Here is a 144,179-nt window from a genome sequence, read left to right as displayed (position 1 = left end):
TTCCACAGAAGATTATCTTGGGGATAAATTCAGTAGCAAAATGGACCTGTACCTGGCAGTTAAATCTCAGATCAGTCCAGCTGTCCTGCAGAGCCTGCTGTGAGTAAGTGGGACTAAATGTTAGTTGCTCTCTGCTGAGGCCTCTCTACAGAGCAGCAGCTTTTTGGAGGCTCTTGGGACTTGGCTTCTGGAGGCAGTGGGGAGAAAGGGCAGGCAGCAGGTGAGCCAGACCCACAGGCTTGGTGGGGTAAAGGAAGGAGAGTCGATGGAGATCCCAGAGGCTGCAGCTCCCAAGTTCCCTGTGCTTCAGTGTCATGACCTGGAAATGATGAACAGAAATCCCTGTGGTTAGCCAGCAAGGCAATCCCTTCAGCGGTGCGCAGTCGAGAGGCAGAGGGGCTTGGCTGCATTTTATCAGGGTGCCTTTCTTGCCCTGGAAGAAGAAAGCAAAATCCCTGTAGAACCTCTGTGCCAGACCAAAGTCTGGGAGACCTGAGGGCTCCCAGAGGTCCTGGCCACTGCTGAAACTCTTCTTCTTTTCCTAAGTGAGACGTTTTTGTTCTGCAGATATTATCTGCCAGTAAATATTCCTCTAATCTGAGAGCCATCAAAAATGCTGGCTCCACTTATTTTAGAGTCCATCTTTGACCTTTACTGCTGTGAAATACATCTACTGATATTCCACCAGAGGCTATAAAACATCTGGCCTGACTGAGCACCAAATAGCTGGAATTTTCTATTCATTTCAGTCTGTGGCATTGACCCCAAACGACAATTTATCTGCACCATTTCTGAGTTCTCCGGAACCCGTGGGGCCTGAGATGCCGGGAGCAGTGTCGGTCCACCACGCAAACCCAGCCTGCGCCTGGGTGAATGGAGAAGACCCAATTTTGAAGGAAGAACTCTGGTCTTACATAGCGTCATACAGCAGCCTTCAAGGCAAGGTGATGAGATTGAAGGATGTGTGCCCTTGCCCACAGCCTCCCCGCACCCAGCGTCGCTGCTGGGTGGCAAAGCAATGGGAAAAGGCAGGAGAGATGCAGATGGCCAGGCGGGGTGACACCAGTTCCCCCTTCACAGAGGCTGGGTTTCGCGGCCACCGTGGCTGTGCCCCTGCACCTCCAAACCCCTCAGGGGCCTTGAGCAGCACAGAAAAGAGCCAGGTACAGGGGTTATTAACTCGGACAAACACAGGGCCAAAAGCAGTGACTTTCGGGAGGCCTGGGAGCAGGGGCGAGGAGAAGACACCTGCACATCGGCAGGTGGGCTCAGCTGCTGCAGTGCTGCACTTGCTGCAGCTGCAAAATGCCTGCCACTGCCTCGGCTTAGTGTGCCCTCAAAATCTGCAGTCTGCCAGGGCTGGGAGAGGGTGCCTTGCCCCGCAGCCTGGGTTTCTGGCTCTGTCCCTCCCCCTGTTTTTTTCTCCACAGGCTGTGGGGCTGCCGACTGGTGAGGCTGGAGAAGACCAGACATCATTTTGAGGTAATTTTCTTGGAGAGCAAACAACACTTGACCTTGCGTCTCTTTTGGTGGACCGCCAGGAAGGTCAGCTGCCCAGTGGCGTTTTTGGTGGTGGCAACTGTAGCGGCAAGGCATCGCAGTATCTTCGACTGCGCATCTAATTCCCTGTGTTTTCTGCTAGATGAATAGACAAAAGACCTCCCAGGCGGGGAGGGGGGCCCTGCTCCACCAGAATTTGGATTTTTCACTGTCAGCCAAGCAGAGGATCCAAACTCCAACAATGAGCTCCCTGCTTCAGACGAAAAACATTTATAACCTCTCCAAGCCGAGCTCTGGCAGGGCGATACAAACTGTGAGCTCCACAAGCTAATGACCTTGAAAGTATCCATTTATCTCGGCCTTTCCCCTCAGCTTGAGATGCCACAGAAAATGTGAGGCTTGCTTTCTTCTTCTTTCCTTTTTTTTTTTGTATTCTATTCCTTTTTGAGCAGGAGGGATAAATATTCAGGGAATGCAGGCAACATGGAAACTGCTCAGTTTCACCTCTCTGGCTGGAGCTCAGGGCTGAGACCCCAGTGGAAGCCAAGAGCGGGGGGTAATCAGTCCTCCCATCCCTGGTATGCCAGAAGGGCAGTCTGCAGGGAGGGGACATCAGTGCCTCCATTACCTGACTGCTCCATGCCGGCTGCTCCTTCATTAATCTTCATCAATAAACAATATTTATAAGCAACAAAACCCGATCCTTCGAGCCCATTGTTCTTACCCACTAAAGGCAGCTCATAGCTTGGTGTGATGTGACAACCTGAATTGCATTAAAATCCAGGCAACAGGTTAGAAATGTCCCTGGAACAAACGGAGCTGGTGCACAGCAAATGATATTTCCTCAGAGAGAGCAGTGACTCCCTGTAGGGTTTCACTTTGAAAAGTCAGTGTCTGTTTTCTATGCATTGCCGCTGTATGGAAACCACTAGTTGGCACAGCAGGGTGCTCCCTTTCTTACGGGGTATACAACTTGGGTGTAAAATAATCCCGCTTCATTTCCTTTGGCGTTCAGTACAGACAGCTTAAAGTGAAAAAGGATGTCACACAAAGCAGCCAATGACGGACATGGGCAGAAACTGCTCCTAAGAAGCATCCTTCTACTTACAGAAAAAAAACCTCGATTTGCTGAGATGTTTTCTGACTGCTGCACGTTTTAGTCCTCTTTCAGATGTGGTGGGACCCAACCACTTTGTTTGCAGATATCCTCTGGTGTACAGCCCGATCTGGCTGCTGCTCTGCAGATGCTCCAGCACCTGTGGACTGGGACCTGCCGCTCACCTTTGTTCTCAGCCAGTATGGTGGGCTGTCTGCTGGGACTAGCATTTGGGCTCCAGAGCGAATTTGCTGGCTGCTGCCTTTGAAGCTGTAGAAGCAAGCACCAGCTCGTGTTCCCATTTTAGGCATACATGTAATGTACATCTTTGCTTACCGGACACTCTGGGATGCAATCCAGCCTCAGGAATTCTTGGCTTCCCTCTGGGTTTTGATGACTTTGATGGTGGTGTTGCACTGAAGGGATCCATGGTAGTCATCTCCTGACTCACTGCCAGCGGGATGGAGGCTAATATGGAAAATTCAAGAACAGAATTTTTATTCCAGGAGACGCACTCTGCCGGGTGGGTGCTGTGCTCCCTGCGCAACCGTTGCTGCCCACCCAGTGCCGTCACTGGAGATGTGGCTGCAGGACCAGGCATACCGAGGACACAAGACTTGGTGTGACCATGCACTGCAGGTGAAGGCTGCCCCATAGCTCCACCAGCCAGATCTGTGCTTTTTGGCAGGGTGGGGAGATTGAGCGAATTCCTCGTATTTCCCCTGTCCCACCCCATCAAGTGCCTGGCTCCCCGGGTGCTAACCAAACACCCCAGATCACTGGATAAGGCCTCAGTTAAGCCAGGTACTTCAACATCAGCTTTAAGCTAGCGATTAAAAGTTTGTCAACATTCAGGAAAGTACTTCAGGGGGCTGCTTGCACAACCAGATCATTTTAGCTTGAATACAGCTATTGGAGTTTGGCTGCTTTAGAAGTACCTTTATGATACACAGGTTTAATTATTCTTTAAAAACAAAAATCCCTTCACAGGAAAGGATATGCCAAAACCTTTTCAAAGCTCGTTAACGCAGTGAACAAGAAGCCAGAGTTGATTTACATAACAGAGATATACATACGTATGTATACGTGCATGTACATTTGCATGAAAAGCATTTGCAGAGCATTCTAAAAATAGGAGACATTTCAGAGGTTTTTGGGCAAGTAAATCTTTACATGCTTCTCTGTTTTATTGCTTACCTCTAAATTAGTAGTTTAAATTAAAATCCAGTCCTCCTGTCTTGTACGATCTGCACGCCACTGAACCACAGACTTTCCTACAAACACCTCTCTCAATTCCTCCATTGCAGGAGCAACCAAGAACACCCAGTGCTACGGGAATGAAGGTCAGTAAAGGAGAGGTGTCTTTGTCTTTAGTCTTGCAGTTCTCCTAAAATGAAATTCACCCCTTAATTTGGAGGGCAATTTTTCTCCAAGGAAGGTAGGAAAATGATAATAGTTCCCTGCGAAATACTCGCTATTTTAACATGAAAATGTTTGGAGGTTTGAGATATCTAAGCGGATATGGGAGGAGGTTAAATACTAGCTCTTGTGAACTGTGTGCTCCAAATACTTGAAACAACGCTTAACCTAAAGCTTAGGCGTACCCTCACCGACTTGGGTGGATCGGCTCTCATACTTCACGTTAAGCGTATGCTTAACTGCTCCTCTGGGTCGGGGCCGCAATTAGCACACCAATATCTAATTTTATTCTCAGTTACAGCTGTGTAAGACTATATTAAGCAAGTAACTTTGTACCAGTAAAATATTAGATTAAGATTTGGCTCAGGGTAGAAAGGGAGAGCACGACACAGAGAAACTCATCTTGTTGTTGGATGCTGTTGCCTCTGTTACATGTGTTCGTACCCTGACAGCTCTTTGTCCTCTTAAAAGGTGTCTGCTCCAACCTCTTCTCACTCAGACCAGTCTTTCTAATTCCTTCTGCAAAACAGCCTCTCAGCAGAAAGTGTTTGCATGCCAGTAAGATAACAGCATGCCCAAGGATCCTCCAATTTCTGAAAAAAAGCCTGTTAGCTAAAATCTACGCAAACCCATAGGTAAAATGCATGCCCATGAGTTAAACCTGTGCTGTGTCCATGAGTAACCATGTCAGTGTCACTGTAATCTCTATTTCTTCATCCTTCCCTTCTCCATCAAGCCATTTAGACCCTGGTCCTGGTGCTTCAGGCACCAGCTAACATTACTCAGAAGTAAAGCCCACTGGCTTCAGCTTAGCTTAGGTGTGTTCTCACGGTCCCTGTTTAGAGAAGCACCCTTTTTAGAAGAATTACACTAAATTATCCACTTACAGCTAAATATGTGCTTTGGTGTTTTCCTGAACAAGATGAACTTAAGCATGAACTCAAGAATATGTCTGAGCATCTTCCCCACCCAAGGTGCAACCAGCTTGGAAGATCAGCCCTTAAACTGTGTGTGTCCCAGTACAGGCAGCTGCCTTCTGGATGCCGGCTTCCAAATGCCTCGCGCTGCTGGATCTGTGAATATCAGCTAATGCTAATGCATTTGGGTTACCTGTCATTTGCACCTGTAAAAATCAGGGGTAAATCCAGCAGAGATCAGTAAGGGGGAGCAAGAGGCTGGCCAGTTCAATGCTCCCAGCTTTCCTGCTTGCTGGGAGCCACAGCAGGATGGGAAGATCCCCTCGGAAGAGCGAGGCCACGAGGTTTGGCCAATGGCCCCAGAAGGCTTGGGCCTGGCTTTGGCCAAGCATCCAGAAGCTGATACGTGCGATGCAATGTCAAACAGATCCCGGTGGCTCCCACCATGGCTGAGAGGGGATGAATGTATGGGTCAAAGCTGACACGTGGTTCACCCCAATCTCTAGCAGCAGCTACTTTCGTTTTTAAAAATAGAGTTTCATCTGCATACAAGGAAAGTAGGAAAAAGCAGCACAGGCAGAGGCACACTTGGAGATGAACAAAGCACAGGTCTTGTTTGAAGCACTGGCAGGGGGCCAGCATGTCTCGGGGCCAGCATGTCTCAGGGCCAGGCACTGGGGTCAGTCCTGTCTGGCTGTCCCTGCCCAGGGAGGACAAGAAGCTTTAAATTTTATTAAACATGGTTATTTTTTTCTGTTAGTGGCTTGCTTTTTTTTTTTTTGTTTTTGCAATTGGCGGTAGTGGTTGTGCTATGCAATGTAAGCCAGAGGGTTTGTAGAATTACTGATAGGACAGCGTCGATGTGGCAAGCCAAAAGTTTGAAGAAAAATTCATGCATGCAGGCTCCTAAATATGGATCTACATGGTTATTTTCAGCCAGAGTCTTGCACATCCATGGTTCTGGGTTAGAAAACATAAGCCCCAGGTGAAATGCATTTGGAGGCTCTCTGCCATCTGATGTGAAGGAAGACCCCTGTCACAAAATCATCTGTATGACCTACTTGCTTCTCCCTGCTAAGGAATTGTCCAGGACTCATGTAACAACTTCAAACTCAGGCACATTCCTCGAGCTGTGTGAGGAAGCTTGCACATTGCCTGACCACATTATATCTGCCTCTAGGCAGTGTTATCACTCCTTCCCTTCCATATGCTTAAGCAGAATTTTTACAAAAATAAATGAAATACATATGTACATTATGCAAAGAGTGTTCTTGAGCCGTGCTATATTTGGTTTTGCATGATACGTATCCAGCGTGTAGACCATTGGCACTCAGTTTTTAACTGTTAGAGATAAGCAGAGTCACAGTAAGCTACAAAAGAGTGTAAAATATGCAGGGCCTGATTCTCCAGCTCACGGAGGCCCCTTTACATCACGCTGGCACCGCGCTGGCGTCTAAAAGCAAGTGCACATGTGACTGGAATCCACTTTCAGGCCCTTTTATACTGCCAAAAGAGCTTAAAGTTGCCTGAATTCAAATGAGACTCAGATGCTTGTAGTACGAGCCGGTAGCCGTCATTAAAAGCTTCGTTAATACTGCTGCCCCTCTGCCCCCAAGCACAGGGGTGGACAGCAGCCATCGCCCCTGGGCGCCAGGAGCTGCCGGAGGATTGAGGAGCACTGTCCCCGTCCCTGTCCCTGTCGCCGTCCCCGTCCCCGGGCAGACGGGGCTTTCCTGGGAGTGGCCACGGCAGGACAGGCCCGGTGGGTCCCACGGCGGGCAGGGGGATGCGGGGACAGGCGAACAGGGGGCGGCTGGGCAGCCGGGTAGGGAGGAGTACGTGGGTCCGAGCGCCCCGCTTCTCCCAGCTGGTCCCCTGCCCAAACTGGGATCTGCATTGCCCGCGTCTCCCTTTTCACGGCTGGTTTTTCTCCCTACAAAGAGCTGACACAAGAACAAGCTGTATGTACAAGTGCAGGTACACCCGCCCTTGGTTTTAATCATTCAGCGCCAGCCAAAGAGGGAGGGACAGGAGCGCTCCGCCGCCTTCCCACTTTTCCTACGGCGGCTGCCTCCACCTCGGCCCAGGTTGGATCCAGCCATCCTCCGTGCAGGCTCTGGCTCCGCGTGCCTCGCCCCAGGGCCCAGACGCAGCTGATTCTGCAGCCAGGAGGGAAACCAGAGCTGCTGGCTCGTGACTGGCGCACAGATCACCAGTTCATGACTCTCTCCGTGAAAAAAAGTTCGCTTGCATTTAAAACGCTGGGGGAAAGGATTTTTTTTTTTTTTCCTTTTTTTCTTTTTTTTTTTTTCTTTTCCAATCCCCAAAGTCACATGGCCAGACTATTTTAAACATTCCTGGCTATTCCCCCATGCACCAGCTCCCTTGGCTGGCACTGGGGTATTCTCGAAGCTCGGGTAGGAGAGTAAACTCTGCATGTATAATTTATCCATTGTAAAGGATGCAAAATCTACTGGGAACAGGAGGGGATAAGAAAGAGCGAAGACACTTGTGGATGCCAAGAATTCCAAGTGCCAGACCTTGCTAGCGCTCTTCCAAAATGGAGGGTCCTACACGGCTCCCGTTTAGCTAGAGCTGAGCCTAGCCTTGCCTGCTGTGTTGAGATTTGGCAGGCTGCAGCTCGCCATTGTTGCGAGCTCTCATCCAGGCAGCGGTGCCAAGCCTCCCCTCCGGCTGCAGCCCTTCCAGCGCCGCGCGCTAATCCCCTAGTATCTGCCTCTCCCAGATCTGGCGGGGGCACCCTTCGGAGCTGGGGAGGGAGAGGGGAGAGTCGTCTCCACAGAGACCCCTCTCCCGACAAGCTTCGTGAAGCCCTATTTGTTCACCGTAACAAATTGCCGCTATCAACGTACCAGAAACATTACAAATAAACTGGGGGAAACATGAAGTTTTGTTCTTAATCCTCCCTACCGGACTAACCCAAGGGGCCTTTCCAAAACGGGCAGTGATGCTAAACGCCCTGGGTGCAGTCCTGCGGCTGCCGAGGCCCCGGGGAGGGATCCCGCTGGCTGGAGCAGGGCTCCGCTCGCCCTGCGCACCGGAGCGGGGTGGCTCGGCACCGGCTCTCTCACCGGGGAAAGCGAGGGGGTCACACGGTAGTGCCAAACTTCTCACGCTATTTTTGAAGTCTGCGGTTTCTCCCCTATTAGCCTGCCTGCGTGGTGGAGGCTCATAGGAGACGTAGGTCACTTCGCTCTGCGCAGCCGCCCCTCGGACAGAGAGTCGAAGCAGCGCCGCGGACGTGGCCGGCGAGGGGCGTTCGTCCCAGCATCGCCAGCAAGACCAGGTCAGCAGCACTGCACTGCGGGGCAGCCCCACAGCACTTCAGCCCCTCTGCCCTGCGGCGCCTGCCCACGGGGCCAGCGCAGGAGCCAGCTGCCCCTTCCCCTTGGTGGGGGCACTCGGGGCCCTCGAAGCCCTCATGCGGGGCAGGAGTGAGGGAGCCTGCAGACCCCAGGCACCCACAGAGGGGCCACGCAGCAGCCCCCAGCCCGTGACTGAGGTTGACCCTTCCTGGAGCCCACCCTTCGCAGGCGTGGGGGGTCCAATGCTGCAGTCGTGCAATCGCTGTAACTGGTTATGTGGGTTTTCTTTTGCGACCCCGTTCAACGCTGGGGTTGAACTGGATTTTGCAGAATATGAATTTTGCAAAACCAAGAATTAAGCTCTGGATGCTGTCTCTCCACCCTGGCTGCCACCCCGAAGAAATCCCTGGGGAGGGGGTGCAACAACCAAGCTGGCCCCCAGCTGCGTCCCAGCCCCATCCAGGAACAAAACTGGGTCCAAGGCACTCAGCCCTCCCACCCAGCCCCCTGCTTATTCCCGCAGAGGGGCCCTGAGCTCGGCCGCCTTTCCAAGCCACAAACTGGGTCTTGCCTGTGGTGTGGGAAAGCGCAGGTTTCCTGGCGCCCCAACAGAGAGAGAGAGGCAGAGGGCCGGTCACGGGTGCCACGCTCTTGCAGCGGCTCCAACCCCATGTGGGGACAACCCATGTCTGGCTATGTCAGAGCAGCTTCGGGAGCTGGTGGAGAGCCCCCACAGGGGTTCCCCCTCCTCACCATCAAAGCCCTTGAGCTCAAGCAGGGTGGAGACTGCCCATGTGAGTCATTTTCAGAGAAAAACGCTCCTTTTGCAAAAGGAGCGTTAGCTCAGCGCACGCTGTGCCAACCTGCATCCGTAGATACTTGAAATGATAAGACCGAACTGCTGCTCGTCCGACCGTGGGGGCTGATGTTGGCTCCGGGCTGGTCCGAGCCGCCGCTGGCTTCCCTCCCAGAGGGGCAGGGGAGCAGCTCGCCCTCCCTCTCCTAGCAGGGGTTAAAACCGCCTTTTCCATCCAATGCGATCGCTGCCTCCCTTCAGCAAAGCATCTGTTTTCTCAACCACCACCAAAGATTTCCCCAGCTAGGCGTGAAGGGGTGGCTTTGGCCACAGTTGTGCTCCATGGGCCCGCGCGAGCCCGAGTGTTTTAGACGACTGACGGGGAGCTGTGCGGCCAGCGAAGCCGTGCTGCGCTCCCTCACCCCTGCGCCCCTGGCCCGAGCTGTGCCGCGCTGCCTCGGTCCCTGCCACGGTGCCGGTGCCAGGGTGCTGCCCTTCGCCCTGACCCCGGGCTGTGCGGGGTGGGTCCCCCTCACGGGGTGCCAAGGGCAGCGGGGGACCCCATGCCCCAAGCATTTCACTGCAGAGCCTCCCTCCAGCCTTGCTGCTCTTACCGCGGCCGCTCAGAAAGCCTTCCCTCGCGTTTCTGCTGAGCCGCGTCAAGGATTTTACCTTCACGTCCCCAGGCTGCCCTTCCTGTGGGAGTCTGTACTTCTGGACTGCCCACATCTGTCCTGTCCTTGCTGGGGAGGCAAGGCAAGAAAATGATTCTTTATTGTATTATGTCACTTTGATGATGGCAAGTAAATCTATGAAAAAAGCCGGGGAGCCCCGCTGATGCTAAACTCTGTAGTAACTTGCTTTACTCCAGCTTCCAGTGGGACAGGAAAAGGGGCTTAGCAATTAAAAAAAAAAAACACCTACTCCATAAAGAAAAACAAACAAAAGCAATCTGAACGTACCAAACAGCTCTCTTGAAGGAAGGCAGTCGGTATCCTTTAGGGAGGGCAAAGCGCTATCACTACACAGCCCGGCTGAACCCTTAATTGCAGGCTGTCAGGTACCATACATCTCCAAAGTTTCTGAAGTGCAGGGGGGTGGTGTGATGGGAATAGATAACACGCAAACATCACAGGCTGGGCAGAGCGACAGAAAGATGATGTATAAGTGCTCAGCTCAGCACCGGAATATTTCTGTGTATTCAGGCTGAGGGGCAGTAGAGTGCGGGATGTTAGCAGAGCAAGACGGTCCTGAAGGAGATACAGTGGGTTCACAGCTAAGTCAAGCTAATTTTGTCTAACAGTTAGGAGCCAGCCTACGTTTCTTTGTAATTTCCATTAATAGCTTATGAGAAATCAAAAAGCTCTGACAGCCTCTTTAAAGACAGAAGCAGTAACCAATACAATTACAAATGAGACCAGTCTAGAGAAATACGCCTTTGCTTGCTGACCAATGGAAGCCAATCGAGCATCTGCTTGTGCAGAAAACAGATAACAAACGTCATCTTGAGAGATTCTCCCAGCTGTTGGCTCAAGTTGAATCCGTAATGGGAGCTATTGAAATCTCTGTTGTAATTGTTTATTATACAAGCTGCACTTCAGAAAAAAATCTGCACTGAGAGTCCCATTAATATAATGACTAATGGTAAAAACAGTTAGTGTGCACAGAGAGGGGAACCGCTCTTAAAGGGCAGCCTTTAAATGGTGTGCTGCCCTGGTTTGGTGAGGGCAGCCTCACCTTATGTGGGGTCAGTTTGTCCCACTGCAGGGCGCGTGGTGGGTTTTGCCCAGGTAAGATGGGGGGGAGGCGGGACAGACAGCCCTCCAAAGCAGGGACCCCCCCGCTGTCACCAGGGTCCCCCTCCAGCAGGTCAGTGCAAGCCTGGCTTGGCAAAATACGTAAAGAGGGATGGCGGGCAGGGCTCGTCCTGAGCAGGGGGGTGAGTTTTCTTGGTAGCCCATCACAGGGAAGAGGCCTGGAGACGTTGCGATCGCAGCAGCAGCTGCCAGGGAGGTCCTTGGCCAAAGCCCTCACCGCCTTCGGGGGCTCTGCACCACCCTGGAGCCCTGTGGAGCCGGACCCGACGTGGGGCTGGAAAGCTGGGCATCCTTGTTATCGTCCTCTCCTTGGGATGCAAATATAGCGTATGTTCATTCCCAAAAGCACAAGAGGAATATTTACTGATTGCAAAGTCTTTTTGTATAATGTTTGACTGACAGTTTATAATTTCCCTTTAGTGACACACTGTTATTCAGATTTCCTGTGCTACTAATATGCTTTAAAAAAACACATTAATTGCCTTTAAATATAACTTTGTATAATAGTAAGCCGTTATTTTTTATTTTACCGATTCTGTGCTGTTCCTTGCTTCTAGGCAACGTTCATTGCAACCACTTCCCCTTCTTCCGCTCGTGCACGTGCGTCCACGTAAAACAAACACTGAGACTCCCAGGCACATCATGATCAATGTGGAAGTGCCAAAGGTTGGAAGGAACTCAGGAAGCCCACCTCTCCTGTTGGCCATTCCTGAAGGCCAGCGGTACACACGCCTGGTGTCCAGGGAAGATCCTGCAGCGTCTCGCCCCTTACTAGTGGATTTCCAGGTCCATTTTTTTGTGTGTGCGAAGATATGTATGTATGCACACTCCACACATAACCCTCACAAACACATATGTCTTTAGAAATATATACACATAAATTCAGTTAGTTTTATTCCTTTCTGATCAGGTTGGATATAACCTCTCAAGCCTTCAAGCTTAGGGATTGGGGCATTTAAGAAAATACCTTTCAGCGATAACAATTAACATTTTTCTTGTTCTCTGTCCCAGGTTATTCAGCCCATAATCTCTAGCAACCTAAGCACCAAATGTCACTAATAAGTACTGGGTTTTAACTTTTCTTTTTGCACCAAACAAAAATGAGGTCATGATCACCTAAGCAACCGCCAACTTTTGTTTCTGTGATTAACTTCTCTGCCTCTCAAGATGGCACCTGATGCAGGACCCCTCCGGGACGGCAGCAGGGCCGCCTGAGTTGGGAGGTGGCCTTTTCCAATGCCGAGACCGCCTCGGGCATGGCAGGAGAGGACCTCCTGCCGAGGCTTGCCCTGCGCGCACGGTCGCGCTCAGCTGCGGCCACGCGGGTCGGTTCGGCAGTGCCTGCGGGGCTGCCGGAGGTCACCCGCTTTGCAGGGCAGCAGCCGCTGCGTCCAGCCCTGGGACCCTCGGTGCCCCCGCCAGCGGGGCAGATTGCCCCGGATTGTCCCCAGGGATTGTTGCGGGAAGGGTTTGCTGCCTTCCTCCCGCTCCCCCCCGGCACAGCTGCCTCCCTCGCTGTGCTCCAAGTGAGGAGGGAGACTCCTCTCCCCTTTCATCCCTCAGCCACAAATATCTGGGGGCAGCTGGGCAGCTGGCAGGCACCGGACCGACACCTGTGTGCCAGATCCGTCCAGCTGTGCCCGTGACGCACCGTCCATCTGCGGCACTTCTCACGTGCTGCCGCCAGTTGCTTTTCCTGGGGCCGGCTGGGAAAGGAGCCGGGGCCGGCGGGAGGGAGGGAGCCACAGCGAAATTTTCAGACAACGCTTCGCCTCCTGGTCGATTTCCTCCTGTCGCCTGCTCACGCGGGCCAGGGCTCACAGCTAAGGCCACCCGAGGGTGCCCAGCCCGATGGGGCCAGGCGGTGCGTGGCTGCTTGCTCCGGGGCTTGCTCCAGGGGCATCCCTGATAGCTCCTTCCAGGCTGGCGAGGACTGCCCGCGTGGATGATACGGCCGAGACCCTCGGTGCAGGCTACCTGCCGCTTTGGGTGGCCCAGGCGCCCGAGGGATTTGCTGTGCCATATGTTTTCCCTGCCTTGCCCTGCTTTATACCCGGGACAGTTGACGCCAGCAGCAGAAATCCCCCCGACTTCGCAGGCGGCTCTGGGCAGGCGGCAGGGGCAGCAGCAGACCATAGCTCTGCTGAATTAATTCTGGAGTATCTCACTGGCTGGAAACTGAGACCTACATGATTTTCCTCATCTTCAAAGTCTCCATCCGTGACAACAGTTTAGCAGAAAATGAAACGGCGCTTGAGCAGGGGTGTGCTCTTGGAGTTGGTGGAAAATCTTTTTGTGACGTGGTTGAAGGCGTAAGGGAACCGCCGCGTCTGCTCTTCTCCACTTGCTAACCATCACCCCAGCGGCTCCTCAGCCACTCTGAGCGTGCCACCTCAGGCCATCCAGCCCTGCTTCTGCGTGCCCTGCCACACCAGCTGAAAAACAAGGCGAGGGTTTGAAAGACCTGACTGAAAAAGGAACTTTTAAAAAATAAACCTGAAGAAATACCAGCCAGGGAAGGAAGGGGTTGACCTTGGTTAGCATGAGCCATTGCATGCCCAGAATGAGGCCCAACCTCTGGCGAAGGCGGCCAACTCCCCTGCACTTGGGGGTCCCCGACCCACCGCCCAGCACCACAGGGCCGCTCTCTCGGCACCTGGGTCCCGGGGTGGCCACTCTCCAAGCGTGCACCTCTCGCTTGGGCACACATCCAGGCAGCCACAAAGGGCCCCGTGGAGAAAGCAGGACACTCGCGGAAAAGTGCAAGATGCAAATACCTTGGTGGGAGCCCAGGCGAGCAGTCACAGTGCGTACTGGCAGTGTCACCGTGGCCTTGCTTAACCCCACTCGGAGCAAGGCTGGATTGTAATTAAAGGAATGCTGGTTGCCAGCGAGCTGGCGATGTTGCTGCTGCTGCATCTGCATTAGTTCAGTGGCAGAAGATTTTGTAAAGAAAATGGCCTCGGCTGCTTCGCTGCAGAGGAGTTCACCCTTTGCTGCCGCAACCCACCATCCCACCGCCCGCCACACAGCGAGACGCCTGCAGGCACGAGGTCCCTGGGAAGGATGGCTGGGAGCAGCCAGAGCAGCACCTATGAAGCTGTTTCTCCCCGAAAGGGAACTCTCGAGTCCCCAGTGCTTTTCCACAAACATATCCGTCACCCAAAAAACCTGCACCCTGCTTCTGCTTTTGCTTTGCAATCGAACGGCAGGAAAATTCCTCCTCCTCCCACCCCTGCCCTGAATGGAAAACTTCCTGCCCCCGTGTTCTCTGCTGCACTTCCCAAATGACCTTTGTATTTTTCCTTTTCTTTAAATACTTGCCCCAGTTGCCTCGTGTGGGTCAAATGTGAGCCCGCTGGCGCCCACGTCATCACGCTCCCAGCTCAGCGCATCCTTCTCCTCATCGTCATGCAGAGCATAATTTTCACCTGTTATTGAAAATTCAATATTGGGAGCTTTTAATTCCAAAGATTTTGATTTTTCAATAAAAAAGTGAAAATTAATCTCGGCAGGATTGCAGCAGAAATGTTGCAAATGAGCTGGTCATGTAAGGGAGAGAGAGAAGGAAAACAGGGAGGAAGAGAAGGACAGAGTGAAGGAGAGGAATACACAGAGATGGCCCTTCCAGGAATGGGCTTAAATAATTCAGGTGAAAAACATGACCAGAGGGAGAGATGTCGGGTTTTGGGCTGCCCTGCACAATTCAACAGAAAATAGTGCTGTTCTCTCACTGCCCCGTCAGTTGGGTGGACCGTATCCCACTGCCACAGCATCCCTGATTGCCCTGTTTACTTCAGTGCTCACGTGCCGACAGCTCAGTTTAGGCCACCCCTGTATCACGACCCCCCAGATTTTGTAGTCATTCTATAACGTGTCTGTAAGTCCTTGTGAATGTCACCTTTATTAAATCGAATGGGACTTTTCCCTCAGCGTTACTTGGATTGGTTAAAACAATGGAAAAGTGGTGTTTAAAAAAAAAGTCCAATGACCAACGTTAAATACGGGCCTGTTTTCCTGATTATTTCTAGCCTATATTAAATATTAATGGATTGCTTTTTAGTCTTCTGTGTAGCTGGAAATCTCACTGAACGAAGGCCATGGTGCTAGTCCTTCGTTAGCCATGAGGACGTGTTATTTTGTCTCCTTTACTGGAGACCTGTCTCCTACCCGTATCAAAACCTGAAGTCTCTCAGCTTTGTGTGGACAAGCAGCCATCAGCTTGCACACAGCAAGGTTACAACACGGCCGCCCATCTTTTGCCTCTCCCTCTTACAGATCCTGTTTCTGATAGCTCTGCACAACCCCGTCCCTCCACCCAGACGCCCACCCATCCCTCCACCCATCCCTCCATCCCTCCATCCATCGCTCCGCGCTGTCACTCCACGGAGTCACCTGGGCAGCGGCTCCTGCGGGTGCCTCCCCCGGGCTCACATCCAAGCTCACTCTCTGCTGCTTGCAGATTCTTTCTGCATAACATCTCTGAGATATGGCCTTCCTTACCCATCTGTACAGCTAAAACTCTTGTCAAGACTCTCAGCATTTCACATCTCAATTACTGTAAAATCCTTCTCCTTGCTTGGCAAATGCAGCCTCATCCAGCGCTTCCTACTCCATCTCCCTGCCCAGCCACTACCGTACCCGCCAACCACAGCTTAAAATCATTTATGCTCCAAAGGATCACACACAAACACCTCCTGTGAGTGATTTTTCTTTCCGGTGATCACAAAACAACGGTGAAGGTACAGGCTCCCACCTGGATGTGATTTTACAGGTGCAGCCCTCGACGTTAGGAACGGTGAATAGGAGCTGACTTACACGTCTCGCCGTCACGCTGAGATAAAATAATGCATCTGGGGCCAAACTCAGCCGTGAAGTGTCACTGCCTTTATTTCCCCCGGCAATGCTGCGAGGGCACCGGCTCTAGCTCAGAAGCCCCACATCCCTCACCTGCCCGCCGTGGCTCGTCCGCGTGAGCAGGCGGCATCCCCCGACGCCGACCCGTCTCCAAGCCGAGACGAGCTTACGCCTTTTGCTGAGCAGAAGTTGCACCAGCCCCATTGCCATACTGGTGTGTTTGATACTTACAAACCCTTTCCTGTTGCTCTGTACATGCTCATCTTTTCCTCCCTCATCCTCTCTTCCCAGAGCTGCTTTTCTGCTTCCTTCCCCTCCTGCTGCTTCTCTCTTCCCCTTCATCTCCCCTCCACCCTGCGAGGAAGCCTGGAGCTGGCTCCCACATTTCGCTCCTGTTTATTCTCAGGTCTGCGTGGCTTTTGCTTGGTGCTTTCTATTATGAAGATGACAGCAAACTGAGAGTTTAAACAAATCTGGCTTTAGGTGCTTTAATGAAAAATTAACGGGTTTAATACTGGCTTCACCATCAAAAGAAGAACATTAATGTTTAATATTTAAACAACGCGTCTTCACAATAATTCCACCACATTTCACGTAGAGAACCCACAGTAAATGCCTGGGGTAAGGCAATAAAAAAACCCTAAGCTATAACACTATTTACTATTTTAACCCTTCATCGACTGTCTTTCCCAGTTTACACAACGCTCTTTTACAAAGGGAATGGAGACATTTTTTTAATGACATTTACCCCTGTCCTCTGCCACCACAAAAGATAAGAATATTAGATTTCAGATCATAGTCCTGGCTCCTTAAGCCATTTCAAGACCGAGGATATGAAAATGTTATGCAAATGACTTGCCCTTTAAATGTATCTTCAGGGAAAAAAAAAAAAAAAAAGAAAAAAAATGCAACAACATCTCACTGAAGAATGATTGAGTTGGCATTTCATCTTCAGCACATGCTGTCCAGGTACAGGTCTCAAAGAAAAGCTTCAGATGATAAAGAGTGGCTCCAGCATCCGTAAATTTGTGATGTCTCCCCAAATTACTGCACTAAAGGGATTTCTTGCCTTAAAATTGAACTCTGCCTTTCAATGTGGGCAGGGCATCACCTGCCCGGGTCCAGACTCCCCATGCCCAGGAGCACCCTCCCTGGAAAGCACAAATCCATCATGAATGCCGATGCTTGGGGGCAGATGTTGACGGTGACACTCAGCCTCAGGAGGAGCTGTGGGCTTGTTCTCTCTCTCCCTTTTCGCTTCAGCCGATGGCCAAGACTTCTGTATGCTCATTGTTTATGAATAACCTTTTGAGCACGCAGTGTCCCTGATACAGCACAACCAACCTGAAAAAAACCACCTCACCAAGGAGGAAACATCAGTTACCTTGTATTGCCTGGATCAGCTTCAAGATCCTTTTGCACATAAAACGAGAATGATTTCTTAAACTGAGAGCATTTAATTGAAGAAAGGATTCTCACTTCAGTAAATATCCGTCTGTAAAAAAACGTGATCCAGCTGGATAGCAAGAAAACAAATCACGTGCACTGTAATACAGAGGAAAGAAACTACAATGCTTCCAGATGCATATTACAGGAAAATAATTAAATAGTAGCCCTGGAAGGAGACATCATGGTTGAAGTAGATAAATAAGAAAGCTCTGTTGATGTGAACCCAGAAATAAAGCAGAGGAGAAAAGCACTTAAATACAAAAAGTCATCAAAGAAGTTATATATCTGCCTTGATCATGCTTCCAGAAAGTTTCTGGGACACCTGTCCATGGAGCTTCACTGCTTTCAAATCTAAATTCTGTAGCACAACCACTATTAGACAGGAAGAGATGGACAGCTGAAAACAGGATGCAGACAAGGCTTCTCAGGCCAAGACAAGAAATGTCTCCTGAAAATGCTGATTAAAATGTCTCAGTGCACTTTACCTGGCACACGTAAGCAGGTAAATACATCATTAGAAAAAGCACTGGAATGAGACTTCCTCAGCCTCAGAGCTGGGACCCCTGCATGCACTAACTGCCCTGCTATCCCGTACACCATGAGGTCATGCACTAGGGTGTTTTGATTCCCTAGGTAAAAGACGTTATTAAGGTCAAGAATGTTATTCTAAGAGCTGCCATGTCCAGACAGTCGTGGAGTATGTACACTGAAGCTTAATGTTGGTTTTAATCGTCGGTCTTCCTGCAGCAGCTTGGAGAACTGTTTGTATGAAGCCTAATAGCTTCCAGGTGTCACTCCCAAAGTCCTAATGCTCCCACACAGCCGGAGCCTTCCTACTGATGGCTACCAAGCACCCTCAGTCCCGTGAGGCTGCAAGCAGTCTAATATATAGCCAATATCCTCCAGCCCTGTCCTTTGCAGCAGCATCCTTTACCCGACTGCCTTTTTGGTTTTGCAGCCTTCTGTGATACCCTTAAGTTTTCCACAAACCAGGAGTACTTCTTCCTGCGAATTATTGCACTCTCAGCTCCCAGCGGAGGTGGTTTTCCTCCCCCCAGCCAGGCTGGTGGGCCCTGGCTGGGAGCCATTTCGGCGGGGTGCGAGGGAGCACCCTGCTCGGATGGCAATCAAGTGGAGAACACGCCGTCTTGTTATTATGCAGTTGTGCATGGCGCAGCACAGAGGGTCCCGCAATTCAAACTGCAGCTGCAATTCAAATCACAAGTAAAATGAACGTATTTTTCAAGGGGAACCAGTGACACACAAGCCCTGTCTGCGCTATGGCTAATTCCACTTTCCTCGGCTATCATTTCCTCCCCTGGCAATCGCTGCCCCATCTGAGAGGACTTTGGCGAGAGGAAAGCCTCGTATCGGGGAGCTCAGAAGGGCAATGTGGGGACACGTTGTGATGCTCGAGAAAACTTGCTTCCGTGCTGAATGGTGGTTTTGTAACAGGTTCCGATTCTCACCGGTCTGTATCACATTCAGCAGCAGTGTTACAAGTGCAAGATAAAACCTTTTAACTCAGCTTTCTCACTTGTTTCCAGAAATTTTCACTGGTGGCAAGTACTAGGAGAGGGAGATGCTGCTTCCCTGCAGGGGCAGGTGATACCTGCCAGTTTAGGACGGTTTCCATTAGCATACAGGGCCAGGAAAATGTCAAACTAGAAAGGAGAAGAGGAATGGCCTCAGATGCACTCGCTGAACTACTCCGGTAGGAAAAGCGTTTACTTCATTCAGTTGCTTGTCACAGCTTTTTTGTGTTGGTGCCATACACAAATATGCACTTAGAGACGATTTTTGCACACTCCCGCAGGCCCTTCGCCTTGGGTACAGGAACCTGGACTTGGTGTCAGCGTGCAATGCGAGTAAACAGGGTTTAATCCAAGAACTTTTTACCGTGTTGTAAGTTTGCAAAGAGCTTCACATGAAAGCCTACATTGTTTCGAAGTGCTAGACATTTTCCTGCTCTAAAGTTTCTAACAGGGAACTTCTGCTGGGTTTTGGATTCAGGTCTTGTCGGTTCCCCGTCTGCCAAAATGACTTTTGTGAGGCAGATAAAACTTGGAATAGATCTGGTTCAACCTTTGCAGCCAGCTCCTACGCCTATGAAGTTTCTGAAACAAAACCCAGAGTCTCTGGGGGAAGAAAAAGAAAAAAAAAGAAAAAAAAGAAAAAAAAAAAAAACCACCTCCTGCACTCTCGATTGTCGTTCAGTTCTCAGTCAGGTTTTATAGCTGGGACTCACGGCAGCCCTAAAATCGGCCGGTGAAATCCCCTCGTGAACTGGCCATTGCTTCGATTCCTTTTTCCCTTCCAAGGCGCAAGCACCTGGAAGCGCTGGCGCGGCGTGTGCCTTGCGGGTCGCGAACAAAGAAACAAAGCGGGCGGCCGGGAACCGGGCGCGACGTGCAGTCGCTCCCCATTGACCCGAGCTGGCAGCGGAACCGCTTTGTCCCTTCGGGCGCAGGACGTTTGCACGGCCCGCGGAGAAGCCGGCTGAGAATTCACCTTGTGTAATACGGTAGAAAAAGGAAAGGGGAAAAAAACCCCCACCAAACAACAAAAAAAAACCCCCAACAAAACCCCCACGGGCAGGTTGATGCCCTGGGTGGTAACTCGCTCCGAAAAGCGCCGCTCGCCCCCAGCGCCCCCGCCCCGGTCGCCGCTGGCCGCGCTCTGCCGGCAGCCGCGGTGACTGCGAGCGGGCAGCCCGGCGCTGCGGGAGCCAGCCCCCCCCCCACCACCACCACCACCACCCCCCGCCCGCCCCCGGGGCCGGAGGCAGGCGGCGGAGCGGAGCGGAGGCCCGGCCCCGGCCGCCGCGGGGAAGGCGGCGGCGGCGGGTCCCTTCGGCCCCCGGCCCCCGCCTGCTGCAGCGCCCGCCGCCGTCCCGCCGGCTGCGCCCCGGCACCGCCCAACCGTGAGCGGCGGGAGACCTCTAGCGTCCGCCGGGGCCGGGCCGGCCCGCAGCCCCGCCGCGGCTCCACCTGCCGCCCGGGGCCGGCCTCCGTCCCCTCCCGCCCGCCCCGGCCCGCTCCGCTCTGCCGCTGCCGCCGCCCCGGCCCGCGGCGCTCCGGGCTCCCGGCAGCGGAAGGGCCGTGCGGGCTCAGGCGGCTGCCGGGGGTGGCGGTCCTGAGCCCGCGGTGCTGGTCCTGGGAGATGGGAAGGAGCCCTTACCGCCCCTGCGGCGGGATTCCGAGGGGTGGCCGCAGGGACGGGCCTCGGCTTTGGGTCCTTTGCCCTCGACGGGAAGCGACAAGCAAGCAACGAATTCGATGGGGCGGTGTTGCGAACCCCCGGGGATGTCTCCCCCGCTTTCCCGACCCCCCCCCCGCCAGCATCCAGCACTCCCCAGGGGCCGGGCACAAGCAGTCGGGGGCCCGGCGGGGACCCTCGCCGCCTTGCAAAATCAAACCTTCCGCACCTCGGGTCACTGGCAGGCTGGGCCGACTAACGCCAACGCCGTCCTCGGGGAGGACGTCTGGACGCCCAGGGCTGCACGGCACCTCACCCTTCTCTGAAGGGATGGCGGGAGAGTTTGTGCTCGGGCAGCCCGCCGTCGCTTCACAAAACTTTTTAACGCCCGGCCAACGTCCAAAAGTAAAGAACGCGCTAACGCTTGCCCTGGGCGGCTGCTGGGAGGAGCTCTGGAGGCCTCTTGGCTTCATCCTCTGTGGTTCGGTAGCATCTCGTGTGCTCGTGGGCTTCCCTGTCCCCATCCCCGCTCCCTGCCACATCCTCCTCCCCGGCACCATCCCGTGCCTGCAGGGCTGCCTGCAAAGCAGCGGGAGAGCAAAAGCTGAGGGGCTTCCCTCAAGGAAAACCCAAAAGCAGCCTTAAAGAGTTTGTGCAACTCCACACATCACAGCAGAGGTGATGCTGTGGCAACTGCCCCGCTCCCGTTCTCCGGCACATGCCTCACCCCACCGTTGCAGGCGCAAACACGTCGCTTTTCCCAAAGCTCAGCCCAAGCCCAGGCCGCAGCAGCCCTCAGCCTGGGGTCGACACCGCTTCACCCTGAGCTGCCGCCGGTTAGCAGCCCCTGCCCAACCACCAGAAAGGCCAGCCTGACCGAAAACACTGCGTTTCAGGTGTGGTCAACGGCATTGTGTGTTTGTTCGCTCTAGAAATGAGAAGGCGGAGGGTAACGAGGAAAGAAAGAGGCAGTTTTCCACGCTGGCTGGAAGCAGAGAGGGCAGTGGCACACGCAGAGAGCAGCAAGGGAGGGTGCTGCCAGGAGAGGTGCTGCTTCTTGGCTCAGCAAGCAGGCATTTACTGTGCTCACCCTTTTCATGGGAAAGGGCTTTTGAACAAAACCTGTTGGGCGGGAAATGTGCCAGCGCTCTTTGTGCGGGTTTCCCTGCCTTGCGCACGGGTCGGCGGCGGTGCTGGGGCGCCCGCTCACCTCTGGACGGCACCTGCGAGATGCTTTTCCCTCCCTCCCTCCCTCCCTAGCCAGCAAGAGGGTTTAATGGTGTATTTGGAGATTTGGGAGCCTGAGGAAAGCAGCACCGTGGTGGGTCTCTCAAATTGCCTCAGCAAAACAGCCAGCAGAGCTGCAGAGCCAGCAGCAACCGCAACGCTGGAGCCGGTGCCCAGCCAGACGCTTGGCTTCCCGAGCCTCAGGACTCTGCTGCTCAGCATCCTCTGAGCAGGCGCCGTCCCGCTGCTCCTCCTGCTCTCCCCACAGCCCGGTCCTGGCCTCTGCCCCCTCCACCCAAAATCGTTGCCCCAAATGATTGCCTCCTGTGCTCAGCCTGCAGGCAGTCAATGTTTGCCCTCCAAGGAAACCATCCCCAGGCAGCTGTTGAGCACGCGGTGGAAGCACCACACCTATTTCTGGGTGTTTATGGGCCCTTTTATGTCTCTTGTCCTTCCTCATTCTCCACCCACCTGCTGAAACACACAGCACTTCAACAAAGCTGTTTCTGTTTCCTGCTCTTTGTCTCCTCTTGTTTGAGCTCCAGGACTCAGATGCCGATGTACAAATATGTGGATAACATTGTCTTCTTTGTTTTCTGTGAAGGAGAAATGGAAGAATTCACCTACAATACAAAGAGGGGTCAATTTGTTTTCCCACCATAGAAGGTAATGTTTGTCTTGCCCTGCTTTTTGTCTTGGAAGCCTGGATGGATGACAGAGGAGCTTGTCAGTTTGAGACAGAGGAGGAAAAAAGCGGGTGAAAATTGATTTGCGAGGAAGTTACTTAATCATGTATTTGTACTTTCGGTTGTGCCTCGAGCTTTTGTTTATATCTGCGTATCTCATATGTTTGGGAGATGCTTGAGAGACTGACAGCCCTGTTGATGCATCAATTAAGGACCACTCTGACAAGCGCCAAGCTCTCCGAAGTGCCCGACCAGCTCTCCGAGACGAGAATCAACGTTCCTGGAAAACAAACCTCAGAGGGAAAACAAATGTCATGCCCAGGATATCTTTTAAATTTTGCCTAGAAAAATAAAAAATGCTTTTTCCTAGAAGCTATATATCACGAGCAATGAAGCAAGGGTGTCCTTTTATTTTTTCCACAGAAAGCCGCTTCCAAAACAGGCGAAGAAGAGCTGAAAGATCTAAGTACGGAGGAGGAGAAGCAGTTGTGCGTGCCAATGCTGTTGCACCCCGATCAGCCTCCCCACAACTATGCAGAACAATGCAGACGCGCACACGTGGCCACCTCTGAGCCAACCTGTACGGCCCGAGTTACGCAGAGCCCTCGTGTCCTCCCTGCCGTGGCAGCCGTGCTGGACCCACAGTGCTCATGGCCTGAAAAACATCGTCTTAAACACAAGGCAGCATGACGCCTTCCGGAGCTGGAAGGTGCTGGAGGCTTTTTGGGGGTGGGGACGTGCTGGCGGTCCTGGGGCGACGTCCACCAGCTCCTGGAGGAGGCCTGGCAGGACTGGCAGGGGACAGGCAGGGCACCGTGTGCAGGGACAGGCTTTTGGCGGGGCCTATAGACCATCCCCAAATCAACAGTGCCAAAAACTGGGAGGCCCCATCAGCTGAGTGGTGGAGGAGGCACAAGCGAGGAGGCAGAAGTGCAGGAGGGGCACAGATACCAGGAGAGGAGAAGATGGCTGAGGGTATTGCAAGACGATGCAACCAAGACTTGATCTCCACGCCCATGCCGTGACCCAAAAAGTTTGTGTGGGACACTAGGGGAATCGGGAGAAGAAAATAAGTCGCCGAAAGGCTGATCCTCTGGCTCCATCCCTAAGCTGCCGAGGACCATGCTTAGGGGAAGCATTGCCAAGTAGGTGCTTGCCACCTGTCTCCCGGCATCGGAGGGAGAGGCTGGAGAGCCGGATGGACCGCTCCGCTCCAGCACAGCCCTCTCCCGGCTGGGTATCACGCCACCTCACAAACCCCAGGACTGTGGTCGGGAGGAGCAGGGAAACACTCTCACTTGTGGCGAACAGAGCCAGACTGCAGGGGAGATGGCAGCGGGTGAGGCGCAGTCTGCGTCGTGAGGGGATGCTGGGCTCCTCGTTAGCTCCACGTTTTCCTTTCCTCTCCCTGCTGGTGTGAGAAAACGCACGCTGCATTTGTTCGGCTGCCAGGAGTATGGCAGCTCAAGCACCATCTTGTTAGCTTTGCTGTGTGTCGTTTCCCACAGCATTGCTTTAAATAATGAAGGGAGTCATGATCCACCAGCTGGATTAGACGTTATGAACTTACCTGGCTCAAATCCAATGGTGATATATTTGGTCTCATTATTTTATGCACAAATGCCACAAAACAGCGCAAGAATTTTTTTTTTTCCTAAATACTCTTTTTCTTTTAGCACTGACATTTCTCTTATTTGCATTAAGATTTGCACTGAACAGTCTGTGCCAGACCAAATTTGTCAGATACTTCTGCTTTTATGGCTGGTTTGTTCCAGGAAATCAGGGTTGGAATTTGTATCCCCCGATCTGAGGGATGGGCCAGCGAGCGCTTCCAGGGTGGGGAACATCTCCTCGCATTCAGGGACCTGCTGTGTGAAGAAATGGGGCAACTGGTGAACGCATCGTGGTGCCATGGCCAGGACATCTGTTCAGGAAAATGGAAACCGAGATCCTCATGTGATAGGACTTTTAGCAAGCATCTGAGCTGTAGTTTCCCCAGCTGTATGGGGAAGATAATATTCAGCCTGCTTTATAAAGTAGGTTTCCAAGACTTTCATCAAATGGAGATCTAGATGGAAGTGGTGGGAAGTGCTGTTAGGTAAACTGCGCCCACACTCTTGCCGTTTCCAGCAGAGGTACCCAACAAGGTGCATGCAGGGTGATGGATGAAATGGGGCAGGGAAGCAGCCGCGCTTGCTGTGGAGTGCAAAACTTTCTATCCCCTGCGGTGGGAATCAGCCTCCCTGTCATCTGGGAGACAGAGAAAGGGAAGGTTTTGCAAGGGAGGGCAGCTAACTGCAAAAGCCAGAGATACCAAAGGGATCAGAGGTCAGGGATGGATAAGAAATGCTTTGAGCACAGAAAGATTAGAGGGCAGAAGCCTTCACTAGGGATACTTTCAGCTTGCAGCACTACAGATCCAACAGAGTTTGGCCCTACCCGAGAAGCATGAAATTGCCTCAGACCAGGTTCTCGTGTCCTGCTATTCCAGCAAAGTAAAATAAAAAATTCACAAAGAGATGCGAACCACCTGGGATGGTAATGCCCATCACTTTCTTAGTGATAAAAGTGCAAGAAATGAGGGTGTTCTATGGTATGCTTTACCCAGCCATCCTGGCAAGATCACGCTGTTACAATTCAATTCAGCCTTCAGGCAACGCGCTCCCGCTCTGCTTCCGGAATCAGTCGGCGTCTGCTCTGGGTATTTCATCTCACAACCCAGACAGAAAGGCAGATTAGAGAAGCAGAAACCTACAACATTTGGGGAAAAAAAGGTCTGTCTCCCCCCCCCCGCCCCCTTCTGTTTTGTGTCTTAGTGTGTACCATTGTGCTGAGTCTGCTATTTGAAGTAGTTGCTGAAAAGTCAAGACCAAGTTTGGGAGCATCTGGAAAAAACGTGAACACAATGAATCTGAAAAGCAAAATCAGGCTCTCCCCATTTTGTTTTTCATTAAGCAGAGAAGGGGAAGAGAGTGCTCCATATATTCAGCCATTCAAGTGCGATGTACTCAGATACCGTCTGGGTGAGCCCAAGCATCGCTCTGCAAATATTGACAGTCTCTTCATTTAAGCAAGAGCTCTCAGAGCCTAATTTTAAGTGCTCATTTTGTGTATTCCTCAATAAAAGTCATGCAATTAGCGGAAGAACAAGCCGAAGTGTGGTTTGTGTCTTTTCCAGACATTGCCACCCTGCGCCACGAAGCACCCACTCATGACACGGCTGCACCATTGCTGTTGTCAAAGCCGAGCCTCCTCCCCAACAGTTCAGCTCCTACATGGATGTTTCAATCTTTCATACGAATCCAATGATTTAAAGTGAAGCTTAAAAGTGCATTCAATTTTTTTGTTTGTTTGTTTTGCTAATATTTCAGTCTTTCGCAGACTTGGGCATATTTTCCAGCCTCGTAAAATTGCCTGCAGGACTCAAGGCAGCAAGCGCCATTCCCAGGCAATTCACAAACTGAAATGACAGGTTTGGATCTCCTGAATTCACAGCAGAAACGCTCCCAGCTCTGGGGCGATATGCAGAAACTATTTGATTGCCTACAATTTAATAACATTACAGGAAAACTCAGGGCAGGAAGGAGATAATGCCTCTTTCTTGCAATTTAGTCAGGAAGTAGGCTTTAGGAAGCTGGACTGTATTTCCCCCCGCACCCCCTCCGCCTCAAATGTGCTCAGGATGTGGGTGTTAGTCCTGCAAAAAGCACCACTGGATCTTTAATGGCCACAGGTGGCTGGGATTTTGACTACACATCATTCGCAGACACTTCAATAAAAGAAAGGCTAGTGAGCTTTCTCTGCTGGGACGGTCCCTAACCCCCATGGCTCCTGATGTAAATCACAGGCCATCTGTGCGTTAAGATGGCCCTCTCTCTTTTCCTGGGCTGCAGAAATGAGAAACAATAATTGGATCCTCTGAGCTGAAAGGACGTGGGGCCAGTGCTTACTCCTTAATGCAATTATACGAGGCGAGAGGCAAGGGTTTCAGGAGCATTTTAAAATTGTCGGATAATCAATACAGAGGCTGAGTAGCAATGGTGGGGTTCACAGCTAAACGGATAAGGTGTCGCATCACGTTTGACCTATTTCACAGCATAAGCATCACTTCTGCCCCAGTTGTCTTTTAAAAGATATCGGTGGATACTGCTACTGCTGGAGAACAAGAGCTAAACATCACAGTCTTCCACCGAGGTGTTAAATGGGCTCCATCAAAGGTTAAATTAGCCATCCTCAGTGTAATTCTTTTGTAATATTTCTTTAACATTGAAAACAAAAATGAATGGTCAAACAATTGTGCAAGGCAGACTGTCGGCATGATCCTGGCTTTCATATACCCACGGGTGCACCGAGCCAGCATCAGGCGCATCTCCCTATGGGAGAATGGAACAGTGTCTCCCATTCCTGCCCTCCTGCAGTCGCTACAGGCTGACTATCGCTGAATTCGGGACCCGGTCAAACTGCCAGGCTGGAGCAGGCAGACAAAGCAGGCTGGCACAACATGGTAGGAGTGCAATCATCCTAGTTTGCCTTGTAAATGGAGTCCATGCTACCGGAAAAAAAAAGCCACGTTGATCAGCAGGCATTTGCACGTTAGGAGTCCAGGCCCAAAGAGAGGCATGGGCTCAGAAGCCCATGTGGGAGGTCAGCCCTGAATGCCATCACATACATACCACGGGGAAGAAATTGCTAGACTAGGAAACTCCTGCCAGTATCCTGCAGAAGTGTGCTGGAGGTATAGGGCCACTAGGTCAATGAAGGGTTAGGCAATGAGGAGCTGGTCCAGGTGAATCTGGGGACAAGGCAAAAGCCGCCACAAAGGACACTTTTCCAGGCTGCCCCAGTACCTGAGCATCTGGCACCCCAGTACGTGACTACCCCTGGTTTTGCATGTTTCAGTGTATAGAAGCACACAGCTGCTCGATGGTTCTTGTTCCTGATGAGGGTACAGATCTGCCTCGGGTGAAATCCAGGTGCATGCAAGAGCGGGACCATCCCTGGCGTGGCACAAAGTGGTTTTCACCACTGAGACCGCGTGCACCAAATAACTGTCTCCTTAGGAAGCTGATCTTACGCTGTGCTTCCAGGATCCCTTGCTGCAGGGTGAAGATAAGGCCTGACCCAGGATATTTTGAAACAGAGGCAGCAATTTGTGTATCTCCTTTAACACGCAGAGCCAGCCCCCTGCGTGCTAGGTCAAAACACGAATGACGTGGCTTGGATCCTTCTCCGGTGTTTAGTGGTCTCTGCTCCCTGCATTACTGGCCTGGAACAAAGACATTTTGGATATACACTGTTTCAACTCCATATCGGATTCGTAGCCAGCGGGGCTGGGAGTACGTCGAGAGGACTTCCAATCTATCTCAGTCCCTCACACGTAAAGAGTGGCGGAGATGGCAGGAGGGTTCTCCTCCCGCTTTCGGGTTTGTGCACCTCTCAGTCCTGTTCTCCCACGCTGACAGGGCACTGCAGCTCAGTACATTTCGGATGTCCCTTAAACTCCTCAAGCATGGGGCTTGCACTGAGCCCTGTGCTCAGGACGCACATCCCCTTGGGGATTCCAAAGTACACCAAAGTGTTTCAGTCCTTGGATGGGGAAATCCATGGAAATTTCAGATTCACTTTGAAATTAATTACAAATAGGTACTGCTGGGCAGATGAATGTATGAAGCTTGGATCCTTACAACTGTGTGTCCTGCTCCTGGATTACCCCTTGTCTAATGCGCTCCCTTTAGCAGTTTCTCCATTTCGCACTGCAGAAGGCACAGATCTGCAGCTGCGGTGCTCATACACCCTCTTTCCTTCACAGCACCTGGCTAATGCTGTACCTGAGCTCCCGCGGGTCTGGGTTTGTGTTTTCTTCTCACGTGCTTGTTGGCACAAAGGAACTGACCTGCGGGGACGGAACGTCTTTGAGAACATCACCTTCATCAAGCTGGTCAGAAAGTTTGGGAGTCATCTGGAGGGAGCTAACAGAGTGATGGTCTAGGCCTTATTCCCACATGAAAGCCCCACAGATTATGGAGGCCTCTTTCAGACTTAGGAGGGTCCTTTTGCCTGTCATCCCCAATACTGCCAGTCGGGGCTCTCACCCTTCCTCTCTCATCCTGACAGGAGAGCGGCAGACACCAACACTCCCCGAGCACTGTCTCTCGGCACTAAAATAGTCTCAGTATTTAGACTTTCTCCCCAGCTATCATGTGTCCCCAAGGGGGACCATCATCATATTTTACAGTGACAGACCAATTCGATCTGGTTTTCAAGTTGCTTCCAGTTTCTAGGTCCTTTCCCCTTGCTGGCACAACCAGAAAGCCAGACAGGTTTCTCCAGGGTGGGAGCTGACTTCTTGCACCCCTCGTTTGCTCCCTTCTGCCTCGCTGATCCCCCTCCAGCACAGAGCTATTATCCTGGCATTTTTCTTTTCTGTGATAAGGGCAGCATATGTCTGGATCTGCAATTACAAGTTGTATCTTTGTGAATCGCCAAGAAATGAATACTCCTTGATCCAGCCCATGTGTCGCTTCTCCCCCCTGCTGCCAGAGCGTATGATTTGAACGAGGCACCCAGCTTACCTCTGCAGAGGAGAGCTCTGCTCAAAGTTACACTTGTGCACGAGAGCTCAGAGTCACGCGGTGCTGCTCCTCTTCCTCTCCTTAAGCGTTAAATAGATCCAGGCTGTCATCCTCCTTGCATTTTTGCTGTTGCAGGGTAGCCCTGCGTGCAGCAGTGGGGGCTTGTCCCTGGCATTAGGAGAGGATGCGACATCTCCAGGTGCGACTGGGCGGCTGCTGGTGCCAGCGATGTGGAGCTGCAGGACCGTTCTGCCTGGGTAAGCCTGTAAGAGCAGTTTTCCCAGAGCCCCTGTTTACGTTAGACCACTTACTCTGTTATCTTCCAGGGGGAAATTATTTTCCTTTTTTCCCCAGCTGAAGAACATCAATGCCATTAAAATAATAAGAGATTTAGAGCATCCCTTTGTTTATACAGTGACATGCCACAGTGACAGGCACAATATAAATAGCTAAACACTGAGATAACCAAACACTTAGGCTGATGAAAAACCTCCAGCATTTTTCCCATTCCAAATTCTTTAGAGTAATCGGATTTGACCTCCAGCACAATGCATACTTTAATGGTGCCTGAATAATGACTAGGCAAGGAATTAACTCCCACAGTGGGTTAACGCACTCACTTTCACCCAGAAGACCTAGGCTCAAATCCCGAATAAATCAAACGGATTTGCTGATCTCATTCCCGTTCCTCACTGTCCTTTGTTCACACCCTGCGATTTGATAGAGCCGACGGCTCCTGCCTGCCTCCTGCAGAGAGGGGCCAGCATTTGGGTGACAGAGACGGTATGGGTCAGAGGGGAGGTGCGTTAGCAAAAACCAGCAAGCCCCTCTAATCCAGGGATCTCAGCTGCTAAAACAACAGGGGTAGGGTAGGGAGGGCTTTCACAGACCGTTCACCACCTCCGGGGTGTCGGACATTTGCTGCTGTTAAACACCTTGATGTAAAAAACCCCCATTTTTAACTGCGTAACAGATGCTCGAATATTAACTGCCTAAGTGTGACCGACTGCAGATTTGTCTCTCCAGGTAAGTGGGAGAGCAAACATAATTCACTTAGCTGATGGCAGTGTCCAGGGAGGTCTTCGGTAGGTGACTGTGCTGACAGCATTTTATGCGTCCTGTGAAGATGGTAGTTAACAGTAGGGTGGGACAAGACCCTGCACCTATCAAACGGGGAACCTGGAGAAAAAACATTTTCTGGTGTCCGATATTTTCTGCATTTCTTTTGTGCTCGTCACTAAGGTCACTTGGACAGCAATGGGAACCTTTGAGTGGCGTTTCCAAATCCTGTTACTGAAAGCTAGATGCCTGGCACCCATACTGGAGCCTGCAAGTGACATCGGTGAAAGCTGAAGTGCTCGGTGGCTATGAAAATTACATCACTGCTGCCTAGATGCTGCACTTGGGTTAAACAAATTGAAAGGCTGCTTTGTTTTCTTCTATTTTTTTTATGTAATATCTGCTGCTAAGACCATACCCAAAGCACAGCCAGTAACACCACAGAGAAGTGCTGTGGAAATAACTGAGTCAGAATATTACACTATTTTACCTTTAAAAATGTGGTCAGCAAAATCCTAAGGTCGATGAAACAAAGCGCATGTATCCCTTCAAATATAACTGGTATTAAAACCACTGTGCGGGTAGGACTCCATCCCAAGAAGACAGAAAGAGAAACATACTTTAAAGAGTTTTCCATGAAGCCTCATTCAGCATGTAAAGCTACTGGGACTAAGTGCTTTTTAAGAGATTAATATGGACACGTTTTAACAAGTTTTAACTGTGTTTTTTGTTTCTTGAAAGTGCCATTGACTGCAATCCGGAGGCCTGCAGCATCATGTGAAGATAGCTTGTGACAGCTGAGTAGCAGTGATTGGTGAAATTCTGGTCACACCAGTGTCCATGGGAGCTCATACCGTCATTCAAATAGTGATGGGATGTCATCCCATCTTTTCAAATTCTTGATGTGTATATTAATAAGCCAGTCTTTTCTGATGCTGCACAATACTGAAATACTCAGAAAATAGTTTAGGTTTCAGTTAGGAGGAGCATTGCCGGGACCGAGCAGGATATCCTTCCTGTGCTGGCTTGGTAGAGAGAAGCTTTTTACTTCACGTGTGAAACATATGGGACAAATCAACGCAGCTGAATTATGGAGCCCAAATAATGTCTACCAACTTCAGCAGGCGCAGTCCTTAGCCTTTGTAGCATCAATCCTATTTATTAGCAGTGGGGGTCGGGGGGCATCACCCCTCCTTCCAAGCTACAGCTCAGCAGTAAGTGCCTTCTGGGCTTAGCTCAGTATTTGTGAGCTGTACCTGAGGCACAGTTGCTGGGTGCTGAGGCCAAGCAAATTCTCTGAGCCCGTTACCAGTGGGTAAGCTGAGGCACAGAGGGAAAAGATAGCTCCTCAGCACGATCTCCAGGAGGAGCTGCTGCTGGGGAGCAGAGCTGGAAGGAGGTCTCGGCAGAGCAGCACCCTCTTCTTACCTGCTAAGCATCCGTAGCTCTTGCCTTAGAAGAACAGGGAACCTCACGCTGTCTCTCCAGGTATGGAAAACCATGTCCATCCCGTCACAACTCTCTACCCTAAACCCGCAGAGGCAGTCACCAAGTCCTGGTTACGGGCAGGAAGCAGAAGCAGGCAACCACTGAGGCGGGCCAGAAAGGTGGCAAAACCCAGGTGGTTTGTACCCAGGTGGATCTGCAAACCCCGTCACCTCCTGGGTGCCTCAGCAGGGAAAACTCGGCCGCCCTGGAAGTCCGCAGCAGCTCCCGGGAAATGGCTCACGTAAGCCAGGGAAGGCTGCAGCAGCAAAGGGTGCAAACGCTTCGACAACGTCGTGCAGACCCGCAGCAGCCGGACGGGGTCAGCCTGCTCGCCGGCAGCGCAGCCGGTGAGGGGACAGAAGAGAAACAGGCTGGCAGAGCGTGTGCTCCTGCCGCTCCTTTGCACGGTTTGCTCCTGCCAGCCGAGAGTGATGAAGCCCTGAAAGTGCACGGTGAGAGACCAAGCGAAATTCATCTCGCCCAGTACACCTTGGCACGCGCAACGGGGGCTCGCGCTCCTACAGAGGCCGGGAGTCGGGAGCGAGAAGCTCTTTAAAACGTTCCTCGGTCAGGAGGTCTTCGCGGCGCCGGGCAACGCTCAGCCCTGCAGCTCGGCAAGCTGAGGTGGAGCAAAACGCTTGAAAACCCCTGGGTGATAGGTTCGTAGCAGGGTTTTCAGCAGCTCTCTGCCTCGCCGAAAGATTTCCAGCGGCCACCCCGGCCGGGCAGGCTGGCAGCCAGCGAGCCTTCGCCTTTGCCCCGTGCCCCCCAGGGCAAGGCATCGCACCCCCAGGAGTCACGCACGCCGCACTGTTTGTGCTTGCGCTGTTTACACACACGAATTTAAAGCATCTCCCCCGGTTTCTCCGCAAATTGCTGCATTCAGATGAAGTGGCAGCTGCTGTAATTAAGACACAGTTAATTACATATCCCCTTAATTGCAATGATAGGATTTTGTCAATTTGCTAAATAAGAATTGTTAGGTTTCTTCCGGCAAGTGCAGCCTCAGCACGGCTCAGATGTGGCTCCCTTTGTCTGCCAGCAAACGGTGAGCTGCCCGGCACCGGACCAGGACGGTGGCTCTCAGGTGGCAGAGGTGCTCGCTCTCGGCTTGCCGGCAAACTTCAGCTCTCCGGCTGCCTCCATGCGAAAAGCCTTTGCAGAGGGCAGCGCCTGAAGGGAAATGTTTAGCGTGAGCTTCAAGGCCAGTGCGGTGTTGGGAAACTTCTGGGAGGGTAAGTTGACAGGAAAGAGGCCAATCTTCTCAATCCTTTCCTTTATTTAAGACAAAAAAAAGATAATGGGAATGAGTTGGATTTCTTGCAAGAAGGAATGAAACCTCCCACTCGCCTGCTACGGGGCACAGACCACGGCCGTGAGCAGGACCGGTGTTGCAGCCAAGGGGCTTTTAAATTCCAGCTCTGTCCTCACAAATGACTTCATAGTCATAAAAACAGTTATAGTTTTTATAGTTATAAAAATAACTTTGCAGGTTTCTTTACTTACTGTGTCTAATTTTCCCCTTGCAGACTGTGCCGAATTTGTAAATTGCTCTTTCTCTTCCAAACTGCCAACCCAGCAAAGCCCAGGGCCAGCTCGGGCACGTGCCCTCTGCCACTACCACGTTCTGCCTCTCACCTCCTGGGCCGCCCCACTGCTTGCAGGATGCTCTTCCAGGGCCAAGTCTCCACCTGTACCAAGATTACCGGGTTGACCCAATTTTGTCTGAGGGGAGAAAACGGGAAGACAGAACGGCTGCAAAATACCAGGATTGAATCTGACTGTCATTGCCCGTTTCTGGATGAGAGCTGAACTGGTCTCCCGCAGAGATGGCCACAGCCTGGAGTGAGCCGGGTGGTCGACATGAAGAAAACCCATCTTTCCATCCTGCTGCGGAGGCAGCTTGATACCGAGGCGAGGGAGGGAGAACACGTGTGAGACATATATGTCCTTTTTGGAATTGCTTTTCAGTGATTCAGTACGCAGGGCTGTCATCCCTATTAATTAATGAATCGTGGTTGACTGACCAAGTATGTTTAGGATGTTGTCACATAAAAAAAGTGGCACAAAAAATCATCCGATTAAAAAAGATTACCTAAGATCACCTTAATCATTAGTTATGATTAAGTTACAATTAGCTAGGAATTAATGAAGACATTGTTTGCATCTGCCTCCCAATTCTTTAGCCAACAGGCAAACTCAACCCTTGTCCTCACGGGAAGCTGCAACCACCACCTCCGGGCTTCGGCAAGACCCCGACGCCGGCTCAGCGTGAAGTTACGCTTTGTAGTTGAGTGTCGTCCCCTCCCTGGTGGCACCTCCGCTGCTCCCAGGACTCTTTGCTGGGCCAAATTAACCTGCTGAACCCACAGGCACCTCTCTGCTTATTTTTCACCGGTTTGTTTTCTGCCTATTTAGCGAGGCGAACTGGTTTGGCACAAAGCTCAGCAACCACAAGGTGAAAATCAGGACGTTTTCTTGACAGCATTAGCAAGCTGCTGGTATCAGCTCGAATGGTGACATGTTCTGACTTGCAGGATGTTTTCATAAGCAAATGAAGGAATGTGGTCTAGATAAAACTGCTTTGGGGTAGGTGCAGAATTGGTCAGGGGAAAAAAAATCACACCCTGTAAAGTGGTTCACCATCAAAACAGCAAAATGTATTCAGTGAACAGGTTCTGCTTCTGTACAATTCAAATTTTTCATTGGTGAAGTCAGCGATGGGATGGAGAGTGTACTTAGTAAATGTGCAGGTGATGCAAAGCTGAGAGAAACTGAAAATACATTAGAAAACAGGGTAAGAGTTCAAAATTATTTTACCAAAAGTAGAGAAATGGTCTGAGAAAAATAGACTGCAATGCAGTAAGGCTGTGGGCAAGTTGCTACGTGCAAGCAAAAAAAAAATAATCAACAGAGCAAATGCAAAATGGACCGAAATATGAATCAGCAAAGCTATGCCATCGGAAAGATGGGAAATATCATACTAGAATCCATAACTAGATTTCCTGATGCAAGATACATGATGTCATCCATCCCTTCCACTCAGCACTGCAAATATCGGTGAACGAACTGTAACCGTTTTCAGGTCCCCACTCCCCAGTGACACAGGAAAAAAACCCAAACGAACAGCCTTGGAGACAGCTAAAAATGAGCTCCAAGCAGAGCTTCAGAGAATTGATCAGCCTGAGGAAAAAACAACTGGGATGTAGCAAACACCCAAAACATTACTGCAGAGAAAAAGGGAATAATCTGTCCTTCCTATCCATAGCAAACAGACCACCGAACAGCAAGCTTAAATTGCAGCAGAAGCAATCTGAGTGGATGGTAGGAGAAAATTTCTAAGGGTGAAATGCTGGGAGCAGATTATCGGGGAGGCTGTGAAGTCTCAGGGTAGGAGGTGAGGCGTCTGGATCACCGACGGCAGAGATCCTCCTCCCATTCCAGCCCCCCACCGACTCAAGGCCCTTCATGGTCCCTCCTGGCTCCAGGGGTCTGTGTCTCAGAAGCAAAGCTCTTCCTTCTTCCTTGCCCCACCTCAACCTTTCCTTAAGTCTCTGTCTTCCAGTGCTGAGATGTAGGTCGTAGCACATATGACAGAAGGGTGCATAAAAAAATCCAGACTCAAATTACGCCTACGTTTCCAATTCCAGAAAGGTGAAATAAAGCTTTACTTTCTGCCTATAGCAAGTAAGATGTACTGGAAAGCACGTCCAATAAAGCATCAGAAGAAGGTTTACCCTTGAGACCCAACCCTGGACTCCCTCCTGTGTCTGATCTTCTTCGTTTTCTCACCCTTTGACTTTTTTCTTTAAACTTCACGACTGTCAGGAGATGCTCCTACACTCGGACCTAGGAGTAACTTGAAGAGAACGCAACCCGAGGACTAGCAGACACTACCATCTAATTTACCGAAGCGCTGCAGCACTCAGCACGGTGGCTTGGGTGTGCAGGGGCACAAGTTTCCAAGTGATTTGCTGACAGATGAGCTTTTCCCCTCCCCTGTCTAGCTCTTGGATCTCCACCTTCAGTACACCAGTCCATTTTATTGTGTATACAGTCAACTGCAACACTGCTAGTAAATTGGCTCAAACAGCCCTCAAAAAAGCACTCGCAAGGCTGGCACCAGTGGGACTGCTCCCCTTGCCCCGAGGCCAAGAGGCACTCCCCTTCCGATGGCAGTAAGGGAAGGAGGAACCATCACAAAGCCAGGCTGAGCGAGGCAGAGGGACTTGCTCACACCAGCCTAGCAAGGGAAAGGGAGCTCAGGCAGACAGCCCCCACGACTGTGCCTGCAAGCTTTGCCTCTTCTGATCTTTGGTCTATGATTTGTCTAAGTCTGTAACCCCACGGCACGAACCGGGAAAGGTAAGCTCACACTGCAGCCTCAGTCTTCACCCAATCTGTAAGCAGAAACGCCACTTAGTTAAATAAATTCTATTGGTGTGAACTTCCGTGGTTTTCAAAAGCAGAATGGATTTCATCCTGGAAGAAGAATTGTTTTCCAGTGTGTTAAGATCAGTATGCTTCAAAAACAAAGACTAGGATATTTTTTATGGCTGATTATTACTTAGCATGAGCAGGTAGATTACAGATGGTCCTGCAATTTTAATTGTATGGCTGTAGCATTTGGATGTACTGCTTTCCCTCGACTGCAACAGACTCCCTGCAGGCTCCTGCATGAACCATTTAACCTCTGTCTTAGGCTCTCTCCTTCCTATTGAGCTTTACATCCCTTGTCTGTTAAGACCAAAGCCACTTCAGTTCACAGCATGATGAGGTTTTTTCTAATACTTCAACTCCCAAAAGCTTCTGAGACTTGTAACTATAAAGTTTTATGTACAAAGTTACAAGAGAAAGCTGTAACTTAGGCATTCAAATGGCAAATTTAAAAAATATTCCCGATGTATCCAGGATGGAGGATAAATGCTAACATGAGGGCCTTTGAAGTGTACACCAGGAGACCAGTAAGCAAGCCGAGGTTCGGAAGAAAGCTTCTCAGTTCTGTGGTAGACACAGTCGCTACTGGCACAATCTCAGGTATGTGGGTTGGCAACCTCAACACGATTCCTGCTGGAGGAAAGAAGATGCAACGTCCCCCATTTCCCAAAGATGAGGGAAGAGGAACGCTTCCCACTGAAGCCACGCTAAGGGTAAAACTGGAGAAGAATCACCCCCAGGGAGGAGTTGGGGAGAGGAGAGGAATCTCTGTTGGTGCTGCTGACTATGATGAGGACAACAGTTGTGCAGAACTGGCTGACAGGGATATGGAAATGTTGGTAAATATAACAGTGATTCTCAACAGCTCATATTGTGTGTGAGTGTTGGAGTTGTCACTTTTGTATGTTGTATAGCTACATTTTCCAAGATTGACTGAAATTATCTAAAGCATGAAAATACATTCTTTTGTAGACTGAATTGGATGAGGAGTTTTTACATCATGCTGTACAACTAAGTGGAAGATGCAATGGTCTTAGTTTTAGAAAAAAAACCCAACAAACTGTGGATGCATTCAAGGAGTTTCTAAGACGGCTGTGTCATGACACTATTCAAAACAATAGTCTGACTAAGATCTCTGGTGAGAACCGATTTTAACATCAAACTCTTGGAGCTGCAATATTAATTCACGCTCCAGTGAAGTAGTTGCCATGGAGTGGCCAAAACATAATTCACCAACTCTGATGGGCAACAAAATACAGAAAACATCTACTTTATTTTCCAAATACTGGTGAGTCAGTGTTTTATACACAGCAGCCAAATTTCATTCCTCAGGAGGTAGAATAAATTATTACTTAATTGTGACAAACGAGCAGACCGTCAGACCCACTGATATAATGAATCAGTCTGCAAAGAAATTCTGCTTTGAGTCACAGAACAGCACACTGTTGTCCTGAATTATAAAATACTGTTTAAATAAGTTAACTGGTTCCTGCATTTGTTTCTACTCTGAGACCTGCCACTAATATTGTTCAACTCATTCTAGAAACTCCCATAGCTCTGCAAAATTTAACATTTTGTAGAACCTTTACTTTCACATGCATACACTGTTGTTTTTTTTTTCCTGGGGGATTCCTAATAGGTATACTATTCCATAGCAGATTTTGCTACCAAAATGGAGATTAATACATTCAGGCCACATAAGCAAGTTATTTTAGGTCCATCAGCAGCTCCTTAACAAAAAAAAACCCAACATTTTACATCACTGTTTGCAGGAATTTGGCATGTCTTACTGTCTTACTCCGCAAATAAACTAAGGGAGTTTATAGATCTTGCACCACTATTGCCACTAGAGTAAGCCTCATGAACACACAGCACACATTATATGCACAGGCCAGGCTATCATTTAGTTGTATTAAAAAAATCTGCCCAAGACTCTTAGGATTCGGGGGGGGGGGGGGGGGGGGGGGGGAGGAATTCTGCCCACTTTTATTTCTTAAATTAAAAAAAAAAAAGTTCATTCATCCACACAAACTCATATTTTTTCCAAAGACACAAGATTTTGCCTTGTTATCAATATCATTCCCTTATTTGCTTGTAAGGTCTGTAGTGGAATAAAAATATTGCTTTTCCATAACTGCTGTATAAGAAAAACTGTTTTTCCACAGCTTGCGTGGGATTCCTGCTTGTACCTTCACCATCTTCTATTTGCTTGCTTCATCAGCTCAGTTGTTCATCCTGGAAAGGATGTCTGTGGTTTCTATCCTGGGCAGCTAAGACTGGTCCACAAGGCACACGCATCCAGAGGAGCTCCAGGGTAAGCTTGTGCATAAACATAAACCCATAAGACCTGTGGAATAAGCCTTTCCCTTTGATGCCTATTGTGGGCAACACTGCAACAACTTCTAATGACTTTTTATGACTTTGGCCTGAAAGAGGAACAAGAAGAGAATCCAGGCAGAGTAAACCAAAACTACAACCAAGAGTTTTTGGCCATACCAGGAGTGCTGCATGACCTGAATTTATTATGCATATGAGAATCTAGAATGGAAATTGTTGTGAAAAAATGCTGCATCCCCCCCCCCCCCCATGAAAATTTGTTGTATTACAATTAAAAAACAAATATTAAAATGTTGTAGGCTATTTCTATTGGGAAGTCAAGGCTTTAAAAAGTCTAGTAGTATTAAACTAATGCAGTTAGTTGCTCGACTGCAAAAGGCACGACCCTTATCTTGCTAATTACAAGTCAGATGGAGCCAATCGAACAATACTGAATTATTAAGGTCTTACTGTACATTCTCAGGCTGTTAATATCTATTAGATTACAGCTGCATTATACTGAGTGCTCATTTCAGCAGGAGATTAGAAAGTACATTTATAATGCTGGCTACCCATGGGTGGATCGTGGTATTTACATACCATATGTCAGCATGAGATTACAGAATAATTTATGCTTTTTGCCTAGACCTTTCCAGTAAACTGCAACCAGCTCCAATAAACCATGAAGCTGAAACTTCATTCCAACCTCACCTTGACAATTCAGCTCTCAAGAACTACTACATTTTCAAAAAAACCACAAAAAACCAAACAACCCACCAGCAACCGGTACCAATCAATCTTCATACAAAGCACCATTTGACTTGCCATATCTCAACACAAGTAAGTAATCTATGCTGGTTTTCCTGTCAAAAGGGGCATAGAAGATGAACTAGGGAGGTTTGCTCTGCTGTGAACAAACTAGTCCTAAATTGCACAGAGAAAAAAGTGACTAGTCATCTCACTTTTTCCAGAAAAGAGCTGCCACCTGTCCCCCAAAGTCATACCCTCTCCCCACTACCAACACTCAGGTAATCCCAGTTCCCTCTCTAATATGCAGAGGGCAACCAGCGAATGGGCAACCAATAAGGCAAACTATCTGCACTTGTGCAGATTGTTATCTAAAAACAGCTACTCAAACACAGATAGCCAGTAGTAAGTAGATATCACGCAGACAACACCAGTAGTGTGTATCAAAAGAGTTAAAGAGTAAGTATGGATGGATGTATGCACAAATGGATTCTTCACTGAAAAAACCCCTAACATAGCATGAGAAAATACACTGCTTTGATACACTTGATTTGACAGTTCTAAAGTGGCAGTGAAGAACATTAGGATTTAACTCAACATTATCTGTCTAAAGTTGAATGGAAGATACTTGAACATGTATTTATTGCAAGGTATTTTGAAGACGACATGTCAAATGAGTTGTAACACTCAGACCAACAAAGTATGGTGTAAAATTTGAAGTCTGCAAATAAAGCAGCATCTGTGTGTATGTATGTATGCACAGCAGTCTGCCTTAAGTAGGTAAAGCTGTCATGCACCAAAGGAAGTGTGCTTGATTACTATACCAGTAGGTTTACTAAGTTTCACTGTTTCAGAGACTAGGAACAGTATGGGTGGGAGAAAACTCACCAGATTTGAGTTGTCCCTGATCTTCATTCCCAGCTACTTTGCCCTTTACTTTCTCTAAACCAGCCAAACCTTTGATTATGTTTCATTAAGGGAGCTGGCTGTGACAGCAAAAGGAAACTATGATCTTCTGTTAGAAAGTAGATTTCCAGGATGATGATTGAGGAAAGCAGCTGTCGTGCATTGCATCAGCATTATCTGTCTGCCACTTTCTGAAGGTTTTGTCCATTAGCTACATACCAAAACCCAATTACACATGGAGTACAAATGTAACGGCTAAGCAGCAGAAGTATGCCTCACGTCCCCTCCTATTTAGTAAAGGAGGCTCACTAAACCGTAGGGACCTAAGGGCTATTAAATGCTGCAGTACAGCACAAGCCTAGGAGAATCAGCCTTGTAAATATTTCAGTGGCAGCAAGAATGGTGTGAGATCAAAATACCTTGTCTGTCATCAGCCTTGTCAGGTCTAACAGGTATATCTGTGCCTCCTGAAAACATCCCATTAGTGGGAGGGGACACGACACTTGAAGGACAATCAATTTCAACTACTATCCTACGCTGCCATCCTCTTCCTTCACATGCTAGCAACAGAAGAGACTTCACAGAGGAAGGGAGTATACAGGAAGGGCCTGAGAAAGACATGCTTGTCGTTGAAGTACAAAGGTTTTTCCTTTTATTACAGCTTATTACTAGCCTGTGACAGACAACCAAAAGCCTTTTACCAATGAGTGTGGCAATTCCTTTGAGGCCAAAGGGCTCTTGACTAATGAAGGGAGAAAAAAAGCAGAACAGAGGAAAAAAAAACTAAAAGCACCTTCAAAGACATGTAACTTTGGCCCTGCTAAACACACTGCTGGTGGTAGAGTATCAGGCTGTTCTCGTCTTCCTCCTTGCTTCCATAGTTGAACATAGCATGGTTTCAAGAGCAGAGCATACAGCACTTGAAACAACCTCCATAACTGTTAACATTTGTTTCTACAACATTCAGGTTGGTGATAACACATCCCAGCCTATTTCCCCATATGTACAAATGAAATAAGGGGTAGAAAAAGTAGCATTGGGGGAGGGGAAAATTTGGTAGAATATAACCATTCTATAACCATTGTTTAACACCAGGAAAGTGTTTGTGCACCAGTCCAAGAACTCGCTCTAGCAAAACTTACGCAAAACTTGCATTTGGGGACAACAAAGTTTATGCCAAGTTTAACCACCTGAAATTTAAAGAGAAAAATTCTTCACTCCAGGTCACGAGAGCAAATATACGCCAACAGATCCCAGACCACATATTATCTGGACAAGCACTGGTAGGAAGATGTTTTCAACTTTCCAGGCCTGCACTTCAGTGGAAGAATCAAAGAAAAATCTCAGCTCAACTTAAGAGAAAGCAAAAGAACATAAATCACTCTCATGCAAGACAATTCTGTTTTGTTTCTTTAACTGCACAAATAGTTTGTACCATTTTTGCCTATAGCTATATTGCTTAGAAATCCTGCCGCATCTGGGAAAATGAATTCCTTTACTGGAAAACAAGAGTAGTTTGTACAGTGGAGTTACAACGGTGAAAGAATTGAAACAGGCCTTGAACTTGGAGGTCTCTGCTTGGCACAAGTGAAACACAACTACATAGTAAGCCCTCTTTTATTCACTCACTGTAGAAGGAAAGTATGCTCTTGTTTATTTATTTACTCACTCCTTGAACCAGCTAGGCCCCCAGTCCTTGCCTGGTAGTTTCACTGACAGCACAAATCCCCTTGGTCCCTTCTACAGCTACAGGAAGACAAGAATATTTAGTAATTATTACCTATTGTTCACATTGCAAGGTCAATTCCCTCCATCACCTAGAAAACAGTAATTTTTTTTCCTTCTAAATTAATATTGGAATTTATGTTTCACACAGTTATATCCTTCCTTCTCTTCACCAAGGAATTAGGAAGAAATTTTTAATTCAAGATGTCCCTTAGCTAGGGACAGACAGTATGGCTCTCTCCTGGACTGTGAGGCTGACAGGAAAACTAGACCATCATCCCCTCCATAAAAAACTGAGTATGAAGTTGTTTGATTTTTAATGCTGAGGAGAATGATCTTTACATGCAATGCTGATACAAAGGCGTCTCAATGTATTTGCCAATGGTATCCTTCTCTTTCCACATATTACACAAGTAAAATACATACCCTGCTAACTGCTGTCGCACGCAAATAATTCAATAGAAAGTGCTCTTTAAATATCAGCATCTTTATCCTTCAACCCTGCTGTTCCTCCCTTTATGATAATCAGTTTTATTTTATGCCAATTGAGAACACAAACATTGTGCTGAACACCTCAACAGCAGCATCAATCCAACAAATTGGATTGATTCCAATTCCAATTGATTTCCAATTTTTTCCAACAAATTACTACTGCATTTCAGGAAACGTCTGGTTACTTAAGACATAATCTGGAAGGCCTCATATCTTTTATTTTGCATTAGAAGTTTCTTATATTCACCTGCATAGCCAAAATCTACTAAACTAAATCTAAAACTCCTGCCCCACCCTGACACAAACTTGTTTTTAGGAAACAAAGTAAATTTTATTTTAAGTGAAAAGGAAGCACATGAATACCATAGCATAGTGTGTAAAAACAAAGTAATTCTCAAAAAATCTGGAAAGGGTATATGTAATTATTGAATTGTTGCCAAAACAAGTAACATTCTTTGGAATGTATAATAATGGTTATAAATTAAAATAATTCTAGAACATTTCCCAACACTAATAAGCCAAAGTACGTCAGATGTCTTGAGGTGAATACTTGTTATTTTCCCTACATTTAAAGTAAATATATTGAATACTTTAAATGCTATTTCTAAAGCATCTTCAATTTATAATTATAAAAGTGTCTGTGCTTTGCCAGTTCTCCAGAGAAAGATCTTCTATTGGCTATACAGAAAGGAATTTAAAAGGGCATCAAAATGTTAGACTTCTCACCAAATATAAATATAACCTCATTTAATTAGGGAAACAGTTTGAGATATGCGCCTTGGAAGTAGAGAAGTACAGCGTTTTTAAAATACCAGAAAAAAAAAAAGTAACATTATAAAACATTTAACTCAAAATCAGAACAGTTCTTTAATAATCGCAAATGGACTTTTTACAATATCAATTTTCTAACTTTCTGGGCACACTTCCTGGTAAACACTTGAGTATCCTCTGTGAGTTACAAAGAGTAAGTTTCTGTGTTATACAGCTAAAAAAACCTGGACATTCGTAACAACTTGGTATCACATCTTTTTTTAAAAAAAAACAGATCACACAATAATTTAGACAGCATTTATAGCATTATAAAATCAGAATCCCCCTCTTTAATCACTCACAAGAGCAGCCATTAAGAATACAACAGCTTTAGGAATACAAATAATGAGGATGTAAAACTATCTGTGCAAAACTGCATTATTTTTACTGTCTAAAATTTCAGGGAAGTAACACCGCCAAAAGCAGAGAGAGGATAACAAAGACAAACAGTCATGAAAGTAATGCTACCTTAGATTTTCAAACAGGAATTACATCATGAAGTAAATATTAGGTAAAGAAAAAAAATAATCTGATGGCACCTTGAACAACAATGACAAGTGTCCTGGAAATTGCCGTAGAACAAGAATTGATACAGGTTCATGTTAAAAGTCTCTTTCAGGAGTAGCGATTGATTTGGGGGTATCAACTCTAGCATTTCTTTCCATGCAAAAATCTATCTTTCCAACATCTTTGCTTTGCGGGCTACTAATGCATTTAAGAATGAGCAGTCTTTTGAGGAGTGTGCTTTCTTCCATGCATCTGAAATCTTTAAAACAGCTGGATCATTGATTCCCTGGATTTCCCTACTCCAATCCATTTAACTGCAGAAGAGAAAAGCAAACTTTTATTATAAGTAATACAAAGCAAGATTGGATTGTATCTTGAGATACAAACATCTTCTTAAGCACTTAAGTACCATAGTCTGAAGAAAAACACAGCATATAGTATTAGTACGTCAAGAAATGATAACTATGTCTATTGTTCTCAAAGTAAGAATGCATTGATAACTTAGAAAAGCAGGAACAGTCTTGAAGCTGCCATAATAAATAGATCAGTTTTCCAGGTCATAGGAAAAAAGATAAGTAGAAACTGTCAGAAAAGTAAAGATTTGCATCATCTCCTAATTCCTATCTTTGGATGGAACCACAGGATCATCTTTATTAGGAGCATAAGAGAAATTTGTTAGTTTAGGACCTCTTACTGTCACATATATTTAAATTACATTGATATATCAGTAGTCCCACTGACCTTATAATGGCAGCAGAACTAAACCCCTATTATAACCAATCTGAAAAATACTTAAGCAAGTTATAAAAATCTCATTGAACAAGAACTATAGTATAAGCCAAAGAAAGAATGCATATTAAAACTTTCCAAAGCTTTCAATTCAACAGCTAAACAGATAAATAAAAAGAAGTAAAACAATAATTACAAGTATCACCAGGTACATCAGAATAAGCACAGCTGCAAACTAGTTTTCAATATTTTGAATGTTCATTAAGACAAAGTACAAGATAGGTTTCATGGAGCACGAAAAAACCAAAACAACAACAACAACAACAACAAAATCTGGATTACTTACCAGGAACACCCAACTCCATTTCTATAAAGCGAACATAATTTTGTGCATTTACAGGCAGCTCATCAAATGTCCTTGCATTTGATATGTCTGTATCCCATCCTGGGAGTGTCTCATACTGAACCTCTACTTTATTTAAGACTTCCTGGTTGGCTGAGAAGCAAACAGGAACAAAAATATTATGTCCACAAAGATTATATATTGTCTACCACTAAACACATAACTGTAAAGCTTTTTATTCTTTTCTTATACAAACAGGTTTACTCATACGCTAATACCAGCACTGAAGGTGCTGATGTGTCCTTTTTTGTTAATATAAGCAGAGAAAAAAATAATCCAGTAACTATCAGTACTTAGACTTTACGAATTCCAGTACTCACAGTCACATGCCTATATTTTGCTTAAAACATAATCTTTTAAGTTCAGAAAACAACCTTTCAGGAAAAGTAATTCCCCAAAATGTTGATTTTTTTTTTTTTTTTCTGAACACATACCAAGATCCAACTCCCCCTTCATGAGGGAATTTGGTGATGTGAACGCAAAATTAGGCACCAGCTTGTAAGTATCAGGCAGTTAAAACATATTTTAAAATGGCATATGTTACTAAACTTAGTCATAAGATGCAGTTCATACATAATAGATTTCTGATGCCCACAGACCCTTTGCCCCAAAACTCTACAATGAATTTGTCACATCAGTGTGGGGACCCACATGATGTATGAACAGTAACTCTTCCAATTACTTCTCAGAATAGAAGCAATGAGTGTATTCCATTTCGTCCTTCATTTGGTAACTTGCTACAATGTTGTCCATTAACTCCGAATCCTGTGATGATTTCAAGTACTAGAAAAGATGCTAGGCACATTGTTCTGGAACTGAATCATTCCAGTAATTATCTGAACGTTAGTCTTGGAATGACAGTGGGCAGCAAAACAAAAGCCTTAAGCCTGAAAATCCTCAAAATACATTTATAAAAAATGGGAGGTGTCAGGCATTCTTGCCATCCTGAAAAAGACAAGAGTTCTGCCAAAGGCCCTGTAATTAATGTTATGTAGGCTCCATGCCTCAGATCAAGTCATTCCTGCAAAGACAGCTAGTCAACCTGGGTAAGGGTTTTAGGTGCAAGAAGCACAGTAGAGGTGCAAATACAAAACCATCAGCGTGTGTGTAGCCAACAAACTCAGGCTCAGCATACTGAATAATTTGTCCTGGAGCAAGTAGGATTTCGATAATAGCAATGTTGTAAGGACAGCCTTTATAAACTAGGCATTTTGAGTAAGGGTGAAAGAGGACTATGCTCTACTGACTTCAAAGCCTACAACAGTGAAGAAATGCACAATTTTTGGACTGAGGTGTTCACAGGTTAAAGCAAATGATCCTGAATCAATACTTGTTGTAATCAGGACAGACAGGAAAATTAAGGATGTTGGGTTGCAGAGGCCAAGGATAAGCACTTTCTTTAATGTCATCAGTAGTAACAACTGAGGTGTCATCTGCTGTCCAGTTATGTTCAAAGTGCAAAACCACAAACTAATCTCTGGGCAGTGCAGATGGTCTAGAATAGGATGCTAGCCTCTCTCTTTCTGAAGAAGGAACGTGACCGAACACCTAACCTTGGAGGTCCACAGGCATTTTTTTATTTTGAAGCCTCTCTGATGAGGCTAGCTAGGAGAAAGCTGAAAGCACTTAGAACTGAACGGTCTAATCTTGTCTACAATCTTCCATTACTCTGTATTAGTTCAATTCCTTACTTCCCCAAAAGAGAGGAAGAAAAAGAAGGGATAAATTTCTTGACATTTCAAACGATTATCTCATTTTGCTCCAGCAGGTATGATAAAAGATAATGGGTGGGAAAGATAAGCCATAAACTGAGCTCAGTGTAGTAGCAGATGTAGTCACCATTTAGACTTCTCTGAGCTCTGCCCTTAGGGGATTTATCTTTTAGGCTTTCTGGAATATTCCCTATTAACAGCTGAATTAGGTAACAGAGAGAGCAGATATAATGATATCTGGTAGTCTGGTAGTATAATTTGGAGAAGGAATTATGTGATATTATTTCCAACTCAAAAACAATAGCTGAAATTTAGAATCTTGGCACCATTTTAAGAGAAGGATCCTCCAGCAATTTCCTGAAACTGAACATAAAAACAGTCATATAGGTCAGACCAAAGGTGCAACTAGCACAGTGTCCTAGCTCTTTAATCTACAGTAGATGCCCAGGGAAAGAGCACAAGAAAAAAAAAAAAAAGGTAAGCCTGAAGCAAAGCTTCTCCAAAATAATCTCCCAATTTCCTAAGTTCCTGTGCTTTCAAAGTCTCCTGAGCTAGAGGTTGTGTCTGTCTGTGCTGAGATCACCTGATGCCTGAACTTGGACAGAAGTCATTAGCAGGACTACACCATGGCTTTCACATTCCTTTTAAACTGATCAGCTCAGAGCTAGCAGGGAGTTCTATCTTTCTTTCATAAACTCCTATGACTGAATAGAAATGGAGATACTGGCCAGCTCCATAGCAAAAGACTACAGCCTCAACGACACCAACTGAAGTCAGCTGTGAATTTACAAGACATTTTCAGCTCCTTCTTAACAGGAGATCATGAAATGCCCACAGAAATCTAAGCTAAAAAAACAGAGTGAGACTCGTATGATTCTCTGATCCAGCTGGAAAAAGGAACAATATATGAAATATGGCATGTTTTTCCTGAGATGGTGGGCACTGTGTGTGCTTCTAATTTAGAGACAGTCATTTCACAAGAAGGGTAAATCACTAACATCTCCAAGAGAGTGGGAGGGTAGGGAGGGGAGAGAGAAAGAAATACCCTGCCAGCAAGAGATTCCCAGACTAGATCTCTTCTAAATTAAATTCAAAATGTCAAAGAGGCAAGCTTTTTAAAATAAATTAATTATACAAGTGCACAGCATGCAGAGATGTAGACATCAAAAATAATCTAATGGTCTGCAAAACACAAAGTGTGAAGAAAGTTACCTTTTGGTTTTTATGCCAGGGGCAGGGGTAATAAGTAACCTGCAGCATATGTGCTGAAAATGCTGCCAAATGTTGAGGAGTATAGCAGAGAGAGAGGTGTGGAACACAGAGGCACTGTGAGAGACAGCATCTTCCAGCTTACCAGAAGTTCAGCTCAAACTCCTTCCTGACACTTAAGGAAGACAGCACGTCAACAGCAAAGACAACAACTTCTACTAAATTTCTACCAGAATTCTTAATTGTTCATGCATTGAAGAAAAATACAGTTATGCAGGTCAGCCACGTTGTGGTGCTATGACCAAATGTCAGCTACCTGTTACCTGGGCATATACAGGGAGCAAAGTCTGCCCTCAGGAACTGTAACAAGATTCTTGTCCCATCTGAGACACAAAATGAACGGGGTGGGGGGAAGTAATCACTTAAGTCTTAGCACTGGAAAACATGGCCACCTACTTATGTCACCTTTAATGACGGACTACCAGAGAAGGTCCTCCTGGCTAGAGCACAAGAAGTCCAAATAGCCCCCAGCTTAGATGACAGGGCTACAGATGAAGCATTTACTGAGTAGTTCTCAATTCAAACATGCAATCCCCATTACGTTCAACAGCCATCTAAAGTACACACAAATTTCCTTAATATTTTGATAAGGGTATCGATCAGGGAATACGAGTCTTAAAAGGGAAAAGCATTCCCTGGTTTAGTGCAAGATGAGTAGTAAATTTCCTGAATAAAAGTGCATGCCATGTCATTCAGTATGCATTCAGATTGTAACTGGCACTTTTGTTTGAAGATACTGGAAGGCAAATCAATTAGAGAACTCCCCCAAGCACATGGAGAAACAAGATTTTTTGTTAATGCCTTATGAATTTCCCTAACAGATATGTGCTATTTGCAAGAACTACTGGCAGATCATCACTTTTTCCTTTATACATAATTACATCTTTATACTAAATAAATCCTGCTGTGAATTGTATCTGATTACTACAGCTGATCTCCTCACCCACAAAAAGTTCTCTGCTGATGATATCACATGAAAAATTGTAACCTGCGACCAGCATCAAACCCTGAGGTAGCAATTAGAACGGAAACAGGCATCTATGCGCACATTAGAAAATGAGAAAGCCCAATCTTTAGTACTAGTTAACATTCTTCCTTTTTCTGGAGTATCTCTGCTACAGCAAACTGAAAAAGATGCATTATCCATTAAAACACTAGGCTTAATATTTGACTATTTTAACATGCAGATACATGTTTCAGGTAAAAGTTATCACTGTCCTCCTCAGGAGCTGTACTTTCTATCATGCCAAGCTGATGTATGGTGGTCCTGCATCAGAAAACAGTCTTGCTTTCATCTAAACTAATTGCTCATTTCCTCCCCCACCCCTTTCTCCCTTTTTTCCACTGGGTAGGTGTGACAGGGTTTTGGCTACTCTGTGAACCATTAAAGGGAAATGAACTGTTAGAGAAATAACACAGGGAGAGAAAAATCTGGTTTTTCAACCAGATCAGTTCTCTCATGTGCTTCACCACATGCTTAAATGAAGACTTGTCCTGCTAGAAGAGGGGATGAATACAGTAGTGGGAATAAGACACCGGGTTTAGAGTGTGAAACAGGCTTCCAATTTAGCTTGAAGGTAATGCAGGCTGTATTAAAGGAAAGGGATAAAGCAGTAACAACCTTCACATTTAAGAAGCTTTATACAGCACTTTGCATCTTTCTAGTAGATAAATGACAGTATTTGGTAGAGGTGTCTTGAGGGTGCAGGTACAGGTGTGGTACAGTGTGTCTGTGCATTTGGGAAGACGTTAATGTCTTGATGCTGCGTAAATTTTACAAGTAAAAGTCAAACGCATTTAAGTATCAGATTACAGTTCACTGAAATCTAAAATTGTTAAACAAGCAGTCTTACCAGGAAAATGAGGTATGATTTCACCATCTAGTTTGTATGCAACACCAACTTTGATTTCTGGAAATACATCCAAGATATCCAATTTGGTAAGTGCCAATCTATACAGAAACATGACTCCAGTTAAACAAGTTCAACACCTCTCAGCTCTCATCACATTGTAAAAATACCAAAAGAAAAATTGATTCCTGCACATTGCAATTAATTCTTTCCTTAGAAAAATAGCTTGTATGGCACTAATCTATTTATCTGGTGTGACTTTAAAACAAAAAAGAGAAGAAAACTTAAACAGGCTTTTTGTTGCATCCGCATCCTTAGATTTACTACTGTAAGAAAACGGCAAAATTCAAAGAACAGGTATTCTCCAATTAAAGTTACTGGTCTATAGCTTTAAGTCTTAGAATTTTAATTGGTCAGGGTGCTGCCAAGATACTTTATGACCATTCATTTCAGATGGCTTCATAGCATGATGCCTGTTGCTGTCTGTTCCTGTCCTCTGCCAAATGTTCCTGTCCTACAGTGAAATAATCAAACACTGGCTCTGTAAATACCTGGCTGCATCCTATTTTAAATAAAAAATACAAAGGACAAGAAAAACAGGAAAATATAAGTAAAGCATGTATTTACATAGTTTGATCTACTAGAAATTTTATACTAGTTTTGTTTCAGATACCTATTTTTCATTTTAATTAAAATCCCAAAGTCATATCCAAATTTTCTACACTTACACATACTGCTGAAGATACTGATGGGTTCTCATCTGTCTTATTTTGAAAACAAACTAACAAAACAAAACCCCACAAACTATATCAGGTTTTAAGGCCCTTGTAATGCATTTGATTTGGTTTGGCAGGATGGCAGGGGTTGGGGTACCTTGAAGCATCAAGTACTAAGATATGTAAGTCCTTCTTGGATCATTTTAAAGAGAAACAACAACATGCCACAAGTAAAGGAAAGAAAAATTTATGAGTATGAAAATGTCAAATAAAAAAACATTTAATGCTAGGAAAAATGAAGGACAGTTAATTTATCAAAATATCAAAACAATCAACAAATCAATACTAACAGTCTGAATGTTACTAACTAGTATATGTACAATTTACAGTAATCTGTAGCATTTCATGCTTTTTACATCAAGTTGCCAGCAAAGCTGTCAAAATAACTCACGCAGTAAATCCATTAATCATGTAGGCATATCGGAGTAACACAAGGTCCAGCCAGCCACATCTTCTTTTTCTACCAGTGGTAACACCAAACTCTTTACCTCTCGTTTGCAGCAATTCTCCAATTTCCTAACAAAGAGTAATACTATTACATGAGCCTTTTTTTTTTATTATTTGCAATATATGATGCAGGTGTATATTTAACAACATTGTAAATTACCTTAAAAGTTCTTTCCCCAATTTTTCACAAAGTTGTCCATTGGGATGAAAATAGGAATACAAAATGCTATTTCTAATTCAAGAGAATGCTATTTGAGCAAATCTCTCAAAATTTGTTCCTGCTCTAGCCTTCTATTCCACAGGAAGCTCCGAGAAACTGACAATCAGATTTGGCAGTCCTGTAAGCTCAGTCTAGAATCGGAAGAATGAGGCATCCAAACACACTGTCATCTACTTGCATTTAACCAGTTACACTGATTTAACATAAGACAGACACACCAAGTTATTTCACCCAGTTAGAGGTCACATCTAGGGCTGATAATACTCACATTATTTTGTTCTGTAGGAAAGGCACCGATTCCAACTCTTGTTGTATATGCTTTCACAACTCCATATACTTCCCCGACATTCTGCGGTGGCATGCCCAGACCTGTACACACACCTCCAACTGTGCAGTTTGATGAAGTCACAAAAGGATATGTGCCTATAAAAAAAATTTGGTTTAAAAACTTAAAACATTGGTTTTAAACTATTAAAAAAATATGCATATAAAAATCTAACCTGGTGAGGATTAGTACTTGCATTGCACTTACCTAGGTGTTACAACACTAAAAAAGAAAATACGCAATAAATTTATTTTGTGGTCAAGATATTTAATGAGCTCTTAGCTTTGTATGTACATTGTCTGATCCTTCTTTACTGAAAAAGGTATGAATCTTACCACTTATTTCAACTGGTACAGATGCAAAAGTTGACTACATGACAATTCTGAATGATCATACAAGTCAAAAATTGCAGTAAGACACCAGAAAACCATGCCTTGCTATCTTACATAAAATATACTCACTAATAGAACAATGTGAAAATTTTAAGAGAGATTCTTCTCTTAAGAAAATGGTATTAGAAGGTTAGAAAATACAAGTTTATCACTTTTCATTTTGGGAGAAAAACTAAAATACAAGCTCTACAAACTGGTCAGCACATATTAAGGATAAGAAATTGCAAAGAAATGTAGAATTCCAGAAAGAAAAATTTTGCTTACGTAATCAAATGAAAAAAAAAATTCCACAATTAAGGGAGAGAAAAAAAGAAGAGAGGAAAAAAGAAGAGAGGAAAAAAGAAGAGAGGAAAAAAGAAGAGAGGAAAAAAGAAGAGAGAAAAAAAGAAGAGAGAAAAAAAGAAGAGAGAAAAAAAGAAGAGAGAAAAAAAAGAAGAGAGAAAAAAAGAAGAGAGGAAAAAAGAAGAGAGGAAAAAAGAAGAGAGGAAAAAAGAAGAGAGAAAAAAAGAAGAGAGAAAAAAAGAAGAGAGAAAAAAGAAGAGAGAAAAAAGAAAAAAGAAAAAAAAAGAAAAAAGAAAAAAAAAGAAAAAAAAAGAAAAAAGAAAAAAAAAGAAAAAAGAAAAAAAAGAAAAAAGAAAAAAAAAGAAAAAAGAAAAAAAAAGAAAAAAGAAAAAAAAAGAAAAAAGAAAAAAAAAGAAAAAAGAAAAAAAAAGAAAAAAGAAAAAAGAAAAAAGAAGACGACTCCTGGAATACAGTCTAGTTCATTAGTGGTGAGAGTTTGTCTCTAAATATTCAGCCCTCATTTAAAAAAAAAGCCTGTACAGCAAAGATAAAAGAGTTAAACATCTCAAAATCCTTGGGTTTACACTTTTTTTTTTTTAAAGTAATGCAAGATGGAACAAAGCATGCCAGTCCTTAGTTGATTTGAACTGTGAACAAACACTTCAGCCACACAGTAACTACAAATAAGTGAGAAACTTCTACCTCATGCTTCAGACTTTCTTTGCTTTTGGTATAAGAATCGGAAATGGACAAGAGAGGAACAGCCAAAACAAAAAGGAAATTAAAGCAATATAGACAACTTTAAAAAAGCAGAACCCTTTTGCAAACTACCTTCAGGTATCTCTAGCTTCTTTTGTCTAACTCAAATCTCTCAAGAGAAAGACACAGACTTACAGGTGATGTCACACCAGTCTGCAAGCACTAATTAGTTTTTATCCTTCTTTGGACACCAAAGTTGAACTTTTCTTTACTGACAGGTAAATACAACTAGTGGATGTCACAGAGTCAATGAGATAATTCTTACTCATTTTCAGCTCCCAGCCTAGTGTAGTGACATTGGTTTATCCTCACTCAGTGTTTAAATACACAGAAGACCACACATACCCACCCCTACACCCCAGCCCCCAGACACATGCACATGTGAGCTTCATTACATGCTCCAGAAAAGCAGGATGGACTGCAAGGCTGGAGATTTACCATCTTCACCATCAACAGACAGACACTCATAAAACCGACTTCAGTATTAAGACTTCTGTGCACAAAGGCACAGAAAATAGCCCCGTTCAGAATGCTCAGTAATCAAATTTGGCATTGTCACATCTTTTGACTGGGACTTGTCTATTGTTAACCCAAGTGCCCAATCCACTGATGGTATCTACCTAAGGAGAGCAGATCTACTTTCTGTGTGTGGGTCTCACAGCACAGGCAGGAGAAAAATGTAAGTGCCTGAACAATTCTGTACATATTATAGGCATATCTGATGAGTTTCAGACTATTTGCATATACATACATGAAATCTAAAATCCTCACTACTTAGAAAAAACACCACCCCCCCGAGTTTTCTCCAAATATCTCAAGTTTTGCATCAAAACATTTCCCTGTGACAAGCATATTTGAAGACTTATCTTTTTTTTTTTTTTTTTTTGACTTGTTAAAAAAGGAAGTTTCTTCCAATATTCAGATTATCATGGCAAAACTTGGTGCTTACACTTACAGTGACCAGCCTTAGACGCATCTTCCTTGTGTCAGGAGAGGAGAGAAAGAGGCACAAGAAAGAAGCTTTCAAACTCACTATATCTGAAAATGCCTAATATCAGAACTCCTATCAGTTGAAAGCAGAGTGTGTACCAATTTTGTACTTGTTTGACAGTAGCCCTTACAGGTTTCAATTCCAGGCTTAAGCATCTTTCCAACAATAAAAATGATGTTATAAGGCTCGTGAGACTGAAGAAAAATGGGACAAAATGCAGGAACCAATCATATAGGCTGCTTATGCCTATACAGACGTATAATAATTTATCTGTCCTTGCAACATAATGGTAACAAACATAATAATCTCAAAAAAAAAAAAAGCTGCTTCTATCAAGAAGCTTCTAATTTTATTAGCAAAATTACAGTGTTTTAAGAAAAACTTCACCATTTATAATTTCAAATTGTTTGGGATAATATTTTACTCTTGCCTCATTAGCAATCCAGATTCCCAACATCTTTCCTTACACCATGAAACAGTTGAAAACTAGATGTTATACAAAGGGGTGTTTTTTTAAAAAAAAAGCAAGCTGATTCTTCAAAAGTCAACAACTACTTCACATATATACCTTGCCTCTCAAAGCTCTCCATTTTTCTTCTCAAGTATCTTCCACAGACGTATACAAATGTGAGTTATTTCATATGAAATTTATAGATGCTGAAGTAATAGTTACACTCTACTTAAGAAAAGTCCCCTGATCTTTACTGTCATTCAAATAATTAATCTTGGGAGAGTAAAGCTTTTTTGATTTAATTAAAAACTTTTTCCTCTAATTATTTGCTAGTCAGAGAGTACTGTTCTTCCCAAATACCAAACATTTCTGCCATAAGAACAGCTAAGCACAGAAGAGTTTATATTTAGTGTTCCTCTTTCACAACATAAGTATACAGCAACGTGTGTCTCAAAAAGGTTATACCTACCAAAATCAATGTCCAGCAGTGCTGCATTTGCACCTTCTACTAAGATCTTCTTTGGTGGTCCATGTAAAGCCTCATACATGAAATAAACACCATCCCTTACCATTGGTTTTATTTTTTCCATGCAGCCCTGAATAATACAAAAGACTATTGTATAGTATAATTTCATTATGATAAAGCCAGCCAGAGTACAAGTGCTATTCCTCTCTCATAACAATGCTCTTATTCCTTTTGAAAAGGAAATGCAAACAAAGAAATGCTAAATATGCCATAATGAGTGAACAAGGGAAGGAAGAACATTAGACTCTGGTTTATACAATAGACGTGTATGCTCTTCCTAGGAGGAAAGTAAGAACAAAATAGGGAAAAAGGGGGCTGGGGGTGTGTGTATAAATTCCAAACTTTTGAAATGGTTCAACTCAAGCTTGAGTATAATCACAATACTTTACTGTATTCGGTATTCCATTTCCAAGTGTTCAAAATTTCTCCCCCAAAACCAGCATGTGGGGAGTCCCGCTTCTGGCCATCTGAAGCCAACAAATGCACACAAATATGAAGCAGCATTAATTTGTGACATATATACAGGTATGTTTGTAAGTAGAAGTAAAAAGTTATTTATTGGAATTAAGTGTGAAGTGTCTGAATGCCACTGAGTAGCTGGATGTAAGAAGCCGGTAATGTTCAGATTAACACTTGGTACACAGCCCCTTCCCCATGAGAACATATGGAAGTTCTCATTCTAATGATTCACTTCACATGAAATATTACACTTTGTCTTTCAGAATTTAATCAAGTGCATAGCATAAACCAAACATTAAGCGCAAGTAAATTTTCCTCAAGCTACAAATAGTTTCAGATATTCTATAATCCTAATGTGTACTAAGTGAACTATAAAGCATTATAGAACACTCAACTTGAACTGATTTTTAGGTCTACATATCAATAAAAATACTACAGCTCAACATAGTCTCACACAGTTAAGTTTCTATAAAATGCATGAACAAAAAGGCTGGGTAAGGGTAAAACACCTTACAATTTCTTCCAAATAAGAACTTGGGTGCACCGCAAAAATCACACTGTTAGGTATAAGAAAATTAATACTAGTGAGAAATCTCACAACTGAGCCAATTGCAGGGAAAACATCAAATCAGAATTCATAATTAACCAGAAGACTAGTTTGCTGGCAGTCAGGCTTGATTAGTTCTGCTGCTATCAACTTACATTTTTCTATGTTGTTCGTATTTTTTTTTCTTCCCTTAAGGCTTAATTTACTTCAGTTCTTAAGTTTCTGACGTAAGGAATTAATATTCTGCTTTACAATGAAACATACCTTCCCCAGCTACTACTTTAGGTTTTTTTTTTCTCCTAGCCAGTATGTTTGATCAAGTGGAAGTAAAAAATAATTCTCTCTATACAAGCCTTTTTCTTACAAGATCACAGTATTTCTCTTGAAATTTTGAAATGCTGCATAAAGCAGGGTCAAAAGTGTCTTTAGGGATGCTAGCAGACTCTTTAAAACTGATACATACCAATTTCCTGTAATATGTATTAACTCCTCACACAAGCGCAAGCATCAGTCACCAGGAAACTTACATATCAGTAACTTGCACACAGTGATTACATCATTTAACAGACAGAAGCAGGCTTACCTTGAGCTTTTTCAATTCCCCCTCAATGTCTATCTCTAAGGTAGGATATATCGCTTTATACTGATTGGCTAACACTTTGAACCTGGAAGGTAAAAATGCTTCACTAAGGTTTTTGTTTGTTTTCCTCCTCACGCCCCCACCAACCTTAGGTTTTACTGGTTACATATCTGCAATTATCTGGTGAATAGACAGTTTTAAACAATAAAATATTTTAATTATAAAGAGAAAAATTAATAAAAGTATAAATAAAATTAATTTCATATTTAAAAATAATTTTTAATATAAAAAGTAAGAGCAGAGTAGTACCCAGAAACTGAAAACTATGCTTAAAACTGTGCATTAAAATACAGAAATTACCTCTCAGAAAATTCATCGAAATCAGAAACAAGATCACACATTCTGAGTCCACTTCGAGCTGCTTTTGAAGAATATACTGGACCAATTCCTTTTTTGGTAGTTCCCAAACTTTCAAAAGATAACAACAGGAGTTATTCTTGATAAAAAACTAAGATGTGTTTTCTTTAAAGCTAATACATCCTTAGCATAAAATAAAATGCTGTTAATTGTGAGCATTTAAAACCTTGTTTTCAGCACTTAAAACATGAGATACTTTTAATATGCAACTTAGTTTCAGAATATCACTGTTTATAGACAAAGATATTAATCTCCTACACACTTCTGTTTTTAAACCAATAACTTTTCATACTTCAGTGAACAATTACGTATTTATTTGTACACAATTCCCAATTTTTACACTTAAGGAACTGAATGCCAAGACAACATCTTGCAGTACTATGAACTGAAACTAACTAAACACCTTCCTAAAAAGCGGTCCTGAAGACCTAAAGAAAGTCCTCCATAATGCAACAGCACAAACAGTATGGATTTCAAGTTCGTATGTGAGAAATATTTCATTTAATTCTAAATGCCTCATTTGGAGCCAGGAAAACAGAAATCGCTGCCGAGCATCTAAGAGTGACAATGATACTCAAAATGTTGTACATTAGCACAGGTCCAGAAACAGATTTTCCACTGTAGCCGATTCTGAAAACCTGCATTCTTTTCCTTACCCTTACCTACCCACTCTACGCGAAAGCCTTTTTCAGCTTAAGTCAGTGATAACAAAAGATACAATTTGCTTGCACTGACTTTACTGTCAGAGAAGTATAGCTAGTTCATTCAGAAAGTGTCTTCTGCCAGGGTCTTGCTAAATAGCTATCAAAATGGAGCCAAACTGCACTCATCATAGGCAAATTATCAAACACCTTCCCCATCACTCTCAAAAGCTTAAGTAACTTTTTAAGAAGTGAACAGGTGTGCAGCATTTTCAGAAATGTGCTGTATATTGCTAAGCTTAGTTTTGCACTTAGTTTTAACTGTTTTGCTTGTTGTTTTTTCCCTGAGCAGACACACAGAGCCTTATCTTCTTCAATTATAAATTCTGCATATGCAGAGTGGCCCAGATTTCTTCAAACTGCCTTGAAGGTACCATACCATAACTTGATTCAAGAGGGACTCCATTGCAAGTAGAAGGTAGAGGTCATATCTAAACTTTAACATAAAAGGTATCAATTGGTTTGTGAGTGAACTGAAACACAGTTCATAATCAGTACATAACTAATTTTAGTTAGGTCATTAGTAGTTTGGAATAGATTAAACAATACTCTTGGAAAAAACCCAAATTCTTCCAATTGGACTCAATACTGAGTAATCTCAGAGAGTGATGCGTTTGCCTCCAGTGCAAGAAGAAAGACATTCTGATCAACTTTGCATCACACAGTATCATTAACCAGACCAGGACACTGTGGCTTAAATAATTGTTTAATTCATACCCTCCACAGAGAACTTTTTAAAAGAGGAGTTGGTTTCCATTTATTTTGTTTCATTAAGACCTGCCAATTCACAAAAGAGTTAAAGCTGTCAGAAGACTATATTTATAGAAGTTAAAACAACTGTATAAACATAATTACTATATTAGTTTACCTTTTCTATAACCTTTCTACAACGGAAGCTACATGAGCCTTACTTGCGACTGTTTTTGAGCTACATTTGAACAGATAAAAGCATTCAGTTAAAAAAAAAATAAACTTTCTATTTATAATGATCAACTTTGAAGTGTTAGACACAAAAGAACTTTAATACCAAATATGCTATGCAGTCAAATCTACCGTTTGACATACTAGCAGGCTATTTCAACTCTCCACCCCACCACCAAACAGGAGACAGTCTTTTGATAAGTAGTTCATGATAGCCTGCTCTTAGCCAGCCTGTAGTATTTCTCCCCCCTCACTAGAGTCACTTACAGATTCTTAAAATTTAGGAGGAAATAGATAGTTTAGCATTTTCAACCCATCAGCAGTTCTAACAAGCTTGAAAACTGTATGATTGTTGCAGAATTTCAAGAACCCCACAGAAAGAAGAAATACAGCCCTTTAAGAGTGACTTAAGTTTTTTAGCTTTGAATGTAACTTTTTTTCTGGGTTTCTTTAAAACAAATTAATTGGAGAAAAGTGGTTATTTCTTCATTGGGCTTCCCCTTACAACCTTTAACACTAACTAATAAAGTCGTTCCTTCTCACAAGTAGCTGACTGACTGACGGTGTTTTTAACTGCAAATATTGTTATACAGTTTTAGTTTGTGGTCCATAAACATTCAAGCATACCTGATATACACATACTAGCTCATAAAAGAAAAATATGTATATTCTTCCATATAGATATATATGTATGTTCGTCCTGCTTACTTTGTAATTCCTAAAATAGCAGGTAACAAGACAGCTGGTACAGCACAGTCAAGTGTGAAAATGACCCAGTGTAAGAATAATTGACAAGTTATCACTCAATATCAACCTGTGTAAAGCAAGATATGCCCAAATCAGACATTTTTTTAAAGGTTATTGTCATGGATGATACCTTTTACAGGTCTCAGTAAGGAAGACTGAATTACTTTTCATCCACCAGGCAAACTTCCAAGAAGAGATATTAAGTTCACTGTTATCTCAGAAGCCTATAGTGCTGCATTACTTTCCAGCTGTAGACATGGCACAGTTAATTCTGCCAGCTTTTTCCCCATCCTCAAGAACTAGTGAGCTACTTGGAAATCACAAGTTAGAAACATAGCAGCTAGTTTCTAAAAGTTTCAAAAGCTTCAGAAAGTCAGTAGCAGCATGTAGTAGACAATGTGAACACTTACATGCACTTCTGACAATGAAGCACTGTGAGATACCAAATCAGTCATATCAGACCTTTCAGTTATTTGGAGATGATGAAAGGGTCCTTTGATCTTCATAAACAGAAATATATTTTTACAGAAACAAACACCTCCAGTAAACAAAACATTAGGAAGCAGGAACACTTTTTATAAAGCAAATTAGGAACTAGGAACTTTTTCATAAGGCGAAATATCAAGATACAACCCTTTCATTAAGAATATAATCTTTTGCTAGCCACTGCCATACGGAAGTGTAAGAAATGATCCCTGCATACTCCACATTGAAGAGTTATAAGGATAATTAATACTTGTTTAAACTCAATGACAAACAATAACAGAAATCCAATATATCAAGTTATATATTTGTACTAAGTCATCCTATGTTTGACAAAACAAAACTACCTACTTCTTTCCTGCTTGTTCTTGCCTCTGTTGTTCTTGGATGCCATCAGCAGCTTGGTGGAAATCAAATACTAAGAAAATAAAAAAAATAAACTTAAGTAGAAAATTTGTGTAAAACAAATTACCATATCAGTAACTATTTCTTCAAACCAACTCTAGCCCTGTTCATCAATGTGGAAAACAAAGATATACACACTGAAGAGAGACAAATAAAATGGCAAAAGTTTTTTCTCCTCTTTTACAAGTTACATTTTTTCCACAGGAAAGTTCTGAGGTTCTTCAGAGACTGACTTTTTTACTTTTTTTTTTAAAGTGTTTATTTTGTAGAATACTTGCAGACTATATATACACCTCCCCCTACTAAGCCATTTCAGCTTTGTAGTGGCCCAAAAGAATATATAGACATGAAAGAAAGAAAATATGCAGTTGAAAAGAGATCTGGGAAAACAGGTTATAGTAAAAAAATGTCAACTGCTGAAATTTACAGTGGGAACTTTTAAGTAAAAATTCTTATTCATTCTAAAGATTTCTTAAACCACTTCATTTTTATGTTTTAGACAACATCAATTAAAATACATTTGGAAATACAAAAGCTCCCACCAACGCCTGTTATGTAAACAGAAGTTATCTTCACAAGCCCCAATTATTTTTTAAAGCATTACGTATTATTGACAGATTAGGCAAAGTATTCCTTGCCCCAATTCTGTCTACCATAAAAGCAAAAAAAAAAAAAATCTGACATGACTCATGTCAAATACAAACAGTGGTGCAACAATTTGCAGGTTAACAGAAGGCAGCTTATTTTTCTTAAGTACTACCTCCTGAAAGTTAAACAACTAATCTACACATTACATAGGAAAGACTGAAAACTTGCAAGAAACAGACTCATTTAATAAGTACTCTAGTCTCTTTAAAACAAGAGTGGTTCTCCTTGTTTGCCTTACCGATTGATTTTGTGTTTATTTCCACACTTCTCTATAATTTAAAGGATTAGATTATCCCCAGCAGTTTGAACCTATTTTTGGCTGATCTTTTGTTACAGACTAATCATTCACAGATCGCCAATACCCAATTTAGAGAAGACATATTTATCATTGCAATAGATCTCCAGACCATCATCAAAATTTTCTAAACAGAAGCATTCTCAAAGTTCGTTTATGTTAACAGGTTGAATAATTATGGGTGATAGTCAATAACTGATCCTTTTTACTCAAGACCGGTTTAGCTATGAAAACTTCACAGTATTGCCATTGCAATATAATCATCGCAGAACTGTTTTTCTAACAATCTAGTCATTTCCAAGTAATTAACCTACAGTGATTCTACTCTCAGAAAGGATTTTAGTAACTTAGGAACAGTTACTCAACTATTTCAAACTCAGTAGTTACTCCAAAGTAAAAATGTATTTATTCTGAAATAACATGTTCACTCACTAAGCTATTCCACCTTGTGGTGTTTTGGTTTGGTTGTTTTTTTTTTAAAAAAAAAGCAAAACCAAAAGCAAAACCTTTTTTCTGGTGTTATAAGCTTTTATCTGATAATGACCTAAGAAGTTTTTATCTTCAGAAGATGACTACCTGAGCAGCAATAAGCCCATTTCCTAATACATGCAGTTACATAACTATTATGTTACGACATCTAAAGATCTAATTTAAAGGATGAATTTATGTAATAAAGATGTCCCAGGAGTGATATAGCAAGAGCCTCCGAAGCCCTGCTGCAAGTGGTTTGGATTCTAAACGCTATTTTACTCCAGGCTTTGAACTGCAGAGCTGTCTGGAACGTAGGCTGGAATCAACACTTGACTGACGAGCTAGCTCCCTGGGAGGAGGGCTGCCATTCTCTCCATCCCTATAGAGTCCTTCCCATAAAGTGTCCTTTCTGAAGTATGTAGCAATTTACTTGGTAGGGAGCCTGTTAGTTTGGAAGTCACGCCCAGTCAAGTGGTTTCACAGCAGAGAAGTTCCTATAAGCAACACTGCTCTTGCACCAAAGGGGGAAACGAATCCTGCAGTCAATTAACTTCTGAACTGCTTTTTGACTGCTTTGCACCTCTGATCTTTGATTTGGACAGTCAACCTGCTTTTCTGCCTAGGTTATGCTTATGGAATAGGATTAGAGAGTCGCTAGAATATAAACCTGGGAGGATCCTGAATGGAAAGTGATTTTTTCTAGGACCTTCAATAAACCAAAGCAGCATATGGAGACTTACTCCAAAGAAAAGTATATACCTATATGAAGAGATGGCTAAAAATTGTCATGCTTTTACTGCCATCGGAAGTTCAGAGAAAATAAATGTTAACTTACCAATATGAGCCCTGTCAGAAATTATTAGTCTTTTTTCCCAGCCTTCTAGCCCTTAAAAGACAAAATGAAATAGCTCAAATTATGTTTTATATAGCATTTCTGTCTTCTGATGTATAAAGGATAAATACTTCTCACATTTAGTCTTCAATCTATTTAAAGATTGAACAATCATATTCCAGAGAAAAAAACCCAGTAGATTTCAATAATTAAAACTTGGCATCAGCCTATAAAGCTGAGAAAGTCAGGCTTATTCTGAGGAAGAATACTAGCTATTCTACGAGTTCCTCAATTTCAGCAATCAATCAGTAGCTTTTTGTTTTTGAATAATCGAGAGCATTGCTTTACTTCACTTACAGTAGACTGCTGCCAAACATGGCCATACACATAACAGAAAGTATCCAAACTGAGTTCTGAATCAGGAAGCAATTACCACAGCATTTGTTTACATTAACATGTATCAAACTGTACACTAATACTGTAAGAGGTAAAATGACTATGAACAAGTAACACACTTCGACAAGTTGTTTCATTTCTTAAATTCACTGCTTTAAGCAAAGAAAAATGTCTGCAGATAATTCATATTTAGAACATGTTCACTCCTTTTGTCCGTCTTCCCATGAGGGCCTTGGGACTTCTAGCAAGATTCCTGTCAAGAACTAGTAGCTAAATGGATTTCTGGAAAAAAAGAAACCCGTATGTAACCTCTACAGAGGCATCCGCAATCTAAATCTTTTAAGGAGGGCCACACAAACTATTTGAAGGGTAGTATCTTAAAATTTTCTCACCTTTTCCTTTCTTTAAGTTTTTTTCAGCTTCTTCAAAGAGTCCTGGCAAATGAATTACAACACCATTTCCTGAAGAAAACCATTACGTAAAATTTAGTGAATTATGTTGAGCACGGAAAAAAACATTCCAAACAATTCAAAGACACTTCATGTTTTGAATGCAGAGTATTTTAAGTTTTTAAACTTTGAAGACATTGCAATTTTTAGTCTTATGAATTAATCTGTTAAAGACTTATTTACACCTAAAGTATGTGTTTCTAACTAAATGCATTGAATCTTTCTAATAAACTCAACAAACTTTCAATTTAGATCAGGACAAACAGTAACAGCATCGTGGGACAGTCCAGAATGCAACTTCCTTGTATCTAAAATTAACTTCCCTTTGTACTTCATTTTAATAACCCTATTGTTTTTTAAAAGCTTAGCACACTTCTATTATCATTATAAACATTAGCATCCTCTCAGGCACTCTTCTGCTGTAAATAGACACAGAATATTCTGTATATAGAGTTGGGGTTGTTAACAGACTAGCAAAAATAACAGAGGAAAAAGCTCTATCAAAAGCAAGCTCGCTTTCCTACAGCTGTCACATTGCTCAGAAAAAGACTACTAATTCATACAATTAACCATCATCATCAACTGCTTAAGAAGGAACATTTCCATTTAGCAAAACGGAACCATCTTAAGGTCATACCAAACTCAGTACATCAGCAGATCCAAAGCTATCAGTATGGTAACAACTAGCTGAAGAATGAAGGGACCTGCCGTTTGTAACTATTTGCATATTACTTAATTTCACATAGACAAAAGCATTCTAAACACCAAAATACAAAGTATTTAAGACTTCATCACTGTAACCTTCATGGTACAGTCCTAATCAATAAAAATAATCTATTCTAACACTCCAATCATTTTGCCCTTGCCCCCCACCTTTTTTTTTTTTTTTTAACCTATAAGCCCTTTCCGTGGAACCTTAAGCCAGATTACTTTTTTTTTTCCCCAAAAGAGGTTTTAAACACAGAGCAGACCTAAAGGAAGCTAGAACAACAAACTTCCAAACAGACAAGACCAAGAGATAACAGATACAGACAAGACAATTTGTAAAAAGCTCTCTCCTGTCTACTGTATTTTTAAAGGATGGGGTCTTCCCTAGTCAACCCCGAGTCCACCAAACAAAATATGGCAAATGAGCATCCTTTTTTACTGTTTTCAAGCAATAATCTTCTAAAGAAACATAACACAGTAACACATCAAAAGAGAATAAAAGTACTATCATCTGCCACAGACCACAAAACTAGAAGCAGTTAACATCTCAACGTCCCTTTCATCAGAGGAATTTTCATGCCTATTGGCTCAATTTCTGTAGAAGTATTAGGCAGGGCAAGTTGATCCAAAACTATCTCGCTATCAAGTCACAATGTAACAGCTGAAAAGAGGCAATTAACCACCAATTCCCATCAAGTAAAGAGTTAATGCTGACTGCAGGCATAAAGTCACTACAAGCTGGACCCAAGAATTCAGCAAGTACTGTTTATGAACCAAGTAACTAGCATCAGAGGCTCTTTAGTTGCTATGGTGTTCAGCAAAGTGTCAATGACCACTTACTCCTGGCACATGTACCAAGCTGAGAGGCAAGACTATAGACTCAAAGCAATGAGATATGCAGGAAGAAGTGACAGGAAGAGCATGGCAATAGACTCCTGATTTGGAGAAGTACACCGTGTAAGGGACAGGAGTTCTGGGTATCAAAAAAGCAGGATGGAAGTGTTGATAGGTCATAGCCTTTAGCAATCCAGAGACTCGCCTGATTTGTTAAACAAGCACATGAGTACATGCATAGTTATAACGCTGTGTCGACATGTTTTATATTTACCTTAATTTTTAGAAGGAAATTTTAAGGGCTACACAGCATTATTAAGTAGGTTGGTCATACAAGCATGCCAAAGAAAATAAACAATGTAGGATTGGCAACAGGATTCCAAGAGAGGGAGTGGGGTAAATAGGGTTGTGGGGACAACAGACAGGACAACCTAAACTCCCCTTCAGGAAGCAAACAGATCATAGATTCTGACATCACATAGTACTGCCACTGTCCTAAACCTTCTAATATACTCTCCAGAGAGGACTTCTTGGTAAGAACTATATAGTGCAGAAGTCTTTTAGAGTCAGCATTCATTTCACAACCCAACGGAAAAGGGAGGAAAGATCTATCTTTCAAAAGGTACTGGTAGTTACTTAGCAGGGTCGAAGGTTAAAACTGGAAGAATTCTGAGAATAAAAGAAATAATTGGTAGAGAAACTAAGAGGGAGCAGAAGAATGAAGATACGCTGGGCAGCTAGCTGTTTGCATTGATAGGACAGAAAAGAACAAAGATGAACTATCCAAGACAATAAAAGAAACCTCCATAATCCAAACTTCACAACTGAGTTAAGACAGTATTAAGAAGATAGCAGAGCAGGTCAGGCCTATGAGAATTTGAGAATGAAATATCCTGATCCTCTAGGTCCTCAGATATACTTTGCTATTTTAACTTGTCGAACTCTGTAGCTACAGTATTGTCTAGTTTTTAGAGATGTCCCACTTACCAATGAATGCAGTGACTTTTGGATTGATGATCCCACTTGGCAGAAGATGAAAGTCATACTCCACAGAATCCACAACAACTGTATGCCCTGCATTATTGCCTCCCTGGGGGTGGGGGCGGGTGGGAGGAGAAAGAAAAAAAGTGTTAATAGTTTTTGATACTAAAAGACAAATGAACACAGTATAAAGATGGAATAAACTGGTTCCAGCTCCAATTCTGCAGCCTTTGTTTCTGTTATTGTCGTGGTTTAACCCCAGCCAGCAACTAAGCACCACGCAGCTGCTTACTCACTCCCCTCCATCCAGTGGGATGGGGGAGAAAATCGGGGAAAAAAAAAAAGAGTAGAACTCCTGGGTGGAGATAAGAACGGTTTAATAGAACAGAAAAGAAGAAACTAATAATGATAATGATAACACTAATAAAATGACAACAGTAGTAATAAAAGGATTGGAATGTACAAATGATGCGCAGGGCAATAGCTCACCACCCGCCGACCAACACCCAGCCAGTCCCCGAGCGGTGATTCCCCGCCCTCACTCCCAGTTCCTAAACTAGATGGGACGTCCCATGGTATGGAATACACCGTTGGCCAGTTTTGGTCAGGTGCCCTGGTCGTGTCCTGTGCCAACTTCTTGTGCCCCTCCAGCTGGGCATGAAAAGCTGAAAAATCCTTGACTATAGTCTAAACAATACTGAGCAACAACTGAAAACTTCGCATACTGAACTCAAAACACAGACTGTACCAGCTACTAGGAAGACAGTTAACTCTATCCCAGCTGAAACGAGGACAGTTATTGACAAAAGATCTTTGAGAGATCTCCTTCTCCCAGGAAATCAGCCAAACTTGTTTTGTCAAACTCAACAATTTCAATATCAGTATTATCCATTATATAGACTTTGGACAGTATTTTGGTTTACCAAAGGTACAAAAGCTTGGAATAAGATTAAAACTTTCTAAAAATTATTGGACAGAAGCATAAATATTCCAGTACATGCAAACACTTCTAAAAGCCATCATCAGTTTTACTCTAACTGTAATAGGAACCTAGTAAGTATTAAAAGTGAACTGCAACCTTACAAAAAAAAAAAAAATATCACCAGTTAAACTGAGTATATAAACCCATACATCTCTTGGGAAAGATAAGTCTAGCTGGCAATGTGCAGGCTTGTTGTTTTGTTGTTCTGAATTTTGGGTTCAGTCTTTTGAGTGTTTTTCTATGAGTAGTAACCAGCGAAGTTAACTTGTTCATTCTGTACCTCCTCAGCGATAAGAGAGGTCTGTAATAATACAAGTCATTTATATCTGAAATATGCTGTTAAGGAGTGAATCTAAAGGCAACTAAGATGACTGTGGTTTCGTTAAGATACCGGAAACCTAACACTTAACATTTCTAGTTTTTTTCATTACCACAAAGAGTATTAAGAGATTTGTTAAACTGTGAAGTATGTCTAAAATACAAAAAGAAGCTGATGACCAAGTAAAGAGGGTCAAGACAGGCCTACGAAATGAAAAAGATTACAAACTAGTTACTAAATATCCCCAGTTCTTGTTTGTTGTACTTTTGAAAATAAGCTTACACTCTCTTGTGACCGAGTCATTTGTGCAAGACAAGGTTACATACAAAATGGTTCTGTTTGTCATAACTACAGGAACATCCTTTACAGGCACCTTGCACCAGAAATAAACGAACTGCTTCATAGAAGGAAAGCCTTAAAGAAAAGACTTTTAATCTAAGCCTTCTTTCAGCACAAGACAAACTGAAGAAAGGCATTATATGAAAAGAAAAAAGAAACTATATGAAAAATTAACCTATGAAATTATAAAACTGAAAGATTTCAGAATAATGTATCACAGAAGATCCTTCCTAAGCAATGGACTCAACAGCTACTCACTACTACTACATTTACAAAGCATGAATGCAACACATAAAGCCATATATCTGACACTACAAATAAAGAATATTATTAGATATCAAACATTTGTGCCAATATGTAAATACACACGCCACAGGTAAAAGCCTAATCTCAGTGAAATTAGCAATGAAAATTCTTGTAATTTCAGCATCATTTATTTCAGGACTTACAGCCGTTCCACCTCCTTTGGAAACAGGGAAGACTTACAAACCTTCACCCAACAAAGGAAATGTCTGAATTTAAGAAAAGTTTAAATGATTTCATAATTTACTTAGTAGAGTTTTTCCATGCAGTGAACTGTACCTTGAAGAAGTGGTAAAGATTTCTGGATGCAGATGGTTTTCACTGCAAATGATCTGACTTAATCAGAGAATGCCAAATTTTCGATTCACAACATGTGAAACATATTGAATGCATAAATAAAGCAAGCCTTTCAAGTTTATTCTTTTAAAAAAATAATAAATGTTCAGGTGTAACCTTCCTCTTCGTCCTTCCATCCTTTCTATTCAACAGTAGCTGTTAAGAAAGATTATTGAGCAGTCTACCAACTCTACAGTTGTATCTTTGATTTGAAAGGATGTTAACTAGCTACAGGTAGATCATTTACAACTATTTCTTAAATGCAATGCTGATACTCCTGAGCTACTACAAGTTACTCTAAAACTAGATAATATTCTTAGAACTAACAAGTTACATGCATAAAATATACAAGCTTTAAGTAAGAAAAGACACTGGTTTTCTACTCAGTGTTTCAGAACCTAAGCAAAACCTTTCCTGAGGAAGAACGAACAGCTATATACTAAAGCAGCATTTACAGTCAAGTACATCTGCTGAAAGTGGTAGTTATCTTCTTCCTCAGATTCCTTCAGATTAGTCCTTTTTATTTGATTCACCGGTAATATCAGTCCAGACAAATTTAACATGAGCACTGAAGTGCTTTAAATGAAAATTCAATAAATAGGCCTAAGTACAACAGTGAAGTACTGAGGTAGTAGTAATTTACATATGGGAAGATGAGTCCAAATTCTCCCACTGCAGCATAAATAAACAGGACTACTAATCCATAAGCAACACTAGAATTAGTGAATGACTATTCATTTGAAATCCCCTACTAACTGGATGATTTCATTTCATGTTTTGCTTCTCGATTTATTTTTTAAAAAAAAGTTTTCTATCATCATGAATGTCAAATAAAGAAAAATTGGCCATTGTAGAGATTAGATCACAATTAACAATAAATTCTTAGTCTTTTGAAGTCTGCCAAGCTATTGGTGCCATTCAGATGTGGTAACTTATCACGTCTGCTTGAGTAAGGTGTACAGCATGCAGACTCAGACTCTGTTCATCATGAGAACATAACTGCTGGGTTTTGGTGGTGTCCAGATTTCTCCCTTGCACTGCTGAGTGATGCCAAGGTGTGCTGTTTCCATGCTCATCGGAAAATACCCCCTGGCTGACAGAATAAAAATGGCATCTTTTTAAACCTTGAACTACATGCACAGCACAGCTCACACTTCATTTAGAAGCAAGCTAGTTATATATACTTCTGCATGTTTACTGTGAGCAGTTATACTTCAAGGGATTTTGCTAGAGACTAAAGTAGAAAAGTTGACATGATGTGCGATGAATCGCCATCTGAACACACTCCTAGGCCATTCTAATACCTCAAGGTTTCCAAATACTTGTTTTCAGATTGGACTCAAATTTGAATCTCAGAATTTAGTTTGTTTATAATATTATGATTCCTACGACATGAAAAGATTCAATCCCAAATGCACTACTGATAGCAGCCGTCTGGTAGGACATTAAGTCAGTCCCCATACTGCTTTGGATGTCGTTCTGTCAAAATGTGTCATTTTGAAAAATATTTTTAATTTCAAACCATATTCTAGGAGAGCACTAAAACAACAGCATTTCATTAATTCGGTTTTCAAAATTCTGCTGTTGATTTACAGGTAAGCTCTACCTTAACTGCAAAAGTGCAAGCATATAGTTGAAGAGTTAGGAATTGTAATATATTAAAATAATGGTTCGCACTGTACACTTACAGTGAACTAGCAGTAAAGTGTACACATGTTGTGTGCTCAGACATTGCACAACACGGGTTTGGTAAACAATTCCAATTACAGAAACCTGAACTCAGAGTTCTAGTGGTGGTGGGGTGGAGGGGGGGGTTGTTGTTAGATTATGGGGTTTGGGTTTGTTTTGGGTTTCTTCCCTTCCTCCAGAAATTGATGATAATGCCAACATCTTTGTAATGTAGGCAACTATTGCCTCTGGGCATTATTCAAGGTATAAACTGATGAGGTCACTCCTGGCTTCAATGCTTTCCATCTGGATTTCTCACTCCTCCTCCCTCATCACACTAAACCAAATGGGACCAGTTAGGTCATTCAAGCTAACACTCCTTTGATTCAAATGTTTAAACATTATTAATGGAGAACTAACTGTGGAATTTATTTTCACCATTAGTTAAACAAAGTTCATGCTCAAATGACCTTCAATACATTGTATAAAGCTTTTGCCAGAGGGAAATTAAGACATAAAAGTAATTTCTTGAGGCTGGCAATACTCCCCAGTTAACTAAATAGAGTAATCAGTCTACCATATCTCAGTAACCTTCTAGGTAGCCAAACCACAGGAGTTCTCTTCCAGCCACATGAAAACTGAAACACCTACCTTGGGCCAACACAGACAGAGAGGCCAAGTGCATGGCAAGACCAAAAGATGCTCTTGCTCAGTCTGGAATATGCTACATGCATGTAGCGGTGACTCCTTTTCCCTTTCTCCCTGCACAAAGGCAAGATTTCCTTCATCTGAGCCAACGAGTGTGCCATGGCCAACATACTCACTCATTAGGGCAAGGCAACTCTGGATTCAGCTACAAACAGACAGATTGCAGAAAAGGATTGAGGGGTGGAAAAGATGACTCCTTGGAAAAGATGACTTCTTATACACAAGAGGTACAAGGCAGCACCAGTGGCACTCTGAATAAAGAACTTCTTCACTGGGGTGCCTTCTTCCCATTCTGCAGAACAGTAGCAGAGGAAGCCCCTCCAGGAGTCAGAATGCAGGCTGTGGAGGAGGTCAGGCAGCCAAGGCAGAGCTGGCTTTGCCAGCGTAAGAGAAATAATGTTGTGCAGATTAAAAAAAAAAAAAAAAAATAAGAAGAAAACTAATCAATAAGACTGAATAGCATGACAGTCAGGAATGTCTAACAGACTCAAGACTTCACTTGCTCGGTATTGCAATGCAATATTTTATTCCAAAATTATGCAAAAGAGGCTTTCTGAAAGACAGCAAAGACACAAATACCTAATGCAAAACACAAGCAAGAAAGCCCTCTTCAGAAAAAAAGAAAGATCCTTTTAGCAATTTTTAGGCAAGTTAAACTTGCAGAAGATCAAAAAACCAACCAGTTAAGGATAGGCAGTATAGGTGGGACCAGAAGAGAGCTTTCAAGGTCCAAGTACCTGCTAAACACAAACCCACTGAACCTCCTTCATAAAGGTTTTTTTTGTAAACCCTCAAATCATCTGCCAGAAGAGCAGAATCAAAATTTTGAACCTAAATAAGACTCTCTTAAAAGTCATTTCACAACCTTTTTCCTCTCTCCTCCCCAAACCTCCTGTCAGTTCAAACAGCTATTAAGAAAAAAATTGTAATTTTAAAAATAATTAAAAAATCATAATACTCTAAACATAAATCACTGAAAATTAATTCTGATTTTTATTCTACCAACAACTGTGTATATTATTTTCTTAAACATATAATTACCACAGAGGAGATAAATTGGGTTTTGCATACTTAAGTATCCCCTGTACACATCCTTCAAGTTTGGATACATACAGCAGAATCCTTACATGCCATGAGCTTCTCATTTCAACAGACACAATCTAGAATATCCCAACATTTTTTATTTCAAGTCTTTTCATTCTGGAAGTCATGCCAAAAGGTGTCTGCTAGTTACCTGAAAATTTTCTTAGTACAGCATCATCCCTGAAACATACCAAGGACACAGTCGGACAACAAACACAGGTGTTTATTGCCCAAAAGGCTGCATCACCTAGCATTCAAATACTGTGAACTAGAAGTATACAGTTGGAAATTATCAAGAAGAAAAATCAGTTCTTGTTAATATTACACCAGAGACTAAACACTTCATAAATTTAATATGCATAATGCTTAACTTTTACTTATTTAACACTGAAGTATCTCTCTAGATTAGGTTATTACTAGGCTATTTAGGTAAGAACAGAAATGATCTCCCTTAGGTTCTAATAATGCTCACTTAGAAGACAGAACAGTATTTAAAAAAAAACAACAACAACAAAAAACCAAACCATTTCTTTACAGGTTTTCTTTACATTAGAAAACAGCCTCTGAACTTGGGCTCATTTCATCACAGAAAACTGAGTATATATTAAAAAATAGATGCATGCTTTGCTAAACAACAGAACATAAAACAGATTCTCCATCTAGCAACAAAGCATCTACCCAAAACAAAGAGCAATAAGAACCAGTAACAACACACTATACTCCTATCAAGAGGCTAACAGAGGCTTACTACTCCTAAAGTCCCAAGCATACTTGGCTTAGATATAGCACCATGTATTTGTGCATCTCTATCAAGGCACGGCATTGCTGTTTTAGCATACTCTGAAGATTCCATTCAGTTTGTTTGTCCTTTCTTTTTTCCTTGCACTATTTTTTCTCCTCATATCTTTCAACACAGTATTTGCAACCATTCCCTCTCCTCTCCCAAAGGATTCTTCAGTGACCAAGGCATCAGCCCTTTCAGCAGCCCACAGCTTTACCAAATAACAATGTTAAATTGTGTCTCTAATTGAATTTCCCCAACTTTTCAACCAAGGCCCACTGTTTTTGCTCAAGACTTTGAAACAACACACCAAAGTTAGAGTGGTTGGTTTCATGGCTGGACCCAGCCTCCAGTTTTCAGATTACCAGTTGCTGCCTGCACTGCTGCCAGCAATGCTGAAGGAGTAACTGCCACCAGGTGACACTGAACATTTGTGCTGATAACAGGGGAAAAACACGAGCTTGCTCAAAGTGAAGGGGGCACCAAACAGCTATTTCCCCCTGCCCCCCAACAATATCAGTTCAAACAATTCACGGAATTATGAAGTTGGGCATCTTAGAAATAGCTGTTTTAATCATAGCCTTGATGCAAAAAGAAACAAACCAAAACAAAAGACCACCTCAGCCATTACAGTTTCCCAGTACTCTTTTTAAAGAGTTGTTGGTTTCTTTTTTGGAGGGTTTGTTTGGTTATTGTTTTGTTGTGTTTTGGTTTTTTTAAACTTCTGCACATATCCTGCTCAAAAGGGTGCCAGCTGGACTGGAATGAAATATTTCTTTCCATTTATTTGGAGAGACAGTGTGAAAGTCATCATGAACAAGCAGAATGAACCTATGCATTTCAGTATATGGATTTAGTATATGGATTTAGTTTAGGGACTTTTTAGTTTGATGCTCTGATGGATGAACAATTTAAAATCCTATTAAGACACAGCAGCCTTTTTTCTCCTTTCACGATCCTGACACTATTATATTATACCATTATTTTAGAGTATTTTAAGTCATTAAGTGGAATAGTGAAAGTGATATCAGGCACAAGATCATTACCCAATCTATAACATTTTAAGCAAAACCTGTTGTTGTAAGATAACTAAATGCATAAGCTTTTTAAAAAGGCATTATTCCAATTTTACTGGTGTGGTATGCTTAAATCACTTCCTTGAAAAAGCATATGATCCCTGACCACTAGGCTGGTAATCCTGAAATATCCAGGCTATTCAACATGTAGAACAGCTAAGTATACAGAACTCTGACAGAAAGGTGCATAGCAATAGACAAATTATCACCCAAGTAGTGTTAGAATTGAGAGCAATCCGGGTATTTACCTATAAAACCCTATATTTACCCACTTTCTAGAAGCCTGATTCCAAAAACATTCCCTATGAAATACCACTTTCGAAATTTCCTTTTACAGTGGTAAACTGCTCAGAAATATTTTTTTAAAGCAAACAAAAAAAAAAGGGGAGGGGAGTCTTCAGCTTGCTAAAGAAGATTAAATAGCCTAAAAATCCTTCTCAGTGTAAGCACCACACCCAAGAATCTGCATCCATATATTCAATTTAGATAGGTTCATCAGTACTACACACAAAACAAGATACGATTCTAAAACATACCTATCCTGGCAAATGTGAAGAGAATCAGTTACATACGCACAGAGGGGGGTTAGCAAAGATAGCAAAGACAGCTGCAAGTATTGCACATCTGGGGGCCGTTTGATAAACATTCTTAGGAAACACCCTTTTGGCAATAGTTTTGAGTGCCTGAAAATAATAATTGGGAAGGAAAAAAATTATCTGCTAGTTGACATTTTACTGGAAACAAGCTTGAAATTTCAATAAATCAAACACGTGACTCCTGCTAGCCAAAAAACATTGCTGAAGCACTGGAAGGCAATGCTTACCACAAACAATACACTCATGCACGTGACTCAAACACACCACAATACTGTACCATGGTCCAGACAGTACCACTGGAAAACATACTGAAGAGTCATCAATAGTATCAGAGGACTACATTTTAAACATATTGACTGAACAGTATTTCTAAAAGGACATCTACTGTAATCTTCAGGTAAATCATTTCAGCACTTCCCCAATCTATGTTTATTTTCTCTTGTATTCTATACCTTTTTAAAATACCTTAACTGCCAACTGAAGTATTTTGGCTAAAGAACTTAATAGAACTAGCAACAATATTAATGCAAGTACCTGACTACAGTTTTATGATTTTTTTCTTCCTCCTTATAGCTCTGAAGACTGAAACAATTTTTAGAAGTGTAACTCAGAAAGGTGTGTTCTGGAGCCAAACTGGTAAACTCAAAAGGGTATATGAACAACCTTGAAGCAAGACAAGTCTTCTTACTTTAAGCCTTCACATAGCACAACAGCTCTTCAGCTTGTTAAATTCTGTCCATGCAGAAGAGCTTCCAAGTCATGTATAAGGCATGGAGAAGAAGCATTCTTCATAATATTTAATAGAAATTTTTCTTCTGGAATTGCATTGCTGCACTAGTCAAAAGCCCCCAAGGAACATTCATGTATTGAGCTAATTCACTGGACAAATAAGCAGCAAACTTTTTTGGAGTTATAGCAGTGTCTTGATAATTTAATGAAGTTAATTTGACAAAATAATAATGACTTATGCCTGTCTTCAGAAAGTCTAATTGATGACTTCACCAACCTTTCTGCATCATGACCTTTATTGTCAGGATTAAAGAGAGATGCCCTCTTTAGACAAAAATATTATCTTCTTGCTGAATTAAAACAGCACAAGAAAGTTTAGCAGGTAAGACTTCAGGTTTACAGTGCTTAACCAGCCACTACCAAAACTCGGCTAACAGAAAACTGAGGTTGAAACAACCGCCGCCATGGGTTTTGTTCTGTGTTTTGCTAAATATGAAGGTACAACCACAATGTTTCCTAAGAAGTAATTTATTCAAGAATAACTCATTTGGCTTTCCATAAATATGCTTCAACAATATTAATGTTTACCAAGGACATAAAAATTTTAAATTGAAAAAAAATATCAAACTGGGAGTTACAAGCTCCAGTGTGTTTTATATCCAATGACTGCTAACGAGCTCATCTGAAGCTAAGTGAAGCCAACAATTTAGGAAGCATGGAATCTCATTTTCCAAAAAGACTTTGAAAATTATACAAAGCCATACTCAAATGCTTATAGAGAAATCCTTAACCAGGACTTTCTCCTCTGGCAAGTTTGCTCAGAAAAGTTCCATGCTCCTGGGTTTGCAGCCAATCTCACTGATTTACCTGAAAAGTATGCAAAGGACTTGACCACTTGTCCTTCCAGTTTAAGGGAGAAGTATTTGCAGTTCTCCCATTTTCCTGACACACACATGGGACTCTTCCAGGAAAAATGTACACATTTAGTATATCTATCATTCACTGCAAGACTCGCAATCTTAAATTCATTCTAGCTTCAAACTTTGGGGTTTTCCCTTCCTTTTTTGAAGGGGGGAAAAAAAGTGCAAACTGTTGAACAGGAAACATTAATGTACCAACTTGGATAATCAGCAAAACAGAGTTGCCTGATAACAAACCGAAAGCAAAAATACTTTCCTCCTTTGTAAGGGGGAAAAAAAAAAAAAAAAAAAAAGACATTCTCTGCTTTTTAAAACCTTTGTATAGAGCACAAAGAGCAAAAGTAAACGTGTGCCATGTGTGCTAGCCAAGGAAGCATACACTTAAGTATGAGGCATGTGTACATACATAAGTAGAAGATGCAAGTAAGAAGTCACTGCAGGAACACATAAAAAATAAAGTGCATTTGAAACTAAGATGGAGGAACAACAGCATATCTTTCTCCATTTTAGATCTATGCAAGCTGAAAATATGCATTTTATTTTCTGAGTGTATCTTCATTAGTTAAGGACAGACTAGACTTTAGCATAAAAACCAGAACAGTTAAATCTGTCTTGAACAGATCAAGACAAGAAAGCAGTTCAAACCCTGATGCCTCATGTACAGCAGTACTCCCATAACTGCTAAGACTGGTCTACCTTACTGCAACTTTACCTAACAGTGGAGGTGCGTAGGGAAAAAAAATTATTAGAAAAGCAGACTGAAATTACTATTAAAAGCATATTGTGAATGGCTCTCTATACTGATACTAGATACAAAAGTATTTAAAGCAGCTCTGAAATACTGACATATGCATTTAAGAGAACTATCTACCCAAAAAGACTACGATGACAATCACTGCCTTTTCTTATGACGTGATCATGCCAAGTTGTCTGTCTCAAAAATACGATGCCTCAGGGTAGAACAAAGTCTTTCAAGTTCTCTCCTCTGGAATAGAAATTAGTTGTCTAGTTTAAAGAGATGTTATCTCATGCTACAGTTAAGGAAGAAGCCATACACTCCTTTCAACTCTCCCCATCAGATGTGTGTGTGCATAATTTTTTCTACAGTTTACTTTTATTGCTACCACATTCCAGCATTCATTTTTAGCTCAGGGCAACCACTGTTGTTTCTGAGCTAGCTGTACAAGTGACTGCCAAGTTGGGCAAGAAGCAAGTCAATGTTGCTTTGGCATCATTTGGTTGTAAACATTTTCATTTAACTCTTAGATGAAAAGTAAAAAATACATCAAGAAAGCTGTATACTACCATAACTTACAAGAAACATAAGAAAGGCTCCTTCTTGCCACAATCAGATTCCGGGAACACTGAACACACTTTTTAAAAGTTGGTAAGTCTAGCAAAAAGACATATCTGAACTCCTATGATGCACCCTAACTAGACATAGCTTTGCAATTACTAGGCTATTTGCTTCTCATTTCAATACACATTGCCAAAAATCTATTTTGAACTTCAGATTTCAAACCATCCCCCTTTGAAAACAAAATTAAAAAAAAAATAAAAATCAAGGTTTTGATAACTAATTCTTTCTCTCACATCACAGATTTTGTGACTAATTTCTTGCTTTCCCCCCCTTCCGCCCCCAATGAATTAGCAGCTAACAAACTACTGCATAACCTACTCCTGAATTTCACTATAAACAACATCCAGCAGCTAGCCATTTTCTTCCTTGACAATCCATTCACGTTTCTAAGATCTAAACCTAGTTCAAGGAGTCATCATGTCACACACTTAATCAAAGTTTCTGAAATTTTGGCTAGTCTTCAGAAATTTTTGAATGTGTAGTACAAGAATTGTTGCATCAGAACAAGATCAAGAGCATGGTTTGAGGCAGAATATGACAGAATAAGCACATTATGTTTTACACATTCACCTGTATTCTCTTAACAAATAAAAGAAAACATTAACTTTACTTAATCTGTTAATCTCAAAAAACTCCATGCATTTCTCTATACTGACAGAACTTGCTCTGAGGAACTGCTATTTAAAGACAATATTCAGAAAGGCTCTCTAGATCTGGTTTTGGCTTAGTTTCACATGATCTGCAAAACCTTATAATGTTGCAATGCCTACGTATGTTAGGTAGGGAACAGGATTCATTATCCAAGTCCAGAATAAAGACCAATCTATCCCTAAGAGATAAAAGAGATCAAGTGAGGCAGGGCAGATAAGAAACAAGAAAAACGTTGAAAGCACAGATTGGTCCACCACTACGTTGCTTCAGTGCATAAAACCCCACCGATGCTTGCTACATTTCACAAGAATATTTAAGAAAGGATATGAAAACCAAAAAGTGACTTTGGGAATATTTACAGGCAACATCTTCCAAATGTGTGAGGTAGTACAGTAGAAGTAAAAAATTTATTTGAAATCTTAATAAGCTGCTATGGAGTACTGCATCTTAACCAACCAAACACAGTAAGCTTGTGTAGTAACTAACTGTAAGATTGAAAGAACAATAAGAAACCAGTAGATCAAGGTGTAATTTGCTCTTTAGTGCTATTAAGAGCTCCTTTTTTAATGGTACAAACTTTATGAACTGGAAAATCAGATTTCAACTGTTCTTCTGTTAGAGATAACTGAGACATTGTGTGATTGCTTACAATAACAAGAGATCACCTATTAGTGATGCTCTAAAGCAGGTCTGTAAAGCATATGACTCACTGATGGGGCAGGCTAAAGAACTCATTTTACTGACCTCTCTTTCCTCACCAGAGCATATTATTGGCATGCTGCCAACCACTACAAGGTCCAAAAGTGCACCCAGCACTTAAAAAAAAAAAAAAGAGCTCTAGCTAGATATCACGTATCGAATGCCTGAGCAGCTAAAAAAGCACTAATAGCTATAGCTACTGATTCTGCTATTCCTAATTCTGCATGGCCTGCAAAAGCTCCAGACTGAAACACCTTTTCAAATGAGAACATTTAGGAAAAAAGAAAAAGCAGGCTTGGTGAATGGAAGATAAGAAAATTACAGTTTTTCAAAAAAAAGTGGCTATATACAGACTAGTGATATGGCAGCATTAGGCAGCATTGGTCTGAGGACTTCAGTTGGCAGTTACCAGCCCATCAATGGTAACTGCTTCACCCCAAGAATGTGCACACTGAAAACTTCTCTACTAATTGTTGCACTGTAATCACCACATTATCAAGTGATCAACAGTGGCGTCACTATACGCATTGTTGTTTGGGGGGAGGAAGAAGAAAAGGGAGTACGAAGAATCCACACATTGCAACTGCCATGCATTAGCAGTTCAGAGGAGTAGGAATCGTGTGACCCCACAGCAGGCAGAGCAGTAATGGTAAGTCACAGGCAGACCACAGCGAAATCAGTTGAGAAGATGTGGTAAGAAGCTGCAATTCTGTTCTGAAGTAGTAACAAGATGTACAACAGAACTGAAGAAGCAGGAAAATAGGATTCTTTAGCATAGGAAGCATGACTTAAAAAAAAATTTAAGACTTAGAAATCTTACTCACCTGTGTGAATTATATACTCTGAATAAATCAGCTACCTCCAACAGTAAGTGACCAAAAATTTGGCGATGAAATGAGTAAATGAGAACAGAATCATGCAGTGCAGACATTACAGTTTTTTGCTGTACTGCATACACTGGTAGATTGGGTGGAAGAGGTGGTGTTAATATAAGAGATACATAGCGTATTTTAGTACAGTATTCGTTTTGATAAAATGATCACCTAAAATAACTTGCTGGCATTAATTTGCCATTCCTATATCCAATAACAAATTAAAATCTGGTTATTAAATTCCCTAATTTGGTTGCATTCTGCAGTGGTAGGAAGTCCCTTAACTGGAACAAGAAGCATTTTCCTTTAACTTTCCATTACCTGTGGAATTGGAAAAAAATACAATGTGTACTTTTAAATGGCAGTAAGGCCAGCTGCTTACTAAGAGGGAAACTATGTCAATAAAAAAAACCACAAAAGCGCAGTTTTTATGGCAACTACTCCTGAATCTCAAACCAATTCTTGCTCTATTTTACTGTCTGGACTATGATTTATGTGCTAGCAGGTAAAATGACTTTGCTCTGTAAGCCAGATGACCATATGCAGGTTTAAGTGCAAAAGTCTCACCAATACAGCATAATTTTACAAGATACCTCCTAGACGTAAATGAAGGCCAATTCAAATTTAACAGTGGAAGAACAAGTACATACTTTGCCTGTCATGTCAACATGTTTATATTAACTGCATCTGAACCCTCTACACCAGCAGTGCCTTCGTGAAACTATCACAGTTGCCAGTGCAGCTGCATTAGCAAATACATACATACAGCCCTTGGATGTGTTTTAATTCTAGTTTAGTCTCTTCAAACAGTTGTTGTTGAAACCATAATACCACTTTTGATAAATGTGAATCTGTCTCCTGCAAATAAAATCCCATACTCTTGCACTGAGCACAAGAGTCCTTTCAACCACCTCTAAACCTAGATAAAACACTTTGGAGGGTGGTACTTAGAAGTAGAGCCATAATACATCTTATTTCCCGACACACTTATTCAGCTGATTGTACCTACGCAAGCACCTCATTCCAGAGGCCATAGTCAACTAGTTAAACAAGTGGCTGAAGTCATTAGGCACACCTGCTACCTAGAATACATGATGGTATGGCCATAGATTTTGGAGTACAACTTCTTGCAATGCCTTTACAGGCACTGTAAAAGTGATACTCAATTCTCAGTTCTGGGATAGGACCACTTTTATGCTCTGCATCTGCACAGAACCAAGGACAGTGATATGAAACCCACACTAGAGCTCCCAGTTTCCCTGCAAATATAACAGAAGTTTCCAAGACATCTTAGACCTGCTGCAACAACTTCCCAAGTCCTCCAAGAAAATAGCTGTACTAAAAATTTTTTCACAAGAACACACTAGAAATATTTGATCTCATCCACAGGCATTCTAGCAACTCTGTGGCACGATGAATAGAAAGAACCATCCTAGAATGAATAAGGGTATAATGGCAAAATAAGAATCAGAAGCTCCAATTACAGAAAGCTGATATTAACAATAGGCAGACTAAGTGTGTTCCAAGTCTTTCTTTCTGGACTTGTACCACTGTGAAAAGCGCAAGAGTCATACTCTAATTTACCAGCACTAACTAGCATCTAGAATATGCTTGCATACATACCAAGATGATTTAATAGCTCAGTACCACCGAAAGAGAATATTCCTCTCTTCCTTTCTCCTAAGAAACTGCTCTTTGTGCTTACCCTATCCTGGGCTCCTTTTTTCATTAAGGTCCTCCAAGACCATTAAATTCAGTTTTATTTACTAAAACAGCAGAAAGTAAATCCAACAAAAAATAGTTTCCTGCCATTTTGGTGAGTTAATCAACTTCGCAAAAGTGTTCAAGTGCCAGAGTCAGTGCATGGGAGGAGACCCAGACAGCACAGCCATCAACAGGAAAGGGAAGAAAGAAGGAAGAAAAGCTCCTTCCTTTAGCAGGAGCAACAAGCCGTTACAAATGGCACAACTGGTCATGAAATTCAAGCCTGAGATAATGTCATAATTTTTCTCTTTTCTTGATCCTTTACCCAGCTGATTCAAAAGAAGTAACAAACACATTAAAAACACATGCACACAAAAATTTACCATCTGACTCTCTCTCCCTCTCCACCAAAACTTCTTAGCATTAAACATACATGGTTACCTAGACGCCCTTCAAGTTTCAAGAGCAAAGTCGTGAAGGACGAACTGAGTCACTGTGTTCTATAACTCACAAAGCCAGGCGACCACGCCACAGCACCACATCAGATCGTATTATTAAAAAAAAAAAAAGGGGGGGGGAAAGAGTAATTCATTTGTGAAAACAGCTATTTAAGTTTGTTTACTTCAAAATTAAAGTCTCTGAAGTTCGAGTTTTTGATTTGTCAGCTTTGCAACTGACTGGGTTTTGAAAACACTAGTTTTACGTGCAGTTCTCATTAGATAACACAATGCTCCAGTGTTTGCATTCTTCTGCAAATGGTACGCTCTTCCAAAATATATTTATTTAAGAGCAAATTTAACTTGTGTGTTCAACAAAAGCGTACAGATAACGACACCTACGTGAAGTCCGCATATGCTGTAGGCATGTTACACTGCTGTATCTCTTACCTTCAAGAAAAAACGGTACATAGTTTTAGTTCGTTATGTTGTGCTCTACAGAATTATTGCACTAGAAACGTTAAGAAAAACGCCTCCTCAGAACTGTGTTGTTTATACGTAGGCATTTAGGAGTACTCTGCTTGCATGCCAGACTGACTTTTTGCGCTCTTTTGCTGGAATAAGGCCTCCAGGAGAAAAATTTAAAAAAAAAAAAAAAAAAAAAATCAACAGAGGAAGATGGGATTTCATTGACACAACCGCGATCTTGAAGCAAGGGCAGGCGAGTCTTTGAAAAGCTAGTTTTATCTGAAGATGACTAAGTTGTTGCGGGCTGCATGCACACCCTCACGTGCATCCTGTAACTAACTGCTGGTTTCGTGAGGGGGCCAGCGTTACACCCCCCACCCCCGCCCCGAGAGGGGACGGCGAGCACGCTCGCAGGCGGTGCGGCTTAGGCCACGCCGCCGCCGGGGAGGGCTCCTCGCCCCGCTCCCAGCGGCGATGCTGCGGGAACCGCCGAGCGCGGCCCCTTCCCGGCGCCCCCCAGACAAAGAGTGCTGCTGCGGCGGCGGCGGGCCTGAGGGGGGGGGGGCACGCGACCCCGGCGGGCGCATTCCTCCTCCTGGAGGACGGCTTTCGGCGGCGAGGAGGGCGCCTTCCTCCTCCTCCTCCTCCTCCCCCCCGGCGCCGGGACGGGGACAAAGGAGGAGCGGGAGGGCTGCGGGGCCCGGCCGCGGGGCTCTCTCCGGCGGCTCCTGCCCCGCCGGGGAGGGCTTCGCTGCCCCGCAGCCCGCCCTGCGCGGCGGGAGCCCCTCCGCCTCACCGGGCACCGCCGCCCGGCCCTGCGCCGAGGCGGGCGCTGGGGGAGAAGAGGGGCGAGAACAAGTGCCCGCGCGGAGCCGGGCGGCGGGGCCGCCCGCCTCAAGGTGACACCCGCGGCCTCCCCCGCGCCCCGGCTGCCTCCTCACCTGGCACCTGCAGACGATGTCGGCGTCCTGCGCCAGCAGGTCCACCACCTTGCCTTTGCCCTCGTCGCCCCACTGGGCCCCCAGCACGACGGTCACCTTGTTGCCGGGGAGGCGGGCGGCGCACTCGCCGTTGGGGATGGCGGGCGCCGGGGCGCCATGCTCCGCCATGGCTCGCGCTGCCCGCTCCGGCTCCGCTCCAGGCACATGCGGCAGCGCGCGGCGGCTCCGCTCCCCCCCCCCCCCCGCCTCCCCGCCTCCGCCTCCTCCCGGGCGGGCGGTGGTGCCGCTGCCGCGTCCAGGTGCCGCCGCCTACCGGCCCCGCCAGCGCCGGCCTCCCCCGCCGGGCAGACCCCTGCCCTCAGGCGGATCCCCGCCCCGCTCCCCCGCGGAAAACAGGAGCCGCCGGTGCCTCTCCCGGCGCCTTCCCCCCACCCCCTTCCCGCGCCTTCGCGCCGCTCCCCCCGCGCCTCGCGGCCGGGACTACATTACCCAGCGCGCCGCGCGGCCTCCCCCGCGTAGGGCGCCGCGGGGGCCCGGGCGCGGTGCATGCTGGGGCTTGTAGTCCCCGGGGGGGGGCGCACCTGTGGCGGGAGGGCTCCTGCTCGCTTGCCCCGTGCGCCCCAACGGCGGCGCGAGGCCGTGTCGGCTGGGGAGCGGGTAGGGGGCGGCTGCGGCGGAGCGGCCACGGCGCCTCACCGGGCGCTGCTGGCCCTGCTGAGGCTGGATGGCGGCTGTGCCTTGCGGAGGTGGAAGGAGGGGGCTAGGGGCGCTGAGGGGAGGCGTGGTGCTGGGGTTGCTTCTGTGCGTCGGGTCTGGCCTCGGCTCGATATATGCTCAAGCTGCGGCCTGGGGTTTGGTGGCCACAGATCCCGTGTCCGTTCGCCAGAGCTGGCTGTCTGGGAGGCAGCAACAGCCCGCGGCCTGACGTGCTACAGGTGTCCCCACACCGCTCCTGAAGCAGAGCGGGAGTCTCTGGTCCCTGCCAGTCCGGAGGGTCTCGGTCTGGTGCTGCTCCCCGTTTCCCCTCAGGTTACATCTGCTGTGGGCAAGGCCTACCTGTCCCAGATGTCAGGCCTGCTGGCGTGGGTTTGCAGTATATCACAGCTTTGCCTATATGGTTAGTTTCGCTGACTTAATGATAAGAATGTAAACTAGGGTTTGTAGAAGCAGGGGCTAAACGTAAGAGGCCGTTTTCTCCAGAGACACCGGAACATGGCCCCAGGCTTATTCATGAGTTAAAAAAATAATGGAAAAAACCCATAGCAGAGAAATGCCTTCATCATGCATACTTGAGGGTTTACATGTGGAACTGATGTCTCAGTGGCTGTTTTCATTCTTTCCTGCTTCACAGAATCAGCACCCCTGGGGGAAGATTTTTTTTCTGTAAAGTAGCTATTAAAAAGACGTAAGTCTGAATGACGTAATTATTGCTAAGACAGCTATTCAAAAACCTGACTCACTGAGCAGTCACAATCTGCAGCTGTCTGGCAAGTCGTAGAGTTTGATACTTGTTGCTTCTTTGCTCCTTCAGGTTTACTTTAACCAAGAATTTGAGGATCTATAAAAGTCACTGGAGAAAAGGTTGTGTCTTGCAAAGCTGGGAAGGTACATAACAGAAAATTAAATACGGACTTGACAGAGAACATTTTAAAAAAAAAATTGCAAAAATTGCAAAAATTGCACTGCAAAGAGATGCTATGACAAAGTAGTCAGTTCAGTACAGAGGTGTTCAGCAATTACAAATGATACAAGGCAATTGCCTGTATACACTTCAAAGAGCAAATAGTTCCTTAAACGTTCAGTGTAGTCCATAGTATTAATATTTTCATCTGCTTGTGCTGAAAAAAACCCAGCCATGATTGCTGTATTGCTGCACAGAGCTTGTGGGAAGTCACTAAAAGCCACAAGGAACTGCTGAAGTCAGTTTCTCCAGTCTTGCTGACGCAATGGCAAACTTTGTTTTAGTGCACTCACTTCTGAGGCCATAGATCATCTCATGACTCCCCAAACAACGGTCCAGATTAATGTTTCAGGATATGGTTTTCCAGTATAGCTGAATTGTATTAACATCTCACTGTTGCCAACACAAATATTCCCTCAAATCTCAGAATAAATTTGAGCCTGTCATGGTAGCGTCCTAACAGTGTGGTATTAGTGTAATGCCACTTTCCAAAGAGGTCTCAGGCACACGAATCCATTGTTCCGCTATTTTTATTTGGTGTTGAAGAGTTTTGAGATTTATGTTTTGGTATGTTTTCTTGGTAGGTGTGGAACCAGTGAAGAAAACTATGAACTCTTCACTTCCAGAAAACCTGTAAGTATTTAATTAAGATCAAGATAATCAATACTGATTGGTACTGCAAGGTTTAGAATTTTTATTTAATACGTGGTCTTAGGGGTCTGTCATTCCTCCACCCTCTTTTCTTTGTAAACTAAATGGAAGCTTTCATTCTAATACTGTAAAACATATTAAATACTCTTTACTGGTATGATTCACTAACTGTATTTATAGTATAGTTCTAAAACATGGTAACTCTTGACTAAAGTACAAACACAGCTGGTGTCTAATGCCCCTTGTCAAAAACAGGCATTTGCTGTAGTACAAGTAAGAGCTTAGAATAAAACTGTGCAGAAACTCCCAATTGCACTTATTTCAGTTCATTTAGTATAAGCAAGAAAACCAGCGAGAACATGCAATGTTACCGTACTGGTGTTTTTTCCTTTAACATTTGTGGACTATATTAACTTGGTTTGCTATTTGGGCAAGCTGAATCTGCTCTGTGAGAGGTCAGGTGGGCATTTAGAGGTGGCACAAAGTGGCAAGAGTTTATGTTCAAGGAATGAAGGAATGTGGCTGCCTTTTCTGGCATTTGCAAGCTGGTGTACGGGATTGACTTCGTAAAACTGAATCCATGGTAGAAGTGTATACTGATAAAGTTTAGGTTGTATTGTCTTCTGAATTGACCAATGTTAGTGACTGGATATGAAGAACTGAGGCAGTTACATTTATCACAAATTTCACTCTAATTTGGGTATATTCAGGCTTTTCGTATGACTGCATTTCCTGCCTCCCAATAAACTGCAGGAGACTCAGACAGGAATTTTTAATAGATAAACACTGAACAGAAGCAGTGCGAGATCTGCATTTCATTCAGATGTGTTGAAGAGATATGCAGAATTGTTACATCTATATGTTTTCAATTATTCTGATGAAGTATCCCACATATTAAAAAAATTGACACACAAAGTAGTTTAGAGGAGAATTTTGGTAAGAACTTCAGTAGTTCAGAAAATCAAGGGTGAGCATGAATGAAGGGAAAATGCTGTAACAAGAAGGTAAACTGGACTATTAGCTAATGCTCAGCATGGCTGATGGGTCATGGAGTGCTATTTCTTTCTCCTTATTAATACTTCTTAATTGTGTTGAAGGACTACTGAACAATGTTAATACTTTTCTGGTACTGTTTTTCCTAGTGTAAGCAATTTCTGAGTTTCAGGGGAAGTATGCGATGAAGAAATAGCCCTTGGCAATGAAAATGTCAGGGCATGTGGTCCATGGTATGAGTTTTCTGTTAAAATGGTTTTACCTGTGACAATGATGAAATACTCAGATATTTTACACTGAGGTCTTATCTACACTAGAACAGTGGTTGCAGAAAAGTGGTCTGTGGGCCATGGTTAGCTAATCTGCAAGTGTCCTACAGAACCGTGTTATTTCAATTTGTCACATTTATCTCATTAAAACATTCAGTAAAAGGTAAGTTAATTTTACTTCCTGATTATTTACAGCATCTTTAGAGTATTTTCCTGTTTTAATTTAATGTTAAGATGTACAGTGGCTCACAAAAAATGTAGAGTGTTTAGTGCCATGGTCAAAAAAAGTCTAAGAATCACTGTGCCAGACACAATTGGCAACTGTAGCACTTCAAACTGTCCAGAATGCTGTCAGCTTAGCTTAGGAGGAATAGAAATCATTATACAGTTAGGACATACATAATTTTATTTGAACAGTGTGCTAATGTAATTGATCCCTGCTTGTTGCTTGTTATTACTGTTTTTAAATTAGTTTTTCCAGTTAAAATTTACCCTAATTATTTTTGTTACATTCATTAATCTTTTTATCATGATAAAAACGAGATTAAGAACATTATAAAGTAATATCTGTATATGTTGTCACGATTGATATATTTGCACACACTAGCAAGTGTTATCAACTCTTTGATTAGATATTTCTAGAATATGAAGGAACTTAATTTATTGAGTGGGTATTTCCTGATGTATGTACTGCAGAAGATAAAAGGTAAGAGCTTAAAAAATCATACACATCACAATAGCAAGATTTTGAATTCAGTAAGAGAAAAGTTAAGATAATACTGGATACTTTTGAAATTTCATGGGCAGTTTACAGAAGTGTGTTTTTTACATGCAAGTGTAGATAAGGTAGCAGCTGACAAAAGTGGAGATAAACAGGAAAATAAAATTCTGTCGTTGAAAAGTTGTAAAGCTAAATCCTTTCCTTGGAAATGAGATTTGTAAATTATGATTTGCAAAGACAACTATTTTATGTAATAATACAAAAAAAAAAGAGTAAAAAAATTTTAAGTGTGTTCTTCAGATCTGCATATTCTCTTCTCTGAAAGAACAGCAAACAAATTGTTGTCTTTGCAGAGCAGAAATGAAATGGAGTTTTTTGTATGTATGGTACTGTAATTTAAATATTTACCTATAATATGTTAAATACGAAAATGGACATATATGATACAAGTTAGCTTTTATTACAGTGTTCCCCCCCCCCCCAAGAATTTCATTGCTTCTTCTGATCCAAGCAGCAGCTTACTCTTCAAGGCAGGTGTGAATAAGTTCCCTGTTCCCTAGTGTTACAACATGTTAAGTGTGTACAAAGATACTGTGTTCTGTCTCGGTGTTAGCCTTTGACAGCATCAGCTATTGAAAGTTTAATAGAATGCATGTGTGATAGATATTGGGTGATTCATATTTTGCAGGACTTTATAGATTTATAAATTTCTCAGAATATGTCTCAGTCAGGGAGAATGAAGCACTGTGTAAGGGAAACAAACAAAAAAACCCCGCTAATAAATGGATGAATCCTTTTTGTTGTTTTTGTTCATTAAAACAGGATGCCAAATATCATACAATATTTGACTAAGAAAGATCTTGAATTGGCTGAAAGCTTTTCCTTTTTCATAGGTCTGGTTTTTGGTTAGAATAGTTCCCTCATGCAGGTCACTGCAAAAGTGTCAGCTCAAGGGAGGGGAGCACAGTAGCCCTGGTTTGCATCAGCTTTATCTGTTTGAAAAATATAGTTCACCATCTCTTGAAAGTGCCACAATGGCTGTGGATGAGAGCTGCTGCACCAACCAAGATTGCATTTGATTGTCAAATATAGGTTAGAATAAAGATTTTTGTCTGTGTTAACCTGTAACCCATAATACCCGAGTCCTGACAAATCCTTAATTTATTTTGCTACTAATCCTATCTGACGTTTTGCAACAAGATAGGATGAGACTAAACGGGTGAATGGGGTGAAGTGTGACCTTCAAGGCAGGTGACCAGGGTGTGCAGGCCTCTAGAATGACCCATACCACATTCTTAGAGAGCTCAGGGACTGGGAAGTGTGCCCTGCCAGTTGTCTGTCATTAAGGGGCTTGTTTATGTAGCTATTGAGAGACAGTCAACTTGTAGTTCCCCGAAGTGTCACTGATACTGTACAGTAGCTGGGTTGTCTCACATACATGTAAGAAAAAACTTGAGCTAAAAACTTAATGAATATTTTACATGCTTTTAGGCTCAAGTTTCTCTCACATTCTTCTTTCTTTTTTTTATCTTTTAAATTTTGTCCAGTGTGCTTAGAAATAATGCCCTAAAACTATAAACATTCAGTCTTAGAGATGTTGATTGTCTGTCACTGAAGTGCTGAACTACTAGATTGTATTCTCTGTTTAATAGAAGTGTGGGGTTTTTCTCTTGCACAAACTTATGAAGCAGACCCTGAAATCCTAAATTTTCAAGATTTAATCTAATAGATTCTCAGATGCACCTATCTCATGTTAACTAATGTTAAACATTTGTGCTATGGGTCATGTTTATTTTTAAAATAATTTTAGTTCACCAAAACCAACGCTGAACTGTCCATTTGCTGGGACTTAGAGTAAAACCAATAGTAAAGGCTGAGGTAAGCTGTGAAAATAAATTGTGAGAAAATTAACTGTGGTCTGATCATTGTGTCATTGTGTACTTGGTGATGGTTTGGATGCTGATGCCTCACAGCACCCATAGTCTGTTGTGAAATAGAGCTCCAGAATTGAATATGCTATTTACAAATAATCTGTCTTTATCTCTAAAGGTTGTGAAGGAAAACTTCCAAGTAAGAACAGAGTTTAACTAGTGTAGAGGTGGTTCATTTGTTTGCAAGATGAATCAATGAATTCTGAGATTTCTGATAGCGTCTTTTATTTTATTGAACTACTAAATATTTTACACTTACCTGTTTAAGATCCAGTTACTCTGCTTGCTCTACAGACCTATCTGCATCCCTTATCTTCTCTGGGGACAAAAGGCAGCTGCTTATATACAGCTGCAGAAGAACTCAGCTTTCTCACAGTAGTTTTGTAATGACTATTGAGTGCTTTTATACCAAATTCTGTAGTATGATTAAAGATTAAAAAATGTATGGGACAATCTTAACAGATTTTAATCTTACATTAAATGAGAGAGAAGAAACCGTTGCGCAGACATTATTCATTTTCTTACTAAGTTCATCAGAACTCTTGATTCTTAAATGGGTTTGTAGTAATAGTATTTCCTGCCTGTTACACTGGAACAGCACAGCTTATGTGGATATTGTTGCAGATTTCTACCATGTTTACAAAAAAACCCCTTGACTTACTAGGATTTTTTTCAGTATTTTGTAAAGAATGTAATTGGTGTTTTGGTATCTGAACTGTAATTGGTTTTGGATCTGAAGAAGCTCATGCTGAATCCTTATTGTGATCACTGACTAGAAGGAACTATAGTGTCTTTTAAAGGTATTAAGGAAGTTTGTAATATCATGTTGAATCCCTGTTCATTAGATAAGACTGTTACAAAGAAGTGAATAGTATTGGGTCTATGTCCCCATTTACACCGCCATTTAAGGTGGCACAAAAACATATGTAAACTGCATAAATGCAGTGCATTCTATGCAGAAAGAATCTAATATACAGACATTTAAAACAAAACAAAACAAATACATTTCATGCAAGAAACCTCTCTTAATTTAATATTTTCTCTTACTGGATGGCATTGCTGCCACTTATTTCATGAACATCAAAACCAATTGTTGCCTATGTGTTCGTGTTCTCTATCTCTCTCCTTCTCCTATGAGCCTTTCCCAGTGCAAAACCCTACTTCTCTCCCATTTATGTTTCACCTTACCCTTTCTATCTAAATAATCCTAAATTCTACCCATGTGTTCAATCTCTCTTGTCAACTTCAATATTTCAGTTTCCTACCAGTATCTCTTGAGCCATTCCAGAATAGCTTCAACTGTTCAAGTTTTCAACTACTGGTTGAACGAGAGCTAGCAAGTGCTGGGATGAGTTGTAACTAGCAAGTGCTGGGATGAGTTGTAACCTACGTATGTGATTATTGACCAAGGCTTTAGGACCTGGAGTTTCCCAGCATGCTTGTGTGTTCGTAAAATAGTCTTACTGAATTCAATTGGACTATTCATAAATCAAAGCTTTTTATGTAAGTAATAAAGCATTATGTAGATGTATATATTGATACAAGTAAAACATAAACCAGTAGCACTAGGAAGAGCAGTGTATCAAAGCAAAACATGTTTCTGTCTTCTACACATTTGAGGGTAAAGAATGGTATTTGCCGGCTTCTGATCATTCTAATTGTTTCATGTGGTATGTGACAGCAGCTTCACAAACAGACCGGTAAGGGTTTTTTCTATGTGAATGTGTTTGGAAATATATAATAGTAACATTTTCTAACAGGGATGGTATTTTTAATGATCTATGTGAACAAATGAAAAACCTGACAGTTTGGAATTTATGATTTTTTCATAATGTTGGATATTGTATGTATATATATGTATGGGTCAAATTAAGAACTGCTTTGTTTACATATTGAATTAAAATCCATAGAACATGAAATGAGCTTTTGTACTTAGTACAGGTCTAAAAATGAAGGATATTGACACGTGGATTCAGATGTAGCACGGAACAAAAACGTAGCCAGCCATTGTCCAGGGTAAATCAGTGTTTCAAGACAGAATTATTACAGAAGGCAGCTCATAAGCAATAGATTACAAAGGAAAGAGATGAACTTGGGAGGATGTATGTCTAACAGGTCTGAAGGCTATTGAAGAACATACCTACTGTGGAATGCAGGGGGATTTTGATTGCAAGGGTCAGAAACAAGTATGTTTCTTGGAAAGAGTGAATTGTAGAAATAAAAATGTCTTGGATGGTGTTGCAGGATTCCAAAGAATGCTTGTTAGAAGCGAGAAAAATGAGGCAGAGACTTTATTCTTTCGTCTATGTATGTGTATTTATCCTACTCACTAAAGTAATGATTTTTAAACCTTAAAATGTAAGCATGTCTCCCTGCACGCTCTAACATCTCTGAAGAAGGCTAAGGCTATGTCAGAGTGAAGTTGCAGCTAAAAAACCTCTGCTCAAACAAATAGGAATTAAAAATAATTGAACAGAAGGCGCCACTTGTGTGGAGGCAGAGAGCATGATTGTGAAGTGTGCTAGACAGGCCAAGAAAAAATGAGTAGTGAAGCATAAAAGCACATGTTTTAACATAGTAGGACCAGGCAGGAACCCTAGTGGTTGCCAGTCTGGGAAGCCCTACCAGAGCTATGATCACCTTATACTTGGAAGCACTAGGAAAGTCATGAGACTACTGAAAAAGTTTTGTAGATTTCCTGAATATAAGCAGTAGTTTTTAGGTGAAAACAGTAACTTGTATTCTGCTCCTATCATCCATGGAGTTTGCCAGTATTTGGCTTGCTTTATTTATTTAGGAGGAAAACATCTATAATGCTAGTCAGGAATATTTTTAATTGCATACTTTTGCTCACAAAATATGTGTACAAAGTCCTGTTTTTCTGAACATACTAGAAATAAACAGCAGTAGCTTTCTTTTTCACAGTTTTTGAACCCCTCTGAAAACTCCTGTGTAATGCAAAGCATTATGTGCTTGCCCTCAAAGCCATGTAACTATTCTGTGTATTGTATAGTAGGCTAGTAAGCTCCTTACTCAGATTTTTTTTCTGTCAACCCCAGGGTAAACTTTCTTGCATGTTTTCTGATTTGATTAGTGTTAATATTGCCAGCAAATGTCTTCCTCTACTTCCCAGATATTGCTGCAGAAAGGACCACTTAATTGCTTTTTTGTTTTGTTTTGCTGGAAGGAATGCACTGAGTACAGTTACCAAAGTTAAACAAAACGTGATTGACAAGAAGCCAAAGACAGCCTTAATAGCAGCAATCTCTCTTGTCCTAGAAGAACCATAGATGAGACTTTTTTCTTCTACTTCAGTCACACTAGTTAGTATTACTTGTGTCTTTGCTTGAAAACTGCGAATTTAGTTTTGTAGTCATATGGATTTTTTTTCAGTAAATTTGAAGATAATTGATAGATTTTTAACATTTTACTTGAGTGGTGATTAAAACATGCTTCCATATTATAAACTCTGATCCTTGTCTACAGCTTCTTTTTTCCACTTGAACTGATGGATAAATTCTTGACCTCTTTTGAAGGCAGTGGATGCTTAGCATTGACTTCATCAGAATTAACATTTCATCCAGGATGCTTGACGGGGTTTGATTTCATGCAATCCTAATTCTGTTGTATTTCTGACATCCAAGATACAGCAGTTTCCTTGCCTTTCCCTCGACCTCGGACCTTACCCGTTCCAGCTGCAGCAAGAGTGCAGAAGACTTGGAGGCCCCAATTCTAATACAAGCAGCACTTTGCTCCCTGTTTTGTCATTACAGAGAGGAGCATGTCTCCCTCACTGGAGAGGGGAGTCTTCTCTTCATATAGAGCACAACACAGGGTCTCCATTGTGCACTCTGATACAGCAGGTATACTTCCTTGCAAACCGATCTTTTTAATCTGATAACTTTCAGAAGACATGCTTTCTTTAAACAGTACGTTTTTTTGGTGAGAGAAAGGTTACGTTATGAAAAAGCCTATGAAGGATGCTTAGAATGTATTTTTAAATGAGAAACATCAGCAAATATGGATCTGTCTTTAAATATTAAAATATTTATGCAGTGGAACAACCAGAGCCAGTGTGCTAAAAACATTATTTTAGACACTGTATACACATCTCATACAAGCAGATTGATTTAAATTGTGTAAAATAGTTTTATTCAATAGCAAGCTTTTTAATGATAATTTAAAGTAATATGTAATTTATTGTTTTTGTAGAACAGATCCACTCTCCATAAGTGAAAGCCAGGTAAATTTTAAGTTTGAATGTGTTCTTTGGCCTTATATCTTAATTTAGCTCTTCTCAAATTTTTTTTTCTCATTTTTATGGAAAACAATTTTGACACAAATTCAGGCTGAGTAATATCAGACCAACATATTATTCGATTTGTTTGAATTTGTGTACTTGTTTGAGATTTTTAAAATGTGTGTGGCATACAATGAATCTGATTGAACATTCCATTGGTACAGGAAACTAATATAATCTTGTTTATAAAATTCCTTATTTCATAGCTTCTGCCAAATTTAATATAAAGAGATGGTAACATAAATTATTTCCTATCTCACCCCCTCTTTGACTGTGAGAGAGATTGTGATCATGTGGGGAAATACAAAAACTTTAAATAGTAAAAAAAGTGTCCTTGCTAACAAACTGAATTCATAAGTAGTTTGCAGTCTGCTAAAAATGATTGAACTTCACAGCTGTGGAAGCAAGCTTATATTCTCCCTGTGCAAGTTATTCTACTCAGCCACCTCTGAGCAAGCAGCTGTATGATTACTCAGCTTGCCCTATTCTAAGGATGGATTGCAAAACTTGGCATTTTGATTTGAGCAGATGAATAGGAAACTGCAGGATGCGAACTGTAGGATGTAAACTTGCAGCATGTCAGCTGTTTTATGATAACTGCCTGTGTGCACATCCTTACACCACTATACTTTGTGGTAAAGGTGGTGAGTTTGCCTCACTAAATGATTGCCCCTGCATGTACCATGAGATGGAAATACCAGGCGTTTGCTTTCTTCCTGACTGCAAGAGCAGTATATCGGCGATGTGCCAGTCATAGAAGCATACATGGTGCACATTTAAATGACAGCTTCATAACATTTCCTTGACAAGAAACAAGTCCTGTTTTCTTTCAATAGTGAGTAACCCCTCTTCCTTTGCTGCAGCAGAACAGGCTGTATATAGCTGCATAGCCCACAAGAGTGGAGAGAGACTGAGGAAGGATTTCTGAGGGAAGTATGACAGCTTCAGAGGACAAAAAATTCTTCTGCATAAATTCTTACTTTCTCCCTTTATTTCTGAGAAAGGAGGTGCTGCTTCCCTCAGTTGTTGTTGCCTGTTCACATCAAAAAGAAAGAGTACAATGCTATCTTGCAGCATATGCTTTGCCCAAGTTAATATTGTTATGTTATGTGTTGTCACAAGAAGAAATACTATCACAGTGGTAGAATATTGGTGTTTGTTAAAAAAATATCAACTTGTGTCTCTTTTTTACTTGTTAGAAGTTATTTTTGTGGATATATGATTCTGAAAGTGCAGATGCTTCCGAACTGAACCACACTGCAATTATTCCATCACAAGTATGTTGAAATGATGCCACTTGAGAAAAAAGTTAAAATGCATGTCTTGTGAAAATTTACCAGTTGAAAGTGGAAATGTCTTATTGAAATATACTGCCTGCATACATCTTTACTTATTTCCTTTTACTGTGTTACAGAAAACAAGTTTGCAGGGTTTTCTCTCCTGTTAATACTGCAACAGTAACACAGGTATAAAGAGTGAGGTGAAACCTATTGTCTATTTCATAGAGATAGAATAATTAGCAAGTTTTAGTGATTCAGCCAAATTCTAGTCTTTGTGAAAATTACATTAAGAAATTGTAACTGGCGGTAATGTGTGACTGAAACAGAAGGCTCTTTTCAGATTTCCTCATGCACCTGCATAGCAAACTGTTGGAAAAAGGTTTAAGCAAAAGCATTGTGGAAGTCATGATATGTGATAAACAGGGATGTCAATTTACTGGTTTAATTTAGACCTAAAATGTGACAACCTATGTACAAGCTGATCTATACAGATAGTTCTCTGGACTGAATGGAGATTTATTTAAGACATTATCTGACATGGACTAGTTGTAGGGATTAATATGTACAATGAATTTTGTTAGGAATGGGTTTCTGACCTAAACAAATGGCAGGAAGTGATTAGTCTTTGGTACAGTATCTGACACAAGGCATGCATGCATGGGACCACAATTTATTTTAATATTTTTTATTATTATTTTAAGTTGCTATCATTATATCTGTTAATTTTTTAACATTTGTTACTATCTTCAAGATTAAAATCAAACAGAAGAAAAAGGTAGCAATATTAATTGTATTGTGAAGGCATTTTTGTTGTTAGATAACTAGATGTTAGGAAAGTGGTTTTGTTTTCTGTCTGCTGCTATGGAAAGAACGCAGAGAAAACTGAATTTGGCTCTGAGTGTTGTGTATTCTGAAATGTATAGATGGAGTAAATATGATTTCAATGGTATGTCATTGTTTAAAAATTTATTTTATAATATCAAAGCTTATTACAACTTCAGAATTTCAAAAGAGAAATGTTGTAATAAGCAGCTTTACACTAACTGGACAAAAATGTAATTAATAATAACCTTTATTTTACTTAAACGGTGTTCTCAGATACTCAGCAGGCTGGTTTGGAATTTGGGGCAGGAACCCAAGTTCATACCTATTTGAAAAAAGAAAAGTACTATTCTCAGGAGCATCCAAAATTAGGGTATGGGTTTTGTTGGAGTTTTTTTGTGGACTGCTTTTTAAAATAGCTACACTTGCAACTCTACAAACAGCTGTTGATGAGTAGGGCCATGATGAGAGCTGTTGATGAAAGGCCTATCTCTGAGCCTCTTTTTTCTGCTTTGATATAACTTTGTGCTTCAATAATAATTTTGCCATTTTTCCTCTTCTTTGAAGACAGCTTTTCAGCTACATGTTTAGCTGCCCTTTGTTTCATTCACCATAGTACTTAAACTTATGCAGGCCTTTCTGTCAATCATAAAAAACTCACTACATGTAATTGTTCTACTTCATATGCACAGAAGCTCATGGAGTAGAAAGCAAGATCAAAAATCACCTAAAATTTTTACTGTAATGAATGATCTTTGAGTCTTAATTGTCAAGTTGTAGGTATCAGCTCGAAGTTCCAACATATCCCCCCCATTCAGGTATGCCATTCCTGGAAGTTCAGGACTTGTGTAAGGTGGTGTGTTGAATACCTCATCCTCATTTAGAAAAGAATCTTGGACAGATACCCTTCCTTAGCCTTATCTAGACTTCTAAGTGGGGGTCGCACATTTTTACTTCATGTGCTATTTCAGGCAGAATTTCAAAAACTAAGTAAGGTAGCTCAGGCACAATATCATTCAGATTCAGTTAAACTGCTTCCAGTGTCTCTGCTAGATTGCTTAGGGTAAAGTTCAGGTATTTGTGCAAAGTACCACATCTTAGACATTTTCTTTCACCTGTTGCTGAAGAATTCAGTATTTCCTGTGAATCAGCAGTTAACTATACCCTTGATAAGCAGTAATAGGGCAATGGCAGTAGTAATATGGTTCTAAACATATGTGATAAAATGATACCCAAAGTATTAATCCTTCTTTTAATGCTTGCTTATATTACAGTCATGCTTTGACTGGAGGTTTGCATGTTCTGTATAGAAAATAGGACAACAAGGAAGTGGCTGGAAGGTGAGGGAAAAGCAAAAGGGATCCCAGAGCCTCCTCATACTACAGCATCCACCATCAAGTGATGTTCATAGGAGCTTTTTTCTTAGGAACATCATAGGATTCCAAAGGATGAATGATTTTCTTTCTTTTCACAAGCAACTATTGTCAGTTTTCTTATAAATAAATAAAGGGATTGTGGTAAGATTTTGGTGACTCTAGACAGTCACAAAAAAGGCAATTCATGTATCCAGACAAACCTGACATTTGTAGAGCTTCCTGAAGCAGTGCCATCCCCTTCAATTCCTATTTTTTCTGTGCTAGAGCCCCTGGTGAAACTCTTCTGCACTGTTATTTCTAGTATTTTGGACCAGTAAATATTAGAACTAATATAAGGACTCTGATACTGTCAGTTGCTCTACTTTTATCACTGCTTACTGCATTTTAGGGCAATTACTTCTTTTCCTTTCTAAGAGTATGTAGTATTCACCGTATTTTGCAGTGTGCCATGAAAACACAACAGGTCAACAGTGACAAAAATTCACAGTTTTTATCTGAGTACGAGTTCATGAGAAAATAGAACTAACTAGTAAATAATAGTGATGTGAACATACAGGAGTTATGGGCAGCAAAGGTATTTGTCAACAAGTTTTGTGATCTGTGAAGTTTTATCCTACATAGGCTTTCAGTGAAGCTAATCCAAATATATCAGCTAAATTTTGTCATGGGGTAGTAAGAATGACTCTGGGTTTACATTTTACAAGGGGTTCTCAACTGTAGATATTTTCCTGCAGCACATTCACCATCTGACCCTTACCCATTTTACACACTCTCTTAATGCCAGTTATAAGAAGTTCGCTACTATTTTGTGACTTTGCTTGCTTTTTTAAAGAGTTTACTCTCAACATGTAATTAATGCTATGTATTATACTGCAAGAAATGAGTATGACTTTTAATGGCATATGTAGTATTGTTTATGTAGGTTTGGTTTGCTCTCCCTGTCGTTATCCATTGTACCTTTCTACTTTTTCACTAGATGGCAACATAGCAACGCTCCATATCAGAAGTTGCTATAACCAGAGGTGGGCCTTTTCTATCGCATTTTTCACAGCAGAGCTTAAGTAATTCACCCCACCACCCAAAATGGGAACATATGCATTCTGGCAATTTCAGTAAATTGTTTCTTAATGGTGTGAGTTCTTTCTGTCTTATTAACTGCTGCTTTTTTAGACAAATGAAGTGCAGAATAATCAAGTAAGAGAAAATAAAATTGCTTTATAAAGAAAGTCTTTTTTCTTCCAAATAAGGAAGAGAGTCTATTGATTCATCTGAATCATCTCACATATGCTTGGTTATTTTGTGGAAACACCTTTTATTGACGCCAGTGGCACTTACATTAGCATCTACAAGAACAGAATTTGCATCATTTTCGCCTTTCCAAATATTTCATTTACTGAGGTAAGTCTGGAAGTTAATACATCTGTTGATAGAAAAACACTGAAGTAAGTTTGTAGTGAAACAACTTGTATCCAATAATCGTATGCAAGAGTGTCCTTAGCATCCCTCTTCAGAGCACTGAGCCCATAGACTAATTCAAATTCTAGTCAGACTGGACAGGATGCTTATCACTAGACAAGGTATGAAAACTGAAATTTCAAACTCTGTTTCTCAGGAGACATATTTCCCAGTGAAATGATAGAAAAAGAAACAAGACCAGTCTTAACTGAGCTACCAGCTTCTTTTACTTTTGGAACCTTGGACAGACTCAACGGTTTTGCTCAGTATGTGGTAAACAGTGAGAGGCTTTTAGGCTTCTTAGGTCTCTGAAACTCAGCAGCAGCTTCTCAGGAAACAAAACAGTTTGTAAGAATAGGAATAGATTCTGTTCTGCATGACATTTTTTCCAGAAGCCCAAACTAGAAAGCTTATATTCCTCCCAGGTCTGCTTTGTACTGAGCTGAATTTTTCAATTTTTAAGTTTCTGTCAGCCCTGCTATATCCTGATATAGTGAAACAGAACTGTTTGGGCCTTGATATTTGAACAAGTTATCTTCAGAGATGCTGGCCTTTTGCACCCCATCAGATCCATTATTATCCTTTGTATTTAATGAATGAGTCATATTATGCCAACTGAAGTTAGGGAATTAATATCGGAAAGCTCTGCAGCTACTATTATTTGAAAAGTAACAAAAATAATTTCTCTGTCTTGATTAGCTTGCATTATCCGCACTCTGTTTTCTGGGAGTGTTTGTCAAGGAAACCTCTTAAGTTTCAAACTCACTCCAGACTTTATGTGTTGGAGCTACTAGAGCTGTGTTCATATCGATGTATATCCTAATAAAGTGACGGGATGCTATGTACCTAAAACTGGAGGACCACACAGATTGTTGATCTCTGTAAGGAATCCATCAATTAATGGATTAGTAAAATTAATTAATAATTCTATGGAATACACTGAGCATGGGCAAGTGAAGCATATAAGCATAAGGATATAGAATTACATTATGTGATTTGTTATTTTTTGTAGGATTATCTATGTTAGTTGCTCACCAAGCATACTAATATTATCTGCTTTCAGTGCTTAGAATATCTGCATTAGGGATGCATGTGTAACTGTCAATGTGATGCACGCACACACACAGACACACACTGTAAGAAGCTAAGAATTCTTCTTCCTAAAGACTTAGAAATTCCCAAGATTCATTACTATTTCTGTTGTCACATTTGCTAGTCTGCATGATTTACAATAAGCCTATTCCTGCACATAGGTTATCTCTTTTCAGCCCCATTTTCTCTTACTGCTTACCAGCACAACTCTTGCTGAATTATCAGTGGCCCTGATCATCATCTGCAACATGGCTTGGTATTAGTTTCTGTTAATCTGATTTCTTCTCCACATTCCAAGTAGCTCAAAGGAGGTTGTGGGAAGGATGTGGAGAAGGTGTCCTCAGTAATAGTGAAAGTTGTATTACTCCATGGAGTTACAATGTTACAACCATTAATTTTTAACTCCAGATACTATTTCTCAGCCAGATCTTTCAGTCATGTACAGTTCTCAGACAGCACTGAGATAGGAATATGCCTGGTTTGGTAAATTTAGAAGTTAAAGTCCAACTGCAGGCAAATTTTGATCTTTTTCTCCATGATTTCTTTTCATCATCTGTCTTCTGGGATTAAAACAGAAGTTGGAAATAATTTTGCACCACTGAAGGTGCAGTTCTTCTAAGAATGTGACATTAATCATGTAGTTGAATTTCTTTCAGTCAGTTCAACTGACTGAAGTTTTCAAGTTTGTCTGTTGTTTCTTCCATTTCAAGATTATGAACAGTCGATATACCTGCAATATCTGATGGCATCATAGCAAAAATACATGGAAAGCCAACAGTATTTCTGCAGTGCTTTGTTCTAGATACTCCTTTTATAATTCCAAGGCCCAAACAATCACTTCCTAGCAAGGAAAATTACGCCTCACTCTGTTTCCCCCAAAATAGCAACCTCTTCCTTAAATGGTCTGCATGTTTTCCAACAACAGGCAGTTTTACTATCAAATTTTGGAACGTGCTATACGAATTATGGATTCAACACTTACAGAGAAATAAAAGTTCCCTCAGATGCTTTGACCCAAGGCCTAAATAACTAACTGATGTGGCTCTAACACATAATGGAATCATATTTTTAATAAATGGTACTTTTTATAAATGAGAAGCTAATATTATTTTTTTAAACTTGGAGTAGAACACAAGCTTCCTGAAAGTGAAATAACTGGAATACATTCAAGACATTGGTGTTCATCTGTCTATCCAGTGCAGGTGGCTTATCTGTAGTTCTCATTTGACATTTAAGATACAGATTGTCTTCATTAAATGTCTGGATGAATCTATTTTAGATCTACTTTGCATTGATGTAATGCTGGGTTTAGAATTAGAAATGACCAGACAGCAACAAGTTTATTTAAAGAACGTTTTGAAATAAGGTCTGCACATTGTCTGTGGCTCTCACTGCATGAGCTCATGTAGCCATATGAAATAATTTTTAGGATCACAGCTTAAATTTGTAAATGTATTTCAGTGAAGCTCTCCTAATTACATTAGCTGAAAATGTATCCCAAAACATCTTGATTTCTTAGTGTACATCCTGGATATAAACTTTAAGAGAAGTTACTATTTATCTAATTGCCATTTTTTTTAACAGAGTGGAAAACAATTAAGTACTTTGGCAGCATGGACATCTTCTGAGGTTTATCTTGGATATAATGAAACATCTAATAACACAGGAGATACAGCAAACTTTGTGAAGTTCTTAGATTTTCCAAACACTTCTTCTTTATCTGGAGAGGCTGTTAGCTATGACCTAGTCCCATTTAAAATTACATTGTTGCTGATCTACAGTGGCTGCAGCTCCTCCAGACTTTTTTTCTGGCAGTTTATAATGAAGACAGACAATCTGGGGGCTTAAGAAATTTTTACTTACCTGTTCCTTAGAGTTCTGTTGAGGGTGATATACATAAATGCAGCATTATCATCTGGGCTGCTGCAGGATGACGTGAGCATTTACTACACTTACAAAAGCAACACAACTAATGGATATTTTCAAATATCTGGATCAAAACTTTCTCCATCAGAAATGTCACATGGGAGCATTACTCACCAGATTATTCTTGGTTAAGTATACTATATTTTAAGTACTTATTAAGTATTTTTTTAATTAAGTGGTAAGAGATCATTGAAGATACCTTTTTGTAAATGACATTAGTAGAATAATACTTGTTCATTTCATTGGTCTGTCAAGAGTGAAAATTATTATTTTTAGATGGACAGACATACCAAGAAGAGAATTCGCAAACTAGTTATTTATTCTTCAGGTATTGTTAACTGCAGGTTAACATATCCATATCAGTATGATTCTAACCTGCACTCCCTATTCAGTATGATTCTAATATGAAAACTCTGGCTTTCAGCCTTAGCATTTGTTACAGGAAGTTAACTTGATTATTTTTGTCCAATTCTGTTTGACTAGGAGTTTAATGGCATGATAGCTTTCGAGAGAAAGTGACTGAAATATTACAGCTCTTTCAGTACATCAAAGAGAGATTATTTTACAACTTTCTAACTTTAAGGCACTCACTTTCAGATTATAATCACAGCATCATATTGAAAATACCTGGAATTCCCAAGTAGAACACAAGTGTTATTAAGAAAAGTCCTTTTATTCATTATTCCAGCCTCATGAAACCCCATAAAGTCTTTTCCGAAGGTATTTGCTAATCTTTAGTTGGCTGTTAAAGGATAATTCAACTAAGCAGGTACCATTCGCTCTACAGACAATGGTATGTCTTTTTTACTACTTGAGTCACCTGGTAACTATACCAAAGTCTAATCTGAGTCCATCTCTATGAAGTTTGGAGTTCAGTGGAGCAGTGCTGGACACTCCTACAGCCATATCCTACAAAATTGTTCATGAAACTTGAGAGATCTTATTCTATGGTTTTGAGCTGTTGTTCTAATCAAAAACCCTTCTGAGTGTGCAGGATTATACAGAAAAGCTCTCTCAGGCAAAATTAGCCTGCTCCAAAGGCCACAATAAATATTCATTGGGACAAAGCTTGCAAGATGAAGCTATCAGGCTTACTGGACACTCACTCTTACCTACTGATGCGTCTTAGGTGACATAGAGGATGGATCCTAACAACATAGCCTGGTGATGGCTTGAAAGCTGAGCTTATCATTGGAAATATGGCAGCAGCTGAGAGACTGCTTACAAAGAACAGGAAGCATCTAGGCAGAGCATAGCAGAACTGCCAGCCCAACTATTGCATGACTTTGGTAAACTGGACAGCTGAGCTTATGGTGATTTGGTTTGCTCATTCACCTCTGTATAAAGGTGGTCACTTCAACCAGGGTGAAAAAAAAAAAAAGATCAAGGCACTAATGGTTGCTCTTCTTCCACGTGGAATGGTCCAGAACTCATTCAAAATTTCAGCCATATCTGAATTTCATTAGAGTTAGGAAATTAATTAATCTCTGCTCTTTCTTAAACTCCCTGTAGTTTCAGGGCTGAGTTGGACAGCAGACATCTTAATCTGAATAGGATTATTAAATAAATTTATTTAGACAAACTCCTCTTTTCTTCTTTCTGTAGCCAGAAGAATGAAGAGCACAACAACCCCCTTACAAAGCCTGTTCAGCTGAATAGCCCCTCCATGGTGAAAGTGCTTTCAGAGATTAAGGTATACTACTCAGAACTTAAAAATGTCAGACATCACAAGCAGCCACTTGGAGTTCCACCTACAATGCCATTGTAAAAGCATCTGTGAATGATAGTGTTTCTTAGAGCAATCTTTTTCTTAACATATGCTAACTCCATATTAGCTCTGGATGTGAAGGGGAAGCTTCTTGTTATCACCATTAGTATGGTGGATTAAGTATACTGTCAAAGAAAAATTAAAGGGCTACTTATCATTAATCAAAGTTCAAGATGTGTATGCCATATGCCTATTCATCTTCTATCTATCTCTGGAAGAGGTCCTCATAGAGTTGTTTAGATATAGAATTATGGGGTTGAGAGGAATACAGAATATATGGTGTGGTCTCCTTTATGTGCCCATGTGCAAAAAAGATGAAGCATGACCATGCTTCATGAATACTGCTCAAGCCATATGGCTTCAAGTACTAACAGCACATGCATCCAGAATGGCAGTGTGCCTATGGGGATTATATCTTCAAAAACTCCAGCTAGTGCTGAGTACCTTCCTATTTTCACAGAAACATTCTTGTATCTGAAATGTATACAGTTACCACTGGCATTTCATTATTACATAAAACATTGTGCAGTATGTAAGTATTTTAGAGTAGTCGATCATTTGGTGAACTAGTTTGTCCAGTCATTGTTTTATTAAAGACACTGGTATCCCCCCTTCCTCATATGAGATCATACATGGTAACACTACTGGAGTCAGTAGATTGAAATTTATACAGTCATTAAAAGCAAATTAAGGAGTTTGCCTTCCTTCCTCAAAATAATGCTCCTTATATCTATACAAAGACCCATCTTCTATCCCCATGACATCCAGATTCTTAAGCAAAAGAATTCCAGTTGACAAAGGAAATGATCCTGCAAGATCCTGTGTTTTCTTCTTCTTTTTTTTTTTTTTTAAGAGAGAGTGAGATTGAGAGGGCAAAAGATATGTCTCTCAGCCACTAGGCATAGTGGGTGAGGGAAAGGCTGTGGATGTTATCTTCCTTGACTTCAGCAAGGCCTTTGACACTGTCTCCATGGCATACTCCTTGAGAAGCTGGTGTCTCATGGCTTGGACAAGTGTACTCTTCGCTGGGTGAAAAACTGGCTGGATGGATGAGCCCAGAGGGTTGTGGTGAATGGGGTGAAATCCACTTGGCGGCAGGTCACAAGTGGTGTTCCCAGGGCTCGGTGTTGGGGCCAGTTCTGTTTAATATCTTTATTGATGATTTGGATGAGGGGATTGAGTGCACCCTCAGCAAGTTTGCAGATGACACCAAGTTGGGAGGGAGGTTTGATCTGCTTGAGGGTAGGGAGGCTCTACAGAGGGATCTGGACAGGCTGGATCGATGGGCCAAGGCCAACTGTATGAGGTTCAAGAAGGTCAAGTGCCGGGTCCTGCACTTCAGTCACAGCAAACCCATGCAGTGCTACAGGCTTGGGGAAGAGTGGCTGCAAAGCTGCCCTGCAGAGAAAGACCTGGGAGTGCTGGTTGGCAGCCAGCTGAATATGAGCCAGCAGTGTGCCCAGGTGGCCAAGAAGGCCAACGGCATCCCGGCCTGTATCAGAAATAGTGTGGCCAGCAGGAGCAGGGAGGTGATTGTTCCCCTGTACTCGGCACTGGTGAGGCCAAACACACCTCAAGTCCTGTGTTCAGTTTTGGGCCCCTCACTGCAGGAAAGACATCGAGGTGCTGGAGCGTGTCCAGAGAAGGGCAACCAAGTTGGTGAGGGGCCTGGAGCACAAGTCTTGTGAGGAGCAGCTGAGGGAGCTGGGGCTGTTTAGTCTGGAGAAGAGGAGGCTGAGGGGAGACCTTATCGCTCTCTACAACGACCTGAAAGCAGGTTGTAGCGAGGTGAGTGCTGGTCTCTTCTTTCGGGTGGCTGGAGATAGAACAAGAGGAAATGGCCTCAAGCTGAGGCAAGGGAGATTTAGGTTAGATATTAGGAATTTTTTTTTTACTGGGAGGGTTGTCAGACATTGGAATAGGCTGCCCAGGGAAGTGGTTGAGTCACCATCCCTGGAGGTATTCAAAAAGCGAGTAGACGGGGTACTTCAGGACATGGTTTAGTGGGCATGGTTGATGGTTGGACTGGATGATCTTGAAGGTCTTTTCCAACCTAAATGATTCTATGATTCTATAGCTTGTCAAAAGATTTCTCTTTAACTTGGGGATGTATATGAATGAAGTACATGTAGATATCATATGAGAAAGATAACAACTATAAGAAAAATGAATTTGAAATAAATACAGCCATAATCTTTTGTAAATTTAAATTACACAAAAGTGTATTCTTGCTGCTTTTCTTCTTACAGACTGCTTTGGGAATATATTGATAAAAATGAAAAATAACATCTTATTTGCTGCAAGAACTGGCTTGAGAGAATTAGTAAAGCTTCCTGTGTGGATAAGTGGAAAGAAAAACCTGGTCCTTTAATTGAATCTATCTGCTAATGTATACATGTTATTAATTAATGGTTTGAGAATATACCGCCAGACCTATCCTTTGGAAATTGAAATATTTAGCTCTACATTTAGCTCTGAAGATTCTTGCTCAATTGTAGCTTTTCAACACAGCATGATTTGAATATCTACTATCTGAACATGGGAGATGAGGTGACATTTTGGTTTCTGATAGCTTTTGAGGAAAAGGTCGCTATAAGTACATCTCTGGAAGTCTCCATGCCAAACGTACTACAACTACAAAAAAGCAGCAGTTATGAGGTTGCTCACGGAATCTGTGTTAAAAATGAGGTAAGGTTGGGGTTTTTCCAAGTTTCTTTCAAATATGAGTTTATTTCCACTATATTTTGCTATATATGTTCATTTTCTGCTGTATTTGGGCAATATTTGGGATAGTCCTTACATACATGTAGATGGAATGGAGAAAGGCTTCTTTCCACATGCATTCACTGCAGCGGAGTATATGCTCACATAGGTCCATGCAGATTAATTTTCTACTGATATAGCTATTATTTCCTTAAAACTATAAATCAAAATAGCATATTAACTAAGGTCAGCACTCTAAATTTGTGTATTAACTACACAATTCTACAATATTAAGAAGATTTCTTAATGAACAATAAGTCACATAAGCTGGAAATCATCTACCCAAATTTAGGCATATGGAACACACTTAAACATCTCTTAAGTGTTTGTCAGCTTTTCATCTTGTTTATCTGCCCTGTTCCTGCTGCAATGTTTCATTCAGGTGTCTAATGATCCAAACATATCAAAAGTGTCTCTCTTGTGCTTGAACAACCTGCTAATTTAGATGCCTACACCATAATCATGGCATGTTGTGAAGCAACTGCCATTTTGTAGAATTTAAGTCCTGTTGCTCTCTGCAAGCTCACCCTTTCCTAAATAGCTCAGAAACAAGGCTCCTTTATCAATCCCATAAAGGAGGCCCATCCACTAGTATAAAAACACTGACCTAAGCATGATTGTTTTGGCAAGGTTTAGGACAGGTCCTGGACTAAAGAGGTAGGAAATACCAAAAGCAGATGGTGTAGAGGACAGGTCACACGGCATACGCCTCATCCTCCTAGATGCAGCATTGTGATTCTCACTGGTGACACAGAGTGGGTAGATTGTTTCCAGCTCTATCTCAATGCCATGATGTATCTTTGCAACCTTTCTTGAGACAGATTAATTTCCAGTCATGTCACAGACATCACTGTTTTCCTCTAATATATGTTAGAATGCCTGATCATGTTGTGCAGAGTGTGTTCTTATTGTGTGTGGCAACGTTGTTGAAGGAAAATTGTTGTGATGATCTTAGGAACTATTTCCTTCACTGTGTGGTGCCTATGAAGAAGAGAGAGTTGAGGATATAGGTAGCTATATAATTCTGCTGTCCAGTGACCTGGCTCTTTGATCTTCCTTTTCTTTCCTTTGTCTTCCTCACTTTCCAGCTCCCATCCTCTCTCAGGGAATTCTAATCCTCCTCCTCTGTGCTTCTTCCCCACGGGAGGCTGAGAATGGGGAACTGGCCGTGGTGACTTGAGTGCTGGAGTGTTTGAAGTAGTGACTGATTAGAAAAAAAGGATTATTTTTTTCTTCTGAAGCTGACTATGTAATGGGATTGGCATTCTGGTAGAGGTGACCAGGTAGCTACCAATGCATATGGTCATGTCCTCTTAAAGACACCAAGTTGTTTCACTACAGCAGTGTCTGCAGTAGAAGCTAGTCATTTCTCTTCTGTGACATGGAGATCTTCAAAGGAAAGTGGAATGTGATTCCAAAAAGAAATTATGCCAAATCACTGAGGGTGTCTGTATGAAGCAAGGAAAAGACAGGAGATAGGACCAAGGGTGCTGAATTGTGAAGTCCTTGCAAGTACACTGCAAGCATGACAGGACTTTTATTTTCCGATGTTTCAGGAAGGAGCTGCATTGGTAGGATGAGAATAGATCTCTTGGGCACCTTTTCCAAAGGAATCTGAAGAGTGTAAAACTTCTGAAAGGTTCAAAGAGCACAGGCTTAGTCTTTTGTGCTAGGACACTTGTCTCAGCTAAATGAAGGCTCTCAGTTTATGGGATGTATCGACCTATAGTTCAGATATCTAATTTAGGGTAGATGAATGGCAGGTACACTGTTTGGGCAACCTAGAACCACATGAGTAGAGAAAAGATTCATCCTCTCACTTAACATAGGTACTGTGAAGGACCCATTTGTATGAGTATTACTTATTTTGTAATAAGTTCCAGAAGTGGAATTGCACAATTTTTTCCAATTCCAATATCATGAAGATATCCTTTATCTCAGTAGAAGCATCGCTGTGGTTTAAAGATTTTTATTATTGTTATTTTTTATTCTCTTTTAGACATTTACATTTTACCACCAAACCAACTATAATTTAGAAGCCCATTATACAAAGGCGTTGTGAGTATCAGAAAATTTATTCAGTACATGTTGAGCTAATAATGTAGTTTTGGTAAGTGGGAATTAAAAATCTCATCAGTACTATGCTAACTGCCCTGACAGTTATTACATAAATTAAATAATATAGTTAATAATGCTAAAGAGAAAATACTGCTTGTTGCTGTAATACATCAAGAAGGGCCATATCCAGCCCACAATGGACATAAGTTACATTAGGGAAAGCAAATAAAATATTTATAAAATATAAAATAGATAATCCTGTTAGAAGGGGTTTATAAGGGTCCTATTGACAGAAAACCCATGCACATTTTACCTAATATATAGATTCATTCTAAAGTTTCTTTTCACTGTTTGTTCCAGCTGACAGGCTTTTCAGCATTTATGTTTTCTTGGATGAAGATACAGCTGTTGAACAAACCTACATCCCAAGGTTATATTCACTGATGAGGATCTGGGGTTGGAGATTAGCCTTACATTCCACATATAAACTAAGAGCTATTCTTCCTAGAAAGATGCACAAGAGAGAGTACTGAGTGTGGCACATGACTGAGCCACCTCATTCTCTGAAGAAGATGACTTCAGCTACTGTTAAAATAAGCAAGTCAACATGTAGCCTTAGTACAGTGCTACGGCAAAGGACCGAATGGGATTTTTATATATATAAGAAAGAGAATATGAATAAGAACTAAAAAGGTTAGTTTGCTTCAGTGCACAGTGTTGATAAAGCTGAGATGAATATATTGGTGTCCAGTTCTAATAACCCCTGTTCAAAAGGAATGTAAAAATACCAAGAAGGCTTTAAGATCACAGAAATGATCTGGTAAGTGAAGGAAAAGATTTGCAATGTGATGCCTAAGAAATCGATTTGTTTCATGTCTGATAAAAGAAAGTGGCCATTGCCCTCAACATTTTTGTAATGCTTGCAACTCTGTGCAAGAAAATGTATGTAATTTAATGTCAGGCTTAAGTGTTCCATCAGGTATGCTGCAGGAGTTAGAAAGGTATGGTTTTCCCAGTACACAATGGCCAAATTACTCTCTGTGAGGTGAAGGTGTGTTTGTTTTCAGTCTCCTTTGAAGCATCAGTTTGAACACAGATTAATATATCAGACTACTGGTGAGAGTGTTATTCCATGGATGCATGGGTTGTTGGACCTCACTCCTATGTTTAAAATTAATTACTGTTCCCTGTTATTTCAGAGGCTTCAAGCCTTCATATGTCGCTGTCATGAAAGAGGTTTTGTTACACAGCTTTGGTTTAGCAGCAATTTAGGATTTATCAATATTTTTGAGAAAGATCACAAGATTGGGTTGTATAATTTTAATCATCAGCCAATTTAACAGAGTGAGTTGATGGAATTTGTTACAATCAAATTTGCAACTTAGTTAAAGATTCAAGAATGGCAAGGATCACCCAAAACTTACAGCAGGGTTGCACACAGATGGAGGTTAAATCAAATCACACACATGCATAGACAGATAAAACGGTTCTGAACCACACAGGCAGGCAAATAGTTCTGAACCAAACTGCCAACGCACACACACAGATAAAACAATTCTGAACCAAATTTTACACACGTACCCCCCCACACAGAGGTTAACCTATGATTAAAATTTCTCTTGTGTTTCATGAATTACTCACCTTTATGTGCTGGCATTCATCAAGGGACGGTCACTGAACCTCGCAAAATCAGGCCTTTAAGTCCTCGTGAAATCATCGACAGATGATCTTTCAATCCTTGGGAAATCGACCCCAAGAGGTGTCCCAGTGTCCCAGCTCAGGGGAGACACTGGGTCACACAGCCCACTGCTGTACTGGAGAGGCCAGAAGGTCTCTCCTTGGATCACTATTTATCGGGTCTCAAGATGTTTGGCTTCAGTCTTTATTTTATATTCTGGCCACAATTCTTATCATTCTGATACACAATTCAGGCAGCAGATGGCCCAGGTGTGGCCAGAGTGCCTGATGCTCAAAAGTCACTGCACTTGTAATCAAGGTAACAGCACAATGGAGGTTTTCCCAAAGAATGCATGGCTTATCCTGAGATCTCAGAGTGACCCAGGGGGCTGCACCGCCAAAGTCCCAAAGTAGTCACCTAAGAACTGAAATGCTTTAGGTAACTAAATTTACTGTGCTTTATTCAAAAGAATTGGGCTGTAATTAAAATGTCCTGACATACTCAGAAAGCAAAAGTAGATGCCTAATAGTCTTAACTACTGTGATTTGTATGGTTTACTATCAGCTTTCATTTATTTGTTCCCATATTACACTTATATTTTAGAAGTTATTTTGCCAGTCTCATATGTCCCCTTAAATTGGTCTGACAACTGGTAATGAGCTCAGACTCTGTATTGTGTTTTATTTTGAATAGCTTCTTTTGCTTTCCATCCAAGACAAGATTTTCACATTTTCAGTTAGGTGAAGTATCCAGCCAAAGATCTTGGCAAATGATCCATGAAGAAGGTTAAACACTCCAAATGGCCATTCTTCTTTGAGTTCATCTCTGAATCGGCAGTACTGCAACCCATGTTAACATCACTGGCATTGGAGCTCTTACGCCAGGATTCTTTCCTTTTTTTTATCCAGATACTCATTCATTTAGCAGGTATCATCAGTCATTGATAATGTTGCGTTCATTTTGTTGAGGAAGCCCACCAGATGAGGATACCAGATGATTTTAAAACCTTCTTCAACAATTAGCAAAGACTTTATACTTTGGTGAGCTATCCTGCAGTCTTCTGAATTCTTCTACCAAGTATCAACCATGAGGATGTCACTGCCAATGACTGAAACAATCTTAAATCTATCAGGAAATCTATCATTGGCAGGGCCCTACATCTTGCACCCCCATCTCCAAAGATAACACGTCTTGGCAGAGAATACCGTATTTCTCTTTAGCTACAGTGGTAATCACCTGTGCCATTGATAGTAACAGTGATACATAAAAAGCAAACATATTTTCAGTTTGCACTGTGTACTTGGGGAGAAGGACTATAAGGGACTGAATGCCCAGTATTAGTACAGGTATTCCTCTGCTTCCTTCTAACTCAGATTAGCAAATTTATCAAACCTACTTTATGAGCAGAAATTACTTGTGGTTTCTGAGATAATTCTGCTTGTATTTTTTCCCAAGCACCTCCATGCAGTCAAATCTGGTTGTTTTCAGGCAGGTAACTTCCCTAGTCACTTTTGTGATGTGAATCCATTTTTGAGCCCTTCATTTAAGCACATTTGAGTATTTCAGACTTCTTCCTCTCTGCTCCCTCCCCTTAGCATTGCTGTTGATTTTCTCTTTCCATATCAGTTCGTACCTGTAATGGTGGCAGGATCCTCGAAATGTCTGTGTGGATACGCCATTCCATTTTTTTTTCCTCCATCCAAATCAGCCAAAATGGTTTGCTTCTCAGCAAGTTACAGAATTCATGCAGCTGATTTTAGCCCAGAATTCAAGGACAAAGGTCTTTGCCTTAGTATACTGGAGTATAGAGCCATACAATGTGGTTTGTCTGCAAACTAAAAAAAAATCTTTGATCTGTTCACATTTTCTAAGCTGTCTTCACTATCTCACTTTAATTGGACTTGTGTTTATCTATAAAGACCCATTTCACAGCAATCATTAATCCATCCTCCCAAAGCAAAACTTATTCTAGCATTACAAGAGAACTAGTCTGGAAATTAACATTGAAGAATGTAGTCTGTCCTTGGATAGCTGCTGTATTATTAAAAAAGTAACCAGGAAGTCTAATAATGTCAAACTTGTTTCTCTGGAATCAACAAGTATTTAAAAATTACAGGCTGCCAGGACTGACTCTCATAGTCCCTCAAACATCCACCTGTAATACCACAATGATACCTGTATTAGTACAGTGGGAGTAAAATGGGACACTGACATTGTAGGTCATGTGATAATAAAATAAGAAATTATAAGTAATAATAATAATAATAGGTGCCTCTTGCCTCCAAATGAAATTACATTGATACTGCTCCATTTCATTTGGCGTTACTGATTTATTTCAAAATAAATTTTAACACAAATTCCTGGTTTGGGCAGGGGATTCTTTTGTAGAGAATTAACCAGTGGTGTTCTTTCTGTCAGTTGAACTGCAGCATAGCATCTTTGAAAATGCATGTAAATTGCAGCATCGGGCAGACGCTGTAGCTTGATAAGGTAATTTGGAGAAAAAAAATGCAGTAACAATGCTTCTCAGATTCTTATGAGCAAATCCTGACCCACTGCCAGGAGGATTTCACTCCAATTCATATCCTTCCAGTTAATTGACATCACATAAAATAATATAAACATCGTCTAAGTAGAAAGGCAGAAGAGAGGAAGTTCACAGTACAGTATTGATGAAAAAGTGTCCAAGAGAGTAAGATATGAAAAAGTTTGTGGACAAGAAGGGAGCCATAGTGTTATCAATTAATATGTATAGTATGATTGAAATAACCAGGGAGCTGCTAAAGTCCTGTGTACAGCCCCCATGAGTTAATATTTAAAATAGGGAAACAATTAGACATGATTTAGGGTTTAGGAACTAACTGTTAGACAATGGGGCTTTATGTTTGTGTCAGAAAAGGTAATGGATTGTGGTCTGGTCAATAAACCTTGAAGAACTGCTTGGAACTGCCAAGATTAGGGAAGAAGTAGGTAAAAGGTAATTTCTACAGGGGGAGATTGTGACCACTGACTCATTGACCACCTACTCAAATGATACCATCTACTCAAAAGAAGACAATGAAGGAAGAAGACAGAGTCTGCACACTAATTTACATGAGGGGCGAAGAAGAAAGAACCAATCATTCAGGAAAATAACAATGAATATGTATTAGTTAAGTATATAAATGTGAGGATTTTTGAGACAAGGGTGTGCTGTCTTGAGACAGGCACCCATTCAGGCACATCAATGAAATCAATTTGAAAATACCTCGACTCTCTGTGTTATTGGTTTGCACACTGGGTAAATGAGCCCTGTTTGTGGGACAACAATAGTACTGAACCAGTATGCAGAATTGGTGCAATAGTCATTATTCCCATTAGTAGTGACCAGAGTCCTCAAAGTGCATGGACAAGGTTCATTTCTGGAAGGTTTCCTGGGTAAACAAAAGTTTGTATTTTTTTCAGGTATCTTCTGTTTATGTTGACTGCCCTCCAGGAAGGCATATTGTTGTTGAGATGTAAGTTTTAATCATTTATTTACTTCTGGGTAACTAGTTGAAATAAATGCTGACATAGTGGTATTTTTAGCCTCATATATATATCACTTCTTAGATTTATAAAATGTTTCTTTTGCTGCATAAAGGCATAAAAATAACTGAAATGTTTATCTTCCAGAATTATGTACAGACATATAGCTTATAAGTTCTGAGGAAAAAAAACTAGCAACATTTTTTTAAACATAAAATATCCAACTTTCTATAATATTATCAATTCTCATTATCTTCCCTGGGAAAGCCAGCGTAATGTAAGTATCCTTTATCCTGTCTTGGGGCAGTGGGATGGAGAAGATGATCTTCTGTGGTTCGTTCAACCTTATTTTCCTGTAACTCTCTGAAATGTTCAATCCATGATTGGAAGTACAGTATTATTAACTCAAACTTCATTCTTGTACTGAGACTTCTGACATATCAAAGTGTTCAGGAAAGTAAAGGCATAACCAATAGATCTCTTTTACCTTTAGAATTAATTTGAAACTAGCCTAAAATTCATCCCCAAAGCCAGCTTTTCATATTTTCTTTAAAAAATCATATCCTTAGAAAATTCTGTAACATCCTGAAATTATTTGGGAAAGGGTTTTTTGTGAATAGAGTTCAGAATACCAAAATAATAGATGAAAAATTATAGTACAAATAATGATAATTCTTAAAGCATAGAATAATGAAAAATCATTTGCATGTTTGTGCATGAAGTATTAAATGAAGCTAATTTATACAGATTATTTTTTTCTTTGTCTTTTAGATCTGCAGATGTCATCTGTGAAAAACATAATTTCACTATCTACAAAACACCTGGGTAGAACACTGTATTAACAGCCCGAAGAAGACTAGGCATTTTGGACATACTGTCATATGAAATAAAGTGCTATATTTGAATATATATCACTTATATCACAATATATAAAATGAGGCTGTTCTGATATTAATGTTCCTACCATCTTTTTCTTTTGTTACAGTACAGACACAGTACTTGTGAACTTAAAGTGAACTAGTATTCTAAGTATCTGCTACCAGAATAGCCTGATTGAATCAATGCAGAAAACTATTGAAATATTTTCTTCTTTTCTGAGATTACTCTCTGAAATGTCTGCAAAAGCATTATCTGTACCTGATCCCAACAGGTTGATGGGCATTTGCTGTAGTTCAGAGTTTCACCCTTGTGCTGTTAAATGAACAGTGTAAAGAAACTGGGGCCTGTAATTTTTTCTGTTATCTAAATTTTTAGTTACTAGTTCTGGGCAATGCTGATAGCAATAGTTGGCTACAAATCTTTAGAAACTAGTGTCGTTTTTAAGTTGATTTTTAATAACATAAGAAGTTTAAACTGTATAGTGGAAACACTTGCTACTTATGTTTGTAAGTCATAGAGAAGAGTGGCAGGTTGAAATGTTTCTGTCTAAACAATTGGCATTATGTTATATCAAGATAAATAAAAATAAGAGGTTTAATGATTGTTAATGTTTCATTTCATTAGGAAATTTCTGTGGAACCCAACAGATGAGGACCAGGTAAGAGTTATAGGTTCCATTCTAGTTGGGCTGCATATGAAAAAGAGAAACAGAGTGCGACATCCAATATCTGACTAAAACATCTCCTTTTTTAGGTAGCCTATTAAGACTGGGGTAAATACGGTTGCCTAATGGAACTTCATTGTGAAGAGTATTTCCAGCCTGTTACTTCCTTGTAAGTAAACTGCTGATAAGCTGTGAGGCACAAGGAAGACTTCTTCTACCAAGTTCATGCAGGGATGTGAAGCTACAGAAAGCATCCAAGTCCAACAGCAAGAGTAATGTTATCAAATCTTTATGTTCCTTTTCACACATAGTACAGGACGCTTTGGTTTCAGTGGGTATTGCTGCACCACAACAGTGCTGTAATTGCAAGACACCTTAAGATGCCTTAGGGTAAAACGTCTTGTCAGCATACTGCATACCTGTCTTAACCTCCACAGCAGCGGCAGCTCGACATGCTCACTGATCCATGCACAGTTCTGAATACAAAGGCTGTTTGTGTGCTTGTGCTCTTTTACTGGGATGTCACATTCCACATGTTTTACAGATATGATGGTGATTCATATGTTAGAAATGTTGAAGCAAATTTTGTATTATGGGAGATGAAAGGCAGAACTGACTATGGGTACACTTCATTAATGAAAGAAGTAAGCCACCTACTGAGAATGTAGTTTAAATGTTTTATGCATAATGGCCTACATGCAAAATATGACTGTTCTTACACATCCTGAGAACTCTTTTGTCTGAATGGATGTATATAGCTGCATAACATTTAAACATTTCATATACTGGACTTAACATCATAGACTATTCAAAGTTATGCATGTGGGAGGTATCGAAATAATACAGTAAACAGAAGAAAAATGTGCCCAACAGAATATAGTTTGAGAAATGAAACGTCAAAGATCACTTTGAAATTTCAGACTGCCTTCTCTCCAAAGAGAAAAAAAATTATATGCACTAATCCACATGGTCATCAAAAGTAATTCTTCCCGATCTATTTATAATTAAAATTAGTACATTGCTTCCTTTTTCAGTAGGATGGCAAAGGATATTTAAGCCAGCTCCTCATGTATATATAGTGTTACAGGAACCTTGGTAGCCTCCTCTGACAGCTCAGCTTATGAAAAAACTCTTTGACACTCTTCTATGTATACATATACAGCTATGCTGGAGGTTTGGACATGATCCTACTTAGTCATTTGCAACCCTGACAAATACAGCTATCTCTTAAAGATAAGTAAATCAAATATACTGAAGCATGATGCCACATTTTCATGTACCATACTTTCAAATGATACATATTTAAAATTCACATTTTTAATCTGTTGGTTTGGGTTTTTAAATTTGTCTTTTTAACAGGCAGGTTGTCTGTATAAAGCACAGTTGTCGTGGTTTAACCCCAGCCAGCAACTAAGCACCACGCAGCTGCTCACTCACTCCCCCCCATCCAGTGGGATGGGGGAGAAAATCAGGAAAAAAGAAGTAAAACTCGTGGGTTGAGATAAGAACGGTTTAATAGAACAGAAAAGAAGAAACTAATAATGATAATGATAACACTAATAAAATGACAACAGTAGTAATAAAAGATTTGGAATGTACAAATGATGCGCAGGGCAATTGCTCACCACCCGCCGACCGACACCCAGCTAGTTCCCGAGCGGCGATTCCCTGCCCCCTACTTCCCAGTTCCTAAACTAGATGGGATGTCCCATGGTATGGAATACACCGTTGGCCAGTTTGGGTCAGGTGCCCTGGCTGTGTCCTGTGCCAACTTCTTGTGCCCTGGCTGGCCATGAGAAGCTGAAAAATCCTTGACTATAGTCTAAACACTACTGAGCAACAGCTGAAAACGTCAGTGTTATCAACACTCTTTGCATACTGAACTCAAAACACAGCACTGTACTAGCTACTAGGAAGACAGGTAACTCTATCCCAGCTGAAACCAGGACAACAGTCTTGGCCCATGATGCTTAAAAAAAGTAAAAACTCTGCATTGTATAAAATATGGGGACCACAGGTATAAAAATGTATGTTTAGAAATAGCTGGTGATAGCGTGAATAGAATCTATTGTTATCTTACTTCATATTCTTGCATTACTGATATCCTTGGAGGAGGGGGGCATGATGAAGCATTGACAGGGTGGAATAAAGTTTATATGACAATATTGCATTGGTCTAACCATAAAATGATCTAAAAGGATAATTTTGTGCTGAAAATACATTATCAGCATTGTTAGTTATTATATTGCAAGAAAGGCAAAGGTATCACTTAATACTCAGTAAAGCATTCTTTGTGGTCAACAATAGGAATAATTGAAACTCTTGTAATACAGAACATAAAGAAGAGTGCTAGACAGGAAGCCAGAGGGGGATTATAGAACTAAAAAACATTCCTCAAATGCAAACATACACCAGGAAGCTCTCAGAAGAAGAGTGGGTACAAGCCAGTGGAAGTAGAATAAGCAACAAAAATTCTGTTCATCCTTCCTGAAAAATAAAGGCAAAGAATGAGTTCGTTCTTTCGCACAAGGCTGGAGTATCTGGCTTGACATTTCTGCAAAATCTTGTCTTCACTGTGTTGTTCAGAGAGACAGAAATTTGTTTGAAAACCTCTCCACATCAAAGCCAGAAACAGTTTTTATCAGTAGTTTCCTTGGCATTTAGGTCAAATTCATAGCTTTTATTTCCCATCTAAACAAAATTGTTTCCCAGAACCCCAAATTTGGGCTTTTGCTCAAAGAGGCAATAATGTCATTACAATTCAGTAAGCATTTTTAGTAGTCTATCTATCTGTGGTCTTGATACTAGAAACGCAGCAATAGTTAAATTTAGAGTGAAATCTATTTCATCATTACGTTACATCTGTCTGTTTAAAACACTTCTACCATTAGAATATAATTCTAATAAAAACCATGCTGCTTTTATGCATCAATTCATATTTAAGAAGCCTGACCTATTTGTACCCCTCTCGTTGCTAGAATCTAATCTTAGTCACAGATACAACTCTGGATAAATTTAAATATCTTTGTAAAATAGTTTCAAATCATAGAGCAGCCCAGGTTGGAAGGAACTCCAAAACCTCATCTGGTCCAGCCTTTTGTGGGAAAGGGAGCCCAAGTGATCTCATCTAGTACCATGTCCAGTCACATCTTGAAAACCTCCAGCAATGGGGACTATACCACGTCCCTGGGGAGATTGTTCCAGTGAATGATTGTTCTCACTGTAAAACAATTCTTTCTTGCATCAAGATGAAGCCTCTCCCGGTGCAACTTGTCGCCATTGTCTTCTCCATATGACTCCTTCTGAAGAGAGCTCTTTTTGCTCAGTATTGCTCTTTTTGCCTTACGTATCAATAATATTATTGATATCACATTCTAGGGGAGGCTTGGCTTTCAGCATCAGACTCATTCCTGATCATATGGTTAGAAGAGCTGATGTACACATTTCCCCAGTTTCCTGCCTTTCATAGGAGATTGTCAAGGTAAGGTAGGATGAAGACCAAGTGGGTTTGCTGGCCTTCAGCAGTCTAACTTTCCCTCAGCAAGATTGGCTTCAGGATCTTCTGAGACTTTCAGTCTACAGGACACTTCCATTATTATTATTATTATTATTATACCAACTTGCAGTATGTCTTTCACTTAAAAGCTTTTCATCTAACTGTTTGGATGTGGATGCTAATGGGGTTAATATAACCTTGCTCTTACCAGTGAGGAACATTCTTGTGAACAGGAGAAAGGAATCCAGAAGATCTGTTGAGACAGGCAAGTTGAAAACGCTTTCAGCTCACTATTCATCAAGATCATATTCCCCATTATGAGCTCTACTCCAAGCAGCAATTCTTTACTATCTATTCAAATTGAAGAGTTTTGGTCTCTCAGTTAGCTCTGCTAGAGCTCTGATAGCTCTGACAGCTCATTTCATGCCATTTTTTTAGCCAGGCACTATCAGGTTAAAGTTTATTGTATGTGAAGATTAATCTGCTTTTCCCACCCTCTTGATGGTAGACATGTGAAGGAGAAAAGCAGACTCAATTCTCCTGCCAGAAAACTGTTCTCTTAATGGAACCTTAATTAAATTTCTGCATCTTTTAATAAGAAAATCCTTTGAGTATGGGACTACAAACCTCTTCTAAACCTGTCCACTAAGACTACCTCTTCAATCACCATTACCTTGGCCCATTAGTGTAGGTGAGAGTCAGTTCCTCATGGCTGACCTTTTTCCTAGTTTTCCATGAAGATAACATGACTTTTAGAATACACATAAAACTCTTACCCAAGATTTTATTTTACTTTTATTTAGTGAGGAAAATGCTTGCATGCATCTTTTTTCCTAAAATTCATTCTTCCGCAGAAGCAACCCTTTGCATCTTTTATGTTAGTGTACCCTCTCTATCTACATTAACAGGATGATTTTCTAACAGAGCTTACATACACATACCAATGGTATGAATGTAGACATGTACGTGTATTAGGTCTGTGTGGCCATGTTTTGGTAGTGGGGGGCTACAGGGGTGGCTTCTGTGAGAAGCTGCTGGAAGCTTCCCCTATGTCCGACAGAGCCAATGCCAGCCGGCTCTGAGACGGACCTGCCGCTGGCCAAGGCCGAGCCCATCAGCAACGGTGGTAGTGCCTCTGGGATAACACATTTAAGAAGGGAAAAAAACCCTGTGCAATTGCAGCTGGAGGGAGGAGTGAGAAGGTGTGAGAGAACCAACCCTGCAGACCCCCAGGTCAGTGCAGAAGGAGGGGGAGGAGATGCTCCAGGCGCCGGAGCAGAGATTCCCCTGCAGTCCATGGGGAAGACCCTGGTGAGGCAGGCTGTCCCCCTGCAGCCCAGGGAGGTCCACGGGGCAGCAGATCTCCACCTGCAGCTGGGGGAGGACCCCACGCCGGAGCAGGTGGGTTCCCGAAGGAGGCTGTGACCCCGTAGGAACCCCACGCTGGAGCAGGCTCCTGGCAGGACCTGTGGCCCCATGGAGAGAGGAGCCCACGCTGGAGCAGGTTTTCTGGCAGGACTTGTGACCCCGTGGGGGACCCGCGCTGGAGCAGGGGAGGAGTGTGAGGAGTCCTGCCCCTGAGGAGGAAGGAGCGGCAGAGACAACGTGTGATGAACTGACCCCAACCCCCATTCCCCGTCCCCCTGCGTTGCTGGCGGGGAGGAGGTAGAGAATCCAGGAGTGAAGCTGTGCCCAGGAAGAAGGGAGGTTTGGGGGAAGGTGTTTTTAAGATTTGGTTAATCTGCTCTGGTCAATTGGTAATAAATTAAGTTAATTTCCCCCAAGTTGAGTCTGTTTTGCCCATGATGGTAATTAGCAAGTGATCTTTCCCTGTCCTTACCTTGACTCATGAGCCTTTTGTTATATTTTCTCTCCCTTGTCCAGCTGAGGAGGGGAGTGACAGAGTGGCTTTGGTAGGTACCTGGCCTCCAGCCAGGGTCAACACACCACAGTACATATAGACAATACATCTTGAGAAACTCAGAGGAAGTAACCTCATTTTATGTTTGCTGTTTGATCAGATTCTCACTGGAAGCCATGCCAGGGACCCACAAGTTTTACGAGGTTGAAAGAATGTAAGGAGAATGTACGAACCATGAGATCTGGGGTTTTCACCTTCAAGCAGCTAAGCTGGATGGGAAAAAAACAGAGTATGTTCTGTAATATCCACAGAACTAATGCTTTGTCCTGTCCAGGACTTTCTTGTGCAGGACTGTAGCCACAATTATGAAGCATCTTCATGCCCCTTTCAGATTGAGGAAAATATTTTCTGAAGGTTTTCAGAAATAAATTCTGAGGCATCTTCCAAGTGCTCTATCTATTTTATATTCTGTCTCTTCTGTCTAGTAGTATCCTTACGGTCTGTATAATAGAGACTGAATATGGTAAACTGAATACAGACTGACTTAAAACTGTAAGATCACAACGTTCTCTAAAATGATGTCTTCAGGAGAAGTACAGTTACTGTAAGACTGATATATGTGTTTGGTAAATTATTGGCAGTTTCTTAGTAGGTCTGTCAAGGGACTGAATTATATAATTTATGTTCATGTGGACATTTAATTTATGCTCAATTGAACATTTATGTAGCAGAATCTATTAATTTTCAGCCACTACTTGCACATAAAAAACCCACCACGCTGCATCTGTGTTTAATTGCTTTTCAAAGCTAGTTCAAGAATAAGTAACTCTTTTATTGTTTCTTTTCAGAATTACAGATCCTGTTCTGTGTTTCATCAGAACAGTACAAATGAAGGACTGGATGAGTGTGGTGGTGCATTTTTTCCCCCTCTCTGGGCTGATCTACAAACTTGGGAAGTCTCGCTGGGCCTTAGCATAAGTGTAATGAGTTGGGGGGTTACGCGTCCCTTGACTGTATCAGGAACTCTTGCATGGCTAAGACACGGGGTCACACTGACCATTTGAAGGACTCTTGCTGCCCCAGCAGAGGCGGGGGACGGCAGTAGAGATAATTTGTTCTCTCTCCTGACAACCTTGAGACATATCTCAGTCCTCTCCTAACCGCCTTGGAGCATCCCGTATCTGAATCGTAACTCATTCTCTGACAGCTCTGGAGCCTTCCTTATCTCAGTCACAACTTGTGTAACGGTACCAGCATAACTGGAATCCCAGTAATTTGCTAATGACTAAAGCCAATCATCTCCTGAACCTATAAACAGTGGTATGAAGTAAACCCCTTTGAGCTCTCCTGGGCCGCAGCGGGCTGCGAGCAGCATCTCCCTCTGAGTGGGACACCTCTCAGAGCTCGCAAACTTTTCCGTGTGTGAAGATCGGAGGTCTGTTGCCAAAAGCCGACAAGACTTGGGCTGATACTCTCCACTCCTGGAGGCTCAATCCTTGGCCTGTTGAGAAAGATCTCAAAGCATGTGATGTGAATATTTTCACTGAGCTTGAGGGGAATTTTTAACAGCTGTACCTCTTTTACTTGCTTATATGTGGATCTCTTAGTGTCTTTACGCATGTGTGCGTACTAACCTGAATATTCTATAGCAAGTATATTACAAGTTATTGCTTTTCCAGTCTATACTTAAATTACTGTTGTGAACTTTATTCGACTGTCAGTGAATCTCAGGCCACTATTATACTCGTAATTTCTTTAGATATAAACCGTTGACCGAGTCTGAGACTAGGAGTTGATTCAGCCGCACCCAGACTCTTGACAGGAGTTTAGAAAGCAAGGGGGTCTCCTCTGAACCTCGTGACTCAATGGGAGGGTCTCCTCTACCTTTTCACATTCCCGATCTCTGTACAAATCATGAGAAATCAATTCTAACTCGATTTTCCTTTGTACGTTTCTCTTTTACCCTATTGCATCTTTGGTCTCTCTGTATACATAATTTTAGTTTGATTCTGACTTGATTTTCCTTTGTGCATTTCATCCATGTATTAAGTTGTCCTGGTTTCAGCTGGGATGGAGTTAATTTTCTTCCTAGTAGCTGGTGTAGTGCTGTGTTTTGTGTTCAGTATGAGAAGAATGTTGATAACACTGATGTTTTCAGTTGTTGCCAAGTAATGTTTAGACTAAGTCAAGGATTTTTCATCTTCTCATGCCCAGCCAGCATATATTGTCATATATTTCGGGAACACAGATAAATTCCAATAAGAAGTCAAGAAAATAAACTGGTATGTTCACATTTCCTGGTGGCTTACTTCTATTGGGCAACCTTACACTTGAAACCAACTAGTGTAAGGTTTCACAACCTGAAAAAAGGTCCTGGCACAGGAGAGAGTTCTGGTTTTTCTTCTCCCCTCCTTTCACACCTGTTTCCTTGAACCACCAGCACAGAGGTCAGATGGAAAACAGTCAGGACTGCTTAATGCACTGCAGCTTCTGCAATGTTCCCTGCTTATACTAAGCCTAAAGTAAAGAGAACAGTTTTCAAGCTTTTTCTAACCTCTCTCAAAGCCATAAATATTCCCTCGTATCCTGATCTTTGCAGAAACATGTTACCTCCTGTTTACACCTCCACAAGCCCTGCTGAACTGCTGGCATGACTCTTGTAGAAAGTGCTTTTTCCAAGGCAAAGGACACATAAAAACATGTATTTACATGCCTGGATGCTCCCAAAAGTTTGACTTTAGTGCAGAAAAAATAATTGTTACTGCAAATATATTAAAAATTGACTATGATGTACTGCATTTTGAGTGTTACTTATAACTTTAGAAGGTTTTGAATAATGTGAATAATTTAATAATTCTAATCTGCTTATCAAGAACTTAAATTTTTCATTAAATATGTAAGAATGGGTGATTCTGGGCACTGGACAGTTTCATAAGATTCTCTGGTTTTGCTCTCAGCTGTGAAAATAACCTAACAGGGCCTTTTTATGTTTCAGTTTTTGCTATTTAAAAGCATTCTTTGCAGTCCGTACAAATGGTGTAATTGAAAGGTAACAGCTAGTAGACATTTCTAAATATTATTATTTAATATATTAAATTATTCTTATAGTCTTATTCTATTATTTTATTATTTAATATGTGTGAAATAAACTTGATATTACAAAAGCATAAAGGCAAGATACCATGTTCTTGTTCTGTACAGAATATTCACAGATAAAGGCAGAAGAATTTACCCACACATTTTTAATGATGCAGTTTCTCCAGAATCTCTATTTGAAAGCAAACAGGAAGTTTGCCAGCCTGTCAAACCTCGCTTGCTGCAATCCAAGTGTTCTTACAAGATCCACGAAGCTAGACACATCCCTTGCAACTGCTTAGACTAATTTCTAGCCATTAATATTAGTCTTGCAGAAATCATGTTTCTGCAGCCTTCTGGTAAAAATACAGGATTTGCGTGGACGGGAATAAAAAAAAAAATTAACATTCCCCCATTAGCACTTCTCCAATGTATCCAGAAACTTCAGAGAATTGCTTTAGCCAGGCTTACAACTTATTTGACTAGGTGAAAAGCATTCTGCGATACTACTCAGATCCCAACTTGCAGGCCTCAGCGTGGTAAACCAGTGGATACTACCTGCTTCTCATTCCAACTCCTGTGGTATTTTATTTTCTGTGTTCTGTACAAAACAAACCTGGAGTTGGAAAGCTTTTTAAACCAAATGAACTTCTAAGGGCTCCAGTACAGTCACCTCTTATTAGGAAAAGGCTTTATTCTTGTTTCCCTAATCAAAGGAATTGCCATTGACTGAAAAAGTCAACTGCTGTTGGCTGCAAAAGTAAATAATTTAGGTATTCCTATTGGATCCTGAATCGTTATGACCATACTGATTAAAAGAAATCCCTAATAATTAACCAAATAAATATTGTCATGAGACACTGTACTTAGTGAATGTACCGCTAGTATGAAATCTGAGATATCCTTGACTAATTAAGGCAGGAATCTAAAAAGTAATTCTATTTTAATCCTATTTCATCTGCAATTCAGGTCAGATAGACCTAGAATTATGCTCTATTCAGTCACCAGGCTCTTCATCTTTTCGGTCATCCTTATCATCAGCTACAAATACACTACTACTAACATAAAAACATTACTCAGCTTTCAAGAGAACTAGAGCAAGACTTAAAAGACCGGTATCTTACTATCCGTCATACTAACGACAACCCATAAACAACTGGTCAACATATGGTGTCATTTTAGACAGCTGAAATATTGTTTATTAATGTTTTTATAAGCACTTTTTGTATCTCTGTAATACCATTTAATGTATTTAGTTTCAAATATAAAGGACATGGCACTGAATACAACTTTAACTGATTTGTGAGTACAGGTCAGTGGTGGCTAATAGCCTTTAACAGACACCTTTCAAGCCAAACTAAGTTAAGCTAGTTTTGAGCCTCATGCTGGGGTTAGCCTCACCTTCTTACGGCTTTCGCTGACCTACCTAAGGTATTAGCCTATCTTTTCAGTGACAAATCTGACAGAAACATGTATGCAAAATTTCCACTCCATCCAAGGGGCTGCAGCCAATTCAGTTCCCATAATGAGCACCACAGTCCACAGAGGGAGTATTACATGTTCCTGAAGATATTTTTTTGACACTACATGTTTTACTTCTTGTTTAACAAATGTTCATTCTATCTTTAAAGTATGTATTTGGATTATATATCCTCTCAAGCTTATTCTCTCCTTCAATACATAAATGTGAAGGTTACAATACTTGTTATAATAGTTAAGTGTCTTATTTTAATCTATTTTTTCATTCTAGCTGAAGACATTTTAGCACTTCTAGTTAGAATTTTCTTATTGGCAAGTTAAGATAGCTTGTGAAGCTTATACTGTTAATGGCAATTGTTCTGTTTGTCCTAAAATAAAGCTCCATAGGTAAATAAATGGTTGAACTTCTCATAATCACTTTGTCGATATTCAGAGTTTATGAAATTTTCATAAAGATTATAAAAGCTGTCGAAATCTGGCATGAAGAATACATGAGCATTTTTAATCATTCTTTACTGATTCATTTTGCATGATTCACATCCCTTCTATTTCAGTACAGTTTGTACCAAGACAGAAATCAGAAAAAATCAGAAATCAACTTTCACCTCCAGTGAAAACTGTCTGTTCCTACTGAACATTAGGTCGGTCTTCCCTTAGGAGAGGATGGTCCCATGGGCTGAAGCATAGGTGAGACCCTGCAGTTCCTTCTGGAGCATTTGCACATCTGTGTTCCACCTTAGCTGCATGTATGCCAAACGCAGGAGACACACAGGAGGTGTGTAGCGACATCTGTGCAGGGTGCTCTGGATCTGTCTGTGAATCTAAGGTGCCTTAGTCTTCTCTCAGTTCTCTTTTATGGCTGAAAACTGGTGCTCCTCTAATCTTGACTATCTCTACACCTTTGAAAACTAAACAGACAATGGCATTTTCCATAAAGACAAGAAACCAGACTGCGCTTTAAGTGCATTTCTCCCATACAAGGATAGGAAAATATCATGGCATAAAGTAAACGTAGTACAGATTGGTAGACAATGATTTTGGTTTGTGCTCTTCTCTGAGGCGATTTTCAGTGTTCCTTTTAAGGGCTCAAGCAGCTTGGCTTTCAGTTTTACAAGGCAGAAGTCTCTGGGTTCACACACTACACTTCTTTTGCAGTAACAGTGATCACTACTCATCTCTGCCCTTTTACCAAATTGCCAAACTGATCTTAGTATCTTGGAGTATCCCCATACCATACTTTCTCACTCTCCAAACTACTCAGATAAATACAAGCTGCTATAAAAGATACCATGTAAGGCGTAACTTTCTGCAGTATTCACGCATGCTTGACATTGCTTCTGGCACCTAGCCAATCAGTGTCTTTTTGCTCAAAAGAAGGATTTTCCTGTCTTTTGCAGATAACTGCATGAAAAGATAAACTGCATCACAGAGGAAGTCAGAGCTGTAGTACTGTGTTAGTACTCTATGCAGTAAGTCTAACATTTAAAAGCCAAAATTCCATTTTTAAGTCAAATAAATGACACTTTGGGGCTTTATTCTTCAGCTTTATTCATATAATATGAATTTTATTTCTCTCTCCTGTCAACACAGGCTAGAAGGTATGTTTTCCTCTCCTTTTTCTTCACAGTGCATCTTGCAGACAGGCAACGAACCAGAGAGAATGAGGACTAAGTGATTCACTAGAAGTCATCCCAGCACCCTGTATTTCTCTCTTCTAGATAATGCATACTGTTGGTTGGAAACAGAGTCCCTGCCTTTTCAGATAAGGTTTTTGACCCCTCCAGTTTTTAAGATACAATCATATTTTCCTCAGTATTCCCTGACATAGAAGCAACTTTTTTCCCACAAAACCTTTTCATTTATTAACTACCAGCTTGTTTCCTAGCTGCCAGCCAAAGGTGCAGACGAAGAAAGTGACCCAAAGGAGTTACGGACATCCCGTCCGCAGGTTTCCTGTTTCACTGGCAAAATAAGGCATTACTGCCAACAGTCCTCATACGGCTAAGATGAGCCACCAGTCTCTGAGGCATTTGAATTTCATGTTCTGACAAGCAGTAGCCAAACCTCTGGTTAAGTTTTTGCAACACTACTAGTTTCCTCTAAGTGAAGATCCCTCCCCAAAGCAGGAAATAAACTGATGGTTCTTTAACCCTCTGCATCAGTTGTGCTGCAGTACTGGAGGGACGGAGCTGTTCCGCACGCAAAATGGGAGCGCCGAGTGCGGAGCTCAGCAGCCAAGAGGAGTTTTAGCTGAGAAAGAGGGGCTAAACATCCAACATCTAAACATTAGCAGCCAGAACACCCCTGGGGCGGTACGTCCTCCTTCCCGCAGCACCTTTGTCTCAAGGGCCCATCCACAGCCCGTTGTGAACTCCACTTTTTTTTAACCTGCTGCAAAAGGGCAGCAGTTGTCTGTGTAAAATTGAATCTGCACCTCAGGTTAGCTGCTGGGAGAGAGAGTGCATCTTTTCTCTTGTTGACGGTTTTAGCAGCTGGAATTCTGTTTTGCTATTGCTTGGCAAGGTTATACATAAGGTTACTTCAGAAGGTTATACGTAAGGTTACCTTGCGAGGTTACACGCCAAGGTTACACCACCACACATCGAAAGCGTGTGCAGCCTTTGAGGTGGCCATGCGTTCCCCAGTACCCGCACAGGGTGATGTGCCGGCCCGAATTTGGGCTCAAACGCTCTGGTAACGCCTGCTCCAATTCCCACTCTGTTCCCGTGGAAGAGACGCAGAAAATGGCGGTGCCGCGGGACGCTCCCCGCACGGCCCCGGCACAGACTTCCCTGCCACTGGAAACGAAGAGCCGTAACGCACGCGTGTGTCAGGCTCGGCAGACAACGGGGCGGCCCGCCGGAGCCCTGTAGCCGGGACAGCGCGGCGGCGTCTGCTCCGGCCCGGGCCGAGGGCCCGCCCGACCCGAGGGGCCTCAGCGCGGCGGGCCCGGCAGCCCCCGCCGGCACTCTCCGCCCAGCTCACCCACCCCAGGCGCCTCCCCGGGACGGAGACGGGAAAAGGCTCGGCTCGGCTCGGCTCGGCCCAGCGCACGGCCACGGCCGCCTCGGCCTCGGCCTCACCCTCGCCCCGTCCCGTCCCCCCCCCGCCGCCGCCGCCGGGGCCTCGCGCAGCCGGCGGGCGGGGCGGCGCCGGGCAGGCCGGGAGCCGCGCTGCCCGCCGGGAGTCGTAGTCCGCGCCGGCCCGCGCCTCGCGGAGGATGGGGGCGGGCCCCGGCGGCTCCATTTTGCGCCCATTGGCGGGGCTGCCAGCCCGTCCCGCGGGCCCGGCGGCGGCGGCGCCGGCGCCAGCGCCAGCGCCAGGCCAGGGCGCGATCCGCTGCCCGCGCCTCGCCTCCTCTCTCCCCTCCCGCCACCGGCACCGCCATCGCTACCGGGGTGGGGCCCGCGCCCGCTCCCCCCCGCCCCCGCCGCCGGCCGCCGGCCGAGCGCGTCTCCCGGGGGCGAGGCCCCGTCCCCTCCGCGGCGGCGGCTCCATGGTGCCCGCCGCCCCCCCCCGCACCGCAGCAACAGGCAGGACGAGGAGGAAGCGGCCCCCGGGGGTCCCCACCGCCCCGCCGCCGGCCTGAGCAGCGCCGCCGCCGCCGCCGCCGCCGCAGCGGGAGCGACCGAGCGGGCGGGGGGCGCCCGCGGGCCGCCGGCGATGGCGAACCAGCTGGTGATCCTCAACGTCTACGACATGGTGAGCGCCCGGCCCGGCGCCAGGGGCCCGACGCGGCGGACAGGCCCGGCCCGGGGCCGTGGGAGGCGGCGCGGCCCCGCGCTCTGTGGCGGCGGGCGCGGGCGGGGTCCCGGCCCCCCCACCTCACGGCAGGGGCGCGGGGGCCTGCGGGGGCGGGGGGACGACGACGACGGGGGCGGCGGGGAAACTTTTGGTGCCCTTCCCCTGCCTGTCCCCGCGCGAGGTGGCTCCGTGGGCTGCCGTCGTGGGGGGGGGGGGGGGGGAGGGCGGGGGAGCAGGAGAAATACCGAACCGGGGGCGGGGGGGGGGGGGGGACCGGTAATTTGGGTTGGAGGTCTACCAGTGCCCGCAGATCGTCTGTGACCTGCAGCAGAAGTTTGGTGCGGTGCCGGACCGGGTCTCTCCGTGACGGGTGGGTCCGCTCCTTCTCTCGGGGGAAACTCTCCCCCTGCCGCGAACGAGCAGCCAGACGCGGATGAATGCTCTGCTTCCCCGGCTCCTGCCCCCCGGGCTCGGGGGGGGCTGCCTTTCCTGCTCCTGAAGACGAGGAGAGCGGCCGATTCTCCAGCAGGAGGGTAGCTGGGGATAACCGCTGCCTCTGTAGGGATAAGAGTTTTTTAGCGCTGTGTCGGTAACGGGGCTTTTTTTTTTTTTCCTCGCCCGAAATTTCTGAACAGTTGTGGTACGGCTGCAACTTGGTAGGAATAAAGGAATTGCTCCAGCTTGGTTTGCAGTCCTGTGAGCTCACCTTCCCTCCCTTCTGGGTAATCTTTTCTGTGACACCTACAGCGACTGTTGTATTGTCTTATGTTCAGCTGGAAGCCGCTCAAATGCCATGGTAACAAATGAGGTGTAAGTACCTGCATAGAACAGGAGGTGCGGATAAGTAGTATTAAGAAAATATTATCCGTTAATGCATTTCAATCGCTGGAAATCGGAACAGGTAGCACTAGTTCTCTGACCACGTTTTGAGTGTACTGACAGAGGGACGGTAAGATTGACAGCTAGCTTCAGGTAACTGTGTTTGTGTTACTTAGCTTATTTTGGATAGGCTTTCGTACCACCAGCACCACCATTTTAAAGTGAACTTTTGGTGTCTTAAAAGGCTGAAGGTCTGTAGTGTAGAGTCGGCGACAGCTGGCAGAGACAAAATGCAGCTTGTTTGCTTGGGAATACTCAGGCTCAAATGCTAGAATATTTAATAGCAATCAATAGGGAGCTAGCTGGCTTAAAATTAAAATTATATATGTGATTATATGAACTAGCCTGATTCTTGTCATTGTTTTCTTTCACCCTAATACTTGCCATATAAATCAGTGTCCCTGTCAAAGGATTTTATTCCCCCTCCCTCCCCCTTCTGTGTCCGAGTTCTGTCTCCAGTGAGTATAACCTGTTAGTTCTACTTTGTTTTTCCATCATTGTAGAGAAGGAGGGGAGACTGCAGACAGGAGCAGCCCAGTCACTAATTTTTCTGAGAGAGGGAAAAAAAAAATGGGGTCTTTGCTCACCTGGTTGAGCTCATACGTGATGCTGGTATGACAAAAAGTCAGTGTGTGTTATTTTTACTACACTTAAGGAAGGAAGTATGTTCTGTCACATGCATATGTATGACTACTTTGGACTACGGTTCAAAAATATACATTGGAGAAGCTCTTTTAGCATGAAAGAGAAGGTTTTACATTTATTAACTATAAATATTTGTACAGGGGAAAAGTAGGACTTCAGTTTCAGGACTCTTACATAAGGTAGTATCTTCGAAGTCAAGGCTTGACGCGCTTCTGACTCACTAAGATGGAAGACCCAGCGTTCTCACGAAGACTTGCTTAGCTGTGCAAAGTGTCACCTGGGCCCGGTTCACAGGCAGGCTGTGAAAACTTAGCAGAACGGACTGTGTCCTGTGTAAGTGCCTGCTTGGAAAGTAATGCCGTGGCCTCTGTGAGAAACTCCATTCTCACTATGACAATAGCATTGGTGGGGTGTGACTTCAGCATGCCTTTTCTTTTTCTCTTGTGATAGTCTACGCTTTGATTTACATGGTTCTCCTTCCATCTCTTACTCTTTAGATTTCTTTGCTGCAACCCATATCGTCTTTTCTTTTTCCTCCAGAGTTGAATTGCTGTGATCAGTTTTATTCCAGCCATCCTAGGAAGGCTGACAGTTGACGGGAGGGGAGGGGGGAAAAAAAGCAACAGGAAGGTTGTGCTCATAAAAACTAATGTCATACTTTTCCTTAGGACATATTGGGGACTGATAGTTGTCCTGTCATCGTTAGTGGAGCTCTGCCTACGTCAAGAAGTAGCATAGTCTCTAAAGCCACCATCTGTGGAAGGAACTTAATCTTCAAATGAAGCAAGCAACCACATTTATTTGCAGCTCTTTGATCGCATGTAGGGGTGGCTTTTTCTGCATTGGTCTGCAGTTGTGGTATTTCTTGAAGCTGTACATCACCAGAAATTATACATAGTGTCAGCTGAGACCACTTAGCAGAATATTTCTATATCCTACTTCAGCTGTGTTTGTTTTATAACGATGTCTATGTTACTTGACCATTAGAGAAACAGACTTATTTTAAACTGCAAAGAAAAACTGAGGTTCTAACAGTGTCTGAAAGGCAGGATGTACACTGACAGTGTCTCGAACTCTTTCGCTAAATAATGTCTCAGGCCATTTTAAACTTGTTTGAAGCAGGAGCTTAAACTAAAGCCTCACTTTCATGTTGCGTAGCAGTTACGTTACCGCATGTAGACAGCCTGCGGAAATCAAAGATACTGCATTGTTTGGGGGCACTAAGTGGGGGAGAGAAGGGAAGAGTCTCTCATAACATCTATTTTGAAGTTCTGTTTATTCATCAAGTCCTGCCAACTGTGTTTTGAGGCACTAGCAGGTTTACTGTTTGCTTCTGACATTTTGTGTCACTTGGAGGTGGCTTTGGGGTTTTTTGTGGTTTAGGTTTGGGACTGGGGTTTGTTGTTTCTCTTTTGGAACAGGAGGCCACTGTTAGTCACCTGGTTGACAGAATCAACACTACTATAATTACAACAGTCATATGAACAGCTGTATTTTAACCTGAGTACTAACTGTAGCTTCATTTCCCAGACGGCCACTTAGGTATGCAGGGGAATACTAGGTCACCTCGCTACTGTTGAAATTCCTTACAGGACTGAGTCGGTTGGTTTTGGAGCATATACCCTTCCATTGTCCTTAACTCCCGAAAAAGCGAAAATCTTCAATAAAACCAAAGGGTGAGGAGGGGTGCGTGTGTTGTACAAGAAAGTGGACTTTCAAGTACTGGTAACTTTAGGAGGGAGAGAAGCCTAAGGGCATGTTTATGTGCTGCAGTTCATGCCTTTGAAAATCTTCTATGATCATTAAAAGGGTAGGGTAAAGACTTTGATATATTGTGTTTTGAGAACTGGAGCACTTTATAGTTTCATTTTAACTAACTGCTATTTTTAGGAGTCTAGCTTTATTTTGTGCCCAAAGTAGCATCCTGTTTTTTTCCCTTGTCAAATAAGGCTATAACAATCTAAGGTATGAACATAAATGAAAGCTCTGAAGAAAGTAATGAAGAAGATATTTTTGAAGCACTGGGATTAGTGTTTTTCTTTCATTTCAGTGACATGACTTTATTGTGCACGTAGAAAAATACTTCTCTAATATTTCTACTCTGATAGTTGCATTAAATATGAATTCCTGTTTTACAAGACCGACTTAATGCAAAATACTGAGGATATGGATTTGTGCTTATTCTATACATTCTACTATGACAAAACTCATATCAAGACTAAATGGAGGGAATCTAGTTTGTGTAATGGAAGCAAGGATGTAGCTTTTGGGATCAGTTTGGGATTCCAGAACTGACAGCATGTTACTGAACCAGCAAGCTACATAGATGTCATTTAATTTACAGTCTTTATTTGTAAGTCATTTATAATCTTTTCAGCTGTAGCCAAATTCAGCATACTTTAAGTTGCATTTGTCCTGCATTTCTTTCTTCGGTGAGATAAGGCATTTTGTTCAATGAGAAAATGTGACCAACCTTCCAAGAGCTGATCCAGATTAAGTAATAATTAGATATAATTACTGTTCCTAGGGGGAAAGTAATTTTGCCTTATTGAAATTCTTTTATCTTCAATTAACCTACTCTGTTCTTACTGGAAATATTAAGTGAAGTGCCAGCTTGCTTTAGGCGCTTCTTCCAAAGCTGCTAACATTTGTTTAATTTGCCACCAGTGCTCAGTTTTTGTAGTCTAGTGAGCCCTGTGTATTTAGGTGGCACCAGTAAGGAGGAGTGCATACCTGAATAGCACTGGACCTGCTGAACACCTTGTTGGAGCAGCTTTCCATCCCATTTGTCTGCTTCTGTACAGATCCATGAGGAGGCTTGGTGACCTGCTTTTCTGTCCTCTCCCTATACCTTGCATTAGGTTTCACAGGGTTGTGGGAGGGGAGGACTGTGAATAATTTTTTTCTCTTTTTCTGCTTAGTAACAAACTAGGCTTTATTACTTTTACTGCTTATGGGACATCTTGTGTAACTTTTGTTCCATTTTCAGAGATCAGTGATAACCTTGCTTGGCATTAGCAGATCTGATACGTTGTGATGTGTAGGTTACTTGGAAGTCAGAGGCCGGACCCAGAGTTTTCTGGCCGAATGGGTGTCTGGGAGAGGAAAGACTAGAGCACCAGGGACCCTGTCTAGCTCTGTTCTAGATTAGGTTCATTTCGATACACCTTCTCGTTAGGCAAACATGCTTTCTTCCTGTGCTGACAAAACTGTGTGTTGAATGTGCCTACGGTTTTGCCTATAAATATAAACCTAAAACTATTTTTAAATGGTCAGCTGGTAAAGTGTCGGATAGGACTGGCTTCAGAACTGAAACAGTTTTATGTTGAAGTAGCTCTTCCATTTTCCTGGGAGCTTTGATTTCATTTCAATGAACAGCATCCACTTTTTATGCTCACAAACCCATTAAGTTAGTTGGGTAGTCTTAACGTCATTCTCCTTCCTTCCCATCTTCTTGTTTTCTCCCCAGTTTATGTCCTTCTATGCAGAGTAAATCTAACACAGTATATATCTGGATGTAGCTTGGTCATACAAATAGCTCTCTGCTCCTTTCTGTGGGGAGGAAGGAAAGCACTGCTAAGGCCTTTAAATAGTCTAAGGTGATTAATAGAGTCATCCATACCCCTCTAGCTAACATAGCAATGCATTGACAAAGCCAGAAATTAAATCAAAGAGTAAAGTTAAGTCTTAAGAAAAATTTATCTACAGATCTCAATGAGCCTTAACTTTAAATAAATATAAGGAGTAAAATCTGTCTTCTGTTAATTCATGTTGACAAAATTTCCCACAGCTGGCTTGTCTGTAGAACAGAACATCAAATCCTCAGCATCTTGTTATCCAGATAGTCATTTGTGTCCTGTGACTGCTAGCACAATTGTGAATTTTAGGCTGGAAAAATCATGCATTGATGTTTGGCAACGGCTGTAACTTAATTTGGGGACCATTTATTTTAAATTTGATGACACTTGGAATAAGGATGACTGTAAAAGCCAAATACATCCATATCTTACACCTGAAATTCTCTAACTTTTGATGTGACTTGCTCTTTTTGCCATTTAACTTGTCTTGATTTTCATGAATAGCTTCTGAGTCCAAAGTCTAGTGTATCATTTTTATTGGGAGAAAACTAGCTTTCAGAAATGCATGTTATATGCCATAATGTTTGTAAGGGCCCTGTAAATTATGCACTAACTCCAGCTAGCACATCTTGACAAAGCGTGACACCTGTAACCTTCTGCATTTTTATCATCAGTTGTTCTGTTTTAATAGTAACTTCACATCAGAAGGCACTTATATCAACAGGTTGTGTGAAGAAGACAGCTTCTTTTTCTTCCTGTTTGCTAAACAAATATTAATTTTCTGGGGGTACTACTTCAGTTTGTATCCTGCCTACCAGCTGACTTTTTGAAGTCTGCTTTGTAGAAGCTTGCAGTAGTGCCCTTTAGGATCAGATGACCTGGGAGGAAGTATCCCACTACTGGTGTAATTGACAAAATAATGTTTTCCTTGTATTTTTGAGAGGTTTTTCTGGCTAGCCAATTTCAGTTTTAAGGACACAACTGAAGCTTTTTTTTTTTTTTTTTTTTTTTTTTTTTGCCTTTGTTTGAAGTTCCTTTTTAAATTATGTGTCACTTGGAAAATTTTTACTGCTTGGAGACTGATATTTTGAGGGTGATGATGTAGCCAAGGAAAGACAGTAATTTTGAGGTTTTCCCTTTCTAGAACTCTGTGCATCTTTAAGGTCCTGAGGGTAATAGCTCCTGATAGGCACTCGCTGCTGCTGCTTTTGAAAAAGAAAAGAGAAAGCAATAAGGGAAGGGTTTTTTCTTTCCTTTTTTTTTTTTTTTCTTTTTTTGTTTTTTTTTTAATTATCAGTTCCTGCTTTCCTTTTGCAATGCAGCTATTATCTGCTGGCTACAATAGAAGTGATATATTGGAAACAGGTGTTAGACCTATGCAAAAGATTTACACCTGAGGTATGTAGACACAAACATCAGGAGCCTGGAGAGAGCTTAGTCTCTTGTATGGTGACCACTAATTGAGTACTCAAAGACAAAATATACTAGGTAATTTCAGTCCATCTTGCATACCTCTGAGTGTGTCTTGTACTCATCTGGTTGTAAGTAAAAGTGTGGTCATTACTGTAAATGACAGCTAGTGTGTGTATATTACAGTCCTATATTCTGATGTTATTAAAAAAAAAAATAATACAAAAACCAAAAGTACTCCTGCAAAGTTATTGCAGTTGATTCTGGAATGTATTCCACTTAATGGAAAACTTTACAACCTGTAACTTGTTGACAAATCGAAAGTAGGTCTGGATTTCTCCCAGGTATGGTCTCCTTGGTTGACAGTCATTGACAGTGCTAAAACACTGGAGTAGAACCTAATGGAATTAATTCACTGTGTGCAGTTGGGGAATTTTAACGGCATGTTCTGTTCCTGTAAAATGGGTTGTGCGGTTTCACTCTGTGGTAGGGTTTTATGCTTTTGATATGGGGGACAAATACATGTCAGTCTGCTGTCAGAAGACAAATCTGTATTGGAAACTAAACAGAGTATTTTTTTTGTTTTCTTATTTCCTTTTAGTATTGGATGAATGAATATACTTCTTCCCTTGGAATTGGAGTGTTCCATTCAGGTATAGAGGTGTATGGCCGAGGTATGTGCAAGAAAAACATAACTTACTCTTTGTTCCAGTAATGCTGTTATTTAAAAAACATTTTTCAGGTAGTGAGGGAAGTCTGGCTCCTGGAACCTGTTCATCAGTGTTCTCTTAAAGTTCTCATCTCTTCTGCCTCTGGAAAAAACCTTGGATATGAATAATCCGGTAGTTATCTCGCATTCTTGTATAAAGCTATGCAACTATGAAAAAGTGTGCAATTTATTCACTTAGACATAGAAATCTTTATTTTAGGTTTTGAAATACCTGTTGTTAAAACAAATGTGTGCTTCATCTAAGCACAGTTGAATCATGTTGTATTCTGCCAGCGCTTTGTGCAAGGAGTTAATTTTTAACTACAGAAACAATAGCCTGTTGCAGATAGGCTCCTAAAAGTGGGTGATGCTCAGGAAAAATTGTCTGTTCCTTATTGGTAGGTTGGTTTGTTTTAAAGAGACAGTTTCTTCAAAATGTGTCTCGTGCGTACTGTTTACAAATGATACTCTTGTGATAAATACAGCAATACATTCTGATTTTGCTAAATAGGTTGTACTTTGGGGAAGCAGCTTCCTGATCTGTTCAGGCCTTTTTGAATCCCCTTTGCTGCCACGAGGTGTTTCTGACCATGCTGTAGCACAGGCTCAGGTCTGAGGTGTTCCTGCCTAGCAGTATAATGACGCTCTGAGGTGATGGTGTTGCTCAAAGTAGTCCATTTAAAGAAGAAAAATCTACTTCAATTCTCTTTTTGGAATGTGTTTGGAGGTGAGGGAAAGCAGCAAAAGGTGTGGCATGCGATCCAAACACCACATTGGGCAGTTATCTTAAACTATAGGTGTTTCAGCTTGCTATAATGGTCACATTGTAGCTGGGTTTGCAGGTGTTATCAAAGCAACAAATTGACAAAATACAATGCGTATTGTTAAAACATTTTTTGATTTCTCTTAATCCAAACCAGAAAGACCTGACTCTTACTAGTGCTGTGCCTGAAACCCAGTTCTTGAGCTGTGCCAAATACATGTGTCTCCCTTCCTGTTCAGATTATAACAGCTTTCTCATATAGCACGTCATACCCCTGCTAGAACAATGACTTGCATTTTTCAAAGTACATCAAACTTTATTTATTAACCTGTTGTAAAAAAGATTATCCACAAAACTGAATGCTGGACTTGGATGATGTGTTACGAGTTTTGAGGAAAGGAAGCGTGAAGTCATGCTTAAAAGCTTTTTATTGCACTCTGGGTGTGGCATGTTGCGTTATCTTACAGACACAGAAGGAAGCTAAAGCACGCCATTGTATTTGCACGTACTGTAAGTGCTTATGCCAGCAGATGCTACGTGCAGGCTTCAGACACATGCACTGATTTGCTTTCTTGTTATAGTAAAGAACTTGGGACAGTTGAACTCTTACAAATCAAGAAATTAAAAAACCCTATTGGGCCACTACTTGCAGCCACACTTAGAGCTGTCGTGCACACTGAACAGAAGCACCATCAGACCTTTGAGGATGCTGTCCTTTGAATCCCTAATCTATAAATATGTAAGTGGACTTTTAAAGACAAGCAGGTCTAAAGAACAGTGGTAGGATTTACAATTTAACTTCTAAATCCTCACTTATACAATGAAAATAATATATACTTACTATAAAGTTATTCAAGTTAAACCTGTACAATGATGCAGGAAATTTCCTGTTAGTTTTCACTTAGGCTGACTAGTAACTAACAAAACTATTCATTTCCAGCTCCTTGCATTTGTTACCCATGTAAATAAGATGTCTGGTTTCTGGCTTTAGATCTTTGTGAAGTGATGTAGTCAGTGAGGTCTGCTGTTCTTTACTGTCATTTTATGCTGTTTTTGTTAAATCTGAGCTTTCTCTTTCAGAATTTGCCTATGGTGGTCATCCGTACCCTTTTTCTGGAATATTTGAAATTTCACCAGGAAATGCTTCTGAGCTAGGAGAAACATTTAAATTTAAGTAAGAGAGACACCTATTTTCTTGCTTTTGAGAAGGCATATTAAAAAGACAACTTGTTGCATTTATTTTTGAGGATAGATGTGTTGAACGATACTACAGGATTTCTGACTTTTGGCGAAATTAGTGTGTTTTCTTTACTTAGAAATGAAAGATGGACAGAGGTGATGAGAGTGAAGTGTCTACAGCAAAGAACATTATATTACCATACCATTAAATTCCTTAAAAGTGTCCAAATTATGTTGACTTGTGGGTAGCTTTTGTTATTCGTACAGTATATATGACGGGGTCACTTTTTCGAGATAGTGAAATTTTTATTCAAAGATAAAGCTGAAAAATGTTGCTCTTCAAGGTTTCCCCATGTCTCTTTTCCACTTTCTCAGTGTGATTGCCTTGACTGTTCCCTGTGTTACAAGCCCTTACCTGTTCTCAGCTGTCTCTTAGAAACAGTTTCCTTTGGGGAGCAGGGGAAAATTGCATCCAGTGTTTGTCAGAATTAAGTTGCAAAGAACTTGTGAGCTACAGGTGGACAATCGGCAAGGAAATAATCTCTCATGGTAAAGATGAAAGTGGTGCTGTAAAATGGAATAGAAAGAATGTATGTTATTCTTGGAGGGCAGAAAGATCTTGCCACAATAGGGTGGTTTTTGAGCAATGTATGAACAGTAATCCACCTATATCATGGAAGCCTGATCACCACCTATTTTCTCTGTTTCTCTTCTAGGGAGGCTGTGGTTCTAGGCAGTACTGACTTTATGGAAGATGACATAGAAAAAATAGTAGAAGAGCTTGGAAAAGAATTCAAAGGAAATGCTTATCACCTAATGCACAAAAACTGCAATCACTTTTCTTCAGCTTTATCTGAGGTAAACAAACTTGAAGGTCTATAGAAAGGTCCTTCCCAGGTGGCTACAGAGCGTCATCTCCTTCCTGTCCTTTGGAATGTTTGGACTAACTTCCAGCTTCCTACCTCTGTTACCTTGGGCAAATGTCACCGTTTTTCAGGTTTTATTTGTGCTTATGTCCAAAGCACAAGATTTTGCTGCCGAAAATGCTAAATATTGCTGTCATACATAGTTTGTGTTTGAGCAAGGGTGCAATCCTAATTGAGAGACCTAGTAAATTAAGTATTAACAGGATTTCAAAATCATTTCAGGTCCTTCAGAGATCACTACTGAAGATAGAATCATGTGTTATTTTTATCAGTATTTCCCCACAGAGTCATCACACTGAAAAGAATTTTTGAAGTTATGACCTACTGTTAAAGAATAACAAAGGCATTGAAGTTTCACAGACAATGTTAATCTTCTGCTTGAGAGGCTTTTGTCAAGTTACTGCTCTGCTAGCACCTGCATCCTGGTCATGTAGATACCTGAGTGGTCATGTAGAGTGTCTGACTGTGGAATTGAATGGGCTTTGCTTTTTCCCTTCAGCTGTATTTTAACATGATAGGTTTGCCAATATGATTGAATGCCTGGTCATTCACATGGGTATCAACACAAGGGAAGGGTCAGGAACAAGTAAACCCAGGACAAAGAGGGGAATGGCAGTTGTGATTTTATTGGTGGTTAGCAATCTGTGCTTGTGAGAATTTATTCTAATGTTCCATTGAAGCACTTCAAAAAAGGGATCGCTATTTTTTCCCTGACGAACTTCCATAAAATTTAATTGTTCTTTTTTTTTTCAAAATAGTTAATGGCACACTTATTGCATAGCCTGTGTTTTGTGTAGGCTGTTTGATCTTCCACTGGTACTGGAAAATTTTATTGAGATGATGATTCGTGTTCAGTGCTGGTACAAGTAAGTAGGGTGAGACACTGACAAAGCTGCAGTTGGCATGAAATCTGGCCTATATGGCCAGGTTTTTGCCATACTCTTCAACCACATGGTCATGCTGTTTCTGTTTTATGTCTTGTCCTATTTAGTGTTCAAATTGACTGTGAAAACAGGGATATAAATACAAGTTAAATGCTGCTCAGTCACAGCAGAGTAATGCTCCCGTTAGCTGTGATTTTTCTCCAGATTTGCACTGGAGTAAGTAATATCGGAAGTGAATATGGAGGTAGTGAGTAAAACAGCTCGCTTCTTGAACAGTGATAACAAAACCATTTAATGATTGGTGTACAGTAAAAACAAGTATTTAATGCAGCTTTGTATATTTTTGAGGAGTTGAAACCAGCTTTGCATTGTATAGCTTCTCTTGTTCCAGTGAACCAAAGCGTGTGCTTGGCCTGTGTACTGCAAGATGGTGATGTCTTGTGCAAAGTCATCAGAGGCTGTCACTGTAAATAGCCTCAGCTGTACATGTAACTGTAGTGTTGACACTGTCTTTTTGACCACTTGATTTCAGGGTGCTTTTTTGTAATAGCGAGATTTCTCCTGCAATTTCTGTTTCTGAGGACTTAGTGGTGAATAGAAGGCATACCTTAACTCATTTCTGTGCCTTTTGTAGAAGCTGTTCAAAACGAGTGAGGTGGTTAGGCTTTTTAGGACTTCTAGAAAAAGTGTAGAACCATGTGTCAAACTCTCACAGTGGAAAACAAGTCTGCTTGTGTGACTTGGGATGCTGCTTTTACTGATGGAGAAAGTTGTCTTAGTGCAGCTAACTTGAGTGCTTCTTGACTTGCATTTGTGATACGTAAATCGTAAGGCTGCTTGCAGTCTTTGCTTTTTATTTACAGTACTGTAGTTTTGTTACTGCTGAATCCAGAAGACAAATTAATCCTTTCTTTTGCCTTCTCCCCCTAGATTCTGTGTGGAAAAGAGATTCCACGATGGGTGAATCGCCTTGCCTACTTCAGCTCTTGTATACCATTTCTCCAGAGCTGTCTGCCGAAGGAGTGGCTAACTCCTGCAGCCCTCCAGTCTAGTGTTAGCCAGGAGCTACACGATGAGCTGGAGGAAGCTGAGGATGCAGCAGCATCAGCTTCCTTGGCAAGCTCAGCATCTGGGTCTAGAACTGGACGCCACACCAAATTATAAGTCCTCCTCCAAAGTAACAAATGGTTTGAAATACTTCAGTTTAATCTCTCCAGCAATTGACTTCCTGACAGAACATGAGAGCTGACTCTAGAACATTGTTTTTATATGCAAAAAAGGCTCTCATCAGCTCCTGTTTCAGCTCAGGATTATTTATGTAGTGAAAAGAATTGCTGGGAGGAAAGGGAAGGATTTTGTGTAAAGCCACCCTTTTCATTTTCACCTGTTTGGTAGACCTGGGTTAACTTAACACCTTGTATAAAGCAGAACTTAAATTATTTGTTTACAGTATTGTGTACTGCTGTTTACAAGTCCTGTAAGGACTCCTGCCACCATGGAAGAAGAGAGAAATTGAGTTTGATTTAACTGTTGTTATAACTCAAAAGCAGTGGTATGATGCCCTAGATGAACTCTCCCCTCTGTTTTCAAGATTTAAGGCAGGTGAACGTTAACTTTCTGAGAAATGCCAGAAACTGCTGAATACTATATATGTGAACAGGGTACTGTGCACTTAAAGTGGCTGATGTAAACAGGTAGATTCCAGGATGTAGGGAGACTGGTTTTCTCTAAGATCTGTTACTAGCAGCATGACCTCTACATTAATGAAACTGTGGATTTTTGCACATATGAAGGGAAATTTCTTTCTCATTACAATGCACATTGATACCTTTTTTCTTTTTTTTCTTTTTTTTTTTTTTTTTAACTCAGCCATGCAGTTTGCATCCTATCTCCTGTCTGTATTTACAGTCTACTTCAGCCAGGATTTAGAGATGTGAATATCATCTGTTAGAAGCATCAACAAGTTTTTCACTGTTTGCTTTACTTGATTTCAAACTTGTATATAAAAGTTAATGCTTGTATTCTTTTTTTCATTTTGTTTAGTTTGGAATAGTGTAATACAAGCCATTTATGGTTGGGGAATGGCCTTGCTTTTCTGCTGCTGATTTTGCTTCATTTGAGTTTGTAAACATTAGTGTCCTTTTCTTTGAGCTATAAATTACTGCCCAGTTGTGCATATCTGCGCAAATTATAGAGAAATCCTAATTTATTTTCCCACAGTCTCTATCTGTGGCATTAACTTTCTTGTCAGATGTAATGAAGAAAAACCTGAAAATTGCTTATGCACCTGCTTGTTTACACAGCAGAACCCACTAATCTGCACACATAATTATATCTGAAGGTAAGAGATACTATTTTCTAAAACACAGAAGTATGTTTGCTGGTAGATTATAATTAGAGCTAAATTATAATTAGTGATCAGAATATATAATGGAATGCCTTATTCTTGTTCACTTACCAAGAGAATTAATGGTTCTTCCAGTCATTAGTGTAAATTAGTGAGGTTCTATTGTGCACATAAGGATACAGTAGCACAAACATGAGGGAGGTGAGCTTGTGTATTTTATAAGACTTGCTGCCTTAAACTAACAAAACCCATACTATCTGTAAACTGATCAGCTCACAAAGAAGTGTGCATTACTACAAGTATAAATGATTCTTACAAGCTTTATTTTCAGTCTGTTGCTGGGTTTAGTTTTTCCACTAAGTGAAATACTGACTCTACAGTTTCTGATGTTTAAAAGAAAAAAGTCCTCTTAGGAGGCAAGAATGCTTCATGTTATGAGCGCTCCTAGCCATGGGTAGTCAGTGCCATTGAAACCCACAGGAAGGTGCAGTAGGCTGTATCGTAGTAAGAATTCTTCTGGTCGCCAGCTCTGACTCATGTTAGAAACAAGTGGAAGTTTTTCTGCTGGCAGTTGGGTTGAATCCGTTGTCAGACAGTCTTTTAAGTTTTCACTCATCTTCTGTGATGCAGTGTAGGTACAGAGAAACACACTCAGTTCTGGGGGGACAAAATCAAGTGAGACTCTTTCTGGAAAGAGTGGGATTAACAGTAGAAGTCTTTTTAACTGTAGTTTGGTATGTGTTTTAATAATCTCTTCTACCAAGTGGGAAACACTTAAGACTGACAAGTCTACTACTGACTACATTCTCTGGTCTCCAGAAGCTGGACATACTGACTCTCCCTGTTGAGTGCTTTTTTCATTTGAATCTCTGAATTTGAGTTCTCCTTTCTTTTTTTCCTGTAGTGAAAATGAATATGGTGGTCTCCAGTCAACTCTCAAGCATTACAGAACTGAATCTCACACTACTTACGGCTAAGACAACAGGCTGCAGACAGGTTATTTTGTCTCTGCTGTGCAGCTGTGGTAGTAATGTGACTAAGTCTCTTGGCCAAGGCAGGTCCTTTATTTCAGCTCAGGGTTGAGGCCACTGATCTAGCAATGTACTGTAGCTTTTCCTAGGTTTTAGGGAAAATGAATAGAATGAATTTTCATTGCTACCTAACTTTTATGTACCAAAATCAGCTTTTTAGGCTTCTGATACATCCAGAGCGTTAGGTCACAAATCTCTACACCTTCATTAACACACAACTACAGCATGTACAATGCAAGAACATGACAGATCACAGCACAGTTTTTATTTAGAAGTAAAACTAAGACTATTTTTTATAAAGCAGACTGGAAAGTTTGTAACAAAAATGTTCATTTTATTGGTAGCTGTACAGGTGAAAATACTGTCTTATGCGCCATAATTTTTTTTTGTTTGTTTCAAAACCATCCATTTGTAAATCCTGTGAGGAAACTGACACCTGAACCCTGAAGGCTGTTGGGTATTGTATCAAAGCAAGCGGTACTGTAACTTCAATCGCGTGCTGTCAACTCAGCCTCCGCTGGATGCCTCCAAGAAGTCACCCTGCCAGTGGTTACTCCAATTTGTTAGCAATAGAGCAAGTTACCTTTCACCAGCATTACTGCCAAGCAGGGATTACTTTAGTCTACTAATGACCACACTGTGCTAGGACTAGAACACTCCAAAATGCTGTGAGAAAGCTGGACACCTGTGGAGTCTTTTCCATCAAAACGGGTAGAAAAATATCACTACTTCAGGGTTCTGCTCTGTTTACTTTCTCATTCTTGTTTAATTTTCTGTAAGATAGTACTTTTGATACGTATTATATTCTTTAACTCAAAGTCATTTTATTTAAATGCCATTTTCTGTTCAGCAAGCCAAAAAAATCCAATGTACTGTCAGTGTGCACCAGTAACTTCAGAGTGGCTTGGTAAAAACATAGTTGCATTACTTCTAAAATTTGCAATGCAATTCTGATCACTATTGATACATGATAATTTTCACTGTTGGAAGTTGGTTACAAGCTGAATATTCACTGATGCATTTTTTGTAAACTTGTATTCAAGTTTACTGTACTACATAGTATTTGTATAAAATTCAAAGAATTTTGACTTTTGTTACCTGTACATGGCAACAAGTTGTCTAGCATCTGAAACTTAAATCCATCAGTTTATTAAAAATACTTTTATAAAAAAAGACAGTTGGCTGTGTGTGTTATTCCCCTGGTACCTACAGCTTGTTTTGTCAGTGCCACCCAACCTGATCTTTGGTTTTGAAAGATGCTTTCAAGGGATAGTAAAACTATGCAAGGGTTTCCTATAGTTAAGCTCTCTTCTGACACGGGCATCTGGAGCCGCAGTTTGGTTTGTTTGAGGCATTATTAAGAGCCACTAGTTTTTAATAGACTAAATTCAAAATGTATTCAGATTTGGTGTGCTAACTACAGCTGTTGGGGTATAAACCACTTAGGATGTGCTTGCGATATGTTGCAGATATTGTGGGCCATAGTCTACAAATTCGCTTGAAAGCCCAGATCTGTAGTCTGGATTTGCACCAAACTAAGCAGCCACAAGGCGCGTGGGGTCTGTAACGTCCGCGCGTTGCCCACTCCTTTGAGCAGAGCAGAAGTACCCAGGCTGCGGTAAAGTACCAGTGGCAATGCCAGCCTAAGCTAAGGCATACCCGCTTCTGCAGCGGCAGTGCTGCTGGTGGCACAGCCCCCTGCTGACCCAGACTGGAGAAACTCTCCTGGCTGTTTAATTAAGAAGCCGCCAGGCTGTTTCCCGGAGAAGGCAGTTGAGCAGTTGGGTTGCAGCCGGACGCCCTGCGCAGTTCTGCGGGGTGGTGGCACCTCTGCTCGAAGCTGTGGTTGCTCTGGGCAGCAGAGCTGGCTGCTCCTCACAGCCACGCTGCCTGTGGGGCAGCTGCATGGCGAGCCAGCCGGCAAAGGGAGTTCCCCAAACATCCCCAAGCTCGGGCACAGGGCTGGCAGCAGCCCTTGAGGATGGGCTCTGCCAGCACCCGGCGGTGTTGGTGCTGGACTTTGCAAGCAAAGGC

The 144,179-nt window shown here is 42.0% G+C and overlaps 4 protein-coding genes across 9 annotated transcripts; 3 read left to right on the top strand and 1 right to left on the bottom strand.

The window, feature by feature from the left end:
• The first annotated feature begins 36,446 nt into the window (after positions 1 to 36,446).
• C28H1orf100 (chromosome 28 C1orf100 homolog) lies at positions 36,447 to 41,170 on the top strand. The gene is given in 5 exon segments (XM_049831509.1): positions 36,447 to 36,683; positions 38,010 to 38,158; positions 38,817 to 38,949; positions 38,952 to 39,000; positions 41,037 to 41,170. Coding segments are annotated over 5 exon segments (702 nt in total).
• A 1,702-nt stretch (positions 41,171 to 42,872) lies between these two features.
• On the bottom strand, positions 42,873 to 82,575 carry ADSS2 (adenylosuccinate synthase 2). The gene is made up of 13 exons (XM_049830981.1): positions 82,326 to 82,575; positions 65,360 to 65,462; positions 62,774 to 62,842; positions 61,989 to 62,039; positions 59,686 to 59,752; positions 56,426 to 56,533; positions 56,069 to 56,150; positions 54,423 to 54,549; positions 51,022 to 51,176; positions 50,478 to 50,602; positions 49,314 to 49,411; positions 44,423 to 44,572; positions 42,873 to 43,661 (listed from the first exon to the last, which is right to left on the bottom strand). The coding sequence occupies exons 1-13, from the start codon at positions 82,491 to 82,493 to the stop codon at positions 43,609 to 43,611; spliced, it is 1,356 nt and encodes a 451-aa protein (XP_049686938.1). The 5' UTR covers positions 82,494 to 82,575; the 3' UTR covers positions 42,873 to 43,608.
• A 12,510-nt stretch (positions 82,576 to 95,085) lies between these two features.
• Positions 95,086 to 120,560, top strand: CATSPERE (catsper channel auxiliary subunit epsilon). Its single transcript, XM_049831508.1, is given in 11 exon segments — positions 95,086 to 95,097; positions 95,250 to 95,289; positions 95,292 to 95,346; positions 100,014 to 100,098; positions 100,481 to 100,700; positions 100,703 to 100,775; positions 100,777 to 100,837; positions 100,839 to 100,949; positions 112,534 to 112,586; positions 114,684 to 114,783; positions 120,345 to 120,560. Coding segments are annotated over 11 exon segments (1,026 nt in total).
• Positions 120,561 to 127,454: 6,894 nt separating this feature from the next.
• On the top strand, positions 127,455 to 143,310 carry DESI2 (desumoylating isopeptidase 2). 6 transcript variants are annotated; one of them, XR_007509836.1, is made up of 7 exons: positions 127,594 to 127,752; positions 128,430 to 128,516; positions 134,908 to 134,980; positions 136,859 to 136,952; positions 137,674 to 137,815; positions 139,698 to 141,108; positions 142,019 to 143,310. XR_007509836.1 is itself a non-coding variant. In XM_049830870.1 (6 exons), the coding sequence occupies exons 1-6, from the start codon at positions 127,714 to 127,716 to the stop codon at positions 139,929 to 139,931; spliced, it is 669 nt and encodes a 222-aa protein (XP_049686827.1). In that variant the 5' UTR covers positions 127,455 to 127,713; the 3' UTR covers positions 139,932 to 143,310. The 6 variants fall into 6 exon arrangements, 5 of the variants coding, with proteins under 5 accessions (XP_049686827.1, XP_049686823.1, XP_049686825.1 ...); XM_049830870.1 differs by having other exon boundaries at positions 127,455 to 127,752; positions 139,698 to 143,310; XM_049830868.1 differs by lacking the exon at positions 127,594 to 127,752 and adding an exon at positions 129,459 to 129,651 and having other exon boundaries at positions 128,071 to 128,604; positions 139,698 to 143,309.
• The last annotated feature ends 869 nt before the right edge of the window (positions 143,311 to 144,179 follow it).

Source organism: Accipiter gentilis, chromosome 28, assembly GCF_929443795.1.
Source record: "Accipiter gentilis chromosome 28, bAccGen1.1, whole genome shotgun sequence".
Lineage (NCBI taxonomy): Eukaryota > Metazoa > Chordata > Aves > Accipitriformes > Accipitridae > Astur > Astur gentilis.
This window is presented reverse-complemented; position numbering and strand designations above follow the sequence as displayed.

Excerpts from the sequence above, each read along its gene's own strand:
- ADSS2 (XM_049830981.1), bottom strand. The coding sequence starts at position 82,493 with ATGGCGGAGCATGGCGCCCCGGCGCCCGCCATCCCCAACGGCGAGTGC. Across the intron at positions 62,040-62,773 it reads AAACTTAAAGAAAGGAAAAG|GGCTAGAAGGCTGGGAAAAA; the intron begins GTGAGAAAATTT and ends TTGTCTTTTAAG. Across the intron at positions 49,412-50,477 it reads ATGATTAATGGATTTACTGC|ATTGGCACTTACCAAATTGG; the intron begins GTGAGTTATTTT and ends GTTTCTGTATAG.
- DESI2 (XM_049830870.1), top strand. The coding sequence starts at position 127,714 with ATGGCGAACCAGCTGGTGATCCTCAACGTCTACGACATG. Across the intron at positions 127,753-128,429 it reads TCCTCAACGTCTACGACATG|TTGTGGTACGGCTGCAACTT; the intron begins GTGAGCGCCCGG and ends ATTTCTGAACAG. Across the intron at positions 128,517-134,907 it reads TCACCTTCCCTCCCTTCTGG|TATTGGATGAATGAATATAC; the intron begins GTAATCTTTTCT and ends ATTTCCTTTTAG.